Genomic DNA, 144179 nt, shown 5'->3' on the forward strand with positions numbered 1-144179 from the left:
AAGTGCTCATGTTGTTTTAAAATAAACTGTGATTATAATTCACTTTATTTATTTAGCAGAAAAAGTACAAGAGAAAAGCCCTTTCTGAAAGTGGTCTCAATTATGGCTTGAACTGTATAATGTAACCTACTGATACAGGACTATTTACAAATGTAAATGCCACTATTTATATGACTGAATATACAGTAACTATGAGTGGTAAGACTGCCAATGTGTGGATGTGGCAAGAAGCAGCAATGATACCAGGAAATTTTATGACTAACCCAGATAATGTCAAAGTGTAATATATTTATACTGGTCTGTCGAAAAGGCCAGTCTCCATCCTGTTTTTTTTTTTTTTTAGTAAAGTTGTGCGATCCTAGCTGTAGCAGAAAGGTGCATAGACTATGTGCATTTAACTTGTAACTGTGTTGCAGAACGATATAGGTGTAAAGTTGATAAATGGATAAATGGACCCCTTTATGGATCAGTTTCTGTAGCAGACAGTGCATCTCTCCGTGTGCTCATTTATAGGCAGGCCTTCATTCTCTTTAGGCTTGTCTTAGAGACTGTGCTTACCACACGTCTCTCCTGTTGAGCAGCAAAGAGTAGAAAAGGGCAAAGAGAAGACGGGAACATGCATTCATTAGACAGGAAATTATGTACTGCATCCAGTCACCATGTGATCTGTCTGTCCAACCGTGATCATGCGATCGTGACGTCAGTCTGAGCTGTTGATCCAAAATTGGCGCCAAGTGCTTTAACATTGCATTTGTTTGTTTGATCATATTTTTTTATTATATCTTTTTTTAATTAATCTAAAATCATTAGTGCTTCTCACACTGAATAATGAACCTGAAAATAGATAATTACATAACAGTAATGTGTGCCTATGGAGGTGCAGATTCTTTGTTTTTTTTTCTTTTGTCCTGAGTCGGCCATCCATACTCCCTTGCTAAAACTACATGCGTTGAACAAGACCCAGCCCTTTCAAAGTTGAGGGAGGCGTTGCATGCTCTTTGATGTCTAAAATCTCATATTATGGAATAAAAAATTTTGTGCCAGTCCATTTTTGTATTTTTAGTCAAGGGGCTTTTTTGGCCTTTTGTGTCTTAGTTTTATCTAATTAACTTTATATATATATATATATATATATATATATATATATATATATATATATATAAATTTGCAGCCATGTATTTACTTTCCTTTATGTTAAAACTGTTCTTTCTGTTTTCCTACTCTTGATTTCAGTCTTGTTACATCTCTGCTGAGACTACAGTAGATTTACATTTGGCCCCATAAATGAAAGCATTCCTGTGCCAGTTTCTGTTATTCTACTGTGGTTGTGGTACAAGCTGGAATTGACATTAAGTCAAATAAATTTTCAGCTGGTGGTCAGAAAGCATTCATAGAAGAAAGTAAAGTGTGTGGGGTAAATTTGACCATAGCTACCACAGCTGAAATTTTATTTAGAAGAAGGTATACTGCAGTTTCATTTACCTGGAAAAATGACCCTCTCAGTTGTCCTAAAATGTACAGTGCCAGTTCCTTTGTCTAATGGTAGGTTAGGTTGCAGGTTTCTTTCAAGATGAACTGCACGTAAACAAACAAAAGCCCCTTTTAGAATAGATTATGCTTTTTGTGATGATTGAACACCATGCATTCTTGTGGTTACCACCATGCACTATTAATTATGATGACTACTATTTTCACATTCATCTTCACATTGGATACCCTGGCATGACATTATATCACTAAAAGAAATTTATAAACTGCAAGGTCTCTTGACAATCCTTATTGGTGGTCTTAGAAACTGTTTGTCCCAAAATCATATATTCATTATAATTTTTAATAAACTGCATTTGAAGGCTTCCCCCCTCCATGACTGAATGCTGAATTTAATGGCCAATTTAACAAGGACTTTTGTTTGCCACTCTTTTGTTATACAGGCCTTCCTAATCCTGTAGCTGAGAGAGGGGTGTTGTTAATGGTCAGGAGTGGCAGTGAAGTCTATTGTGTGGGCATGACAGCGTGGTCCCGGGCCTGGCCCCCGAGCTGTCAGGTCCCGCTGTCTCAGCCCGGAGTGGGAAGGGCACAGCTGGCCAACGCACAGGCAGGGGGCCTAAAGCCACCATGCCACCACACCAGCCCCTGAATTCCAGGCCCTGTTGAGTAGCAACCAACATCACACGACCTTTCATTTACTCAAGTGCCACTCTTCACTGGAGAATGGCTGCAGTAGCTGTTAAACAAAAACAACACAAAACGTTCCAGGGTGAAATGAATCAGGCGAGGTTGTGAGGACTGATCATTTGCGTTGAGGGAAGCAGCCATTATTGTTCAGTTTTTTGCGCCATTTTGTCTTTTTGTCAGCCCCCTCTGTAGTCTTCAGTTGAAAAAGAGCCTCCAGTCAAAAACAGCAATAGTCTGGGTCCAACTAACATCTGCCCTTAACTTTGAATTGAGTAAATTCTAGTGTCCCTTTTTAATGAAAAAAAAGCACATTTGGTGAGTTACTCTTGGTGATTGCTGAACTTGCCAAGTTATGTTTGTAAAGAAATGAATTCGAATTTGAATTTAATCCTGAGTTAAAGTTAAGGTTAAACTTAAATACGGAGGGAATCCAGTACAAAATGTTTATTTTTATTTTTCATGCTTCAAATGATTAAAAAATCTTTTTATTAATGTGAGAGAGGACATTCAAAATCATATCATGCAGCAATCAAAGCCTCAGATCCCCTCCTACAGTTTGTTGCAACAGAGTTATAATCAGTTAGCAATATGTGCCTGTCTCTTTAGTTATTTTTTCCTTAAGGCCCACTGTTGAGAAACAGATTTTTTTAAACTTTTCATCTTGCATTTAATCCTTTGTTAGAGAAGCTCTTACCAATGTCATATTTGTACGCCTTTTTACATGATACTGTTTGCTTTGTGAAAAATGATTAAGGTCACACTCACTTTTTGTTTGTTCCCAATTGATGGCAAAGGAAGTGCTCTTGTAAAACAGTAAAGCCACAAAGTGCTCCCTCTTTTCAGCACTTGACTCAAGAGACTGAATGGACAAAGACTTGCTGAAAGTAAACCCAGGAAGAGCTGGTGGAGTTTACTTTGCATTAATTCCCAGGACAAAAGATCGCAATTGAAATGGCTATATTGCAAATAATAAAAATCTCTGATGTAGTTTAAATGTATGGATTAACTGCTCAAGTGGTTAAACCTGTGACAAACAGTGTGGATTCACAGTTGTTCTTGGCAAAGAAAAATTGAATATATTGGTATGGAAAGAACTGGCGAAGAAGAAATAAAAAGTGCATGCAAGTGTGTACGTGGATACCCAGACACACATTCACACACACACATATACACGCACAAATGCATACAGGCACACACAAACATGCATGCACACACACATACACACACACACTCCAAAATAATTAGAAAAAACTTCTAGGAGCACTAATGCAACCTGAACTTCACAAAAGGACAGCTTTCCCTTTGAAATGGACTCCTTCCCTTGAGTACTTCCCCTCCTTCAGATGAACTTTCTCACAGTGAATAGACATCAGAGAGCATAATGCAACTCCTCCCTCAACTTTGAAAAGGCTGGTCCTTGTTCAACTCATGTAGTTTTAGCAAGGGAGTATGGATGGCCGACTCAGGACAAAAGAAAAAACAAAGAATCTGCACCTCCATAGGCACACATTACTGTTATGTAATTATCTATTTTCAGGTTCATTATTCAGTGTGAGGAGCACTAATGATTCTTGATTTTTATTTTTTTTATTTTATAAAATTGAAAATATGATAAAACAATCACAAACTTTGTTTCATTTGTCTAGAAAATTAAAATAATTGTTTGATCAATATTGACATCAAATAAAATCAAAATATGTTATTGTGCAATGCACTCAACCAGAAAATGGACATTGATGAAGACAACATCTACAGATAAGGTTCTTAGTCTAAGACCTGGGCATGGAGAGATGATTATAAATCACTGTCTCAGCTGATTACTTAGCTGCATTCACAACTTTAACTATTAAATTACAAGCATTAGAGAACAATGATACGACCATTCTCTTATGACGTTTTTTCAGTGCCATGTTATTGGACCAAATAGAATGCATGAGTTAAGTGGAGAGAACAAAATACAGAGGTGTACAGCTGACATTTAGCATTTAATTTATGTATACCTTCCTTATTCTGCAGTGAAAGGATTCATTGTTTAGATAAATAATTGTGTAAATAAATTCAAATTGTGGTAAGCTATAGCAGCTAGGAACAAGAAGGGGTTTATATATGTATGGAATTTTGGCAAATATTTCAAACCACCTATGGCTAGTGAGAGCTAGCTATTGTTTGAGTAATTTGACCCAAACCACTCTCCACACATCTTGTGGGAAGGTCTCGCATGAACTGTGAGTCACCTCCCATCGATCTGTTGTTACTACCGTGAAATTTCTCTGCTGTGGAAAGAATGATATATAGATTGATGGTGACATGCTATAATGATAATCTTTAGTTATTTTATTTGTATAGCACCTGTCAAAACAAAGTAATAGTGCTTTACAAGACAAAATAAAAATAAGCTTCCTTTTTAACAAGCTGAGTCCATGTCACAGCTTTTTATTTACAGTAGATGTAAATAAATGTGTTGTTTTCCTTAGTTTAGTATTTTTGACTGACCTAAGGGAATGTGTTTTGTGCAGCTCTGGGGCAGGCTGAGGCCTGCTGTTGAAGCAGATTCCCAGGAAAATAAGGCCCCAATGCCTGACCTACCTCATAGGGAGTCAGCATTCCTCAGATTAGAGTCATTGGACATTTGCATCACAAACTCACTTCTCATAACTGAGAACAGTCCTGGCACCATTAATTGGCTGTGCCTCAGTCAGTAATGAGATGTGTTTGTTGGCCAAGGGCAAGTATTAGTACAGGGAACAGCTAAATCAGTGTAAGTACAGTGATATTTTCAAGTAATGCATAACAGAACCTGGCAAGCAAGCATATATACATGTCCTACCAGATGGTAAAAGCAAGATAACTGAAAGTCTTTTCAGTAAAAAGACCCTGTGATTTTTTCAGCAATGCATTGGCAGGTGTGAAATATCATACATTTGCAGTGTAAAAAATTGCTCTGAATATAATTTTAATCACAGATGGGATTTCCTTTTAAGCTCCATTATCTGAACCACTGTTCATGCCTCATATAGCAGATTAAACAAGTTTCAATCTACCATGAAAAGCAACAAAATTAAAGAAATTCATTTACAGGCATCTACAACATCCATGTAATAGCACAAGTGATATTCTGGGAAACCTTGTGTTACCTTCCACTGCTTATCTTTCACTTTAAAATAAACAATGATCAGGCCCATGGCAGGTTTAGTAGAGATACCAGAGAAATGAAGAAAATGTTACATTGGTACAGGCTTGCACTTGAGTCAATGAGTAAATATTATACAGAGGTGCTGATGTGTAGCACGATTGGGCTTGTCTGTTCTAAGAACCCCCCACCTTTAACCAATGCCCATTTTAAAGTGAGGGTGTGTAATTTTGAGTCGTTCATTATCTCTGTCGTTTGGTGTCAAAATCACCTGTAAGTGCTTTACAAAGACCTGTCAGAGTGTCCCTCCAAGCCACATCCTGATGAACGCTCCATTCTCCTGTGCAGTTATCCTCAGACAGGTCACACTCAGTCAGCTTGAATGAGTAGTTTGAGTCCCTCTGAATCTGTCTCAGTGACCCGCCCTGTGATCATTGAGGTTATGAGCTCACTTCTTACATTTGTCAACACGCATGAGAGCATTTGAAGCACGGGAACTCAACACACTGTGTGAATGTCCCCTAGCTGTTAGAACCAATCATGACAGCACACTGATTGACTGTGTGTGTGTGTGTGTGTGCGTGTGTGTGTAGGTGTGTGTGTGTGTGTGTGTGATGTGTGTGTAGGTGTGTGTGTGTATGTGTGCATGGGTGTTAAAATGTGTGTGCATGGCACATTTCTCCTATTTGAGTGACGATCAGGTTAAAATCAAGTCATTAACAATACAAGTCTGCACAGTTACTTTGTCAGCACATTGCACAGAATTAATCACTGTTAGAGCGTGCTGACAGACTGCATCTCTAAAGGCTTTTAAAAATATATATGATGTCATTTATAGGTCCTGGCAGTATAGACATTGGGAGAAAGTGAACCTGTATACCTTGATCTCTTTTACAGCCCCCAGCTATGAGAACTGAACCTCCCTACCCCGACTGACTGCAATGCATGTCATGCCATCTTCACAGCATTGTGCATGACTGCTGTCACTGATATTCAATAGAAAACAAATTAGTGCACTGAATTGTCAAAGTAGTCATAAACAAATTAATTAATTAATTAATTGTTGGGCCTTTACAACATGAAACAGGCCCAAATAAAGCTGTGAATATAAAAAGGTATTCCAAAAACATTGGTTTGAGATGTGTGGTGAACCCAGGACCTTCTTGCTGTGAGGTGACAGTGCTAGCATTTTCCTCTCCTGCTATATGTTGCCTGTTGAGCCTTCCATCGGGGGTGTAGGAAGCGGTGGGGACAGGGGGGGGCAGGGGAGACACCCCGCCCCCTCCCCCCCCCATATTAGAAACAGTTCAACTGAAATGTGTAGTAATGTTCACTGAAAATACTGGAGCCAGGTTAAAAATGGGTTGACCCAATGGCTGATTTGGCGGTCTTCATTTCATTCATTTCCAGCATTCCTTCCTCCAAAAATGCGGCAACACAAGCAGTTCAGAAACTGACTTACACACCAAGGGCTGTCCAGATACTTTTGGTCATATAGTGTATTTCAGTACTTTTGGTACTTAGGTACTACCTATTGAACAGGGAGCACATCTCCCAGACTAAAGAAATTTTTTGGTGTTAAGTAATTAGAAGTGTGTTAATCTGTAACAGAACTATAAAAATAAGCACACACCCAATGCAAGCGGGGAAGGGAACAGCCACATACTGAGCTTTGTGAGGTTTCTGTGTACCAGAGGTAGTCATGCACAGATGTTGTGCAGAGTGTTTAAGTGATATTTTCTTATGACACATTGCTGTAATAATTTCCCCGAACATAGAGAGCGCAAAAGGGAGGCTTCCTCCGTGGTGTAATGAAGCAGCAGGACTTCTCTTCTGTGTGTGCAATTTCAGTTTTGGAATGGAAAGCTGCAGCTGTGATTCACATATTGGCAATCCCACAAGAATGTTTCAGGAGAGATAACAAGATGTTCTTATGTTGTCAGTGTCTCTGGATTGTGTTCACTCTGCCAGATGGGGAGGGTGGGACCCTTGTGTCAGCTACATTGGCATGACGTAAAAATTAAACCATGCTACAGTTTGATTTCTGAACGTGGTTTTACCATACAACGGTGACCAAACTATATCAATAAGAAAGTTTTATTAATATAGTTTTTCCACTAAATTTAATTGATTTAGTTTTAACGTGTGCAAGCATATGTCCACTGCTTATATAAATACACAAGAATATATCTCATGTTAAATTAACCCTGTTACATTTATTACTGAGAACATGCTTTAAATTAGTAAAATTATTTTTTTCAATGTTTTGTCAAAAAGTGTACTTTGCTCACATAATTGAGATTTACATTACATTACATTACATTACAGGCACTTGACAGATGCTCTTATCCAGAGCGACGTACAACAAAGTGTATAACCATAACCAGGAACAAGTATGACGAAAACCCTACAGAGTAGTACCGGTCCAAGTGCAGGGAACAACCGCATAGATCATCTTGGACCCTGAAGGTTAAACTGTTTAACACTAACACAAATGAAAACAGCAACAACGCAGTCTATGCAAAAGTACAAGCAGTAGTTAAGACAGGTGCATTAACTAAGTCACCTACAAAACAGTTACCTAGTTACAACCCTAAGCTTACAGTCATTTACAGGGAGGTAGGGAGGGATGGGGAGAGGTGCAGCCTGAAGAGGTGAGTCTTCAGTGGTCGCTTGAAGTGGGTCAGTGTCTCAGCTGTTCTGACCTCCACGGGGAGGTCATTCCACCATCGTGGGGCCAGAACAGACAGGAGACATGTTCGGGAAGCGCAGGTGCGAAGAGGGGGAGGTGCCAGGCGTCCCGAGGTAGCATAACGGAGGGGTCTGGCTGGCATGTAGGGTTTGAATATACATACATACATACATTAACATAAACAAATCAATCTGTTTGTCTCAGAAAAGTGTAGCCTTTCCCAGATCCAAGATTTATGTTGAACAACTATAACCAGGAGCATACAACAGTATGGATTTAAGACCTGCATAATGTCAGTTTGAGAACATGTACCAGACCAGACAACACCCCTAGTCCATTAATTAATGTCTGCCTAAACTCTAATGAACTAAGGCTGCTGATATATCTCTCACAGTTGGATTGAACCCATTATAAATCCCAGAAGGTGCTTGTACTCATTGTTGTCCTCAGTCTGGAAATCCCATGAAAACACTGAATATATGTGGTCAAAGTGATGTCATGACCCTTTATAGATATGAAATATTTCCTTACAGAATGCTTGTAAAAATGACACAAAATAGCACTAGATTCAATTATCTGGGTTATAGTTAACATGCTTATAGGACATATGGACCTAATGTACATCAGGTGCTCAAGGATCAGTATGTCACAATATCTCAGAAGTGAGATAAAGCAGTTTCATCAGGCACTTATTGATGGGTTCATGGTTATTGCGCTTTCATAAGAGCACTCAACTAACATAAAGAAATTAGTTGAGTTAATGAATCAGAACTAACAAAGGTGACTGACATGTTGCATTAAAGGAATAGTTGCTATAGGAACCTTGGTGGAGTCATTGCTCTTCAAAGTTCATGAGTTCTCTCAATGCATTTTTCTTCTAGCTGCAAGGTTACCAACTATTTTGTGTCTGAGGTCTGAGAGGTCGATGGATACTTTTCGATGGGATTGCCTGGGGTAACTGTAAATCATAGTTCCTCTTGCAACAGTCAGTAGTTGAGATGGGAACAGTTTTGGAATCTTGCTGGGTTACTGCCAGGCTTGATTCGAGGACACCCTTGAGACTAGTACTGAGATAGATACAAACAAATGAAATTCCCACTGAGACAACCGATTGCCATGAGTGCCTTAGGTAGTACAAAGGACAAAAGGCATGCATAATTTGATTGTTATCTGGCCAATAAGCGTATGTATTACTGAAAAGCCAAGATCTGCAAAAAGGAGGAGGGCATGTCTGCCAATCACAGTCTGGCAATGGGGGAGGGGCAGCTCTAGGGCCCCACTTCTCTGTGTGAGATAAGTGTGTTTCCCAGACTTGTGAAACAGGAAGGAGAAAAGAAAATGTTTAGATTCACTTAGTGCTGCTTGGCCTTAAACAAACAAATTTAAGCATTAAACCATATAGCTCCTTATGATCATGTTAATGGGACACAGGGAAAATAAAAACTGTGTATCAAGTTGTAATTCAATGGGCTACTACAGGTCTTTTTTTGCACACTTGGTAGCATGTTGTTTAGCTTACTATTTATGGACATGCCAGCGTGACAAAAAATACATAAGATAACATTTTTTAATCATTTGACTGGGCCTATCCTAGTATAAAAATTCCCTGCCACACAAGCGCAAATTCTTTCATTTAAAATATACTGATAAATCATGAAGTGATTGTTCTTGCATCTTGAAACTTGTATTAATCATATTTCCTGTATGTAGTCACTGTACACGCAAATTTAAGTCACTGCTAAGTGTGTGGCACACCTCCACTGTAATTAAATCGTAAGATTATTTTATTCACTTTTTTTTATCTAAACAATGTCTAGGATGCTTGCCGTGCTTTATTTGCATAAATTACAGGTCTCATAACTGCAAGGTATGCATGTTACAGATCACTGAACCTAGAACTGCCAACTGTTTTACAGCAGCAGTATTTTTGTGTTTGTGCTCCAGTTCGAAGCCACGTTAGTAAATGTGGGAAAAAAGAACATTTTCAAGCGTTTGTGTTTACTTTGGTTTTCTGGCCATACGGTGCCAACAGCTAAATGCTCACTGGAACAGCTCCATCGTTACCTCTTCAGAACTGGTTCATCATTCAGTTCAGTAGCATATGCATTATTTGCTAAATAAAAAGCTTAGCAACATTACACTGTGTATAGGAAATTTCAACATGTTGGCATTTTTTATTTCTGCTAGTTAGGCTAGCTAAAAAGGCAGAAACAGAAAGAGAAACAGAGACAGAAAATGGTACACTTGGGACAGAATAATATACTAATGACATCATATTTTGCTTTGCAGAACATAATGAAAAACATATTTAATGGAACACGAGGCGGATAAACAAACTCTTGCTTTGGAGACACACAGAAATGGGCCCTGTCTGAAATTGTGCAGTTAAAAGGAGGGAGGAATATTCTTCACCTCTGGCTTGTCCTAAAAAAACAGCATAAGTAAGTGAAGATGGGGATGCTGGTACCCAGCATGCTGGAACCAGCTGGTCTTGCATGAACAAGTAGATCTACCAGCATAGACATCACATTCCCAGCTTGACCAGCATAAACCTGTACCAGCTTCAATCTTACGCTGGTCTATGCTGGTATTACAGCAGAGTGGTAAAAAGACACATGTAGATGAAGGCAGTTGATGCAACAAGTTTTGTTGATTTATTTATTAAAATATTGTATAGTACTACACTTTTTTTCAACATGTGCTTATAAATACAGTATTTAACAATGTTCAACAAGCACAACATTTTTAAAGTCTTTTGTATTCTTATTGCAGATATCAACAAAAATGCTGACCCCATCTAAGACTATGCTAAATGACTCAAACCACATGGTCTGCCTGGAGCCAGTAATTCTTGAGCCTGAGCCAAGACTATGTGAATAAGATCTTCCTTTGGAATCTATTAAGGAAATTGACGAGTTACACAAACTGGAGGGACAGAACATTAAAGTATTAAACTTTTTTTCATTCATATAAAAAATTAAAGATTTATCTTGCCGTACCACTGGTATTAACTATGACACTATGACTTCGTTTGTCTGAGGGTATAATTATCAAGTTTCCTCCTGTCTGGTCATTCCACTATTAAGAATATGCTATATTTTATACTATTCAATATGCTAGTATATATTTGTATCAGATAGACCTCAGATAGCACATAGGCATGTGATATAACTGATAAAAAAGGATTTTATATGTATTATATTATGCATTGGTATTTTAGTTGGAATTTGTATTCTGCATATCACTTTCTCTATACATAGAGATAGGCAGGCACATTGACACGTCTTAAAGTATTACCCTGACATTGCTAGGATGTAATTATTGTGAACATAATACGTTGTTCTTGTCAGGCACTTGATCATATTTCAAATGTTTTTTTTTTTTTTAAATATCTCTTTTTTTGAACGCAGGAATATGAACAATATGATACTACTTGTTCTTCCCTGAGTCTTGCATGCAGGTCACAACAGCTATTCCTTATCTGGTACCTAGTGCAGGCTTTATCTGATGGTCACACATAAGAATTAATTTTGCTTGTGTATATATATGTCACATAAGGACAATGGGGTGGGACTTTTTGGAAGTCAGTATTTCAAAAATGAGTATTGAAAGTCAGACTGAAGCATTTATACACAGATTTATATATAGATTACTATAGAAACGTGAGGAATTATTAAAACATTTGTGTGCATATATCAGTTCTTCTCTGGATTTGTGAGATCACTGCAGGCAAGAGTCCGTGGAGCTCTTCTCATGTCCTTCTTATAATAATTCTGAACCAGCACCTACAATGAATAGTCAAGAAAAGGTTATTTGTGCAAAGTAAGCTCACAGCTCTATGTTTCTGCCCACAGTTCATACAGCAAACAGGAACTTATAAAGATTTCATTCGGACTATTTGGCTTCCTGAAAGAATCTCTACAGGCCCTCAGTCCAGGCTTTGAAGATCATTGAAGAGCTGAAGTAAGGTCTGATAATATGAATGCAATGCAGATAAACAATGTAGTAAACCATGTTTTTAGTCTCTGTGTCATGCCATTATAATCTCCAAACCGTCCATGACTGTCAATCTATACATATAGTCTGTATATATATATATATATATATATAGGAACTGCCTTCAGTGTGAAAACCCAACAGAATGAAAATTATTCAATTGCATATGATTACTTATTAATCTTTATTGTCACAGCACATTTTCTATATAGTGAACACATTTTTGTCATATAAATACCAGTAACTTGCGGTTTGTAAAGCTCAAGATAGGACACAGTCCTAAAGAGAAAAGTTATTTGCCTTCCATTTGCTTTTTCCATGGGATTTTCTTTTCTCAATACACGTGTTAATGTTTCCACTGTACTGAAATGAGTGCAGTCAGGTGACACACTGACGACAGCAATTCCCTGTGGTTACCTTCCCTACTCAATCTCAGAACATAAAGCCATTGTAGTTATATTGTACCATAAAAATGTTCATGTTGTTAAAATCAAATATCTCCTATCTGTGAAGTAAGGAAAAAATAAGCAATCATTACTTCTCCCTTGTTTGTGATACGCTGAACTTACACTGAATGACAGAACCGGCTATTTTAAGTACATTATGGTTGCAAATGGATTCATTTCCTACAGAAAAGACAAAAGGTAAAAACATGCAATTATAATGTAAAACTCCTCAAATCTAAAATCACCCACGTTGAATCCAAACCCACAGCCGGAAAGATTGTGGTCTGGGAGGGAGAAAAACATCCACAAACTCAGTTACTGGTTTCTCTTGGCTGGAGTAGGATGGCGTCTGTGTTATGTGTGTGTTGGGATCTTTTCTGGGCTACATGCTGGGAACCACCACGAGATGCAGCACGTCTTTACACAAACATGCTATTCTCACCACTACCCTCCAGGCAAAGGGCTGGAACATTATATGATCCAAATTGTAGGCTGTTGGCTGGTCCAAATCCTAAGTCAATGAGGTTTTGTAGTTTTCAGTGTTACAACTGGACAGAGGCACTCCTATTTATTTATGAATCTGCATTGACTCACTCTATAGACATAGGATTCCTCTGAGGAGATCATCGTTGATAAGTTATTTGGTGTCACTCTCGATCTAAAAGAACCATATGCTTTGAGTTCTGTTTCAGTTCTGTTTCCTCTCTTTGCAGTCACCATCTCTTTGAAAAACATACTAAGAGTGACTGTAGTGACAGTTATGGAGGCGTGCCTCTTGATAGCATCTCAGACTGGTGGATGTGCTGATGTGAATACTTCAGGCATGCTCCTACAATCCACTGCACTTCAATCTCTCCATGTACTGCAAATGTGTTTGTTTGTTTGTCAGGGACAACCAGATGTTGTGCCCAATTTAACTACCAAGCTAATCCACGTGTATAGTCTAATGCATAGAGAAATACAGAGTGGGGTAACACACATAATATGTGAGTGAATAGAAATTTTTTGAAAAATGAAAGAAGCCACAGTGGCTCCAGCTTCAAAAAGAAAATTGCACCAGTTGTCATTTGGATCCTGCCAGCTATGTCATATATACCTATGCAATATATACGTATGCTAAAATAAAACATATACAATATATGAAAAATTCAATAAATGAAATACTGAATTCAACTCAGCTCAGAGCTAACCGTACCTAAACAATGCTATTTTTTTGTATTTGCATAATAAAGCAGACTTCATAATAAGTATGCAGTAAGGAAAGGAACATTTGTTTGCATGTCATTCAAAGCTGAGGACAAACAATTAAATCACTTAAGAAACTTGCTAAAACAATGTGGGCTGGCAACCAGAAAATACACTGAGCAATATGACTCAATACTTCCATAATTTATATTAAACCTATTTGTAGTTGCTAAATGCTTGCAGCAAATAGAAAATTTGGACAAAATGAGACAACAAGGCTGCTCTTGAACAAATGGCAACACTACAGAATAAAAAACACATGCTTCTCACCTCTAACCTTTGACCCATCAACCAATCAGTGCTATTTAGTTAAGTACACAAGACTTTTGAAGGGTCTGGAATGTCAAAAGGCCACTCAATCCCTTATGCATCAAGTGGCATATAGACATGAATTGCTGTGGTAATTGACAGTTCTTAGTATATACACATGATATATACAAATAATAGCTGTTTCTATATTTTTAAAAGTTCCACTCCTCTGCCCCCACCCAAAAAAGTGTTTGTATTTTAAAATATTAACAGTGAAGAGATTACATTACAAGCTAAAGCTCCTAATTTCCTTGACTCAAATAGTTTTCCCCAAATAAAATAGATTAAATATTAACATCTGTCAGACAAAAACCATTATAGGACAAATTATATTACAGGACTTTGTGGGAGTTTTCAGGCATACCATGCTGACACTGTATGTGCATCTACAAAGGCAGTCTGCAATTTCAGATTAGATAATATTCATCATTGCATGAACTTATGTCAAAAGTAACAGATGAAAACTCAATTTACTTGATGTGAGCAGCTCAAAATATCTAATTAAAGACTGTCCCTGGGTTTTACTTTTAAGTACGTCTTGACTTATTTCAGAAAAATATATAAATATATGTTATATGATCATTGTTGATCTGATTTTTGACTTGATTTGTTAGCCTACAGAGTCATTTAAGAAGGGTTCATCAGTTTGTACAGAATTTCCAACTCCCTCATCATGCATTTTGAAGGAAGCAAGTTGGAGCCAGAAAAATAGCTTTTAGTTTGTTGCCTGACCTTCGTCAAAGCCTGTAATGAAGAATGAGTGAGGCAGTTCATGATTCCGAGGCCAACTGGTTACAATCCGGCTGAGACTGAAAGCTAATACCAGTTCAGAGGGGTAGGGGGCTAGCGTGGGTGAGGGCTGTTGTCATGGCAACGGGTTCTTTTTAACCATGATACACGTTAAATAGTAGGGTTAAAAGCTCTGTGAATACAACAGCTGTTCTTTTCTCTCCCAGAAAAAAAACACAAATCAATTCACAATACTGATACCCTTTTCAAGACTGATCACGAAATCAAACTGAATACCTTCATAATAGACAGAAGAAAAAATAGAAATACTTCTTTAGGTAATTTCCAAAATGCTACATTTAAATTTTGGAATCTGCCAAACTTTTTAAAGGCACTAAAATATGAAAGTTATAAACATTTTTATAGTCCCTTATCCTTCAATGACAAAGAATGACTTCTGTAATTACATTTCTAAAACAGCAATGCATGTTTAAAAATTACCAGGGAGACAAGCCAATAAAGACAGACTATCTGCTGTGTGAGGTTAATTTCATGCAGCCATTTTCTTCCTCCATAAAATGTGATGAATGAAACAACAAACTGCACTGCAGTGCAGGGAAAATGTTTCTTGTGACACAATTGAATTAAAGCAAGCAAAGACATAACATTTTCCTTAACAAGATGGCCTGTTTATATATACTGAGAGGGCAGAGTAGGAGAGAAAATGCAACTTTATTTTGGTTTTCCAGAAGACAAGGAAGAGAAACAAAACTATGAAGCTTAGAGTAGGTTTTGGGGGAGGTAAAGGAGACATCTGACCCTGGCCTGGGCACTCAGAGGAATTGGGTTGATTTGCTACAGCTGCCTAGTGCACTATGCATTCCTCTGCAAACCTGTCTTGTGTTTCACATCCTGTGTGTGTAAGTCACTCTGCTTAAGATGGCTGCTAGTCCCAGACCTGCTATAAAGCCAGCCTCTCTGTGTCCTGTCCTGCCAATAGTGTTTCTCTGTGGATGGTCACAGTTCTTAGACAACCATACACCTTGTATGGTTTACTGGGTGGCTCGAATGCCTGCCAGTTCACTCTGAATATCACAACACTGTGATTGACCCTGTGTCACTGGTGAATGTTGGGCATCTCTTCCTCTCAGACCCATTTTATACACTTTCTCTTAAAATCTGACAGTTGGTGAGGAAAGAACATTTTATCTAACAACTAGACATAAAAACCACTCGTGAAGGTAGGATGGGACACGTTCATGCCAAATTTGGATCAATAAAGAGCAATGAGAAGTGCGGGTAGTTTTAGTTACATATTCATTTCTCTGTGTTACAGATCATTGGGTCAAGGATCAGAGGTGTATTAACCAATATAATATTTCCGAGAAGAGGAAAAAGAAGCCATCTTTCATTCACAAGCAATAGATTATATGCATGTTCATAGTAATAATAGAGATGTATCATAGATGTGCAAAACACACAAATACACATAATGAATAATGCATTTAACTCTATATTTAGTAAATGTGAAATACAGCAACTTGTGTAGGATCCAGATGTTTGGAAAGCGTAAAATGGGCCTTGTTCCCTGCCTCTTAATTCCATTTCCACCCCTAACCCCAATCACAGCCTGTAACCAGGCCTCCCTGCTTGATTTATGGCTGTCTTGGGAGGGGGTCAATAAGGCTTTTATGGTTTCCTTAACAAAAAATTAAAAAAAATTCCTGAATACCATTAACAATGTGGCCTCTGCCAAATTTTTGATGCAATATGTTTGAAAAATAAGAGACTTTTTGTTGCCTGTGTTTACAAGTGTAGTGTAGCAAGCTTTAGAATTAGGGTATTCTTCTGAATAGCAACTCTGTAGCAAGCTTTTTACTCCAATAGCCTGTTGAGACTACTTATTTGCACTGAATCTTAAACTAATACCACTACATTCAGCTTCACAATATGCTAAATATGCACTCTTTTATAACAGTGTGAACTGTCGTATTTGAGTAGCTGCTGTGCTTTGATTCATGTTTGCTTTTGGATTTAAACGGAGTCTTTTACTATCAGCACTGGAGGGTGTCCTGAAGAATTACAACCCTAAGCCACATTTGCTAAGTAAATACTGTGGGGAGACTGGGTTCTTGCTGCTGATAGCACAGCGAATGTTGGAAGTACATACGACTGAAAATGAAGTGATATTAGTTTTCATTGCTTGAGAGGCAATCTGTGTATAACGCATTCTAGATGAATGTCTGTTTAAAGTTCGTGTTTAATTTCATATTTAAAGTGAAAACCTATAAATGGCACGTTCATTGCACTGTAGGTAATGCTAAGCAATAAATGAAACACAATTAAGCAGTTAACAGTGATATCATTGTCAAGAAAATGAAACTACTCCTAATCCACACTGTTGCTAGCCTTCAATAACAAAAGCCTTAATATCAGATGAGTATATCTCCTGAAACCTTTTCCATGTTTTTGTTTACTGCAATCATTTAAGATAAAAAACAACTACTTCTTATAGTACTGCTGCTGCCACCACTGTTGATGATGAGGATAATATTATTATTATTATTATTGTTATTATTATTATTATTATTATTATTATTATTAATAATAAAATAACAATATAGCTGTACAAAATAAGTAATTGTACCTTACTGAACCTGTGTTCAGCAGTTGTCTACGATCATGAAAATGCACTTTTTGTACGTCGCTTTGGATAAAAGCATTAAATGAATGTAATGTAATGTTATTATTATTATTATTATTATTATTATTATTAATAATAATAATAATAATTATAATAATAATAATAATTTCTGAGAAATGTTCCCAACATTTGTTCCACACCTCTTTGCAATGTCTGTGTTACTCTGCTTCATATTCATTATTTACTCTGAAGGCTCATTTGTGCTTGGTTTACAAAGCCACTTAAACTCACGCACCACTTTAACATATTTATGACCTCAGCCCGCTTTCTCTTCCCAGACACTGTACAGAGATTGTTCTCTAGACCCGGGTATGCCAGCATGCCCTCTGCAATGAAAGGAGACAACATAAAGGAGGAAATGAATGTGCGAACGATGAATAACCTCAAGACAACGACTGTGTGCAATTTGGCCCATGGCCCTTGGGGTCAGGTTAATGGAGTGAAGCCCCAGCCCCTATTGAGTTCATGGGAGACTATTAACTCTAAACAACTGCCAAGCTTAGGTTCATTATTTTGGCTAAAGGTTTTGTTGGAGCTCTGTTTGCTCCAATTTATTGCCAACTCTTTTACTTTCAGATCGTCATACCACTTATTTCAAAAAGGACAGGAAAACAACAGAAAGTATGAAGAGAGCGGTTTAGTGTTTCCTTGGGAGAAAAAAAAAATCTGGGGGTAGTTCCATGAAGCAGTGGACGTCCTGACTTTTATTTGAAATGACATAAATTAATGGTTGGCCCACACTACAATAACACATTAAGATATCCAAGTCTGGATACAATGAGATTAGTGTTCTGATGATAAGCATGCACAAGCTAGAAAAGCCAGCCAGCATAAAAATATAGGGGAGGGGAGATGCATAAACAAGTAGAAAATGCTTTTATGTTGTTTTAAAATCAAAAGCAGATAATACTGACTCATATGAAACAAGACATAGTGGTTTTATGTGAACTGTAATATATTTTTATTTACCCAGTCTGACTCATATTGACTCATAGAGGTTTGAAAATTTGGAATGAAATCATTACATTCATATGCTTATACTGCATGAATTAACTCTATTTTAAATAATTAAAATACATGTTTTTATAGGAATAACATGCTTCAAATGGTATGAATCCCACCCCAAATCCCTCAATTTTATTCCCAAATACCCCAAAATAGTACCCTAACTTTGATACGATAAAATATGTGCAGCACTATAATGGCCATATAAGGAGAAGAAATGTTTTCTCACAGCAGTTCAGTGCCAACGAGATTTTGAATATTCTGATATCAAATGAGAAAGCTCCCAGTTGGGCACATCCAAGAGAGTGGTATAGAAAGTGGTACATATGTATGTATGAACAACATAGTACTTCAACAACTGTCAAAAAGAGGCAAGTGGCACATGTTTCCTTAATACAAACTCATAAATCGCAACAATCACCTCCTCCTTTGAAATGGCTCGGCGCAGTCTGAGTTTCCCTTCTGGGTCAGTGCAGGCATTGAAGTTTTAATGGCCTGCCACGGCAGATTACACCACACAGCTGTCCCGACACCGTGGAAATTAAGTTATGCCCCGTGTCAGCAAGTTTTGTGTTTTTCTCCCTCTCTCCCACTCCCCTCTTTCTTTCCTGCTCCCATTTTCTTTTGCAGCCATTGGAGGGGCTAGAGAGAGGTGCACATCCTAGGGAGGCCTAGGGATAGCCCAGCTCTAGTATTCACACTTGGTAAATAGAGCCCATGGCCAGTGGAAGTCCCAATAGAAGCTTTGTTTCCCATGACTGGGAGAGGTCCTTCCCCTCCTCCACACTTGCCCCCCTCCCCCCCACTTTCTCTCTGTCTCTCTCACTCTCACTATCATAGCCCCTTTCCATTGCAGTGTGTGACACCAGGCAACAATCAACCATCAGCTCCCACCCTCCACTTTACTTAACACCACTCACCACTATTAAAGTCAGTGCTGTGGCTTGTGGCAGTCTTATCCCTCCGCAGTCTCCAGTATCTACAAGCTTTGCATGTATGTGGGCAGGTTTGTGTATGCTGCGGTCAGTGGGTAAACATGAGCCCTGACCGAGAGTAATAAAGTGCAACATCCAACATGGGACATACACATGGAACCTGTGGTGTGGGTTGAAGGGGTAGGATTTGGTCAGGCACGGAGAGATAAAACAAGAACAGGTTAAAACCTAGTATATGGCTGGACCTAACACACGTTATCCGGCCGACTAATGGTGTAACTTCATAACTCGGCCGACCAATGGTGTAACTTCATCACTCAGTCAGTTAGTCAGTCAGTCATTCGTGTTTGTAGGGCTGGCCCCGCTGTTGCGGTCCAGCCAAAAATACTGAAAAAAGGAAAGTACATCATTGTATCTCAAACCTCTAAAAGACCATTGCTATCTAACTTATTTTGCCCTTAATATTATGTAGATATATACTTTGGTAAATAAATAAACAAATACACTCAAAAAACACCGGGCATTTTGCAATAAATTTTTGCTCCTGACTGAATTTTTATAAAAAGGCCATACACACAGTGAAAATGGTGATTTCAGTGACTACGTAAGAATTCTGCATTTCAGCTTTGTTCAGTTCATCAGCCAGTTCCACTGGCCCCACAGCCCATATATGCATTAGATTTTAAGTAATGTGATATAGAAACCTGATACAATAACAGTGTGAGACTTTGACTGCACGCTTGTTCCTAATGGAAGCCCCTGCCTTCCTCCCCCTCAGTTCAGGCAGTGTGCCTGCTCAGAGCCTTCTCCTGGCCACTGCTGCTCTGGGGCCGGTCAACTATTTTCCATTAGGGCTGCCACATGAATTATATGACTGAAATATTCATTATCCTGTTTTCTGCTACCATACTTCATTATTTGATCATTATTCACATCAATGCAATGGCAATTGTAAAAGCAAACTACCCTCCTCCTCCTCCTCCTCCCACTTTGGACCTAAAAATAAAATTATAATGATATGATTTTCATATCATGAAATGAACATGAAACAAAGAAAATTAAACTAAGTGGAGCTTGCCGTTTTGTGTAACCATTTATGCGGAATGTAAAGTGTTTGGCTCCGATTATCCAGCAATTGTCCAATTATTTAGAAATAGTGTATGTAGCTAAATTACCCATAGAATGGGTTATATATACTTAAATACTGTTCCAAGAGGCCTCTGCTCAGCATAAACTGCCCCCATCTCACATATAAAGCTTCCAAATAGCTGGAATAGTGGTGGAGGGTTTCTTCAGGGAACTATTTAATCCTGTAGTTTTCTCCTAAAGCCCAGAGTACCAGAACCCAGCTGGCATAACTGGATTAAGAATCACCTTCCCGTTTCAAAGGGTTGCCATTTCCACAAGAGCTTGACATGATGAAATCAAGGTGGCAGCTTGGATCAGAAAAAACTTAAGTCTTAAAGCCTTTACCCAAAGAAACAAAACAAATTAATAGTTTGATTATTTCCATTATTGTAAATTCAGTGAACACCACAGATCCAGTACATTGTGTGTGTGTGAGATATATCATGTACATATTTATAATCAGGATAATGCCATGTGGGTTATGCAGCACAAATATGAATCCCAGGTAATACTATTTTAAGAAGGACTCACAATCAACAATAGCAACTTTAATACTGGTGGACATAATACTAATGCATTTTTATTCAATTTTTACTATATTTTATAAGTTATTCATTTTGATAAAAATACAGCATGACAGCACACCCATAGGATCCTCCAAGCACAACATCCCATGTTACTCTCATACCCTATAAATTGAGCATATCTTTTAGTCTTCTAACACTATTGGGCCATTTCTTCCCTTATCACATAACTTAAATGGACCCTTTTAAAAATAATAGGGCCCAGGGATATCTATCCAAGATCATTACTGTCAACAAATCCATAAAACACACTTCAAACTCCTTATCAATGGAGGATCTTTTGGAGGAGGCATCAGTGAATTATCAAAGAATCAGTGAATTATGATGTGCTTGTTTTAATGACGTTCTCCTCCTGCTGAGACGTTGCCTACAGATTTTCCACATTTTAGCATGGGAAACCATTTAGAGCATGCACCTCAGTGCCAGGAGTTAATTGAAAACATTTCAGGAGAAAGTTTGGTAGGGGGGGTTGCTTCCATTCCTTCACTATCCCCAGCAATACTGAAGCAGCGCTACAATTATTAACAGGAAAATCTTTCTTAAAGTGGCATCAACTCATTTGAGCAGTACAGCAAAGCACCATAAACACATTAACTGCATTACATTGTCATGTATAGGAAATGTTTAGTTTATTGATAATAAAATAATAATATTATATATCAAAATAATAATAATAATAATATTACATATCATTATTATTATTATTACTATCCCTTCTTGCTATTATTGCCATAATATTGATAGTAATAGTTATGAGGTTCTTAGTAGAGGTAATTAAATTATTACATTTTAGCCTTGATTTGACACCAAACTGTATGTGTGTGTGTGTACGAAGTACTTGCCTATCAGATAGTTATAGACAGCAACTGTGTAGAAAGTAAAACGTTCAGATGTTCAATCCCCACCCCCCCCCCCACCCCTTTCCAAGCAACACTGCAGCAGACCACATACAATGTGTAGACTATGAACCAGCAGATCGTTCCCACATCCTTCCCCGCAGCTCCTCTCAGAAGAGGTGTCAGCGAGCCTGAAAGGATGAAGTGCCTCCACATTGTGTGGCTGAACTATTATGTGCTTAACATTTCCATGACAGAAGTGCCACTCGACTTCTCCCTGATTAATTCAGCTTGAGGGCCCTTGTCCATCCTCTAATAAAACATTGCTGCAATCATTGATTTTGAGTCCCCGATCACAAGAGCGGGAGAACATGCCCTATTTATGAGGGTATAGGGAAAGAAAAAAAATGCATGCAAGAAAATCCCCACTCTCACAAGATATTTGCTGCACAACAGTTATATTAAAACAAGATCCAAGTCATCTTTACATTATCTGGATTGTAAAATAGTCTCCAGCAAACTCAAAAACACCTTTTATGCTTCTTATCTTGCAGTGTAAGTAGTGGTTTCTTCAGGAGGCCCAATGCTTTACAGCTTGCTTCTATGGCCTAGCAGTTTGTATGAATACATTCTGTAATTATATAATAATAACAACAACTTTTTCTTTAGTGTGTGAGCAGCACTTTGAGGTCAATGTGAAGTTATTTGGTGCACGATACACAAAGGAAAACCTTTAGTCATTTAAGTCACAGAAGCATGAATCATATTCTACTCTGTTTACTGTAGTCAGTGTCAGTTCAATGAACTGTCTGACTGTTTAGCAGCTTTGTACCTCAACTGTTTTAACATAGCTTCCTAATGGTACTTCAGGGAAAAATAAACTGTGGTTGAAAATTGGAGGAAACTAACACAAATTGACAAAATAGCACACTAAGAATTAGTCTCTAACTGTACTTTAAGAATAATACTAGAAAATGTATATTTTTAGCTATTTCTTAGCAAAATATTTATACATGGAAACAATGCAATGATTTTGAACAGTTTAGTATGGGCCACAAGTTATTTCAGTCTACAGAAAAACTGATGACTGCAAACACATTACACCAAACTTTGCACATGAAGAGAGGAATATTAAAATCAAGAAAAATTGCCATAATTTACTCATAACTGTTTAGTATTCATTACATGTACATCAGTGCATTTACACACAACTCTTTTGCAGACAGCATGGTTCACATGTACATCACTGCAACAAGGCTTCTTTTGGGTGCCTTAATTACCTAGTTCATTTGACAGCAATTTTTGGCTTAATCATATTCATGATTTAAGTCTGAAATACTAAAGAGAATGATTGTTCCCCATTTTCATTTACACCCAAGGTTCATAAAGGTTTATTCGTTCAGCAAATATTGGTATGTAAACATGTCAAGTGCATTAGACGTCTCTAGTTTTTATGCATCCAGCAGGCCTTGTACAGTGGAGTTTGGCACAAAAACGTTTTTTTTTTTTTTTTTTGCAGTTGAATAGACAAAATATTTAAGCAATTTAATAAGAAACATTTATATTGAGAGATTATTGACATGGAATTAAACATAAAAATAAGTCAAGTATGCACTGCTAAAACTCTGTTTTATGCCTTCATTACACATACACCATGCAGTCATACAGTGGATTTAGACATTTCTAGACAGTGAATGTTCTCTTTTCTTTTTTTTTTTTCTTTTTTTTTAACTGCGCAATCACAAGCTTATCTCTGGAAGACTATTTTTAATATTCTGCAGTTCAATCGTTGACATTTATCGCAAAAAATAACTCCCTTTAAAATATGAATTTTTGCTTTTCATTCTGGAATGATCATCAATTATAATTACTAAGAAATAATTATAATTACTAAGATATGAACACAATATTTTCTTATGAAAAAAGATAGCATGTTGGATATGTACAACCCAACCATTATGCAAAAAATTCAAACCTAACATGGTCTTTATAAAAATGCAATGCTTATCTCAGAATTCCCTGAAGGCAAACTTTAAAAAGCAGTTTCAAACAATGATGTACTGGCATTATACAGCTTGCTTTTCCAACCTTGCATTGTTAGGTCACAAATAAAATAAACACGTATGCAGTTATTTCCCATCATATCCTATGTTTTTTTTTTTTCAGCTTTGAACCAAAGGTTAAGGCAATCATCATTTGAGGGCTTCTTAAAGCATGAGACAAATGCATGTACTTCCATGCAGCATCGTTCTTTTAAGGCCATAGTCACTTAATTAACTTCTTTGCATTTGGGTCTTGCGGGACATACTGATGACTAGACTTGAAATATTGCCCATAATTATCAACACAGCCATTATCATTACCGCAACGGGTATACAGCTGTATGGATGCATAGAAATGCAAACAGTCTACAACATATGCTAATCCATATAAAAAGTCATCTGGATCCCTGGGAAACTACAATAAAGGCGAGTTCATAGTCTTTGGAGTCAAAACACTGATCTGCTATTGCACAGCTGGATGACAGTTTACAAGAGTCAATAATATTCTTCTGGTCGATGATTAACCTCAATGATTACAGCTGGGAGACCAGAACCAAAATGGATGCCCCCATAGACAAAACATTAAGGGGTCTGCTAAAACTACCTGTGTTTTCCTCGTACGGGGGATATTCCGTAGGGTAATCATCTTCGTCATCTTGCTCCGAATCAGAAAATCCGCTGCCAACATATTTATCAGGTGAGTCAAAGCAAAGAGTTCTCATGCTTATTTTAACATACTCGCATATGGTCCTTTCTGTTCCATCACAGACGCAAGTATCCAAGAGTTCAGCTTTAGGTATGCTGCGCATGTTGTAAATGACATTGCGACATGCGTCCGTACACCTTACCCCACTGAAAAGTTTACCACAGTAAAATAAATAATCGCGCATAGCACCGCTACACTGCGAGTCTCTCTCGCACTGGCGCCGGGCTTCAGTGCAGCCCATATTGCTAGTCTTAGGCAAGCAAGGCTCGATTGCCCGTTTCGTGTTTCTGCAGATCGCATCCGAAGCGCAGTCACAGTCCTCCAGAGATGGCCCATTTTTAGTTTGATTGAGCTGAACAAGTGATGAAATACAGTGGCTGGGACACTTCCTTTTCTCTCCTATTATTACCGGTGCACATGCGTGCAAATACTGCTCGTATGCATAGTGGCATTCCGGCTCTCCTTGACACTTCATGATCGCCTGCCAACAAATCAATCGGCGACCATGTGATGGAGAGGCAACTGAGAAGTAGCCGAAAAGTACAAACAGACACCAAATTGGCCAAATCAATCTCCAATTGTACTGTGTAATGTTACCAAGTTTTGCCATCGTGATAGGAGAGAAGATAAGGCAAATGGTATTTTAGACTTCAACATAAGGCTGTCGCACTTCGCTTTAATCGCTACAAAAGTATCCAAGTCACAAATGTTGTAGAAGGATACATCTTCGGGAAATCCAGGGAATCCAATGGGTATTCTTTTTTCAAATCCGTTTGTTCTGCAGGCTACAAGTCGGCCAACAGAAAGTTTAAGTAGCTAGTTAGCTACAGCAGTTACAAAGTCGCGTATCAAACTCCCATCGATTGCTACTTTTAATTGTGCAATTTGATCTACTTTCATAATCACAGAAGCGCAAAATTTGGCCGTAGCCTAGTCCTTACATTGGTTCGCCATCTCAAGCTCTCTTTGCTCTGGTGCTCAAGAGCCACTGTTTCTTCTGCAGCTCTGTAGTGGTGTTTTCAAGGGATGCACAAATCCGACAGTCCAGACGTGTTCCTCAACTTTAAGCGAAGCACTCCAAACGCATCGGCCCAATTAACTCCTTACCGAGAGCATCTCATTCGCAACATCCCATATCTAACTTTTATCATTTGTATGTGGACAATAAACGTTTACGGAGTAAACGTATAAAGCAAAACACCGTGCTTCGCATTAAATGACTTGAGTACTATCTGGCGCATAGTTTTTTTCTTCACGGACTGAACCCCCAAAACGAAAGGTTAGCATACCCTCATTGGCTCAGCCAGTTGTTGTAAATTTCTACGTTGACTAAGGGCGGGTGTATGGAGGTGGAGCCAAACGTTGGAATTCGGTGAAAAGAGTACCAGCACACGAGGGACTGGAGGAAAGTGGACTAGACGGATATACAGTATGTCCGCATTGGTAAAATATATTTTCGTTTTGCGTTAATCATTATGAAATAATATTTCAATACGTTATGACCTGTGGAATTTATTCAGAGTTTTTTTTTTTTTTCTGGCTACTTTATCTTTGTCGGATTTTTTTTCCAAAGATGTCACAAGGCTGAAACTCTTTGGAGCACCCCAAGCCCTGGATGTTAGCCCAGAATACTGAAAGTGTGTGTGTGTGTGTGTGTGTGTGTGTGTCCCGGTGATAGTTTCGGCTTTGAACTCCTCCACATTAGATTAGAAATTAAGGAAAACTATAAGGGTGAAGTGCAGACTGGTAGCTGTAATATAATGGCATTTACATCCACACTGGATAATCCGTGTAGGAATTACAGCGTTGTTTATACATAAACACCCCCCACCACCACCTCCACCAGGTCTGTACTGCAGCCATCTTCAGTCACTGTTTGTTCCAGGGGCTGTTTGCTGTTGGTATTTTCTTCAGCAAGTGAAATGCATGTTCATGTTGGATTTAGGTCGTGTGATTTTCTTGGCCAGCCAAGAAAATTACACTTGCCGGTCCTGAAAAACTCCTTGATTGCTTTTGCAGTATGTTTGGGCTCATTGTCCTGCTCCACAGTAAAGTGCCATCCAATGAATTTTGAGACATTTAGTTGGATCTGAACAGATAGCATGTTTATGTATACTTTAGAATTAATTCTGCAACTGCCATGAGCAGTCCCATCACCAATATAGAGAACTGAGCTAGTTCCACTTGCAGCCATACATGCCCAAGGCATATCACTTCCTCCACCATGTTTCACGGATGAGGGAAGTGGTTTGGATCATAAGTAGTTCCTTTCTTTTGTTAACACTTTCCTCTTTTCATTATTTTGGTACAGGTTAATACTTTCCACTTCTGTCCGTAAGACTTTGTTCCAGGACTCTACGGATTTTAATGTACTTTTTAGCAAGCTCTAAACTCTCCATTCTATTCCTGAGGCTTACCAGTGATTTGCATCTCACAGTGAACCCTCTGAGATTATTCTGGTGTAGTCTTCTCTTTAGGGTAGTCTTTGACATGCCTACGCCTACATCCTGGAGATTGTTCTTGATCTGTTTGACAGTTGAAAATGTTTTTTCTTCACAATGTAAAGTATTCTTCTGTGGTATACCAGTTTGTTTGCCTTTGAGTGTGTTCTTGCTTCGTAACAATGTGTCAAGTAGTTAGTTAATAGTTTTAGATATGTCTCAGATTGATTTATTCAAATTTTTAGTCTCAAGGTGGCCTGCTTTTTAGACCAATAGCTATAGACTCATGCAAATGCCACACCTAGAATCAAGACCTCTAGACCTTATGTTAACTTTCTTGTGCATAAACTAATGATGCAACAACATACGGTTGGGTAAGAAACTGTCTAATTACATTTGGCCCCCTAAAATGGGGCACTATGTATAAAAAGGCCTGCAATTCCTACACAAATCACCCGATATGGACGTAAATCCCCTCAAATTATAGCTGACAGTCAGCAGTCTTTAACCTTGTCTTCATTGTTTCATTTCAAATTACAACACTTTTTATACATAGTCCCCCCATTTCAGGGCACCATAACATTTGGGTCAAATGGTTTCACAGGTGTTTCTGATTAGTCACATGTGTTAAATTCTAAGCTTTTTTGCCTTTGGAGTCTGCTATTGACATTTGTCAACATGAGGATCGGAGTTGTGCTAATGAAAATCAAGGAAGCCACTATGAGGCTGAGAATAAAATATTGTTAAATTATTTTCTCCTGTTTTATTACATAACCTTCAAAAAGCAGGGAGGATTGTGTAGCTTAGTCCTTAGGGCAGCTGTTTCTCAGCCCATACTGTATGTAAATCCCCCATGTGACTTTCTGTTCTGTGGTCCCATCTCTGTAACTGCCTCTGATTTTCCTCTGTGTATAAGGAGGGCAGACAGCCCACTCATCTTTATTAAAAAAGCATAACGCCCAAGCCAAGGCCTCCAAGGAAATGATAATGTTCTAACAATATTAGCATGAGTCATTACTTTTTTGATCTTTTAAAGAGGAAAAGTAAAAGATTTTAGGACACACTTATCTCCATCTCACTGACACACATACATTATCATTCAGTGGAGCATGCATGAGAAGTGAAATGGACATTCAAAATGTACCACTGTGGCACCACCGTCTTTGAACATCTGTTATTGATGTGACCATATTGTTTCTAATATTGAAATACTTCTCACTTTTTTTCATTATTAATAAAATAATAATAAATAACCACAGATAAACATAACAGCATTTCCGTTTTTTGAAAATGTATCCGATGCTTAGTGATGTCTGTTTCGATTACATGGAATAGACAATGTCTTTGTCAACACCGAAAGCACCCTTTAAAACTATGACAGATTTAGCTTCAGGGGTCTTGGTTCCCTTTGGTCATGCTTTTACTTTTGTGCTTTTGTGACTCTGGGCCTGCATGGGTGTAAAATGATCTTGTGCAAGTTCACACATGAATGCACTCCTCAGTTAAAAAAAAAAGTTGATACAGTGGCTAGAGGGGGAGAAGGGTACAAAGGGGCTTGTGTTCTAAGTACCATTCTCCTTTCTGGAATTTACCTTTAGGCCAGCCACTGAGACTGCTCAGACCACAATGCAGTCAATGTCAGTCATGGATGGGCAAAGCAGACATTATTGACAGTTTCCTGACATCACACATCTAAAATGATGGATGCCAGGAAACACTATCCTTCTGCAGGGAGTTTGGAGAACCTTTTCACACATTCCAGAACAAACAGATTTGACAATGGTCCTTATCTGTGTTTATGGTTAAAACGTTATTTTGATGCTAAGATACTGCACAGCACTTCTGTTTGAATCTATGTGATCACACATACATATACACACTACAAACACTGCCAAGCAAGCATACACAATACTCTGTGATGTGATGTAAGTAACAGAAAGTCAGGGAACAATTTTTAGAGAAATTTTCTAGAATTAAAAACTTTATGAGCAGGATAATATTAGTGTGTATCTTCATAGACATTACTTTGCTTTCATTTGACTGATGCTTGCATCCAGTGAGTTGTAACATTGATCCTGATTTAACAGAGATTTGAGATAACATTTAGTGTTTTGACAACAACATTGTTTAGGGTGACAAATGAACAAATTATATACAAATTGTAATATCAGTTTTATGCTCATTAAATACAGGTATAAACAGAATTTTGTGACTTTACCTACTGTCAAGAAAAACCTGATTACCTGGGGAAAACATTTGAAACAGTTCTATAAAACTGCCTGGCCAAAACAAAACGTTGCCGTTTGGAGTTTTTTGGACAGTGCCCACTGTACAGGCCTCTGGCAGTGTTATGATCTGGGGTTGCTTCAACTGGTCAGGTCTAGGCTCAGCACGTTATGCGGCAATAAAATGAAGTCAGCTGAGTACCTGAATGTACTGAATGACCGGGTTATCCAGCAATGGATTTTTTCTTCCCTGACGGCCTGTGCTGCAGAAGACTTTACGGAGCGGTTCGACTCTCCTGTCGTCAATACAAGATAATGCAATTCTGGACAAAAATAAATGTTGTGACGTTGCATAAGGTTGTCGAAACAATGCCACGACGAATGCGTGCCGTAATCAAAGCTAAAGGAGGTCTAACGAAATATTAGAGTGTGCAACTTTTTTTTTTCCAGGCAGTGTATAAGTCTATTACTTGTCTGCTCTTTGTTGAACACAGTCATGGTATCAGGCTTGTATTTGTGCACATTGAATCATTTATAAGAGTTGAAATGTAAGCTTGAATATCTTGAATCCTGACCTTTCAGCCATTTATTGTGGAAAACATGGATGAGAAAATAAAAGACTGCATTGTCTCAAAGGATCTTCATGATGACTAGGGACAGTGCGGGCGGTGCAAGAGGAAATATCCAACTACAGGAAATGAGCACAGAAAAAAAAAAATTATTTCCTCTCCTGGGCTTTTTGAAGAGTGATGGTGGAAAATGATAATGTATAACATCCCCCCCACCCCACCTCAGTCCTCCAGCCAGCCACTTGATTAAAAACATGATTATCCTTGATTAAATATCTCACATTTTTATGAGCACACAGAATTGAAAAACTTAGTTAAGCCTCATATTATGTTTATTTTTGGGATCAAGATATTTTGGTTTATTTTTAGACGTGATTTTTTTTAACAGGACGAGCTCCTGTTTGTCTTGATTATTATTTTATTTTTTTTAGGGGAAAGAAAAAAATAATTATGTGAAAATGTCTGTCAAAACAAAACTTCATGCACAATCATAACAGCTTGAGATATTTGTTGATATTTACTGTGTGCTCTCATTACCATTTTAAACATCTTTAATATTTGAAAACAGTTAAAATGACATATTTTTGCTGTAAGAGACCTCTGAAAACAGCGCCAGATACGTACGTAGTTCTCTACTACAGCTCCGGTGACATTTTCACCTCAGCATATGGCTGGGCCCAAGCTTGCAGCTCTGGCAGGGCTCCAGGACCCCAATCGCAATTAGGGAGATTAGGGCCAAAGAAAGCAAGCGCAAATAAAAGACCCTGACAAATCACCCTAAAATCATCCCAGCTCACATTCCAGAACCATGGGCATCTGTTGAAATGGGCTATAGAGGTATACAGAGAATGTGCGAAAGAATCTATGGGAAAGCTTAGTATGCCCCTTTGCAATCAGCACATACTATAAACGCTGTTACATCATCAGTACTCTTCATACAGTTCAAATTACTTTCTAAATGTTTTAGTGAATTAATATGAATAATTAATTTAATAATGTTGAAATGGGAGAGCTAGCTAGAATTACTGAATTAATTTGTTTTGGTGTATGCCAACAGAGCTTTTTCACCTTTGGTACAACCTTTAGCTAAAACTTTGCAAATTGTTTTTGATTGATAACTGATGATTTGCTAGTGATTTGCTAACTACTGACATGCCTGACTTTGCATTATTATAAAGGTCAGTCCTGTTTGCCTCATAATTTTCTAAAAATCTGTATTGTTTTGACTATGTATAGCTAATTTGAATCACATTTACATTTTTAAATTTCTGTCTGTTAGTAAAGTGTCCCCATCACTGCATTTTCATGCCCAGAAGGAGGGCCGAGGCTTGCCAACCCACCAGCAATACTGAAGCATGGTTTTGAAAGGATACTATCAAACTGGTAGTAAAGGGGCATCCCAGTCCTTGTTAACTTTTTACAAGAAAAGACAACAAGATACTGTGGCACTGATCAACTGAATGAACTGCCACTTCCTCAAATCGTCTAAAAAAACTAGAAATAAAAAATAGATTGGATGCCACTTTACTACCACAAGATTAATATCCAGAACATGTATTCTTTTTCTCAATATGTATTACCACTTCAAGAGGTCATTATCATTTCAAATGAGCTCCAACTGTTGTTAGACCATTCAGAATATTTTTGTTCCTCCCTTTGAAACAAGAGATGACAGGTATGTCCCCTAGTGACAGCTAAAGGTTTACATTCTCAGCCACTGGCATTTAGGGTTACCTTCTGTTATTGCCCTCTAGACATGCATATCCAGACATGTGTTATGGACCTGCACTGGGTTATTGGGGTTTTATAGCCCTCAGGTGGCTTCTGATTCACCATGCTGTCCAGAGGTAATGAAGCCGTCATCGCTGTACTATACATATCGAACATTACTGTGTGTGGTGACAGTTTTACTGATATTCACTGTTTTTTTCTCCCAGTACGGTGATCATGAGCATGGGATCATTACATTTTCTTCTTATTAAAACTATGGGATGACACCAATTTTAACATTCTAGATTTAATTAAAAGTCAAAATTTAAATGAAGTGCTTTTATATTACTTAATTAGGCAATGTTGATTGAGCTCTGATGAACTATACTGAAGCTTTTTGTGATCACCACTAATTGATACACAACGAAAGCAGGAAAGTTCTAATCATTTTCAGCTGTGCAATGTTCAGGACTTCCCCTCTGTAGCAGTGCTGGTTGCTGATGAACTGCTGGTGGGGTCAGGGGTGAGATTATCTTCTGTTGCTGCTGCACTGCTATTTAAAAAATGCATCAGTCAATGTGTCAAGAAATGTTTTATTTTAATTTATTTTTAGTGTGTGGAACAAAATATTGTTGTTTCCTTTTCTGCTTAATACTCTGTATCATTAGTCAACTTGAGGAAGAAATAATAGCTGGAAGCTATAAACTCAATGTGAAAAAAAATCCTGTTGTGCACCTAATACTGGATTTATTTCCCCCAACTTAGAAATTATTGAATAGGTCTACTTTTTGAGAATATCTGACTGTGTGACACCCCAGGTAAGCAAGAACTGCATCATGGTACTGCAGACTATTGAATTAGTGCTATATATGATTGCATGATTACATTTCAACTGACCTTTGTGTTAAAGCCATGTAAATAAAGTCCATTATAAATCATAAACTGTCAATTGCTTTGTAAATACAAATTAAGTGTTCCCGTCATATGGATAATGTGCACTTGATATTTAATTCTCAAAATGGGGAGCTTACCACACAGATTCAATGTTCACTAATGATTAGAGTAAGACCTTCTTCCTGTACAGTGCATGGCATTTTATAGTACTTTGTGTTCCACAGTAAAAGTGTCATTGAGAGGATGATTTACATATTGTAGTTGACAGTACCATTAATTTCTGTTAGGTGATGCTGCCGTCAGGATTTTTTAAAAATGTACTAGTGCTTTGCATTTCTCTCAATGCTGAAAATGGCAGTCGCATTTTGTTGGGACATTGTTAAGTAGTAACTTGAAGACCAGAATTGGCTCTCTGAACGTGGCACTGGCGCATGAAAATGGTAAATATCCGGAGCCCTTTGGGGGTTATTTGATTCGTTACAAAAATTCCCTGAGATCCGTACTGCAGGGAATTGAGCCCGTACTACAGCAAAAATGATATCCATAGTAAATGACAATTCCAGATTGCCAGGAAGATGTGAAATAGATAGCTTTTTCATGCACAGGATCTGAGTTTCAAAAGTTCAAAATACATAGCATGTCACTTAACAAACATGGCAATAGCAATGCTTTCCTATGGGTATTTGTTTTGTCTCTGTTCACTGTGCTGTGCTCTCTCCACTGATCTATCATTTTGCAGAGGGCATGACCATGTCTACCTGTGGAGCATTGCTTTGGAGACTATTTTCTCCAGCATATTAACTCCAGATGTTATGCTGATGGCTGTGGCAGAACCCCTGGGGTTTGAAAAAAGTAAGTGCTGTACGTTTTGGGAGATATAGACCTTTAGTGCCAGCAGTTGGAATTATGGGAAATATCTGCCTTTAGTGATACCCCAGGCATCTTTGATCTGTAGTCCTAATAATTTCTGGCGATGTTTAGTTGGCTGTTCTCCCTGCATGCACTGGGAGAAGCCTACCCTGTGGAAACAATTTGCTAATATAGACGTGTAATACTCTGATGCTGGCCTGATTTTTTGGTCGCTGAATGCTCATTTCTCCAGGGCATTATTCTAGAGCATAAACTACAGGTCTCTAAAAGCTCTTTCTTGAGACAAATGTGGATAAAGTGACTAAAATGGATTTCTTGTTTAGAATTCCTTTTGTAGCTGCATTCATTGCAGTTAGACAATTATGACAGTGTGACTACGGTACTGACTGTGTGGCAGCTATGACAGCTATGAAAACAGATGTCATGTGTCTCAGTGAAAGTCATTGTATTAAAGCTCAATGCCTTTCATCGCAGTATAATATTAAACTGAAAAGAAAATCTGGTTAAGCATTGAAAAAAAGGGTTATGATCTTCCAACATTTGAAAGGGTATATTTTTGGTTATGCAATAAAAGTAAGCCATTTAAGCTGGACTAATGTTTATAGACCTTCTCAGTCATGCAACCATTACTGTCACACAGCCTTATTACAAAGCCATTAAAATAAGGCTTTTTTAAAATTTATTTTTTAGGAGATACTTTAATAAGCCTGATAGGTTTGCTTTTGATAATGATTGAAAACATATTGTGCGTATATAAAAGTTTTTCTTTGCTCTGGTTCCATAACAAAATGTACAGGTCAGCAGGAATAAGGATTCAGTGTATGATCATGCAGTGTGTGCATGCTTGTTGGTTTGTTGGTATGCATATGTCATTCTATTTAGTGCAAGAGAAGGGTTCAATATGGGTTGTTTTCATATCCACAGGTATCAGTCACCTGACACTTGGAATCTAAAACCATTCTTGTTAAAAGTAACACTCTTTTTTTACATGTTTCAATGTTTCACATGTGTGCTTGCTTCTGAAATCCAAAGGGAAATTGTTATGGAAGTTAGTAGCTTTAATAGATTTTTGGACTTTATTATATTAATGTTATTAATCTAACTGACTAGCTAGCTAGATGATCTACTGGTGAGCCTAATATTAACTAAGCTGGTTACCAGGCAATAATATAGAGTTATATTCAGATAAGAGCATGTATTGCTTAGTTACTTAAATCAAGGCCAGTTCTAGTGGTTTTCTTTTCTACCCAATAGTTAATTGGTTTATGTAAAAGAAATTACAAGCATCTGATGTTCCAGGTGTAAATCGGCCCAATTAGAGGGGAAGAATGAAAACCAGAAAAAACAGAGCCAAATTGAAATATCCCTGGCATAGTTAACTCAGCTTTAGATTGGTCCACCGATCTCTTGGCTGAAAATTGTAACTTTGGCTTCATAATTCTTGCTCAATATTTCCATTGCCACTGCCTCACACAGGACCAATCAGAGTTTACAGTCCTGAGGTGGAGTCTGCTCTCAAGGTCCTTTATGGCATAATGGGTCATTTCTACGATGATTTATTTGTGTTATAACTCACAGACTGCAATATGCATATGCCGACTGTATCTGCAATGTGAAGTGCAGCTTTCAGTGCCCACTGGTATTGACTACAGGTGTCCCTCATTCACACACATCACTGGCTCCTGTTACTCCTTTGCCTCTCATGCCATGCTCCTGTCGTGTGACACTTTGGCAGCACCCCAGTTTCAGGGCCTTTCATTGTGCTACTGAGTTATAATTAGCTCACTGATGTACATCCAAGGTTTCCTGTCAAGTGGCAGTCCCTCTTGGGTTCTGTCATTCTCATTCTCCAAAGAACAGCCCCCTAGAGAGAGTTCCACTGCCAATTGGCACAAGGCGCACTGCTGGGATTCCTGTCCTAGAGCTGCTGTGAGTATTATACTGGACCCTGTTGACGGTGTCCCACACAACAGTTCCACAATGTGCTCTTAAGAATATATTTAGGAAAGAAAACACTTTTTCTCTATATGAATGGTGTCCTTTTGGAAAATATGTAGTGATTATATTACATATAGTCTGGAAATACAGGAAACAGTCTTCAGCTATCTGCATTTACCATCCCTGTAATTACAGCACAAGAACCACAGCACAGGCTTATGCGATTATTTGGCCTGATTGCAGAAATTATTCATTTATTTAAATTATAATAATCTTGTCATTCAGATATTTGTGACTGTCTGCAAATGCCATCTATAAAATGACAAATATTTACACAAAAGAAAAATATCCTTTATAATTCTTATTTTTATTGATATTTTTAGCAGAGCATATATTAACATATACTCAGTGACTAATGGGTTAAATAAAAGTTGGCAGTCAGCATGTCATACTATACCTCAGGAATAGAGGTGTGACTTTTTCAACCTGTAACCTCAACCTACCAGCAGCTGTTCACCCGTATTGTACCAATATTTCTGCCTTGTGCGTGCTTGTACAGCCTGCAGTCTCCATTCGTCTGAGATTGTACGAGACAGCCTCCTTAACTGTGACAGAGGGAGCACAGATCTTTATTTCAGACCCTGGGATCGACTGAGAATGGAGAGCCCTCAGATTTCAGAAATGTGAGATCAGCTTCAGCTGCCAATGATGGCTGTCCCACTCAGGAAATACCTGTCCAATAAAAAATGGAGAAAAACGTAAGCAGGCATTGTGTGCATTGTTCCCACAGAAAAGAGTATCAGGGTACTATGGAAACAGGAACACAGACTCATCTCAGACAAGGAGATGAGCCAAAAAGTGTAGGATAACAAAAGATTAAAGCTAAGACTTATGTAATAACAAGCAAAAAGGTTGGTTTTGAAGATAGTCATTGGAAAGACTCTTAACTATAGCTGTCTGCATGGCAAATCCCATGAAATCTGTAAGGTTACGCTACTCTTTTTTATTTGTGGATAAGGATTTCATTGCATTAATTCACTCCTTTATCACATTGTATGCAGGCTCTTTACTGGTGGTTTAAGATTGCACATGGTTTAAATAGGATTTTAAAGTTGGAAAAGGAGGGCAAGGTGTTGCAGTAACATTTCCTGTAATATTTAATACATTATGCACAAATATCATGTTTTGGTATGTGGATATGTCCTGTTTGGTTTTGACAACATAGAAACTACAAAGGTGTATGTTTACTTGTCTCAATTACCTATATTTTGGGTGTTTTGTAAAATCACTTGGATTATTAACTGTTTCATGTGTCTTTCAGTAAGATGAAAGGTAAATACATTTAAAATCAGACGCTGTAACACATTCTTTGTGGAATAATGATTGGACAGTCATCAACAGTACCATTATCACTGGTATAGTAGCTCCATAATGTTTGGGACAAAGAGATATTTGTTTCTTGATTTGGCTTGGTACGCCACAATTTTATATTTGTAATCAAACAATTCACTTATGGTTAAAGTGCACACTCTCAGCTTAGTTTCACCATGTAGAAGTTACAGCACTTTTGATACATCTGATACATTTTGAAAATTGCAAAGAGCTGCACTAAAATTGCAATGCACACAATCTAGACTGACACACTCCCAGCAACGACTCTACTCCCACTTTGGCGCATGGGGAGTCACAAAATTACCAAAAGTCTCAGGTGTGTCAATATCCATGATGAAAATACCACTTTGCCAGTGCGACATCTCACAAAACACCATGTGCTGGCTGGAAAATCGAGCCCCATGTTACCATATTTGACAGTAGCCTTTGTAATCACAGCTCCTTCATTTTGCATTTTTGGTCTTTTCAAGCTGTGACTTATGATTTACTCATGTTTTTCAAATTGAAGTAACAGCATCATGGAGATATTTTGGCCTTTTTGTAACAGTGATGCATTTTAGGAACTGGAAACCAAGCAAATACTACAGCTCTGCAAGAAATAACCATGATTACTGGTCAAATTATAAAATTAATTACGTTTATAAAAGGATACAGAAAAAAAAACCCTACTGTGCAATCACAACATAAAAGTGCAGTTGAAAGCCTCCCAGTGATGGACTCCCAGTCTTTGTGTCACAGGGTCTGATGAATGGAGGGTGTGAGTCTTAGAGGGCTGCATGTCCCTATCTGCATGACAAAACACCCTTGGATATGACGACCCATTCACACATACTTCTCCTGGGGCTAAGATGTGGTAGATTGCAGCTATAATTCCCCACTGTAATAATCTGGGATCACTGGACCGGAAGAATTAAACCTTTATAATTATCACTGGGTGTGCAGCAGTCAAGCGAGGGGAAAAGGCGTCTGTGAGAAATTCATTTTGTGGCTGATAAAGCCTCAATGATAATCCAGATTTTTTTTTCAAATAGGCAGAAAAAATTAGGCCTGCTCTCTTTGTTTCTGCTAATCAGTCGGGATGGGGAGTTCCCATGCAAGGCCTTGTACCTTCTCACCAATCAAAGCTAATGGGCTGGGCTGAATGGTCTATTGTCCCTGCAGGAGAGGAGGCAAGCCGCTTTTTGCATATTGGCCATGCATCCTGGCATCACAGACAGGAGTGATGGGAGATGGGAGTGATTGGGAGAACATGGTTTCCCAGGTCTCCCAGGTCTGTGCCAGGGTCAGGTTCCCACATCTTCCAGCTCAAACGTGAAAACAGCAGAGAAGCAAATGTTTGGAAAGTTACTGGGCTGAATTATGAAGCCTTTCATTTTTTTTGATTAGATGAGTGTGGTTTTTGATCTGCCTCACTTAATGAATGCTTCTTAGATTCTGACTCTTTTTCTACATTTTAGTAATGTAATAATTGGTGCTTGTCCATCTCTGTTTTCATAGAGCACTGTCACATATCAATAAATTATCCTCAGATGTGGAAAATAGTTTCAAGCTTTTGTAAGTAACAAAAAATGGTGTGTGTGCAGATCTGGACTGCTGTCACGGGGGGGGGGGGGGTACTTTTTATTCAAGGCACGGTGCCATACAGTTTACAGGCTTGTATTGCTAAGTGATTTATTAACACGAGATCATTGACTCGATTGCTTTCGTTAAATTTTATGCACATGCTCAATTATGTGCTTGTGGTCAAGAGGTTAATATCAGAGGCCGCGTTAATGCAGCATTCTGCGTTTATTTATACAGAGACGATTGTACATTGAGAAGTGTACATTTTTACATTGAGAAAAGTAAAACTTTCCATATACACAAATTGCCAGGAGTGTATTTGTATTCTTGCTCTTCCTTTTAATTAATATTGGATCAAAACTATTTTCCATATGTGAGACAAACGGAGGTGTGACTTTTCCCATAATAGCCAATAATAGCATAAAATGTGAAATAGCTCATTTATGAGGAAACGAAAATAAAATAAAAAGAAAATTGAGACTTGTAATAGCATGACATACTGTGACTCAGCCAGCTTGAGAAGGGCGGCTTTCTTAACGATTTGGAATATAAGACTAATGAAAGAACAATGGATGAAAGGAGTAGGGCCCGCCTGCTCACTCACCACTGGAGAGCATTCAAAGCCACAGAGCATAATTCAACGAAAGCTGGGGTTTCTGGTTTGGGGTCAGCCGAAGAGTCAAGCACCAGAATCCCTCATGGAGCCTTAAGAGGAAGTTATTGCACAGAGCATAATCAGCGAGTGAGGCTGAGTCACTGGTAAGAGGTGCCACCTCCTTCACTGATCAGAACAGAAAGGCTTCTAGGGAGGGAGCGCAAACTACTTAAGGGATATTAATTCTCAATGTGGAGGTCATTATTTGTGACATAATTTGGAAACTACAGAAATTACTCACAACTGTGGCTGACTAATCTACTCCATTTAGTTCCAGATGTTTATGGTATAATGAGAAACACTTCTTATCATTTCTTATCATTAAACAGTTTTATTTCTTACCATTGTATCCTGTTTTTTTCATGTATTTATGGACCAGAGTAATCCTTCTTTATCTAGATAGTAAATGACTAACATCAATCCATGGCAATTTGAATTAATCATATTGCTTTGGAATATATTTATAATGGATTAATTTTCAGTTATTTTCTAAAAGAAGCTAGAAATATAATGCAGGAAGCCCTATGTGCAGTGGAGACTCAATGGCCAGGCATTAAACTAAAATCCTAACAACAGGAACTAAGCGTGTAATCACTGTATAACCATTTACACTGGCAACCAACCAGTCTCACACATTAAAGGCTTTGTTTACTGGTTTTCACAGGGCCAGAAGTGTTCAAACAAATACATTAGAAACCCCCTAAATGAGCTGGGGTCTGAGTTTGTGTGTTTGTTTGTTTGTATGTGTGTGTGTGTGTGTGTGTTTCACAACCAAAAGTGCAACAAATTGACAGAGTGAGTTCAAAAGTATACGTCACATAAGCTATTGACTATTTATTTATTACACAAAAAATGTTATTTGGTTCCCTTTACCACCTACTGTATCTCTTCCATCTACTATAAATGCTGTATCACTGTGGGGGATACAGATAGGACAGAATAACTAGAGAGATTAAACTGCTTACTGCTGAAGCTGCTTAATCATATTAACTTTCAAATTATGTATGGTATAATTTAAAAACCTATGCAAACTGTTATATCACATATAAATGGAATTATTTTTTTGCCTTATTTTTTTCCTCGATACAGTATTATATGAATGTTTTTCATAAGAAAAAGAGGTATGGGTGTATATGTATATACATTAAATGAAACAGTTTTATATCTGAGTGAGATTTATTAGTGAATATTTATGTCTTGACAGCAAAAGATAGGGCCATGATCTGTTTCAGGCTGTTTCCAAATAAATAAAAGCTTAACCTTAAAATCTGTGGATTCTGTCTGCTTTTGCAGTCACAGTTATATACCTTTGTCTTTGTGTGCTTTGTGTGCAGACACATATTGCAAATTGCAACAACCATGCAATGGTTAAACCTTGACTTTGAACTATCAAGGAGTCTTCACACATGAACAAATTTATGTCATATTCCATGAAACCTTTTTTAATAGTTGAAAAAGAAACAACATAGAATGCAAGTTTCTATGCTACATTCATCTGGAAGCAAAAAGGTTTGTTTGCTTGATTTGACCACAAGCTGATACTCAAATATCATAAACATTTACCATTTAAATGTACCATATACTTAAATTATCACTAAAACGATACTCAGTAACCACTTAATTAGGTACACCTGCTCATTAAAACAAATTGCCTGCTTCTCCAAACAGTGAATCACGTGGCGGCAATTCAAACTATAAAACATGCATATATGGTAAAGAGGTATAATTGTTGTTCCTTGATAGTGGTATGATTGTTGGTGCCAGACGTGGTGGTTCCAGAATCTCCTGAAACAGCTGCCCACAAGGTCTTTCGTGCTCTACAGCCTCTAGAAATGGTGCAATAAACAAAAAACACCCAGTGAGTGGCAGTTCTGTGGGTGAAAACACCTTCTTAAGGAGAGAGATCAGAGGAGAATGGGCAGACTCATTCAACCTAACAGAAAGACTCCAAATAACAGCTGTTTACAACAGTGGTGTGCAGAAGGGTATCTCTGAATGCACAATGCATTGAAGCATGAAGTAAATGGGCTACAGCAGCAGAAGGCCATGCCGGGTTCCACTCCTGTCAGCTAGGAACAGGAAGATGAGGCTACAGTAGGCACTTGATCACCAAAACAGGAAAACTGAATATTAGAATATTGCCTGGTCTGAAAAATATAAATTTCTGTTGGGACATGCAGTTGGTAGGATCAAAATTTGGCAAAAACACCATGAATCCACAGACCCATCCTGCGTCAATGGTGCAAGCGGGTGGTGGTAGTGTAATAGTGTACAAAATGTTTTCCCGGCACGCATTAGGCCCCTTAACACCACCTGAGCATCATTTGAATGCCACAGCATACCTAAGCATTGTCGCTGACCATGTGCATCCCTTCATGGCCACAGTCTACCCTTTTCCAGTTAGATACTTTCAGCAGGATAATACACCATTTCACAAAGAACGCATCATCTCCAACAGGTTCAATGAACATGGCAATGATTTCAGTCCCCAGATCTCAATCCAATAAAGTATCTTTGGGCTGAGGTAGAACAGGAGGTATGCAGCATGAATGTGTAGCAAAAAAAGGAATGATTTCAGCACATTGGATTCCAATCCATGCCGTAAAGAATTAGGCTGTTCTGGAAGAAAAAGGGGGTCCTAGTTGGCACCAGCCAGATGTACCTAATATAGTGGCCACTCAGTGTGCATTTGGTGACAGAGGAAAGAGCAGTGTAGCACACCATAGCTGTATTTGATGAAAAGCAGGCTCAAAATCTCATTTGAAATGTAGTCTATACCCTCAAACCACTGCACTGCACTAAAGCTGAAATGCAGGTTCCTATTCAAAACAGCAACTCCTGTTTTAAAAGAGTTTAGTGGTCTAAGCCTAAGCTACTGCTAACATTACAGCAGTACTTCTTTCCCTGCATTAATTTTCCAGCAACAGTACTCTTTCTTTATTAAACTTAATGAACTACTCCGTGACCAAAAGAAAATGGTACCTAGAACAGGAGCCATTATTCCTGCCTGGCCCATCATGAACATGCATTTTCTATGGCCTGGAGAAATTGCAACATTATTTTCCAAACAAAACACTTTTGTCCTCCTTGCTATCTTACCATCTATGGTAATGTGTAGCAGGGGACTGAACTATGTCGGCAAGCTTTATTCATGCCTGGTTTTTGCAGGCAACGAATTCCAGATGTTCTCTGTCACAAGGAATTGAAATTCAGTTGGACTAGTGTGGATACACTAGCGGTGCACTGGTTCTTTTTCGATCACTGAAGAGGCAACACTGGTGAGATGGTACCTGGACCAGGCCAATACAGGCAGAACCTCAAATTTCAGAGGCTTGTGTGTTACATGAGAATGCAGCTCTCTGGAGATATCTTTTTCTAAAAAGACATCCTGTTTCCTTCTCAGAAAAACATTCTAATTATAAAAGCAGTGTTTATAAGGGCTGTGGACACAAGTAACCCTCCCCCCCCCCAAGACCCTGGGTTTCATAATTCTTTAAGGTCATCCAATACCATAGATCATAGTCTGCTAACATTCTCTGTTATGCTTACAAGCACAGTTTGTCTAATTATTATCTTAAATAAAAACAGGTGTCTAATACCCTACACATACAATTTAATTCTTTAATTTGCCACATAACACAACTTTAAAGAGTACGCCTTCAGCATAAGCCCAAACAACTTTCCAAAAGCTGAAATAACTTGAAAAGTATGTGTTTCTAAAATGGAGAAATACTGTGTGTGGTCTTCTTTTTAAACTGAAGTATTAAAGACAATAAAATAAAATAATAAAAAGTCACATGTACTAAAGCCTTTAAGAATGCTAAAAAAAGAAAATGTGCATGGAGAAGCAATCCATGAATTACTGAAAATAGCATTAACTGTCTTGGCAAAATGTCTCACCAGCCAGGGCCACAGGTGAAAGGAATGGCTCTGCAGAACTGAGCTGAAGTGTAGTAAGAGTAACAGTCTGTGTATCCCAGTCTCACCCAAGACAATCTTGGAAACCAGGACTTTCTACATTGCTTTGGCTCAGAAACAAAAATGGAAAACATTTCACACATCATCACACGCAAGGTTTCATGTTGACACATCTTGTTTATGTGCTTCTACATTAACTGGCTTTATTAGTGGTACTAAAATGGATAGATGTGTTTCGTCTTTTCCATCTCACCAAACAAAAGCCACCAACACAGTTGGCTGCAGTGTTGATGTTGTTATGGGCCCACAGTGGAGCACTTTTTGTGTGTGTGTGCGTGTGTAATGGATGGTAAATGGACTGCATTTATATAGCGCTTTTATCCAAAGCGCTTTACAATTGATGCCTCTCATTCACCAGAGCAGTTAGGGGTTAGGTGTCTTGCTCAGGGACACTTCAACACGCCCAGGGCGGGGTTCGAACCGGCAACCCTCCGACTGCCAGACAACCGCTCTTACCTCCTGAGCTATGTCGCCCCTATGTGTGCATGCGTATGTGTGTGTGAGGCTGATGAATTGAAAATTCAGTTTGAATAAATGAATCACACAGTTTTGCACATTTTTAAATCAATATTCCATTTAGTCATTCACACAATACAGTACTGTGAGCTGTTACAACTTATAGCATCTGTAATCAATTCAGATTCATTATTACTGACATGAGCAGGCCCCATAAGAAAAATATAAGTACTTTTATCAAAAGCCAAGAACGGAAATGAAATAAAAGATGTTGGCCAGACTTATATGCTCCAATACCAAGTCTCAGAACCTTAGCTAAAATGTAAAGTACTATAACAGCTATCTGTATGTGTGTTTGTGTGTGTGTGTGTTTGTGTGTGTAGGTGTGTGTGGGTGTGTGTCTGTGTCTGTGTGTTTGTGTGTGTGAAAGAGACAGAGACTTTGGTGGGAAGGGGATTGCTTCACAAAATTAATTTTATCCAATTATACTATCAAATCCGACATATTGAATATTTTGAGTGACTGCAGCACTTGAAGCAGTAACTGTCAGCCCTCCTTCCTTCATCGTTTCTCAGTAAAAAAAAAAGCTCTCTTTATGCAATTCTGTTGAGGGAAAAAATAAACAAACCTTTTCTCACCAAGAATTGCTTCTGTTTTAACTTTTCTGACCAGACACCACATTTGTGGTCCATTCTGGCCATCTCTGTAATTTCACAATCTGTTACATTCAATAGCAAATGCATATTATTTCAATAACAGCAGATCAAGCACTTTCATTTTCACTTAAGAGTCACTTACATTTTAAGAGGAGCTGACCGAAGAAGACTGAAGGCCAACTTCAAGGACAGAGATTAATCAGGAGCTCTGTGTTTTACAAAAATGAAGCTGGCTCTTTATAAAATTTCTTGAACCTGGCATAAATATTCACGTCACGAATGAATTATCAGCGTTAGGCAAAGCACACAAAAACATGCCTCTGTTTATGTATAGCAAGCCTCCTGTGAAATAATACACCTTATTAAGCTCATCATTGCCATGTGCACGGAGGATATCGTAGCTATGTTCCTTTTTATTGTTTTATTTGGTCAGTGTCAAAGGCACTAAAGACACTCTGAACTTGAATAATACAATTAATCCATTGGTGCAAGAGTTGTGAGGAATGAATATTGAGACACAGGGGCAAGGAGTTACTCCTTTTCATTTAGGGAGCAGCATTGGGCTTGGGGTCATATGTGGGTGTACATTTCCCTCAGCAGTCCTCTCGATCAGTACTGCAGTATAACAGGAGTGGGCAAAATCGCGCTGAGCTCAACTGAGCTCAATGAATTCAGCCTGCGATTTCTTTCAGGCCTGTGAAAATGTGTCAATATTACGTCCCCCCCAGTGCTAAAAAGGTTGTCAAAAATCAGGCTCGGCAGACTACTACTTTTCATCATTATGGCCTTGTATTATCACGTCTGTGAAGTTCACCAGGGGAAAAAGATCAAGATAAGAAATATTTATCACAGTCAGGTATTAATTACGGAAGTAAATATTTCTATCATTATGTTTAGTGAAGAACACTGCGCTTTGACTTTAGCATGCAGTATTAAAGATCTCCTTCCACAGGAAGTTCAGTTCGTTTGTGCTAAGTTATACAGTACGTCATTCCCCTGCATGGTTGTCCTGAGATTGTAACTGATAGAACCAGGACTTCTAAAAGCCCGCATGCCCTCACTCAGGAACGGGCGCCAGGAAGAAACACTCGGTTCATGAAATCTCTTGGCTGTAAGCTGCACATAAATGAGGGTAGGTATGCATGACATTTGTGTGTATGTGTGTGTGTGTGTGCGCATGTGTGTGTGTGTGTGTGTGTGTGTGTGTGTGTAAAAACAGGGACAAATCCAAGGATGAAGCTGGATTACGGCTCAGGTAGCTCATTCTCATTTTATCTTGCACCCCATACTGTACAAAATATTGAGAAGTCATATATTTACCGATGCTTTCAAGGGCAGAAGACATTAGCAGACTTTATAATAATTGACAGCTCCAGTCACGATTGGTTCAATGGACTGATGCCATTGCAGCACATTTTGTTTATTTTTCTTCATTCCTTCTCTGTGCAGTATATTACAAACCAAGGGACATCTACTTTGATTTTCACTAAAGAGTGTGAGAAACTTAGGTAAAGTATGACAATTTTGTGATTGTTCATAATCTTGAACAAATACACAAATGAATACCAACCTCCAGTATCATTGCATTTGTGTCTATTCCAACCAAGTCTTTGATCATGGTCTAATCTCCTTGAATTCTGCTAGAGGGATGAAAACTCTTCTGATATGCCACAACCTGCCTTTCAATCCACAAACTAGAAGGCCCATTTCAATTTTTAGGGCTCAGCAACTGTGTTGGATGTTCGGCTGCAAAATCAGTTTATTCGGTCTTCAATGTCCCAGCTAAAAGATGCTACGTTTCCTTAAACAGCAGGAAATGGTCACCGCAAACTGACAAATGTTAATCACATCCTTTATAATTAATTAATATATTCTGGTCAGACAGCCACAGAGGTATGGCCAGCCTGCGCAACAACACTATTTTAATTAGGACGTCCAAGATGTTACTTGCCCAGAAAAAGCAAAAAGGCAAAGAACAGATGTTCTTTGCATGCTGTGCTCTGGGGTCCAAGAAGTGCTTGATTATTTACACTGGAACTCCCACATGCTGGAGTCACATTTAACAGACTATTCTGGAGGCTTTACTATAACATCGTACTGTTATTAACTACGAACGGAGAAAGACCTGTGTAAACTTGTCAGATGGCTAGATCAGAAGCTGAGAGTAACAGAGTCCATCAAGAGTCCCTTAAACAGAACCAAAACTCAAGCCAGCATGCAGGGCTCAGTGGGAGGAACACTGAGATGTGTACACATCCACTGATGCAGGACTGAATGTTGTCTGTGTGTGGAATAGTCAGGGGATCACAGCACTCAAGCTGGGCTAACTCTGATGTCTGTGTTTGCACCAGGCCTGTCACTGTAGGCCTACCCACCCACCCCCTTCCCGGGAGTAGACCCTATAGAACACACTCCTACACCAATTTAGAGCACTGGGAGGCCTTTCATTGTGTCTTTCATCACAAATCTGGAAAACTCCAATTAAAAAATGCCTGGAGAATCATAGTGTTGTATTCTATGAATTTATTATTTACGCTATCCTTCCTTAATTCATTCAAACTGATAAGCACTGCACTTAAACCCATCCCACATTTCAACTTAGCTGTGTGTAAAGAATTTACACCCAAAATCCATTCCTTTGACAGCAGCTGCTGAATCCCAGTTCCATCACATCGGTCGGCTAGTTCCTGTGACCCAGCCCTTTTGGTTGGGCCCACCCAAATAAAACAGCTGCCTATCCGCAAACGGTGTCAATGAGCACAGCAAGATGGCATTATGATAGGGTTCTTTGAAGCGGTGTCAGTCAGACAGTAACAGGACACCTCCTGGTACTGTGAGAGATTTATGGCTCTAGCCAGTACGACAGCTCCCATAGCTGTGCCAATGTGCATATCCTGTGATTCAATAACAGTGTGAGCAATAAAAATCAATTAATAAATTAACTGGGGGGACTGGTGTATTGTAAATCTGAAGAATATTAGCAATCTCTAGTATTCTTAAGACATATTTAACTAAATATAATAAAAATTATATAATATGTTCATATTAAATGGACACACTATATAATAGAAGTATGCACTTGTACGATTGATAGTTATTTTCATGTTACCTTCTGACAACAAATGTCTTGACAAAATGCTTGCATGCTTCTGTTTCAGGGGTGATAAATTCCACCTGTTCTGAGCTGCTAAATGATGTTCAAAACTTAGAATGAGTGCCCTCTAGTGGATTTCCTACAGCTGTGTCCACTCCTCAAACAATCGACAACCCCCCTCAACATTTAACTGCTTACAATGCCTGCCAGAGATACAAAAAATAAAAAATTAAATTAAAAAGTACGCCTCATCATATTATTCCAGAACTTAGGTCGACTTAATTTCAAACTTAATTTCTCAGCAAATAAAGTTTTCCTCAAAACATACACAAGTTAGATGACTCGCCGCAAATGGTCTAATCTATGATGTCCTAGAGTGAGTCACTTCGCAACTGTGGCTATTAAAAAGAACAAAATTTATAGAAAACAAAATTTCAATTACTTTTGAGAAACTGACTCCAAGCCATGACATAGCATGTTTTCCTTAGCATAAGAGATTCCAAAATCAATATCAGTTCCTCCAATGTGTCATTCTGTTAACTAAAATCACTGCCAAAAGGCAGAATGAAGTTAATAAGAAATATGAGTTCTAACAGAGTGCTCAGTGAACTGTAGTATACTGGTCAAATACTTTCCTGAATGCTTCTCTCTGATCGTAGGTTCCTTCCCACTAGCCACATGACTTAATGGAGTTAACACACTACTTTTTTAACTTGATGCGAAGGCCTTTTTCTAGGTTAAGCTATGCTTTGGGATGATGGGGAGGGGGGTATATGGTTTTTAAGTGCCTCCATGCAGGACACCCCATTATCAGCACAGGGGCGATGATCTGATCTAATGTGAGCAGACATCCTGCAGGGTTAGAGGAGGTGCACGGAGTCTTGTGATGGAAAATGTGTGGGAGCGAGTGGGGGTTTTTCCTGTGACCCTTGATGAGCCTCATTACCGGGAGTTTGGTCTGATCCAGTCAGCTGTAAAATATCCAGGTATCCCCTTCAGAATTCCACAGCCAACTTTCCACCCTTCTGCTAACTGCCAAACCTTGTACACAACAGAAAAAGCATACTGGGTCATTATGCCCTCTTTGTCATCATCATTGTGTGTGTGTGTGTGTGTGTGTGTACGTGTGTGCTAAATGGTGTTTCTGTTGATTTTTCTTTCTTAGCCTGAAACAGCTGTGGGCTGAACCAAAGATATCATGTCTGAGTATCCTCCTGAAACTTGTAAATAAACTCTTAGAAGAGAGTGCACTTCATTAGTGTACACCCTTGTATGTCTAACATTGTCATAAAGCACATACTGTACTTCTGAAAAATCTCAATTTATCAAGGTATCTATTACCTGCTGGTGGAAGCATGTCCTGATTCCCCCTCCTTAAAAGGTTCAGAATTTTGTGGAGGGTGGAGTTTGTCGTCAGGGGCAGCTGTGTAAACACAAATGATTTATGGTTACACCTGTGGCCTGTTAATGAGAGGGTCACTACAGTGCAGGCACACCATTCTCCTAAACCAAAGAAAATAATCTTAGTTTAACACTGGGGCATAGTGGTAGGCCAGAGGTGGACTGTAGATTGTGTCACGTGCATCACATATCCTAGATTCCAGGTGCCACAGTTCCTATTTTTGACCGCCAGAGGCCGCCATGTCCCCAGCCAGAATGTGTCTTTTTCTTGTCTGTTTGGTCACTTCATTGTTACTATGTCAGTATTTAATCTTTTGGTTTATCATTGTTTGCACCTGAGTTTTATTCATTTATTCAGCACACCTGTCTTCTCCTGTGTATATATTGGTTCATGTCCAGCAGCATTCATTGATGAGCATCTGGGGAGTGCAAGTGAGCTCAAGCAGTTGTGAGTGCCACTAGCAAAATCAGAAAGCATGAGACATCATCGTATCAGTTGCAACACTTTTCCTTTTATTGGCATTAAACCTTACTTTTTCAAAAAGAGTTATCCCCCTGTATTTCCCCATTTTGGAAAAACATCCAACATTTATACATGATGCATTCTAGTTCATTTCAATGATTTTTTGGATTTCTCCATTCAAAAGCTTAATGTCGTGTAACCATTATCAGAATCAGGTTCAGTCAATTTACTATACATTAACAAAAAGACATGCATGATCGATAAATTATTCCCGTTCTCAAAAAATGTAGCGGTAAAGTACATGCTAAATTTAGGTTAAATGTCACATTAAAAATCTCTTCAGAAAGAGTAACAGACAGATTCCATATAATCACCTAAATACAGCATTAAAGATTATCTATAACATTTTACTCTATAGTTTTGAAGAATATGCTTAAATATTGAACAGGCTTTGCCTCAAAGTCACTTAAAATTGATCAATACAACTGGATGCGCTTAAAATTACCGTGAACCTTTATGTCTACTCTCTGCTGTTCCAAAGTCAAGCAAGAGATGGAGCTATTTCTCCAAACTACAATTCTAGGCCCCAAAAAGACCAATCGCAATGTAAAGGGTCCAGCATGGTAGATAAGGTATGTGCACAACAGTTCACTAAATACAGAATATAAAGAACTGATATGTACAAGAACCATGACCATTGGCAGATAGGGCAGATGTGTTGTCAGTTCCTCAGCCAAAGGGTAAATTCAATCAAAACTGCACATTTGGATTCAATGACAAAATCAAAAATGTATATTACTCACACAATATGTTTTAGGATTTTGAACAACCAAGGATGTATTTGCCCAATACAGGCAAGGCCAATTAATAATCTGAAATACTTTAACCCTTCAGACAGTCTGAGCAGATTCTTGAATATTTTTAAAGAAATGTTGTTTTCATCAATATTCAGAAAAAAAGAATCATTTTATATGAATTTTGGTTAGTCTGTTTGCCATGCTATGCCCTCAGCCTGCTTATTTCCAAGCACTCTTGTATGATTGGCTTAAACTCACAAAAAGAAAAGCCCAATTTTAACGCTGTGCCGTCACAAAGTCTAGCGAATAAAAAAATATTTCCAGTCTGACAGGTTGTGAAACCACTAAATGAACATTTCCTTCAACAGTTCTCTCAGGCCATGGAGGTATGCTAAGAGACAACAATGGTTTAATCAATGAACGTGTGACATCTCACTTCCCAGCTTCTTATCATGAGCAAGGTAAATGTGACTGTGTTTGGGGGCCGGACACAGAAAATGCATCCATTTGTTGTTCACAATAATAATCCATGCATCGATCCAACAGAGTCGCAGGCAGGCTGGAGCCTGTCTCAGCAGGCAAAAGGCAGGAATACACACTGGACAGGTTACCGATCCACTATGGTCCACACACCATACACTCACACACTCACATCCCAAGGACAAACACTCTCCAGTTTACCTAACGTACATGTCTTTAGATAATAATAATAATAATAATAATAATAATAATAATAATAATAATAATAATAATAATGTATATGTTATCAAAATGCGAGCCCAACAGGTACATATGCTAAATTACTGAGAGATTTACCGTACTAGCTGGTGTTCCAGCATCCGTTGGCATCTAGAGTGTGAACGTTAGCGCTAAACCTTGAGTGCCTATTACTGTTGAGCATTCTGAATTTCCTTCCGGCAAACCGTAAAATGCTGCCTCTCCAGGACTGAAATATCATTGCACTTAGTATAATATTATACACGGATTTATATGTACTCAAACACCCACACACATGCAGAGCGGAACATCGGCATTAAAGCGAGCATAGTTTGTAGCTTACGTTATTCATAATTGTCCTTTTAAATTAAATGTGATGACTTCTTGTACCCACTGGAAGCTGTGCAGATTTTTCCAAAGGTAAATTTTCTTTAATGTTGTGTTTATGCCCTGCTGTGTTTACCTTTACAAGTTCTTATGGAGAGAAAACGTAAAACTTTGCTAGTATTTGTAATCTACCGAGTTGGCTACCAGCGTTTTCACGAAGAAACATTCTTGGCTGTGTATGTTTGAGCCTAAGGCTTGAACAACAACCAATTTCCGATTTCCTTGAGGAAGCGTGAAACATTTGGCTAACTGGGGCTTACAGAACTTACCCACTTCCAAATCCTCCTCTGTTGACAAGGCAACAACAAGCATGCATGCACCTTGGAGTGAGAAGTCATTGTGTCATTGATTGAATGCTGCTGTCCGGAAAGTCGCTGTTTAAACTTGATTTCTGAAAAGGCGAACTTGCGAGGTTTGTAGTGTTTCCAAAACTCCGCTGTGTTATTGGTGTAAAGTCACGTCAGTGAAGCGCTCTAGGGGGTGAAGCTGATTTCTACCGAGTGGTGGTTGCTCGCGCTTACCTTTTAATGATGATGCACTAGCTGCAATTCTTACTTTACATAGCATGTGTTCAATTGTTCTGCTATCATTTATACATATGCGTATGGTTATAACATTATGCAATTTCCCCCTAATAGACTAAAATGAGGGACGATTCTCTACAAAAATGAAAGGTTAAGAGGTTGAAAGATAAACATTGGTGAAATCGACGGATGCTGATTCGGGAATCTCGTTTCATCATGACACCATTCAGCCAAGAGAATGTTGAGGAATACTATGAAATTGGAGAAGAGCTTGGAAGGTAGGTGACTGCATGAGGCACAATAGGTTGGTTGGTCATTTAACAAGTGATGTCGTATACAATTGCCCGGTAGCATTGCTACTTACACTGTTACAACGTGGTATGTAAGTTACAGAAAACCCCTTTATATATATATATGAGTGATGAGTAAATGTGTCATACCTCACATACTGTGTAGGGGGGGTTAGTGTGAAAAAAGATACAGTACCAAAATGGACATCAATCATGTGTTCATCTCAAGCCAACATGACCTCAAGATACTGTTTGTGAAATGCAAATGCATTTCCTGTTTTGCGAGTATTTGCAGTGAAGAGGGAAGAATCTATTGCTAGTCTTCTAATCTTCTATCTAATCTTTTGTGACTATGCAGCTCCTTGTGAAAATGCACTTCCATTGACACAGTTTGATAAATATTTCTCTCATTAATTTGAACATTTTCTCCATTATGACAAATGACAGAAAAAGGTTATTAAAGTAGCCTGAAACTATTATTGGCAAGACTGTTGCAGTGTACAGTGTTGCTGTAATGTAACAATATTTACGTGTTCTCTTGGGTATCTGCCAACTGAAATAATTCAAAGGGATCTTGAGTGTCTTATTTGAATAGCATGAAAAAAAGTAAGAATTGTGCTTCCCTTGAAAAGGGTATTTGGTTTCAGATGTGAAAGGCAATACGTATAAGACCAATGACTTGAGATGAATCCCTTCTGGATATTTCTGTAGGATATCATAATCAGATTGCCAGTGTTAGATCGATTATTCATTATTTGTACTGCCTTTTTATATGTCATACCTTTAATTAGATTTCTAATTCAATTGATTTGCATGCAGATTCTTAAAGAGTGGCATATGATCAAAAACTCCACTCATTTCATGTTTAGTTTTTATTAACACTGTATCATTTGAAGGAAGGATTAGAATGAACAGGCAATAGCAGGAACTCTTTTTTAACTTTCATCCTACCTATAACTCTGGAAAGGTTTTATTATTATTATTATTATTATTATTATTTATTTATTTTTTTTTTAAACTGTTGGCCTGTTGTAACTTAAATTGATGAAAGTGATAGCATGCAATAAAGCTTGTCCTGCAAATGCAGTCAAGTAGTATAGTGGGAAGATAATGGAGAAAAGCTAGAAAAGTCTATTTACCAGATTATGATACAAAGGAAGCAGGTGCTTGTGCAAGTTACTTCCTTGATTTGCTAAACATGTGGCATGTACCATTAATAGGAGACGAGATTGGTATTTTGCCTTAGCTCTGTTTCTTTGCCTCACTTTACACCTTATGATTCCATGATACAGTCTGTATTAATTTAGCAAGTAAAGAGGATAGTGATTTACTGTTAAATACATGTGGACATATCACACAGTGTGTATAATACAGAGAGCCTCAGTTTTTGTGTGGTTTCCCTTCAATCAGAAGCCTGTTTACTCCTTGGAAACAAGGCATGTGGACTCCTTGGACAATCAGTGGCTTAATTACTCAGCTGCTGCAACACAAACCAAAAACAATCACACACTGTGACCCTTCAGGACTGGAGACTGACAGCCCTGCTGTACATGATAAGTAGGGACTATAGAAACTTCCTGACCATGTAACTTGAGAGACATGTGATCGCTGTTTTAACTCTTACTCTCAAAGTGTCACTGTAGGCACTTTAACCTTTTACACTAAACAAGATACAGCACAGATACATTACAAGTTAGTATTGAATGGTTTAAAATCATGGCTAATCTGGCTGTTAGTAGCCAGTATTTAGCATTTTGTTCCCCACGTTCTTGTTTTATTTGGGTTTTCACTCACACAATAGCACCAAACACCCCTTTGATTTGATGTAATGGGCCTCACTTTTCAGTGATGAAATGTTAAGGGTTGTGAGGAGTGTGCCACCAGACTCTGGGTTAAACACATAGTCCCTCTCCATGGGGAGGCAGTGCTCTTCATTTAGAGACAGGCTGTTTCCTGGGTGGCCTTTATAATGGAGTTGGGCTCTTGAATGAGATGTGGAGAATTTACTCACTTGGCATTCATGGCAATGTGTAATGCACCCACAGCTCCATCTGCAAATGCGTACACGGCACAAAAGCAGCATAGTGGCACCTTCATTTGTCATGACCGACCATATGACTGTGTGATTATTGTTTGCAATAATTTATTGAATTTATTGATTTTATTTTTTGTCGACGCAGAATTTTAATATGCTAAGAATATGAATTTGATTTACCAGCTGTACTCAACAGGGTATATGGTTGAAGTATTCATTTTCCCTCAATGAAATGTCCTTTTTTCTGACCTTGAAAAACAATTTGCTTGCACTGTTGCCCCATGATCTCTAAATTTCCTTATTTTAATAGTTTCCTACAATTTTTATAACTGGACTTCCAGACAGAAAATATTATCAGTTACCAGTTAAGTATTAAAAGTTCATTTACCATAGCTAAATATAAAATGGTATGGGGTGTATAATTTTCTTATTTACTACTCAGTGGGTTTTGAATAGGTTAGTATACAGGTTTGAGTTGATATCACTAGCTAGTGGAGTGCATGTAGAAAAAAAATCATAAGTTTATGAACAGGAATGGACAGAACCACTGGCATTGCAGTTTTGGATAATTTGGAGGGTACAGTTATCTTTTCTGGTGGCAGTAAGTAGTAGTATTTGTGTGAATATGTGTTTGGTCAGTTTATGATAATACCCCTTTCCTGAATCTGTTTGAGAATAATATTTTACTCTAGAAGTTTATATCAAGAATATGTTCAGCAGAATTTACATTATTTTGAGACACACACTACACAGTGTTCAGCCATGGTACAACCTTTTTCTTTGAAGTGATTCTTTGATTTTTTAAAAATATATCTTTATGCACAGTTTGCTTCTTGCAACCTTAGGACCATGTGGAATATATGAAAACTGAATCAACTCTATTATTCACCTGTTACACTACATGGCCAGAAGTATGTGGACACCCGGCATCCAACATCTCATCCCAAATTATGGGGATTAATATAGAGTTGGTCCACCCTTACCTGCTATAACAACCTCCGCTCTTCTGGGAAGACTTTACACTAGATTTTGGATCATTGCTGCAGGGATTTTCTTCCATTCAGCCAGAATAGAATTAGCGAGGATGGGCAATAATTGGGGGACAAGGCCTGGCTTGCAGTTGGCTTTCCACTTGATCCCAACGGTGTTGGATGAGGTTTAGGTCAGGGCTCTGTACTGGCTAGTCAAGCTCTGTGCTGTAGTCAAGTTCTTCTACACCATTATTGACAAAAACATTTCAGTACGAACCTTGTTGTGTGGCCATGGGGTATTGTCATGCTGGAACAGGAAAGGGCCATAGCATTAATATTTTTCTTCACTGGAACCTAAGGGACCTAGCCCAAACCATGAAAAAAAGCCTCAGACCAAGGAGTGCCCAGATACTTTTGGTCAAATAGTGTATATCACTCTTCCCTGCCCTTAAATCTCTATGAAATGACACAAACTGGAGATAGTGGAACCTCAGAGATTCAAACCTCAGAGTAACTTGTCAAGTTACTCTTTTATTTATTTATCAGTGCAGTCTTTACATCTTTTTAACCCATGACTCCTGTCGGCTCTGCTCATTATGAATTACATTTCCATTAAAATTCAAGGTGTTTATCATACGATGGATTTGCTCTGTTAATGATCTCTGCTTGATCATGACTAATGAAGAAATCTCTACGATTGGGATCCTCTTGCTTTCATGCACTATGTCTTGTAATCAAGCCCAAATTCCAAGACTTTAATTAAATTCCCATTACATGCTGAGTACCTTTCCACGTGTTTATATCAAAATGGGAAAACAGGAAAGGTCTTTTTTATTTATGACATTAGTGTAATCATTTAACATGATAAGAACTTTTGTGCATTGTTCCTCTAAATAAAATAATTGAGAGACAGTTGAAACAGTGTCAGTTAAAGAATGACAGTAGAGTTAAACAAAGGAGTTTGAAGTGAATTAGTGTGCTGCAATGACAGTTTTGTTGCCTGTGGAAAAATAAGAAAATAATCATTTAATCTTAATTGGTGAACACTTGAACAGTGATTATTCTGAGATGAACGCTAGGGGACCACAGATGTGGATGCTTAGTTTCAATGCACGTGCAAACTGTATTAGTTTTTTCTCGGGGAGATGATATCAGCATTTTCTGTATAGGTTTTGCTTTGGAAACACTGCCGTATATATAGAGCTGCATGTGCTCCTATTGACGCAATGCTTTGTGCAACAGAATGGAAAGGTCAGGTGACTATAAGGGCCTCCTGCACTGTTCTATGTGAACCATCAGCTGACAGTGCACACTTTTTTTCTCTTTTCTGGGGGGGGGGGGTGGTGGCTTAAATTGGTAGTTTTAATTAGCTACCAATACCTTATACAGGTTTGCTTTTATATTGGTTGAGAACAGATCCTACTGAAAAAAAAGGTTATTTTTAGGGAAAGTAATGTCTAATTATTATAGTACAGACAATTATTTCACACCCAGAAAATGATCATAAAACATAGGCTTATAATGGTAATTATCAGGCTTAAAAAAGGGGACACTACGTAATGGGGTCTGTGGAAAACCGAAAGGATCATCCAAATAATAACTACATGTGTATTTCATGTGGAGTTTTTGATTTTTATTTATTTCATATTAAATATAATTTTGTGATAGCAATTTTGGATTTTATCAGCCTGGCTAATTTAAATGCATCAGTGGCTTGCATCAGGCTTGCTGAGCATAAAGAGACAGCTGGTGACAAGAAAAATGTGAGCCAAGTGTCAACAAGTCAAAGTTTGTCACACTACATGTGTCTGAAGGGAACACCATTTCTGATGCCTTCTAGCACATTATGCACAAAACTCTTGTGGCAATAAATACCAAAGACTGAGACATTGCTTTTCAGCACTTAGCAAGCACTCTTATTTAGAACAACATACACAGGTTACATTTTACTTACAAAAACTGGGAACATCTGGATGTTTTGCTAAAGCAATTCAAGTTAAGTACTCAAGGTTAAAGGGTGCAAGAGCAGTTCCTCAGCAGGGTATCAAACCCACAACATTTAAGTAATAAGCCCAGTTACTTAAGTTTAAGTTAAGATTGTTTCTTTCTAGGATAACTGATTTAGATACGTATTGCCGGTATATCATCTGATAACATCAAATTAAACTGAAGTCAGTTCTGAATTCAATTGTCTTTCCAGTAATTATTTTGTACATTAAATATGCTCAAGTTCAGGTAAAACAGCAACAGCGGACATATAATTTATCACACATGTAAACAATTAAACATGTAATTAAACATTTAATATTTACTGGCTAAACAGTGATTCAAGGAATCACAGTATAGCATTAAAGGAGTCATGCAAGGAATAGTACCAAAACACACCAGTTAAAATAAATATATGAATAAGTTCACTATGTAAAGTGAGACTATGTATTTAAAGGTTTGGTGCTCCTGGCCACATGTAGATTGAATGCTCTATTTGTTTTAACCCTTGGCGTCAGGTATCTATGCACAGATGGCAGTACAACATACACAGAGGCTGGAATATGAGTGAGGTCATCTGCAAATACTCATGCCAGGCTAAGAGAGCATCTCACATAGACAAGTGGTATTTGAGAATTGGGAGGCGCTGATCGACAAATCTGTTCAGTCTGCACTTTTTCTGAACCGAAAGTGTTCCCACCAGCTTTGTAATTAGTGTATACCACCACATATATACTTTTTATTTTTATTTGCTTTTAGTGGTAATGATTCCCTGAAAATCACTTTGGTCAACTAGTTTCAGGCATGCCATTAGGGAATAAAATAACACTCATTTCCAGGCGCAGTGTATGAGGATGGTGGTGGAGATGAATCTTTCTCAAAACTAATATTTAGCCATGGTCTTTCTAATTCTCAGAAAAGATGTACTGAAATATTAATACTTGTGTGAGAGAGATCTTCCAAATTTGAGAAAAGAGGGTGAATCCAGTTCCTTACAATGTTGGGATATATGTAATGGTCAGTATGGTCCTTTAAGATTTTTAGGTTTTTATTTGTGTATTGGTTAAAGGGTTTGGACTTTGCTTTGTGAAATGGGATGACATGAATAAGGTACCAATGCCATGTCAAAATAATTTTTAATGTTTTTATCTGAAATAGTTTGATTTAAGCGGTAAAAAAAGCTGTTCAGTATAATAATCATATTGCTTGAAACTGTTGTTGTGACTTGTATCACTTGCAGATTGCTCAGAATTCATTCTGAACTGGTCTGTACTTTCATATCAGTTTTTTGGCCTTTAAAATATGAACCAGTTTCATTTCTCCCTGGCTGAGGTTTCCTTTAGTTTTAATTTCTTAAGAATGAAAGAAATGTCAAAGCAGAGTCTCATTTCCTCACAATAGCAAGATGTCATCTGTAAAATCCACCATTTCCAGTTTCACATGGATCTGTGAGAAAATGTTAAATGATCAAATTGTTTTCTGCTTTTTTATTAACCTTTCTTGCTGTGGCTTGGTTGCTTATGGGTAGATTTTCCATTTAGATTCACAGTAATTTGCTCATTCCAAAAGTTTCAACTCATTGAGATGTGGGGGTCAACCCTTGGCTTCTCAGTGTCAAGGGAAGAAGTAATGCAAATGCTTAGTTTGTAAAGCAGGAAGCAGCCAGCAGATTATTAGAAAGTCTTTTGTATGCAGCACATGCCATGGTTGCGGCAGTGCCTTATCTGTTTCCACATAGATTCTGTTCAATGACAAAGAGAGAGAGATTGGTACAGAGAGCTCAATAAGCAGGTTGATTTGTCTACTGTCTCCAAAGTGAGACTGGGAAGGTCCTTCAGCAGTACAGTACAGATACAGCTGACTCACTGGTGGTGTTATAGCATTGGCCAGCCGTTCATCTGGACTCAAGTACCAGTTTGATTGTTTCCTGGAACATGCATCCTGGGTCTTACTTTCAATTTGTCTGACCCCCTGAAAATATAGAAACACATTGCCTCAGTGACTTCTGTGCAACCCTGTTGCTTGAATTTGAAGTTCTCATCTTATCTTTAAATTGAGACCATGCATATTATGTCAAAGCCGTGTGATCTCTGCTCCCGTAAACTAAAGAACTGCTAGTGTTAATGCTGTTATCATATTTTAGATCTGTGTGTTGTGTGCTATGGTATGTAGTGAAATGTCAACAACTCATGTCTGGAGTTCACTACCCAAAGCCCCCCCCCCCCCCCCCAGAGTTGTTTACAAAAGTAGCCAGTCTGAATATCATTCACTAGCTTAATTTATAACTGAGCTGTGTATTATTTCATATATTAGCTGTGACAAGCTTAGAATTGTCACAATGTCTTTCATAGGATTCATAGTTAATGGTACTGATCTGGGAGTAATCATCACACTCATTATACACAAATGCTTTAGGCCTCGTTGTTCTGGACTATGATCAGATACTTGTTTTTTTTCTTCAGAACATACTCTCTCTCTTATTCAGAGAGCCAGGCCTTAGGTGGTTAATGAATTAAACTCATTGTGATGGTCCATACTAAAGTATACTATCAGTGAAACTGTTCTTCTGCGTCTTACTTTCTGGCTTTAGGGGTGCTCTGAAACCCTTAGCAAACGACAGATACTCCTGGGGACCTGTAAGCAAATTCAGTTCAATTATCTTCTTTTCAGTCTCTCTTAGTATGCTGCCTGCTAGATTTAGGCTCAAGAGGAGCTGTAGCCATGGCAACACTCACAATTTGTCAGTATTATTGATGCACTGTCATGTCATTATTAATAGCAGGCAATGTTTGATACAGTCATTTGGATATAATGGCGCTGGGATGCCGCAGTGCCTTTTGCAGGAACTCCTTTGTATGATGCAGTGGGATCTTGTCATTGAGGAACCAATGTACTGTAATGCAGTTGTGTGCAGATTTTAACATTCCATAACTTTTTTTGGTAATGCCATTGGTTCACAGACTTACATGTAGAAATAAGAGAACTCTTTTATATATAAGTGTGGGAAGACATTTTATTATTTATAAACTGAGTTGAAGACGTCGACATTTACACCCAGTGGACCAGGAATTGTCATTCTCTGAGGAGATTACAAACTCCAGTGGTTACTTGATGCATTGCAGTTTAGTAAGCCTCTGGTGCCAAAAAGCAGATTTCCCCACTGAAGTCCATTCAAAACTACAAATTTACCCTGGCCAAATTAAATGACTTTGGACAACACATTTAAACTCTAAAATGTCTTCACACTGAAGTAATTACTCTCCAGATTTATTTAATTCAAAATTGGTCCACATGGTTTTATGTCACAGTGTGTGCACCTACTTACACAGTTACACCCGTGCATGAACGAATATGAGGCTGTGATAAAATCATCGATTGACTATGCTGAAAAAGCTCAAACTGGGAGAGTTGCCTGCACACTATACAGTCTATGCTTATAACCACCAGGCTTTTCAACCTTACCTGGGTGGAGTTTTTTTCCATTCACGAAGTGTGAACTGCTGCAGTTCAGTCTCTGTTGTATGTGTGGAGCTGACATTAATTTTATGGAGGTAGGAAGCTTCCTTGGGTAACAGTATCTGCTAAAGATAAATGTTGTGAAAAAGAATGTAATGTGTAGAGTGTAGACCTTTTTCCACAGCTAATTACTTAATGTCTGTTTGCAGACTGAGTGGAATAATAGCTTTGCCAGGATTAAAAACATGTTTTCTGTGTGGGAGGCTGCGTGCACCGGCACACTCCCTACACAAGTAACACTGTGGCGTAATTGAGTGCTTAACATCTCAATCATCACAGACTCTCACTTGAAGAAATTCCCTACAATTTGAAGGCAACATACATGTTTGACTATAATTCATGGGGCTTTGCTGACTGGTGGATTTCTGATCCGTTTGAGACATTTGACAATTTTGAACACAATGGAAAGCGATTTGCTGCTGCATTTCAAAGGGACTGACTGCATTGTGGCTTAAAACTGGCTCTCAGGGCATTTCCTAAGCGTTACACTAAAACAGGATCGTAGTAGAACAAGCATGTGTGATGACTCGCTTGCTTTTGCCCTGTTATTGGATTAATGGGCAAGGCGGAGTAGCAGCATTAATGACGTGGATCTAATGTGTGAAATTCTTACCCCTCATGTGTTCTCTATACTTTCAGATGCAAAAAGGAAAATATTTAACTGTGAGAAATTCAGATTTCTAAGCAAACGTCAATGTCCCCAGTCATGCTATAGGACACAAGGTCTGCATCGCTGAAAAGCTTCTGAGCAGGATATCAGAATTCAGTTTTTAAATGTTACTGGTTAATAACAGCCTTAAGTTTTTGTCAGAATCTCAGATGAGGCTTTGACGCAAATGTTCTTTTTTGTGTATTAGCTTAATGAAACTATTGTAGTGAGTGTAAGAGAAGCCAAACTCTGCCCAGAGATAAACAAAGATTGTCTTTAGGGACACTTGACACTGTTCACACTACCCAGACCAGTGCCCTACTGCAACAAGTTTTTTCCAAGCACAAAACCCACACGATGTCCTGTGCAAAGCTGTGATTTGGCAAGGATGTCATTTGCCAGTTACTACTGAAACACTCCAACACCATGGCATTTCCGATTTAGGAGCAAAAGGACAATCTGACATTTTGATACGCACATTTGTGTCAGTTTAAGATGCAAGCAGGCCCTGAGAGGACCTTTGTGTTTTTGTTTTTTTTTTACCCCCACTCAAACTGCCAAATTTACACAGCCACAGACTAGCTTCCTCTTTGTGGGCTGGTCTTTGGGCTGAATGTGATGTAATTTGCATTGCACCCTGGGATGTGGCTTTCTGGGACGATTTCAATAAGGAATAATGGCTAAGGCTGCCCTTAATACCGCCATGGAAACTGGCATAGCAGAGGAGCTGCTGATGTCTTATTTACGGTTGTTACTGACAAAGTGGTCTTCGTATTCCCTGAATGGAAAGGGCAGCCTTTCATATACAAGCCTGCTCATTTACAATTGATTAGTCAAACAATTCCCCCTCTAATAAATAAAATGTGTACCCTTCAAGTAAAAACAAAATATGATCACTTCATAATTTATAATGATGGTATTAAAGTAAATGACATTTAAATCCATTTTTCACAACTTGGAACAATATGTCTTATGTTAACATTAAAGCACGGAGAATTTTAAAACATGATCATACATCTTACATGGTAACATACAAAAGTTTGGTCCTGATTTATTTTTATATATTTCTCATTTTTAGTTATGGGTGTTGCTTCTAAAGGGGACATTTTGTCATTTTGTGTAATTTACTGTTTCCAGATCATGACATAGTTGTTTCCCACCCTGATTTCGTTTTCCAAACATAGTAAAGTGAGCATTGAGCCTTAAACTATAAAAAATTGGCCTGGGTGAAAATACAGTACGTGACTCCAGGAAAGGCAGCACCGTTCATCCGATTAGCATGACTAAACTGTCCCCAGTGCAGTCTTCTTTCCTTCCTGCCATTGTTTGAGAAATATCCAGCTGCTTGTTTGGCTACAGTCATATTACAGCTTTAGACATTCAAAAGGGCTCATTCCGTAAGTGGCACGGTCAGTATTGGTGCTTGCCACAGGTGGTCTTGTAGCCTGCACACCACAGGTTTGAACCTGGCCAATGCCATTAGTTAATAATTGGGAGTCCACAGTGACCATGCATTTGGCTGTGATTGTCATGAGGTTTGGTGGTTATATAAGTCATTAAGGGCTCCTTGGGTTATTTCTAGCTGTTATTCTGTGTGACCTATAGTGTGGGATGAGCGCATTGGAGGTGGTCCTGCATTCAGTATAGTGCTACCTGCACAGGTGAAGGTGGCAGTGTAATGACTTGAACAAAGTTAGCCTGACAATGACAAATTGCAGGGTAAAAAAATTGAATTATTATGATTCATTTGGTTCAAAATGTGGCATGATTTGTTTGCCTCACTGAACATTTAAGTATATCCTCATAAAAGATATGAACTTGGTTTCATAGCAAATTCAGACTGTATTCAGACCTGTTTTGTGTCCAGGTTACCGACATATCTTTTACCTGCCTTCAGTTTCACTCCAGCTCTTTGGAGTGAATTACATACGTGTCTTATACTGTATCCCATAGTCCTTTGAATCACAGTTAAGGCTCCATATGCTGCTCCATAAGGCTCCATATAGTGCTCATTACTGTTGATGGGCTGGCATAACGTGGGACCGGGTGGGATCTTCACCATAGTGACAGTACAGACTGCATGAGGAGCACTCAACACTAAATGCAGTGTTTGTTTACTCTTTCTAAAGTATTTCACAGTTGACTGCACACTGGGAGTGTGTGCTTGTGAGAGACTGTGGTTTCTGGTTTCACAATGTAGCCATACTGGTGAGTCATGTGGATTATAGCATTGCTTTGGTGGTGACAGCCAGGAATGTTGAAAGTTGTATTTTGAAAGAGTTTCTGTTGAAATGCTTCATTCGAATGGATATATTGATATGGAAATCTAGAGTCTGGGGTTGTGTTTGCCATTTTTGCTATGCATTGGGAACTGGAACCAGTGTTTTTTCATTTATGGTTTTATTTATTGTTTGTTATTAGAAGTGCCACACTCAGCAATACTGAATTGAAGAAATCAGTCATTTTGTTGTTTATGCTATTTTTTTTGTTTTCTGTAATTGATAGACTGTTTTGTTTTTCTATTTTTTTCATTGATTATTTTTTTTGAAATAGGAATAGACCGTATGTTTGTGTTTTCCTACAGTGGTCACTTTGCAGTGGTGAAAAAATGCAGAGAGAAAGGCTCAGGTGTGGAGTTTGCGGCCAAATTTATCAAGAAGCGGCGTGGCAAGTCGAGTCGGCGGGGCGTGGCCAGAGAGGACATTGAGCGAGAGGTCAGCATCCTCAAGGAGATTCAGCACCCCAACATCATCACATTGCATGATGTGTTCGAGAACAAGGCCGAGGTCATCCTAATTCTGGAACTGTGAGTACAGCTGTGTGTTGCCTTGTCTGACACCATGTGTCATCTTCCAGCCAACACTGCATAATGGCAGCCCCAGCTTTCCATATTGGTTCGTAGTTGGGCCTTGACGCTTGAGCATGGTACTTGAATGCTTTGGTAAATATCCAGCTGTAGATATGGAAAATGAAAGATATGAAAGTGTCGCCTTGGATAAACCAAAATAACAAATACAAAATAATAAAGTAAGTTTGACTTCATGCAAAGTACATTTCATTAATGCATAGATTAACTAACCATTATATTATTTCTGTCATGGGTCAGACAGAATATTGTGTTGCAGTGAAAGTTGCTGTCCTTTCACTTACTCATTGACTGCTCAAGTTACTCATTGACTGCTAAGGAATCTTTTCTCTTTGTATTCACCACTATTCTGCAGTTGTGTCCATTAGAAAGGACCAGGGTTAAAAGAGATATAATTAGTTGCTGGGGGTTTGCCTCAAATCAGTTATCTCACCAGCTTATAATGTGGTTGAACCAGCTGTGCTTGTTGTAAGGGATTCTGGCTTTTCCTAGCACCGCATGGAGGAACCTTTTGATCAGCTGTCTGTGTTAAATCCATGAATGAGCATGGGTGATGCAGTCAAGACATTTTCTCAGATAACTTCCTGTTGGAAACCCCAAAAATGGGCAGTGTTTGTATATTAAGCCTAAGTGGCTATATATAGTGGACGTAATAGTGGCAAACGTTACAGGGTTTGACTAAAACTCACAGTAGCCTGAGACAAACATCAATAGCCTTGCTGACAGCCATGTACAGCGTGTGACAGTCACTGAATATGTTGAAAGTATCCACTAAATTGAATGTCTGTATTGTGGTTGGGTGGGAAAGAAAACATTGTCCCTGCATGTTGTCTTTTGTCCGGATGACAGGTTGTTTGGAAAAGCCTTGGCTTAAATGGGCTTGTTATCACACGCCATTATCTTGTCACAGCTCCACAGCTGTTTTACAGCTTCTTAATCACAAGCCGCAAGTCCCAAGTACTTGTGAAAACTGTAATTGTTATTTTGTTCCTGATGCCATCAATAAATAAGTTTGTTTTGCTTTGCTAATGTATGGTTTTCTAAAAACTGCTCTGCTGGAGAAAACTGAAAGTACTATGACAGTTTTTAAAGGGGTAAGATCCCAGATCGTTGGCTCTAGTGCTGATAGCTGTCTGATATCTCTGCTCACATCTTCAAAAGAACAGGTAAGTTTGCTTTTGAAAATATGGCACATAGTGCATAGTAATGTTGTGCCATGAGTGCCATGAATTAGAGCCCACCCTGAAATCTCATCTTGAGCACTGTCCCTGGTTCTCTTCTCGCCGTAGTGTGGCCGGTGGAGAGCTCTTTGACTTTTTGGCAGAGAAGGAGTCTCTGACAGAGGAGCAGGCCACCAAATTCCTGAAGCAGATCCTGGACGGCATCCTCTATCTGCACTCTAAGCAGATTGCCCACTTTGACCTAAAGGTACAGGACAGCCCCCCATTCCCATGTCAAAGGTGTTTTGTATTTTGCCTTGACTATGACTTCAGCAGAAAATCTGTTACTTCACCATCCTTGCTTATCCCTGTCTTTAGCACTTGGTATTACATGGGACCACAGCACTAAGTACAAGCAAGTGTCATATCTTTTTCATCGTTGTCAGTGATTGAATTAGCCATATTAGACTGAATATGTGTTTACCAGTGTCCTCCCAAAGAATCTGCCATTGTCCTTTCAGTCTTGTATATATTTGCCTTTTACAAGGCAAAAGAGCTTTGTTGTTGACAAATAATGGTAGATAACACAGCAGGGAAGCCAACATGTGTGTAATCTCTCTCTCCCTCCCTCCCTCTGTTTCTCTCTCTCTCTCTCTCTCAGCCAGAAAACATTATGCTGCTGAACAGGACTGCCCTTCACCCACGCATAAAGCTCATTGACTTTGGATTGGCCCACAAGATTGATTTTAGCAATGATTTCAAAAACATTTTTGGGACTCCAGAATTTGTTGGTTAGCGTTTCTCATTACTTGTTTGTCCATTTTTATTTGTTCATTTCTTTAAAAATAAATCTGTCAGGGTGTGCCGCCCTGGTGTTTTCGCCAGCCCTGTTTCCCTGGCGCAGGTTGTAAATTTTGGTGTGGGGGGGAGGTGAGAGAGATTGGTCTTGGCAGCACACAGGTCTGCTTCACAGCGCCGAGTCACTTCCGCCTGATCTCCCCAGGGCAACCTTTATGTGCTGCTGCAGAGAGATGTTCCTGTTTAGTTTAGGAGAGCACTGTCCTGCCGGGCTGCCTAATCCATCCTCTTTTGAACAGCGGCCAACTGCACTACTGGGAATCACACAAGTGCGGTGTGACAAATAGACATCAGAGACACTGCCGTGGCCAGTGCCCAGCAAGTATGCTACTCTCTATTAGGGCCAGGAGTCGCAGAACTGATGCATCATACAGGATTACTTCATCAAAGTAATGCTATGATCTTGTAGATGACTTACTACCTTGCCAGTGCTGTGTTCCTCTGTGTCATTTTCATGATACATTCCATATACATTTCTTTGTATTGTGTTTGCAGCTCCAGAAGTGGTGAACTATGAGCCACTTGGCCTGGCAGCTGACATGTGGTGAGATATTCTGTCACTCCCTTGAACAACGATCAGATAATCAGCATTCTGCATTACTGTCATTTATTTTGTTTTTCATTGCAGGAGTGTTGGTGTGATCACCTATATTCTGTAAGTACAAACATAATGTTGTCATATTGAAGATTTATGTGAAAAATTTATTTGCAGAAGCTGTTAAAATGCATTAATTCTATGCAATTTCCTCTATGTCTAAAGTAGCACCAAATGTATTGTTAGAAATTTGAAAAGGCTGAACAGTATTCCCCAATAGTGTAATTAGGTTTCAGTGCATTTATGGTGACAATCTCTTCATTTTTCCATATTAAAAAATTGCATGTTTTATACCTTTTCCGGATAGTATTTCTGTAGCAATATCGATTCAGTGTGTTTGTGTTCTGTAATTGCTTCTCTATATGCTATTTTCCACTGGTGGTGATCCGTGCGACAAGTATTCAAATGTGATGGTGCACACACTGGAACATGCATGCCAAGTGCAAAAGAGCAAGCTTCTAAAATCCAAAAGTAGTCTTTAAAATTAGGTTTGTTGGTTGTCTTTTGGCAGTCTACTTTCTCCAAAATATGCTACTGCTTGATTATCTTTCAAGAAAAATAAGCACTCAATGTACAGTAATATCTTTGTTCCAAATGGAACTCTGGTATTCGAAATAAAAAACTTTTGTGACCACTAGTCACTGGAGATGCTGCCAAATTCATCAAAACTGAAAAAATGAATGATGGCCGCTTTCATATATGACCAGAAATGGAGTATTCACAAACTTTATGGAAATTTGTCATTTTAATATGATTAAATAGAATGTATGAATTGTAGAATTGTTACACTATATAGCATATAGAGATGTAGAACTTAAAGATGAATAACTTTACTAGCTGTAGGTTTATACAATGTATCTCATACATGAGATTGTCTCCCTTAAGTGACATCTTATGTACATTGTAAATTATTGTGTGTATTGATGTAGACCATAGGGTGCTCGCTTGCTTTTCCCAGCTGGGCATATGTGTAAACTTAAATGTTTATAGAACTTGTCATATTCCTGTCTCTGCACGAATTATGTGCTGTATGATGTAACAAGGGTGCTCGCTGCTTGTCCAGCTGCTATGTGTAAACTTAAATGTTTATAGAACTTGTCATATTCCTGTCTCTGCACGAAGTTACAGTGCTGAGAATAACAAATCCACCTCCTGAAATCCGCTCTATCCTCACCGGTATTCAGTTTGTTTTTTGAGTTATGAGACCCAGGGGTCATGTTTCACCGCTCTATCTATCTATCTATCTATCTATCTATCTATCTATCTATCTATCTGCCTGTCTGTCTACCTGTGTGTGAGTCATGCTGTCTTTCAGCGAGTAATAAAACATTTCACTTTCCCCTGCCCTTTGTGAAATCTTCCCACCCAGTCCACCTACTTCACAGTCACAACTGTAAAGGTAGAGCTAATCAGTTAGAGCAATCAGTTAGCATCACCCCATCTACCTTATTGCAGTCTAACAGTGTGAGTGAAGCCTTATCTCATTAGCAGCACTGGTTTTGATGGCTGACATGTTGCCCCTTTTCCACATTTGCAATTCTAATTCACCATGAGATATTTGAATCATTATGTTGTGGTTTGAGCAGTAATCTGTATTTGCTCCAGACTCCCAACTCTCCTTGTCTGGCACTTCTGCTTTTCTTGGCTGCCTGATTTCTTTTATGCTGAAATTACATTTGTATCATATGCTTGAGAGCAACGTGCATTTAATTGGATGACAGCAAGTGTGAAACTGCTTATCAGGGCATTTTTTTTGGACTACTTAGAAATTCCTGCATATGGTAAACACCAAACACAGTCGACAGGATTGTAGCTGGACCTGCTGAAATAATTAGCTGCCTTTGACCTATCATCTTCAATTTCCTCAATAATTGCAATGAACAGATTTCACTGTTTATCCATTAGCTTCCCTGTCACTCATGTCCCACATTGTTAATATTTGCAATTGCTTTACCACTGAAACAACAAACAATGTTTTGACATCATTGTCTTGTCTGTAAAGCTTTGCTCCCCCACCCCCCATTTGAAGTGTTCTGTCGTCTCCTTTGACAGCCTGAGTGGTGCTTCTCCATTCCTGGGTGATAGCAAACAGGAGACGCTGGCCAATGTCTCTGCCGTGAATTACGAGTTTGACGAGGAGTTCTTCAGGAACACCAGCAGCCTGGCCAAAGACTTCATCTCAAAGCTCCTCATCAAGGACCCAAAGTATGCTGCCCTTTGGTGATTGAGGAATTGAGTGCCAACTGTGTGGATTGTAATTAATAATAATAATAATAATCTGCCAAACCTTCTAACTTTATTTGTATAGATTAATAAATATATTTCATGTACGGGAACAATTTTATACGATTGCAGTTGCATGCTATTGTGGAACCAATTCCTACCTTCTCTTGATACACTGTTACTGTTATTATTCAGCTCATGTTAGTTTTGAGACCCCTTAAATGGATGAATTTAAATGTTACTGAGGAACATTTTCAAAAAGGATCCAAAGAATAAACAGAGAATGTGTGGTAAGCTCAGAACTGTGAAAGTGTTGTATAAATATTTCCATATTGCTGTTTCCTGTTTTTGGTTAGTCACAGGCCAGACATCATTGCTCCATAGGTTTGTTATTGGTTTGGAGGCACTCTCATTTCATCTTTATGTTGTGTGATATTGTGATACCATTGTTCGTTAAAAGTGAACTGAAAATGGAAACACAGATGTTATTGTCTTTGAGGTTATAAAGTACAATACCATGGTTACCCTCAATGACTGTGAATGGACAAGATATTTTTATGTAATAATATACTTTATCTTTTAAAAGTGCTCAAAGACGCTTTAAAACAAAATCAAATACAATACAAAATCTATCTGAAGTCAAGAGATCAGTACGCAATTCTCCTCTTAGAGTCCACATGGCTGACACATAAAAAGCTAAATAGCCATTAGTGTAAAGCACCTGCTAATTCATCCTGATTAGATCTAAGTGTGGCTGTGTTTTGTGTGTTCCACCAGGAAAAGGATGACCATCCAAGATAGTTTACAACATCCTTGGATCAAGGTTGACCCTGTTTTTAAATGAATATATCTTGAGCTTATATTCAGTTTTTTTTAAATAAATCACAATAAACAAATCATTGCTGTATCAAGAAAAAGAACATTTACAAAATAATAGCGTGAAAGTTTACTTTGCCCTCCTATTATAGCCAAAGGACACACAGCAGGAACTCAGCAGGAAGGAATCAGCTGTCAACATGGAGAAGTTCAAGAGGTTTGCTGCTCGCAGGAAATGGAAGGTGACTTGCCACTGTTTGCTCTTTGTATGTTTTGCACATTGGCTATGGATCATGAAAAGCTTTTCTGTTTTACATTTGTACATTTTAATAAACAAGCAAGATTTCAGTTTTTAAGTTCAGAGCTGTGTTTTCTGCCTGAAATGTGCAGTACTCCTACCAATTGCCTTGTTGGTGTTAGGCTAAACAGAACTGAGGTGTCATTACTGATCTTTCTACTGTAGAGACTGACTGACTATGAAATGTCATAAAAAGCCCCAAAATGTCCATCCTGTTGCTCAGTAAACACCCCCGAAACTCCTCCAGTTTTGCTTCAGCAAGGCGCACAAGTATTTGTGCCGACCTTGAGCATGATGTCATTTGTAGATCAGGAGTTTATCTTTTCAATGATGTCTGACAAGACAACAAACCAAAGGCTGCTAAAGCTTCTGGAGCATCACTGGCTGAATGCGTATTAATTTCCCTTTGAGTAGATTTTATTGTCAGAAAAATATGGTTCTAGGATTCATATCAAGCAGAATATTTTCCAGAGCAAATATTGGAACACTGGTTAGTGGAAAATTCTCACACTGTTATGGACTGCTGCCAGCGCTAGTGAAATTACTGCTGGTCCATTCTCCCCTCTCCTGCAGCAATCAGTGCGGCTCATCTCCTTATGTAATCGCCTGTCAAGATCCTTTCTGTCCAGGAGCAACATGAGCATCTCCCGCAGTGATGATACTTTGGTAAGTGAAGGTGAATCAGTTCTTAGCTATGTCGGACTGCATTTATGTATATAATGACATTTGTCCTTCCAAGGATCTCAAAGTGCTTTATTGTGAGAGGAGGATAGGAGCTTACCACCATCATCAAAATATTGCACCAACTTGAATAAAGCATGGCAGCCCCTTTTCACTATAAACCCACTTTCTAATATTTCAGCTATTAATTATCTGTTATTCCATCTATTATTAATCATTTTATGCTATCAATATATTCATTCAATATACTACAATATTTTTTTTCTTTTAAGATTAATACATTACCTAATAATTTTACTTTTAGTAACATTGCTATGTGATTGTTGGCAAATACAAAAATGATGTTGATGAAATAATCCAATTATTTTGTTTCCAAGTCAGTGATGTTAATAAAACTTGGCTGATACTTATGAATGCATTTGCTTAACACAGATTCATTACATTCATCATTACACCCATTTAAACACGCTTCACATCCAACAATATATTTTTGGTACGAATGAAAGCGTCTAGGACAGATGTTATTCTTACTAGTGGGTTGCACTGTACTACGTAATTAATTGCTTGTTAGTGTGTCTGGTGTATTTAGCAATCAACTAGCAACATTACTGTTTGTGTTGATAATTCCACTATGGCCCCTTTCACACAGGAGAAAAAAGATGGCATGAAGCCAGTTTTTATTATTATTTTTTTGGCGGGTTTGAGTTATGTGTGGAACGGTCAGACTGACATTTTTGAGACCACCAAAAAGCTGCCTTCCGACCTAGTCATAAATCCTGCTTGGAGACACTTTTTTATGCTGTGTGCAAGGTACCAAAATGTCATCTTCCTTGTCCATTAGGCCTACACGTCATAATCACATACTTCAATATTTTGTGGATTTAACCACTCCGAAACTGCCGGGAAGAAACTTTCACTAGATTGATTCTGTAGTGTATTTTTTTAACAAAAAGTGCTGAGGAGGTATTTGTAGAAAGCTACGCAAGATAATTGTAGAACTCAGAAGAAAAAGTTCACAGTAAACTGAAAAAAGCTGTAAAGTAGTAAGCTGTAAAGTAGCAGTAAAAGCTGTGTCTGATCGAAGTCGTTATTACTTCTCTGAGGAAAATTACATGCTGTGCAATGTAATTCCATGCCAAACTAGCTCTTACATAATGGTGCCATTGAAGCCCTCATTTTGCCTGCCACTTCTCCTGACCATGGCCAGCTTCGTCAGGAGGCTAGTGTGCTTTGCTAAAAACTGGCGATATAATCTCTATTGCATAAGGGTGATTTTTAAAAAATAAGAAAAGTAGCAACAAACAAAACTTCCCGTCCAGTTAGCCCCATTTTATACATCTTAAACAGCTGATTGTGTGTTCCTTGCATTGCTTAGCAACGAAAGCAGTATGTGGTTTGTGTGTCAAAGGGGGTATGCTGGCATACGGATGGCTTCTTAGGCAGTGTGAATGCTTTAGAAACCAGAAATACTGCATTTCCCATGCCACCTTTTTGCCTACTTTTCTCTGTGAAAGGGGTTTAAGGGTAGCAATAACACTTTTATATATAAGTGGTTGTGAATAAAAGATTAAAACAAATGATCTGTGACATCCCCATTAGAGCATAGCAGAGTAAGTATCTGAAGCTAATTTCAATAACCTGTATGAGGAGTTGCAGTTTCAATGTACAAAACCTCATCTATAAGTATATTCCTGCATCACATGCAGAACTTTACTATGAAATGAGATGCAATTAAAATGCCCTTTAATGTGTGAGTATCATATTTGCCTTCAAAACTAGTTAAAAAATAAAATGCATTCTTTGATTGGTCATCATAGGGGTGTAACCAGGTAATTTTGTGATGAAGCACAAGACAAGCTTTTTGTACTTCACAGAATTAGGGCAGACTTTTAAACTGCTAAATTTGCTCTTTGCCAAAGCAAGCCAATTTAAATAACCCTGGTCTCAATTCCACACCATTTTGAATGATATGCTCTTCTTTAAATGCTCAGTATTTCAAATATATGCATTTAAATGTGCATAAATATTTGCATGCTTGTATTTAATTGATAATATAGCATGCTTGCCTCTTTCAGGTATAGTGTATACCTCTGTGTAAGGTATTTTACATCTTGTAACAAGATACATTTAAGTGAATTTCAGCCCATCTCTGTCTGTAGAATCTGATTAAAATCCACCTCCCCGCTGACAATTGGTCAATAATTTTAGATGTGAAAAGCGTTGCTTAAATTATTCTGCTTCAATTTAAAATGATTACTTCCCTCCTTAACTCGGGTTGATTTATTTAAGGGTAGAGATTTGGATGTGGAAGGATAATATATGTACTGATGGACAGTGGAATTTTTTAAATAGACATAGGAAGATCCTGTGACTATTGACAGGATGAAAGATGTGAAAATGAATTAGAGTCTGCTCACAATGGGTACTGAGTTCATTACATAGTCATGAAAGTCATTTCCTTGATCAGTGTGTAAGGAAATAAACTTTTTTGTGCAGCTTTTGCCGTCTGTGGACTGTATATTTTAGCTGTACACTCAAGATTCTGTTGTCCACTTCTCAAATCTCGAATATTGCTCTGTGAAGGTTACAGGCTGAGCCACATATCAGACTTCACAGACTAAAAGAAACATTGCTGCTTCTGGGACAATAACATTATCTAATTAACATTCTGAGTATGTAAGAAACAGGAGGGCAACACATATTAAACCAGCATTAAAAATTACAGTGGTTGTATATTGTTTATTCGATGCAATGTTATGTTCTTTGCATTGTAGACCGACAAATGTTTTCATCTGTTCCAAGTTAAAAAATTGAAACACTTTTTTTCATCACAGGTTGAAATATTATAAAATACTATTCATTTCAGTTAGGCATTTAATATCCTGATCAAGAAGAAATGATGATTCACATTTGTATTGCAATACAATGCAATATTTACCTATTTTGATTGTCAGTGCAATGCTAACTAGTATAGAGAAGGATATTTCCCCTCGATCCAGCAACATTAACACAGAGGTCTACTAATCAGCAGCTTTATCTTGACAGATATTAAACTGTCCTGTTAACTGTTAACATATCCTGAATGAAATTCGGCCCTGTTGAAGAAGTGTTAGGAAACAGGGTTTTGAGTCTAGAAGCAGTCTGGAGTGATGTGATTTGAAACAGATTTGAGAATAATGCACCTTGTATGAACATGTGAAAAAGTTAAATAGACCTGTGCTGTGTGTTCAGGATGAGGAAGACTCCTTCGTCATGAAGGCAATCATTCATGCCATCAACGATGACAACATGCCAGGACTGCAGCACCTTCTAGGATCCCTGACAAGCTATGACGTAAACCAGCCGAACAAGGTCAGAGTTCACAAACAATCTGAGATTCTGCAAACACAGCAAGGAAAACAAATTGTCTGTTAATCTGATATAGACTCTGCGTCTGGAAGACTAGCCAGGATTTTGAAGACCATTCTCCTATTACCAATGTTTAGTTTATACTTATGACTTGAAACTTGTTATTACAGGCCCTTGTTCTTTCAATTTATAGTGATAATGTATCTGCCTATAATAAGGTAAACAGCACTATCTTGAGATAGGTTACTTGCCCACAGATAAAGATTAATCCAGGAGTACAGTGGTACCTTAACCTTTTCGTAATTATATTTTGCCTTAACATGCCTTAAAATGTCTATTGAATGTCCTGATTTGTTTTCTATGTCTGATGAATGTAGACTTCATTACCTGTTTACAGACAAAGTGTTTCACCTAGCTCAATTTGTGTTAGATGCTTACCAACAGCGTGCGAGGGCGCTTTATGTTTGATGTGTTTAAGGCACAGGCTGTGCCCCAGATATGCCTAAATTATGTATTATAGCTGTAAATGTCTAAGGAGCAGGATTGTGTTCATATTTGGGCTGACATTAATTGACATGAATGGAATTATATTACATTTGTTTTTTTCCGCTCTCATTATGCTATGTTATTGCTCTTGTTTGTTATTTTTGTAGTGTCTTGTAAGCCCATGTGGGCTGGGTACCTTTTGGTGCATGACACTTTGAAAAAATAAAAACCTAAAAAAAAACAAGAAAAAACAGACACACACTTACACACACAGAGCTATACTATTCTCTCTCTCTCTCTCTCTCTCTCTCTCTATATATATATATATATATATATATATATATATATAAATTAGCAAGCAAATAGCATTGTGCCATGTGAGAAATTAAAATGGTATTGATTTAACCATTGAAGTATATATGTATGGAATAGAGGCATTTCTATACTGTGGATGTGTCCAATGATGGAAAAGAGACTGTCTTTATTGCTTTAGGGCTACAGTAGTATGCTTGTTTCATGAAATGAGCTCTGAACTCATGCATTTATTCATATGAAGCCATTCCCCCTTGTGTAAATTATTTAAATTGTTGTCTGTTAGAGAAAACATTTTAACCTCTTCTGAAACTGGGAGAACCAGCATATGACATTTAAAAAGCAGAATATTGCTGAGAAAATTAAATGATTTTTCCAATGAATTGATTTTGATGGAGCTGATGTTTGATGTGGATTGCTTTTCTGAACATGGCTGCTTGAACTATAACAGGGAAAACAGAGAGACAGGCAGCATGTAGTGTTTGATAGTGTAATATTTTGTGTGTTCATCTTGCCTGTGTTTCAGCATGGTACACCTCCTCTGCTCGTCGCTGCCGGCTGTGGAAACATCCGGATCATAGATGTGCTCATGAGGAAAGGGGCAGAGATCCAGGCCCATGACAAGGTGCGCACTTTCTGAATGTGCACAGAACTGTTCTGTCATGTATTGCTGTGTTTTGTTTTGTTTTTTACCATTGATTGCAGGTGGTATGGTTTGTCTTGCACTGAGGTGCTCAACTAACCTTTGTCATCCTCTGCTCCATTTAGAGTATATTCTGCAGTTTCTTTGTAAAAATATATCATTGGTTAAAGCACAGGTAGAAATTAATACAAGACACTCATTACTGCGTTGCAACTGCAGAAGCCATTTGGTCAACAGAAAGTTAGCAATCATGCAATGGACTAATGGCTTGTTCTGTTTTGCAGTCAGGAGCAAATGCCATTTGCTACGCTGCAAGAAATGGCCATGTGGAAACCCTGAAATTCCTGCATGGAAAGAACTGCCCTCTGGATACCCAAGATAAGGTGACCTCGTCACCTGCATATAGTACACACATAATATGCAGTCACAACACACCACATCAGGGTTGCACCAGAGATGTCTCCACTTGCAATTTATTTGATTTATCCCTCTTCAATAGGCCCAGGCTAATGTTTTGTGTGATTGCACCCTTTATCGGGTTATTTGTGGTTACCATGGATACGAATCAGGCAGCAATGCGGCTCGGTGATGATTCTAAGCTTTGTGTGCCTTGCTCAATGTGTGAACCAAACCAGTGAACACCTCTCACAATTATAACACACTGCGGTACATTTCTCAAAATGTGTTTGCTGTCTATTGTCTACATTTGGGTCAAAGTGCGCAATTTAATGTTTAGTTTCGTGTGTAAGTTTGAAACTGTCCTCTGATTTCTTATGTTTCTTTGTTAGTATAGTAACGTATGGTTACAAGGAAGTAACACTCATTTTTTTTCTCCCAGTCTGGAGAGACTGCCCTGCACGTGGCAGCCAGGTATGGCAATGTGGATGTAGTCCAGTACCTCTGCAGTATTAATGCCAACCCAAACCTTCTAGACAGGGTATGTGCCTCCTTTGTGTCTAGAATCACATCAGTGCAAAGTGCTTCAACTGCACTTGTAATAAAGCTTTGCTAAAGCTAACCAGTAATCATATTGCAGATACTCCTATATGTTATTCAAACCCTTCAGTCTTATTCTTCACTATTATTCAAACTAGGTAGGAATATTATACACATCAATTTATATTTATTGCATTCAAATGAAGAGGTATCATTTATCGCTTGTGATTGCGCATAATGATGCTCTTGGTGGTACCGGTGTATAATTTTCTTAAGTGTGTGTGTGAGAGCCAGGGCTTACTCTCCTTTCAGGAACACGAGACGCCCCTGCATTGTGCGTCCTGGCACGGTTACGCCTCTGTGGCCAGGGCACTCTGTGAGGCAGGCTGCCATGTTGACGTGCAGAATCGGGAGGGGGAGAGCCCGCTCCTCACGGCCTCTGCCAGGGGCTTCCGGGATATCGTGGAGCGTCTGCTGGAGCACGGGGCTGATCTCAACTCAACAGACAAGGTAGGGCTCCTCTCTGTCTGCTGACTCCAGGAAACAGAACACCAGCAGCTGGAACGGGAGCACACCCGGACAGCCTGAGGTACACTCCTGATTGGATCCTTTTCATATCCCACACCACAGGTTTTGTATAGTTCACTCAATTGTGAATCACTTAGAGACAGAGTGAGATCACTATGTGAACCTTGCATAAAGACTAATTGCTCAAATGGCCTTATGGGACCAAAAGGCCATTGCGTGAAGGGCAGAAGGGCTTCTTGTTGATTCAGTGGTAGAGTGACCGAGCTGAGTGTAAGTAAGGGGCGGGTCTTCGTGTTTGTTTCAGGATGGTCATGTGGCCCTGCACCTGGCTGTGCGCAGATGTCAGACAGCTGTCGTCAAATGCTTGCTCAGTCACCGCTGCTGTGTGGATGTCCAGGATCACCATGGTAACACCCCACTGCACATTGCTTGCAAGGATGGCAACCTGCCCATTGTGTCATCCCTCTGCAGCAGCAGTGCTGCGCTGGACATCCCCAATAAGGTGGGTATATGTGGCCATCTTCAGTGTGTTGTAAATAGCTGAAATGATCAGTCATTTAACTGTTTTTCAACAGTGTAGTGCTGTTCTATCCCATCAAACCTCAGAAATAAAAATTTCATATGCTGATTTTTCTCTTTGTAACTTTCAGGTAAAATTATTTTGAAAACAGAATTGTTCTACCAGTAGTGATTTCAGAAGTGTAGACATGTTTTTGATTGCTGAATTTATCATCAAATTGCTGTTCAATACTCTGAGCCACCAAATTTACATCCATATTTTCCAGACACTTCTGTTATTCTACATCTATGCTTCCTTCTTCTACTTTGGCAATATGGGATGATGTTGTACCTTTTTTTTGTGAAGAAAATTGATAATTAAAATAATAATTTCTCCATGCACTCTTTATTGTGTAATTGTGTTGGAATTCTTTTACATTTTTTATAATTATTTTGCTTATATATATATTCTGATCATATGAGTCCTTTGTTTCCCCGTAGCATGGGAGAACACCTCTTCACCTGGCTGCAAACAATGGGTGCCTGGAGGTTGTACGATATCTTTGTGCTGCGGGTGCTAATACAGATGCCATAACCAGTGTAAGTACCGCGTGTATTGATAAATTCAGCCAGGCAGACCTCTGAATCGCAAAAATTGTTTTATTGAATGTCAGAACACAGGCATCCATCGTAAGACAGTTTGGCAAGAGCCCTACCTACACACAGAGAGTGCAGGAGGGCCTGAGGCCAATGACAAAGTCCCCAGGTCCTTTCCCTTAGATTATAACCAGTAACAGATACAGTAAACAGGTAACTGAGTGATCTGTTCTGCTTAATGGTTGCTGTCATTCACTCTAACACAGAAATCTCAGCTCATTCCCATACAGAAATTTCAGCACATTCTCTTACAGAGATGCCACCCCACTCTCACACATAGGTCTCAGCTATCACTTATAGAGATCTCAGCTCATTCTCCTACAGTTGAAGCCTGTTAATTAGAGCTGAGGGTGCTGTGTCACTGCAGAAGAAATTGGCACCACTCAAGCACCCACTGAAAGGAGAGCAGGTGAAGGTCCATGTGCTCTGCAGGTGAAGGTCCATGTGCTGCTTCTGTTGCAGCTTTCACTGCAACAGAAGCAAAAAATTACCAATTGGAAAGCAGTAGTGAAATTGCTTGTTGTTGTGACAAACAGATGTTTGATGAGTATATAAAATGAAAATAAAAATTGTATTTCTTGACTGTAATAAAGTCTTGACAGGACCAAGGTCAGCTGCTTTTAAATGTTGTAATAGTGTAAATGTCATAGCGTATATTTTACGTCTTCAATATTGTGGGTATATTGTTATTTTTAATGAATTTTATATACTCTTTAGAATTTCAGAGACCTCATGTATATACACACACATATATACATATATATATACAATGGCACAAAGTGCTTGAATGTAAAGAAATGGTCTGGAGTCTGGGTGGGTTAAAATGGCAATGATGCCATATTTTCAAGGCGATGATGTTTCTTATTGAAACATCCCCTATGGTGCCTCCCAACCGATGCTGACACAAACACCTTTAGAAATTAGCCCTGGATTTTTGCTACTATTGTCTCATTATTCTTAGGCAATAACACTGTTTGCCTGTTCTGAGCTACATTTTTTCATGATGTACCTTTTACCTAACCTCTTGAAACGTTTTAGAGTACGGAAAAATATGTTCAACGTTGCAATGCGGCTGATGCAGTAAGAGGTTGAAGGCTTTCTGAAGACAATGGGGAGGCAGAGCAGGAGTGGGAGAAGAGAGGGTGCATTTGGGAGAGAAAAGTGGACAGCTCATTCTGAACCCTGTCACTCGCACAGTCACACTTCAGCGCACAGGAACTGGCAGCTGAGCTTTTTGTTTTATAACAGTGATAGACAGAGGAGTAATTACGGTGTGGAGGGATGATTTCTGCTTCCTGTCTTGAACAATGTGTGTGTTGGGGAAATCATTCACTCAGTCAGTTTCAACAGAATGTTATGTATATTACCTTAATTAAAAAGGAAAAATAATTAATAAGGCAAATAATATTTTTATCAAATCATTGGTAAGTTTATTTATTTTGTGACTATATTTAACTGTGATTATTTAGCTGCTCAGATGTTACTTTGAAAGAGGGAGGCACTGCACTCCTGCTTTTTACACAACTCAGGAAACAAACCCACCATCTTCTAACTGTCTTACACTTTAGTTTGACATAGATCTCCCTCTTGCAAATAACTAAGCTCTATTGTTTTCAATTTTAGAGTTTGTTTGTGGATTTTACACTTTTATATCAATGTTGCATGGTTGATGCAGTGTTCATTCATCAGAAAATATAATAAAAGATCAAAACTTGACACTGATCTAGCCATATAATCATTGATCATGAATGTAGAACAATATCAGCTGGAGCAAACTTGTATGGTGAAGAGTTCTCTTTTTACTTTAGTTATAAAAGATGGACAAGTGAGCAGACGTGTCAAAAATACAACTTGTCCTACCAACCGGCTCAGCCATGTTAGAGGGTGTTTGTAAACTAGACCACCCAGAGGCTAATAAGGCAATAGACCTCAATATATCATTTTTGTATGAAGAGAAATGATGCATTGCAGATATGAAACTTTTTCCTTTGACCTCTATCCAGTAAACCAGAGAAATACTAAGTATGCCTCTTCATTCCCAAGAGACCTGGTGAATTTAACTGTGTCTTTAGCCTTCATGATGTTCGTTTCGGTTTACTGAGTACTAAGAAAAAGCTTAATATACAGAATGTCTGTATATATATATATATATATATATATATATATATATATATATGTGTGTGTGTGTGTGTGTGTGTGTATAATAACAATTATATATAATAATTATGTATTTCCTGATGCAGAGCAAGAGGCAGGCATGGAATGTGAATTTAGTTTACTCATATTTTATTCATATCTGTATTTGATTGTGCATATAGTGGAGTGCAAGTGTCTGCTGCAGTCTAAACATGAATGTGATATATCCAGCTGTCAGCTGTCAATTTTGTAATAGTGTAAAATTGAAGACACACAATGCAGTTTTGCACAGGAAGCTGTTTAACAAACATGTTTTGAGTATGGAGTACACACTCAAATGTTCATTTTTTCACCAGAGCTCTCTATTAAAGCTTTTCATCTGATCACAAATAACTTAGTTATTCAATGCCTAACAGACCATTACATTTTTGCAGGTGTGGCCTTTTTAAAGTATTGGTCACTGGTGGTCTCATTTACGCACTAATGAACTAGTAGTATAATTTTGATCTTAACTTTCGGAATTTGTGCGATCGGTTTTTAAAAAATGGTTGTTGATTGTATTTTCTGATATTTCAATAACAGTAAAATCATTTTAGTGACATTTCATTTTCGAAAAGGTTCTGGAGAAGATAAAGCATTGTGGTAATAACTATTGATTTCTACAGGGCCATAGGATAAGCCGAGTCTCGGTGCAGTTTCTTAATATCTTTTTTTCACACCGCTCAGGCTGTGCATTCAGACACCCATTGCGATTCTGTAAGCATAGTGGGGGAAGCAAACACCTCTATTCTCATGATCGAGATCACAGCGAAAGTGTGACTGTGCTGCGCCATCAACACCTGGGCTGCTGCTTACCAAAGAGCAAATTAGGAGACGGCGAGCAGAGGGTGTGAGTGCGGTGTCTGATGCCCCTCACCCGTCTGTCGACAGGAACGCAGTCACATGCCCGCTGCCCTGTCTTAATCACATGTCTCCTGCTGCTCTCGACAGGATGGGAGCTCTGCCGAAGACCTGGCCAGGATGGCGCAGCATGAACATGTCGCCGCCCTGCTGGCGAAGCTTAAAAAGGTAGATGAGACCACCGAGTTAGAAGAAGTCTGGTAACACTCATTTTTATTCATTAGTTTTGTCTTCATCCATATTTCCATACTTGATTGATATTTAATTACAATGCATATGACTATTCCTGATACACTATGTTGGAATAAACTGAGTGACAATTGAGTATATACCTTGTGAGACATAGGAATGCCTGTTTCTTATACCAATCATATGCAATAGCTCACTTGTTATGGAGGTGCCACAACACCAGAGATGTTGGGATATTCAAGTGATTTAGTGCCACTCACATATGCTGAAACATTTGTCCATATTATTGGAGGATGTGTTTAATTGTTTCATCTGATTGGTCCCCCAGGATACGCACAAAGCCAGCTTCGTCCAGCAGCTGCGGCCCACACAGTCCCCTCAGCCCCGGGTAAAGCTCAAGTTGTTTGGGCACTGTGGGTCAGGGAAGAGCACCTTACTGGAGTCCCTCAAGTGCGGACTTCTCCGGAGCTTCTTCAGGCGGAAGAAAACCCGAATATCTTCCAACAACCTCACCCGCTTCCCCCCATCACCCACATCCGCCACACCCACTGGTACAGCGCCGATTTCAACAAAGCTTCTCAGTCTCTTATTTATGTGTTACACTCTTTTGACTCATCTCTATGGTTTTGTGCATGTTAGCTTGCTAAATGGTCAGAACTGGAGAGCTTCTGATATGTGCTCTTTTGAAATCAAAATAAGTCTATTATTGAAAGAAAAGACATAAGATTCTCCTGGTTCTCAGTTGGCATAAGACAAAAGACAAAAAAAGTCTAATAGATATGTGAGAACAGCAGTGACAGCTGTCCTTGTTCCTGTTGTAAAATCTCCCTGGTCTCAGCCTCCCTGTTCACAGTGATAGATCTGTCTGCCACAGTTGGCTCCCCACATTCTCCTCACTCCCCAGACGGCCCAGTTTGCTCAAAATAAAAGCGTATCGTTTAAGGAACAGTGATAAATCAACGGCTGCTAGACATGTTCAATGCTGCATGACAAGCATAGACTTGCTCCTGGGGTATTCATTCACCCAGTTCATCTCCAGTCCAGGACAAATGGGCTTTTTACATGTTATTACATCCAATTCCACTTTTGAGTCATGACTTTTCATGGATGGAAATGTACTGTTTTTTCTTTACCGAAGTGGGTAACTGACATTTAAAAAATTTTGAAGGTTGCATTTTAAATTTTTGAGGTTAGACTGCCCCCCATTGGTTAAAACTGGAAGTACATTTTTAAGAGTGCATTAAAAAATCCAGATCATGAGAAATGTTCAATGGAACGTGCCATTACTTCATAGCAAAATGCAAAGTATTTAATTTCCTGATTTTGGGGAGAAAAGGACAGGATTGTAAAAATGAACTTCGGGTTTGTGTCTTCGAGCAGTATCCCTGAGCATTTCCAGTTTATACCCGGGGTGTGAGAACGTGAGCGTGCGCAGTCGCAGTATGATGTTCGAGCCCAGCCTCACAAAGGGTGTCCTGGAAGGCTGTTCCCCCACACATGGCTCCCTCTCCACCAGTGATGATCAGTCCACCAAGGCCATTGACATCCAAAATGCCAACATTAACGGTGAGTGGCTCATCTGGGTCGAGCAGAGCACACAGGAGTCACTGTAAGGCTATACAGGATACAGAGGTATAGGAAAGCATACACCAAAATTATCAATGCCAGTGAACCTCCTGATTCATTATGAAGAGGTACCCTAATATTCAATATTTTGTAATTGGATTTGTAAAAAAAAAACGTTTGTTACTACGGAAGAACATTTTGAATAGTTTGATATTTTGGTCACCTGTGTCACCCAGTATTAAATATTTCAAAAATAGACATTGTTTTTTTTTCTCTCTCTAAGCACTGTATGAATCTCCAGTTACTTCTATCTGGATAACAAGTCTGCAAAGAGCTCTGTGTCCACATTCAGGCGTGGAAATTAATGATACCAGGATCTGAATGCATATTAATGAGAAACAGTACAATGATTTTCCATAATCGTTTTTTAATTGACAAGCATTTGCATAGTGATTAGATGTCTAGAGCGCACTGGGTATTTGAATAAACCACAAATTATCACCACACACCATGTTATCATTCATCTACAGTTTGTTTCTTTCTTCCAAAGTGGAGGCCCTGCAGTTCTATGTGTAAAACCGTTGAGCACTCGTGATGATCTAAACGTTGTTGTCTTTGTCTATCAGGAGTGGGAGACTTCAGCGTGTGGGAGTTCTCTGGTAACCCAGTATACTACTGCTCCTATGATTACTTTGCTGCCAATGACATCACATCGGTGCACCTGGTACTCTTCAGCCTGGAGGAGCCTTACGAGACACAGCTCAGTCAGGTCACCTTCTGGCTTAACTTTCTCAAGTCCATCCACCTTCCGGAGGACGACATTGGTGCGTATCTGTGAATGCACATGGTTTCCATCTACCCAAATCACCTCTCTCCTCGTGCTAAGTATGATTTTCTGATTAGCTGTACTACTGCTGGTTATAGTTCCTTTACTGTGGACTTTTTGGCTGGACCGCAACAGCGGGGCCAGCCCTAAAAACGCGAATGTCTGCGACTGAGTTACTGAGTGAGTGATGAAGTTACACCATTGGTCGGCTGGAGAGGTCCAGCCATATACTAGGTTTTGACCTGGTCTTGTTTTTATATTTTCTGAATAGCACTGATAGACACATTGTTCGATCCCATGAACCTACTCAACAGAGCCATCTGTAATTAAGCCGTAGTTGCTTTAAATAATAATGGATGATCTATTAGTTATGCAGGTATAGGAGAGAGCAAATTCATACCACTGTGTGTGAATTCTGGCTGAAAATAGAGATTTAGAACACTTTGTTTTTTTTGTTTTTTTACATTTATTGTATTCAGTTTGTCTAGCTGTAGCCACGTCCAGACATTTTTCTTTAAGGGACAATCTGTTTTATTTTGACTGTGTCATGTTTTCTGTCAGCTAATGGTGTGCTGCTTTGTTACCAGCCTTTGGTGGAAGGGTAAAGAACGCTCTTCATGTTGTGCTGGTGGCCACACATGCAGACATTGTGAACGTGCCACGCCTCCATGGGGGGGAGTTTGGCTATGACAAGGAGGTGTCACTGTTGAAAGAAGTCAGAAGCAGGTGACTGATTATTACGCTGGAAGAAAATAATTTATTAACTGATATCCCAAACTTATGGATAATTCACAGTGTAACATGTATGGAATCATCACATTGAAGAAAATATTTAAATATAACCCAAGGTGATATGTTTAATTACACCACAGTATTAATTACAAGTCACCTGCGCTTACATGGTGAATTTATAAATAATATAGATGTCAAACTAAAGAGTTTCTCTGGGACTTATTTAAGTAGAATTATGGTTATGGTTTTTAAGTAATTGAAATTAATTTTATTTAATTTGCATAGCAATATGATGTATTTGCTTTTGAGTGTTAAATTTTGGTTGTTTTGATAATCTCCTGCTATGTATTTGCAGGTTTGGGAATGATTTTCAGATCTCTGAGAAGCTGTTCGTGATGGATGCTGGAGCGTCCGCCTCCAGGGAAATGAAACTGCTCAGAAATCACCTGCAAGAGCTGAGAAGCGCCATTATATCAGTTAGTCCTCAACATGTCGCTGATTGTGAAAGTGGATGTTCTGCTTGTAAGCGTTGCTGTTGCAGGGAACATGTTATGACATGTCCCACACAGACTCTGTGAATGTGGACCTGCTTGCTAACTGAGGGCTTATTGTCTATTTTCTGTAGCGGGTTAATGCTCCTTATCCCAGGATCCTTTTATATAATGTTTTTTTATATATGAAAATGTGCATATATGACGAAGGTATGTACAATAACACCACAGAAAGCCAATTCAAGGTGTCACCCTTTCACTAAAATCTTGCTCTGAAATACCAGATCCCTCCCCTGAGAACATAATTCTATCATTTCATAAAAGGTCTAGTATTCCAGTATTCATTCTTGTTTACATTAGTCATGAAAATGGCTTATTTGATCTAAATGCATAATATTTATCAATAATGTCTACAGCAGGGGTTCTTAACCCTGGTCTTGGAAGGCTGCTAATTTTTTTTTTGTTGCTGTTTCTCTCTACTTATTTGTTATATGTTATAGCAGTTTGTTACACAGTTGGCTCACCTCACCTGGCTTCTTGGGTCTGAATTAGTGACTTTAAAGTGAAAACCAAAATTAGTAAAAACCTACAGCCATCTGGGATCAGGGCTGAGAACCCCTGCTGTACAGGATGCTGGCAAAACGGCTATAACATGAGAATAGGGAGACCATTCCCCCTCATTGTACTCCAGTGAACAATAGGTTCAAGCTGGCTTTGTGCTAAAATCCCCTCTGTCCTCAGACGTGCCCACCCGTGACTCAGCTGTGTGAGAAGATTGCCTCGATCCTGCCCTCCTGGAGGAGGCTCAGGGGGTCCAACCAGCTGGTGTCCTGGCAGCAGTTTGTGCTGGATGTTCAGGAGCAGATTAACCCTTTGGTCAGCGATGATTCGCTGAGGGAGGTCGCCTTTCAGCTGCACAGCATGGGAGAGGTAACCAGTGCACATGTTGCCCTGACACACAGACCAAATACTTACCCTGACAGGCCTGACCTAATACAGTACACAAACAAGGGCGATAGCTTACTGTCCTGGTTTTACCACTAGAGGTCAGTGTTTACATATTGACCAAAAATGTCCTGCAGTTGGTGTGTGTATGTACTACTACTACTGCTATTTTATTAAAAAATTAATTCACTCATATTTGGTTTTATATTGTCACAGCAACAACAAAAGCAATAATAATAATAATCACCATTATTGTCATCATTCTGACAATAATGGCTTGTGTTCTCTTGGCTGTTATTTTCTTTAAAGAAATTAAAGAAAACTGAGTTGGAGAAACATCTTCTGTTTGTACAACACTATTATATTAGAGGACTCTTAAATTTAACAGCGTGGACATACAATCTTTTCTTCCCTGACAGTCTGGAGGATTTGTGTGTATGTGATTGAACTCTAAACCTCACTTCCCTTCTGTGGACATTGTAGCTACTTTATCTGCCAGTTGTTTCCCTAATGCAACAGAATTCAAAAGGCAAAGACAATTCAATGTTCCCTAGAGGCAAATTTGCGAACAGCGTGTGAACATGACCTCAGGGTACCTTAGGGTGTGACAAGTACCAGGAGACCTAGAAATAGTAACTTGTTTACAGCTGAGCTGTATATAAGGAATTACATTACATTTGCTTAGCAGATGGTCTTATCCAGAGTGACTTACAAATGTGGAGCACATCAGCGTTAATCTCAAGAATGCAAAGGCCCAACATCACCAAGAAGGCACAGAAGGCCTATTTATAATCAATAAGTTACTCAAACAAACCAATCCAATTAGTCCAGTAAAGAAAAGTGAATTCCATTGTACAGCTAACCTATTTTTAGAGCTATTACATTATTATCCTGAAGGAAATAATAAAAAAGAAGGAAGATAGCTAAAGATGGGCAGGGGAGGCATGGTGCAGACGTGTTGGAAGTGTTGAATCTCAAGTGTGCAGAAGGGTTTATGCTGTCCTGATTACAGTTGTAAGAATCCCCTCAGGAACACCAAACAGCAGAAGTATTAGAGTGGCAAAGGAATGTGTGTAGTCTTACCAAGTACTACTGGAACAGGATTCATAACAGTCTTACATAGAAGGAGACTGCAAATGATCCGCCAGTATTGTAGTTCTATACGGATCGCTGTCTATCTTGGTAGATGCAGACGTGCTTCTATTTGGTGAGGAAGGAATGGATTTTCCAGACGTTGTACATGAAGGATCTGCACAGCACTCTTTGCAGAAATATTATGTATATCTAAGATGCATTTCTGAGATGTATGTAGTGCCTTGCATATAAGGAATATGTAGATGGTCTAGTAAGCTGGGTTATGTCACCATCGGTCGGCAGCAGCCATACACCCAGCCTTGGTACATCAAACATCATGTGACCCAGACCATACATCATATGACCCTGACCATTAATCATGGGACCATGAATGTGTATCATGTGACCCTGACCACACATCATGTTACCCTTTCTCCCAATCAGATCAATATTGCGCAGAGTGAAACGGTGCAGGACATGGTGCTGCTGGACCCACGCTGGCTGTGCAGCGGCGCTCTTGCCAGGATCCTTTCCGTTGACACACCCAAGGCCATCCACCACTACAGGGGGCGTTTCCTCCTGGAGGAGGTGCAGGGCTTGGTGGCAGAGAGCGATGTGGACGAGCTGCTGCAGATCCTGGATGCCATGGACGTGTGTGCCCGAGACCTCAGCAGCCCCACCATGGTGGACATCCCCGCCCTGGTCCGGACCAACGGGCTGCGGCGCTCCTGGACGGAAGAGGAGGACGAGGAGGTACTGGTCTACGGCGGGGTGCGCGTGGTCCCTGCAGAGCACCTGACTCCCTTCCCCTGCGGCCTCTTCCACAAGTTGCAGGTCAACCTCTGCCGCTGGAGCCACCAGCAGAAGCCAGAGGACGGTGACATCCGGCTGTGGGCTAACGGAGCCAGAGTATTGCACGGGCGCGCCGAGGCAGTGGTGCTGCTGGTCAACCACGGGCAGGGCGTGGAGGTGCGGGTGAGAGGGCCCGACTCTGACAGGGCCGGCTGCTACACTCTGCTGGACCTGATCTGCGGCATCATTGATGGCCTGTTGGCCGCCACGCTCCCGGGCCTCCTGACCGTGAAGCATTACCTGAGCCCCCAGCAGCTGAGGGAGCACCACGAGCCCATGATGATCTACCAGCCGCGTGACTTCTTCAGGGCTCAGGAGCTGAGGGAACACTCGCTCACCAACACCATGGGCGGCTACAGGGAGAGCTTCAGCAGTGTGCTGAGTTTCGGCTACACCCAGGTCTACCAGCAGGCCAGCCTGGGAGCAGACATCCACGCATCCGACATCAGCCCCTTGGCCAGGAGGAAGCTCTGCCGGCTCCTGGACCCTCCAGACGCTATGGGCAAGGACTGGTGCCTGCTGGCCATGAACCTGGGCCTGACAGAGCTGGTGGCCAGGTTCAGCACCCCCAATATAAATGGACCCCCTGGGGAGGGTGGCTTCCTTCCGAGCCCCACGGCCTTACTGCTGAAGGAGTGGAGTGGGCGTGCCGACAGCACGGTGGGCATTCTCCTGTCCAAACTGCGTGAGCTGGGGCGCAGGGATGCAGCCGACTTCCTCTTAAAGTCATCACCCGTGTTCCGGGTAAACCTGGAGAGGGCGTCACAGGATACCGATGCTCCTACCTTCAATGGGGGGACCTCCCATAACTCCATCAGTTCTGTCATATCCAGGTGAAAGGGTACAGTTTAAACATGATGCACAATCTAACTAAAACTTCCCTTTTCTGTCCATCTCCCATGTTGCAAAAAAAACCATGTTTATTCACACTGCTACCATTCCTGTAATAAGCACAGGTTGTTCCTTCACCAGAAAAAACTGAAGAAAAATTCTGAAAAAAAAATTGTGAAAACTGATGACCAATAGTATTTTTCTGTTTGAGCGTTTGTATATTTAACATAATATCTTAGCATATGGCTGTATAAATAAACAAAATCTATGACATTGAAAATATGACTCCAAGAAAATATTAACAGCTGTAATAATGTATGCATGTGTGTGTGAGTGCACTTATGCTCAGTGTTACAATTTTTGTGTCTTCAATCCTCATCGTCTGTAATGGTCAAAAGGTGGGTGTCTGAGAAGTTAGTTTCCATGTACAGCACACCCCTTGGTCAGGAGCAGTTTAGCTCCCTCCCTTTGACCACATAAATCTGTGTAAGGGCTTAGATACTCTAGATAGCTCTACTTCACCAATAAAATACACCCTACCCTCTGGATCAAAGATAAAGCATGTCCCACTGGTGTTATTATGCAATATGCTTTTGTAAAAGACTGAGATAAGCTTTCAGGAGGAGTATTAATTCCCTTATAGTAGAGCCATGTTTTAAATTGCATAAGGAATTATAGCAAAGGTGCACAGTAAAGTTGAAAAGGCTGGTTAATTTTATATTGACACCCAGAACTTATCCAGTCAAGTTGGAACAGACCACATTGGTGATTCCTGTAAGAGGGTGGTCTCTTCTTCTGTGAAGCATGTAAAATGCACAAATTCCACGTCAATTAACCATTCAAAAGAACAAAACAAAATCCCTATATACTTTTAAAGATTTCCATTCTACGTGCTGGTGGTATAACTGACCAGCTAACACCATTTTTGATTGTTTTGTATTTTGCATAGTAGAAGTACAAATCAAAAACTTAAATAGTAAATGTGTGGACATTTTTTGGGGGGGTTGGGATGTTTTTTGGCATTTGATGCAATAAATGATGGTATGATACCATGCCTTAGATAAATACTCTATTCTGATTGGTTAACAAGCCTATTGGTTGTATTTTATTTGTGTATAAGCATGGTAATCCGGGTACTTTGCCTCATTACAGTTTTACATAACTTTCAGATTGTCCTCTTAGAAATCCTGAATTAAAAGGAAACATAATCATAGCAACATGTTATAATAGTTCATTCACAAAACCAATCTATTTATTACATTTTAAACATTCTCAGCCAACTAATGCTTGAATATTCACTTCTTTTTATGCTATATCATGTTTGGAAATATTATGGAATATTTTTTAAATTATTATTATTTTAATCCAAAGTGTACATCATGAAGTCATTTATAGTGTCTGTTTATAATGTATACTTATTAGTATCTTGTAAAAAAAAAAAAATAGGCTTAAACAGTTGTGCTACTATATTTCATTGGCAGCACTTTAGAATGTTCCGACCAAAAGCAAATGTTTTTTTTGTCAGTCAGGTTTTTCAGAAGTAAGAGGTATGGTCAAAATGGATAGGAGAAGCAGTAGATTGAGCACATTTGGAAATTTAAGTATATTCTTAAAACCCATTTGGAGTAAATCAAATCACAAGAAGAACATTGCTTTAAATGTTCCTTCTATTTTGGAAAGTTTGTGGCAGGATACTTTGGAGTCACGATAACTGAAAGCCAAATATCCAAAGTACCTGAAAACATTTTACTAGAAACAACCCCAATTTAGTAACACCCTCAAATTGATGTCACTTTCATTATAATCATTTCATATTACACATCCAGAATTCAACAACTCACTGTTATCACTAAAAATGTGTCATAATTAGAAAAGCAGCCCTTGATAAAATGTTTTACTCAAATAACAAAAAGTGCATTTCAGTAAGACCAAACAAAAGTGTTTGAAAGGGAAATCGGCTATAAATATTATGTAATTTAAACTATTTTCCCCTCAGTGGATTTACCAGTTACAGCAGCTTTTCAAATCCCTTGGCTTCAGGATTTTTTTCCAATTATGGAAGGCATCATCTTCAGGTTTGTTTTTGTTTTTTTTGTTCTGATATGGCAGTATTAACCAATCTAAGGAACAGGAAGCATTTTATTTAAGACGTGCATTTTTACACACAAGTCTTTGCACAAGACAATTGTTTTAAATATATAAAATATGTTATTTAAGCATGCAATGTAATTCCATGTCATTAATATTGGTTTAAATGTTAAAATATTGTACATTTTTATAATAAATTGTTTACCTGATTAGCTTGACTTTTTTGTTTTTTCTTTGAAGAGTTATAGAAATCATATCACAGACTGAGTAGTGTAATGTCAAATATAGCTAAAATAGCTACACATATTTCTAAAGGAATAGAATATAGTAAGTTCATGTAAGTTCATGGACGTAGTTCATGTCATTGACTTTCCTGTCAACATTATTAACAGATGCCTGAAAACATTGTTTAGAGAACTGTGACATGCCTTAACGTGTGTACAAAATGGGGAATGAAAAAAAAAACAAACAAGAACTGTGGGGAATGAGTATGCTTTCACCATATGGACAAAATGTTAAACTCCTTAACAGTATTATATGGAGGGTGATGTCAGAATAAAACAACTTGTGACATGACATGAGAGGGTGTTGTACGTTAGTCACCATTTCCCCCATCTGTCAGGTGTTCATGTCTCGCTGAAAATTATGCTCTTAGAAAAAATATAAAGCCTATATTTTTGCCATTTATGTTGGGGGTTTGCATGATTTATTATGGAATTCCAAACAATAATCAATAATCATCTTCATGTGGAGTAGGCCCCTATGTCAGGGTAGAATTGTAAATAGTTGAAGTCACATGGTGTAGTAATATTTAAATCATTATTAAGACACATTGGAAATGAAAATCATTAAATCTTTTGGAAATTTGGTCTAATGATTAGTTTTGAAGCAACTTACATGTTCACTGTCTGTGATGTCCTTCAGTAAACTATTGTAGAGGCAACGTGTACTGTTTGAGAAGGCTCTGCCACCAACCTTAATCTTTCCTTCCATACAAGTTAAATATACAAATGACTCTGGCGTTTTGCTATAGTTGGTGTCAAAAGATGGTTTGGTCCTACAACACCAATCAATTTTGAAAGCCATTTATGAAACAAAAGCATATAGTTACTGTAGGATGTTGCCGTCACGTGGAAAGCATGTATTTATATGGTGGAGAGAGATCACATGCAGGGATGAGTTTACATAGGGGCGGACCTTCATGCGACGAATGGTCACCTCACAGCCAATGAACAACACTTCTAGTGTACAGCGAGCTGTATAAGTTCAGAACCCCATCAAAACCTTATAATTTCTTCGGTCGAAGAAAACGTACGGTGGGTCGTGCTTTACATACAAACAATACATTGTAGGTATCACGTAGATATTTTTTTCGGTGTACAATTTTGTGCACTGCTGATCTACAGCTTTTGTGTGTGTGATTTAAAAAAAAATCATTTTGAAATCTATTCCTAAATAATTTTCTAATATTTAAGCAGCTATTTATTTAGTGTCATTACAGTTGTATGGACGCTATTAAAAGCTTTATTTTTATTTGTTTTTTTAAATTCGGTTATATTTTTTCCAAATGTATCAAATGGCTTCTGTTGGACTTGTAATGGTCCGCTCCAGATTTTCGGAATCTTAGACTGGGAGTGTCTTCATGAAGAAAGTGATTGCAGTGTTTACATCTTGTATCAAGCTTGTTGCACCATAGAGCAAACCTGCATAAACAATGCAATGGATTGTTTTTTTTTTTCTTCTTTTCTTTGCTTTACCTGGAGAAAGGGCAACTGTTTTTTCGCTAGCTTGCTAGCTGCCTAGCTGCAGCGCATCTTGTACAACAGCACATCTTGAATGTACATTAAAGAAATGGCTGAAGTGCATTCGTTCATATGTTAACTGTAAATATAATTCATATAAAACGGCGTTTGTTACGTGATGTATTTCGAAGGGAGAAGCATGTTTGGTGCGCGTATATTTTCCTGTGCCATTCTCCTGTATGATGTGTCCCTGCCCATACGAGCAGTTGTTTTGCAGCTAGGCCCTACCATTGCACTATTCATAGCACTGTAACATGGTTGATACATGAAACTCTCTCTCCCCAGTTGTGTGACCATGACGCTGTATTTGACGGTGTTTACACTGTACCTGAGTGCAGTGTTGGCTGCTCCTAATTTGGACCCTCTGCTGGACGAACATTGGGACTCATGGAAAAACTGGCACAGTAAAAACTACCATGAGGTATGGCTTTCTAAACAGTGTTGGATTGGATGGTTACTGCAGTTGTATTGTAATGCAACTGGTGTTCATTAAATGTAGTCACAGGAGGCTCCTTTTTAACCTGTGGTTTATGACGAGGTAATGGGAGCAATATTGTATTTTTGTGTCACACTTGTGGTGATTGTTTATCCCGTAGCTTCGCTCAAATTTGGATGTTAGCCAGTCTTCTACTGAGTGACCACATGAAATATGAATGTCTGTTCAAATGTTTTGTAGAAGGAAGAAGGCTGGAGGCGAATGATTTGGGAAAAGAACTTGAAAAAGATTGAATTGCACAACCTTGAACATTCCCTTGGCAAGCATTCGTTCCGTCTAGGAATGAACCATTTTGGTGACATGGTAGGTGGCATTTGTCATGGACAGAAAATCTCTGGACTACCAGCTATAGTACACATGGATAGTGTTGTGAAGAACTGCAGAAAGCAGCGACTTACGGTTATTGTTTCTACAGACGAATGAGGAGTTCAGGCAACTCATGAATGGCTACGAGCACAAGGCTGAAAGGAAGTACAAGGGGTCTTTGTTCCTTGAACCTAACTTTCTTGATGTTCCAAAATCAGTTGACTGGAGAGAGAAGGGTTACGTAACTCCTGTGAAGGATCAGGTAAGAACCTGGAACCTCCATAGACTGCGACCAGAAAAATTGCTTTAAAAGGCGCCTAACATTTACCCCAGCCCTTTCGGGTAGTGTATTACCTCACGTCTCTGTATGGTTCAGTGAAAATTACACAATAATACATACTACATTGTATTAGCCACTTATTATGATTTATGATGCCACTTGTTATGAAAGGCCATAAACTGTACCCTTTCTCCCCACACTGTTGCTCAGGGTCAGTGTGGTTCTTGCTGGGCCTTCAGTAGCACTGGGGCCATGGAGGGCCAGCAGTTCAGGAAGTCAGGCAAGCTGGTGTCCCTCAGTGAACAAAATCTTGTGGACTGCTCTCGACCTGAGGGGAACCAGGGCTGCAATGGTGGGCTTATGGACCAAGCCTTCCAGTACATTCAGGACAACAATGGCCTAGACTCTGAAGAATCCTACCCATACCTGGCAACTGTAAGTTTGTACTGCCATTAAAAGAACACCTATGTACCCATTTTTAAAGTGGAAAATGGAGGACGGGGGGTATGTTGTAATTGGCCGATGTATTATTATTGTCGTAATTTCCTAGGATGACCAGCCCTGCCACTATGACCCTCAGTACAACTCTGCCAATGACACTGGCTTTGTGGATATTCCCAGTGGGAAAGAACGTGCTCTCATGAAGGCTGTGGCTTCAGTTGGTCCTGTCTCTGTTGCCATCGATGCCAGTCACGAGTCCTTTCAGTTCTACCAATCTGGTGAGTATTGCAGCACTTTGTAGATTTTTCTTACTGAAATAATATTTTTTTATGAATCATAGCTGTAAGATGGCATGGTGCAGCAGTAATCCAAGGAACCCTGGCTAACCCTGTTTTGAAGGGAGGCCATTTGATTGCCACCATTTTTGACTTTCAGTCATAGTCTATTAATTATATGGCCCAGGCTTTAACTTGAAACTGCTGAATTCAGCCTGCATTCATGGTAAGCCAACTGAGGCATGAAGCTGTGCCAAATTGGTTGGCATGTCCAAAGTTGTGAGCAAATTTGGGGATTTCTCCACGTGCTAATACATCTAACACAACCACTTGTCTGCTATCCACCTTGTAGGAATCTACTATGACAAAGACTGCAGCAGTGAGGAGCTGGATCACGGTGTTCTTGTTGTAGGTTATGGCTTCCAAGGCCAGGATGTAGATGGCAAGAAGTACTGGATTGTCAAGAACAGGCAAGTCAAAGTAGCAGAAATGTATATTAAAATTGACTTGAAGGGAATTCATTCCAGACTTCATGTGAAAGTGTTGTGCTTGGTCTCACTGTTGTGCTTTGTCATAACCACCACAGTGCTATCTTTGTATCTACTGTGCATTCAATGGTTGTTTGTCCTTCCTTGTAGCTGGAGTGAGAAGTGGGGTGACAAAGGATACATCTACATGGCCAAAGACAGGAAGAATCACTGTGGAATTGCCACAGCAGCAAGTTACCCACTGGTGTAAATGCAAAGATGAATTCAGTTTTAGGATATCGGAGTGGTTTGACAGGGCCGTACCAACATCCTAGCCTTAAAGAGGCCTGGGTACAAATGTAACCATGTATGATTAATGTGGTTTAATGAAACACTGTAATAGGGAATGTACGAAATTCTGCTTTGTTTTTACTGATTTTTATTTCATCATTTTATTTTTGTAGTAATTGCTGCTACTACTACTGCTACTACTACTGTAAGTCTTTAAATGTGAATGGCCTTTTTAATTTTTATAAGTGCAATGTAAAAATGTTCATTTTTATATATGTGTACCAATGGAATCTTTTATAAATGGATTTGTTTTATTATGTTGCTGCACATTTAAAATGGCAGAGGTGGTCCTTTGGCATTCCATTTACGAATTGCAGTACATTTGGATGGTGTGGACATTTTATTTTCATAAGAATGTCCCTTTTGTTAATTTGCACAATTGTTTTCATTCAGTGTACTCTCAAGTCAAAAGGCCATTTCAAATATCAGGGATAATCTGATGCCCGTATGCCTAGTTTTCACTGTGAACTATAAATGACCTGCATGTGTTGAAGCCTGATCGTATAAGTTTACAGGAATTATCTGTGCGCTCATAAGTGTGATTTTTTTCTGGCCCCTTTAATGGAGACACATTATTGTGGGATATGACAATTATATTGCAAGTGAGCTGTGATGCAGTCCATTGGCATTACCTGTTTGAATGTAGTGACTCTCCGTTTCCAAGGAAATGTGAATAATACTAATAAAAACAAGATTCACAAATAAGTTCATTTGGCAGCAGTTTTTTTGTTCTTGTGTGTCCAGTATCCCCTTTTGTGTTTAGATGTATGTGGAGAAAATGTATTTCAGACATGAAATTATGATATGGGAAAAATGGTTTGCTTTATTCTTATTATACTTATTCAACTGGTGACCTACTGTACTGAATAGCAATGCCTGTATCTGTATGATTGGATGGTGGTGTCATTACATTGACTATTGATATTAATAGAGAAAACTCAATAGAGGTTTTTTATTTGACATTACCCTGGTGTGCAGATGAACATTAAGCTGCCCACATCCAGCCATGCTATTTAACCTTACTTTTTTTTTCTTTTGTTTTTTTCATAATGGTAAACAGATTAGAATGTACAACAAATGGAGTCCATTGCTATTTCTGCACTATTTGCACCCAAAGGAAAGTGCCTGTGGTAAAGATAAGGTGCTCTATGTTGACAAATTATTAACTGACAGCCAGCAGAGCTATAGAGCACGTGAAAGTCACAAATTCTATGAAGTCTTGTTAGAAGGTATGTTTTTATTATCGGTAAAGTAGGCTCCAGTTTTTTTTTTTTTTTTTTTTTTTTTTTTTAATAGGTGTAGTCACAACTGTTGTGAAACTGCAGGCTGTTGTGAGCTAGGAAGTTTTTTTTTTTATTTAAATTTTTATATGTAACTGAAAAGCAGTTCCTTGGACAACACTGGCTCCAGGTTATAGAATGCACGTGGTTCATTGACACACTGATACCAGGTTTGCAACACAAGCAAAATGGCGCAAGCACTCTCCGAGCCACCAATCTGCCTCTTACACTTGCCAGCTGCATGTATGTGTCTCCTCAGAATTCCCGGTCTCACTGCAGGTGAAACTGATAAAGGTTACTGCAGACTATCTACAGCTGCGGCTGCACGGCGACTTAACCACTCCCCCTGCTCTATGCCTGCAGCCAGCGCCATAACCACACCCCTCCTCCACAGTAATGGAGGCTAGTTCTGAAAGTCTGTATGGATAACGGTCACCAACGCATCTGCTGTACTGCCGATGTGTCTGTACAAGACAATACTTTCTCCTCTGATTTTATTGAACCTCGTTTTAAGATTTATAGGTCTTGGATCCTTTCTAAGACGCTGACATTTCCTTCACCTTAGCTGCATTTATTTATTTATTTATTTATTTATTTATTTATTTATTTATTTATTTGTTTGTTTGTTTGTTTGTTTGTCTGTTTGTTTGTTTGATTGTTTGCCATTGCTACTCCCATGTTCAAGTTGACTGAAAGGCATGACAGATCAGATCGAGGAGAGCATTCCAAAAACAGTTAGGTCTGGGGAGGGGGCTGTGCTCACACTGGGCCTTCTCCCTGTGCCAGCAGCTCTATGCTGACACAGCACCACATGTACACAATAACTAAAGGCCTGCTCAGCCAGACCTGCCACAGCCATGTCTTCAGATACAGCAAGAACTCTCTGTTCTACAAAACAATCACGCCACTCACTTGTGAATGTTGATTTCTCAAGTGTGGGTAAGCTGTTCTCATATTACAAACCAATAGGCTCATAGTGTGGGGGAAAATGTGCTTTTTGTGGTTTTCAGTTTGAAGTTGGTGTATTTGAAAATGAGGGCCCCATTATTTTTGTTCTTTTGTTTAAAATATAAATAAAAAAACTACAAACCTGAGAATAGTACTTTTTTCCATGTGCATTTCTGTGCTCAAAGAATCTCATGTCATGACCATTTTACTTTCTTTGATAAATTGTGATTAACATCAGCGTGTGTAATGTCTGCTCAAAGTTATTTGGCTTAGAATTAGTTAGTTCTCACAATGTTGTTTAATGCTTTTTAATCTTCATCTTGCACGATTTATATAGTATCCTGCAAAAATGATAAATTATGTGTATAGGTATGGTCTCTTTCTAATGTGTAGAGCAGCCCTGACTTAAAGTTCTTAAATTTTATTTTAGCTTTTATTACAACATAGTAGGTCCTCGTTATGCTTAATGTAATATGAATATGCAATAACTCGCCTGCTAATAAAGTTTTTTCAGGACAACCCTTTAACCTTTAGCACCTACAATACATATTGCTACATTTTATTTACAGCTAGTACCTTATAACCCTCTATTTTCAGAATTCAAAATCAGGGATCCAATACAATTTATAATATAAGCCACTGTTCCTAAATGATCCCACATTCTTGGCTGTAGCCAGTCTGCTCTAACAGTACTATTTGCATCAAACTGAAAAAAAAGCACTTCTTGGGTCCAGGAATGACAGCTGCTCATTGGTAAGGCAGGTAGGCAAACACTAAATAATAATCTTTTTTTTTTTAAAAGACCAATGCTGATCGACACCAGGACTTCATCATAGCTTCTTTGCTTATTACTTGTTAGCTTCAATTATAAAATTTTGTCTGTGAAATATCTGGTACTTAATTTGGGAAAAATCTAATTCCTAAATGATTCAAGCCTCACTTTTGCTTAATTAAATTAAACTTAAACTTGAATTAATTTAACTGTGACATATCTGATTCAGTCCAAAATATACTGTGTTTTCAGAAATGGGTTTTTTGGCAAATGAAAACAGCATCTCCACTTTAAAATGTGATAATTAAAATTATAGCTTAAAGATCTGTCCTTAGAATTGGATATGAAAGCAAATGTGTGCTGCTGTCATATGAATGCATGTTCAAATGAGCTCTTAACTAACAGTTAAGAGCCACAGTTTCATTTGGCTTCAAAATCAAATATTTGATTAACAGATTGATTAAATGAAACAGTGCTACAATTCATGAAGTGCAATGTGTAATTAAAAGAATTTGGCTGACATTAACTTATATAGTGTGTATCTGTATCATCAGACAGGCGGGACCTGAGTATGATGTCCTCACAAACCTGGTCGAAGTAACATGGTATTGCTGAGTAAAGTTATACTATGTGGAAAATTCTGCAACTGTGGCATAACCTACTCTACTGACCAATAATGAGTAACAAGGTTTGGAAACAGGACACTATAGACCACAGATGTCCACATGATCCAGAAATTTGGTACACATTGCAGTTTTCATCTATGTTTTGAAGAGCCACAACATGTGAAAAGAAAAATTGGGTTCACCTGAAACACGGAGGGAAAATTCTGCATTTACAAAACTGTTCACTCATTGAAAATGACAAACCCACATCTTTTCAGATTTTTCTTTGTTTTAGCAAGAACATTATTATTTTTCCTAACTATCCACCTGTTGTGCATGCTGATCAAAAACCTGAGAGCCCTATTTTGCTTGTGACCGAAAACCTAACCACAGAAAGTATGACTCACTAAATGTGTCTGAACAGGTTGCTAACATGGGGAACATGAGGTGATATTTGCTGAATGTATGCATTCTATGCTGGTACAGAGACATGAGTTTCTAGCTCAGCTTTTCCCATGCATTGCTTCCTCTGTAAGAAGCTAACTAAGCAAGCCCAGCAGCGTAGCTTTGGTGGTGTTGCCATCGGCGTGGGTCAGGTGATGCAATTGAAGAACAGTCATAAGCAGCGTCTATTCTCAAGTATCAGATTCTGAAATATGCCATGTGTTTGGTCATTCTGTAACACATCAAGCAAGTTCCAGTTTTGTCTGCTGATCAGCATGTTTCCTGTGGTTATGTTTTAATTTATTTAGTACATCCATCAATGGTGATTCTTTTTAAAATGAACAATTCATAAAAAAAGTTTAGTTGTTTTTGTGTTTGTACAAAGCCATAGTTTCGTATATTGTGCTGCATTTGAAACTACCTAGAATGTTCAGTTTCTTAAGTATGTTTAGACTGCATCCCTTCCCCTTGTCCCTGAGAAAATACATTCACACGCAGCAGGCAAATGAATAACATTCTGCCTGAGTGTTAAATGGATGATTTGTGTAGGGATGAATCAGATAAATCAAGTCAAATTTTCAGAAAAAAATTACTTTGTTAATTAGAGCAGCACTAATAATATAATAACGATAAGCATTTTACTACTGCAGTGACTGTCCAGACTACTCCACACCATGTAAACTCTGACCTGTTCTATGACGGAGCGTAGCACAGTGGGTAAGGAACTGGGCTTGTAACTGAAAGGTTGCAGGTTCGATTCCCGGGTAGGACACTGCCGTTGTACGCTTGAGCAAGGCACTTAACCGAAATTGCTTTAGTATATATCCAGCTGCATAAATGGATACACTGTAAAAAATGCTATGTAAAAGTTGTGTAAGTCGCTCTGGATAAGACCGTCTGCTAAATGCCTGTAATGTCAATTTATCATGTAGTTACCATTCTACACAATATAAACTCAGTGCAGGTTATATGTGTTATATGAATTACAATGTCATGTCTTTGTCCTTGTAATACTGAGTGTCTTACTACTGAAAATCTATGACTTCACACTATTATTTTTCCACATTAACTGTAGGATCCCCCATATTACCCTCGAGAGTAGAGACACCTGATGGTTATTATCAGAACAAACCATTTCCAGATTGAGAGTGAGATATCCAGTTTAGCAGCCAATTGACTCTCGTGTCACTTGCTGTAGCCCAAGCAGTGCTTGTGCTTCACCTAGTGGTGATAGATCATACATTACTTTCAAATAGCGCTATACACGTACTGTATCTGTTCTGTTTTCCCGGGGCTAAAGTAGGATATCCATCCGTATCAATTGTTTCTTTGGTTTTTTCTTTTCTTTTTTTTTCTGTACACAACCTGAGAAGTCTGCTACATTATGCTTGCCCTTAAAATGAGTGTTTGCAGTGTTTTGAATAATGCAGAACATAGGCTATAGATACTATTGTGAACCGTTTAAAAAAGTTAGGAGACACGTGCGTAGGTGAACATTAGTATGGGTGTAGGCTAATAACGAAATCAAAGATCTATATTTTGCATGGAAAATGAACACAATTAATAATGTACTTTGAAACAAAATTCATAAGCAATATGAAATCTCAATATGTTACATGCAATAACCACATGCCAATAAACAAATCTGCAATAAATTACGGAACGATGACGTTTGCATAAAAATCTGCACATAGTTACGTACGTTAGCAAAATTGACGAGCAAGTAATGTGCATTAGTTCATTCGGTTTTTTTATTGTCGGGCAATTCTTCATATAAACGTGGAATATTAAAGGCAGAAGTCCACACGCGCCGTAGAAATTGTTTTCCATGTTAAAATACAGCGGAACTGAGAAACAGACATTCATATGCTCAAACATAGGCTAGCCTACCGCTTAAAATCAACGCAGAATACGTAGTTACATTCGCTTACATTACGGCTCTGATTACGGCCAATACGCAATCATTACCACTGCTTTATACAACTGACTAACAAAATATACCCAACGCACTCATCGCTGATTTGCCAAGACACGACATGTGACGCTCGTTTGCCTTAGAAGTCGAATGCGTTGAGTTTAGGCATAAAAAAACGCCCAATCCTGTACGACAGTGTCGTAACCGCCGAAAACCTCCGACGTAAACGCCTCGTGAAAACCGTAGGTGAGAACGTGTGCATCCACCGATGACGAACAACACAGAACCTTTCTCAAATTAGCAATATGCTACAGTGTTTTAGACCAAGAACATGTCGTTAGAGCCTGATTTCTGGATTCTGTAGTAAAACCTTTTGTGGAAAATGGCGGCTTTTATCGTAAGTATGTGACTTGGTGCCTTAAGAACAGCATAGAGAGCTGTATAAAGTATTCGTTCTCCAATATTACCCGTGGACAAGCAAGGCCTCTTTGTTGTTACATTTAGCTTGGTGGCTACGATTCAAAGAGCAGTGGCATTAGAAGGAGGGTAAAATGTCTTGTTTAGGAACTTAGTATCTATGCATATCAACAGTAGTAAAATGCACCTATTATACTGCGCAATACATGCAGTTATAAACAAACTAGATCAGCAGACACTGTTGAAACTTAGACCCTTAATGGAGAGCGCAGTATTAGCCTTGCTACGTCAAAACAGTTCTAGTTGCAGGAGTAGGCTACTTGCAGATGCGTGTACTTGCCAGTAGGGGATAACGTTAGTTATGAATTTGCAGATTCCACAAGTTACTTGATTAAGTTTCTGGTGAGACTGTTTTGTACATTCTGATACAATTGCCCCCAAGTACGTTTTTGTTTGCATTGAAAGTACAATATTTCAGTGGAACGAGCCAAAATTTTAAAGGAAAAAAAAAGAATAGGTATTACACAAAACGAGGGTCCAGTTGCCCCGTGAAAACTGTTGCATTTAGACGTGTCAAATGTATTAATTTTCCCTTCAATATTACGGAAATGATTTAGCTAGTAGTTGGTGTGTCTTCATTTGATTGTCCTGTAGCTAAGCATTTTGTGTCATGTTAGCAAAGACATTTATTTAGAGTTTGTGGGTTTTTGGTTACTGCTGCTAGTCCTAATTTGTAGTCGGGGGCAGTGGTGTCCAGAGGCCTGCGTCTGGCAGTCTTCATTTTCTCCATACCAGTGCTTTTTTAAATAGACAGTATCTCATTAACTTACAGGTGTCTGTTTTCAATTGTATCCATATATTGTTAATAAATAACCTGGTACCTTCATTTGTATGAGTGAATAGAAGTAATTCACATAATTAATACTGAAGGCTGTCTGTCTTACGACTCTTTTCATTCTTTGCATACATAAAATCCAGTGATTTCCCCTTGGGTGCAGGATATGGAAATTCTAGGACAGATATTAATAACCAATTGTTTGGCCGATTTTCTTAGTGTTTTACATCGTAGCACAGATGAAAATGGCATCCGGAGTTTATTTAAGAAGCAGAAGAGCACAAACATCAATTTAGGAAAAATGTGACATTTTATTTCTATGATAGAATATTGAAATATAATTCCCTACACTGTCCTAAGTTATTTTCCCTTGAGGATTTACTGTATTCTAATGAATAAGAAAAAAAAAGAACATAATTTTTGTTGTCTGTTAACAGTGAACAAAATTGTGATGTTATGTGATGTAAAAAGGATTCCATCACTCTGCTGCTACAGGCTCATCCATCGGTGAGGATGAAAGGTACAGAGCACAACTACAACCCGGTCCTCTGCCAGGATGAGACGTGCTCGGCCAAGGCCAAAGAGAGCCACATGCACTGCCCGTTCTGCAGCATCACCGAGGCCTACCAGGACCCAGTCATCCTGCGGGCACACTACCGGGTCAAGCACGTGGACAAGGGCATCGATTTTGCTGGTGAGTTGCGCCTCTAACTGACCACAAACCAGCAACAGGGTTCTGTTTTTGGTGTAGGAGTAGGTAGTGGATTATTTTATTATTTAATTATGATAAACATGTTACTGAAGCCTATTCTTACATTCCAACATTAATTTTATCATAGATTTCTGAAATATAAGCACATGTTTTGGTCTAATATTTTCACGGTTGTCTCTTCCTTCCTCCTCAGGTTTGAAGGTACTGCGGTGCTGCAACCACTGCGAGATTGTAGGCACCATCAAAGGGGAGAAGAAATTCAAAGGAGCTCACTGGCACTGCTACCGCTGCCGAAACGGCTTCAATCGCCGCGACGAGGCCATCAAACACTACAAAACCCACTTTCGGAACCCACACACCACCTTCCAGATCCAGATCACCCAGGTTTGTTGCCAGGATTAACATTGGGGTGGGCTTCAATGTGTTTGACTTTCATTCCTCTTTAGCTGGTTATTTGCTCTCATGCAGAGTAATTCAGCATAAGTGACACTGGGCTTTGTTTTTAGCGTGTCCATTTAATCAGCTATTACTCTTTTAGATGTGCAAGAATAATAATAAAAATAAAAAAAAACATATCATAGTGGTACAGTAAACTAAATGCCACATGGACTGACCACCCATGCATTAATTGAGTAGATGGTCTTACAAATTGCAATTCACAAATGTGTGCACATGAAGAACTGCAAAAATATAGTGCAGAAATCATCTGCAACACAGCCAAAACAAAACATCACTGAATAAACTGATCTAACTACTGCTGTGCAAAAGTGTCATAATGAAGAGGACAAATTAAAAAGAGGCAATAGTGGAAATTCTGTAATGGCAAATAGAAAATGCTCCAGTGATCAAAGCTGAATGCAGGGGAGTTGCTTGAAAACGTGAGGGTTGTGTAATAATGATAAAATAATGTGACCGTTTCGCAATGCTGGGACATTTTGGAAAAACGTTACTTTGTATTTTGTATGTGTTAGCGAGGTTAACCTCATTGTACATTTGTTCTTAGGAGGTGAATAGCCGACAGTACTACGAGCAAAGCGCGGAGGCGCACCCAAAGGCCTACAGTGGTCTTGCCATCGGTGCCGGCTCAAATGGGGATTATAGCGCCATCGGGCCTGTGCTGACTCAGACCATCATCGCCACGTCAACAAGCACCGACACCCTCCTTACCGAGGGGCCCAAGGTACATTGCATCTCTGCTGAACCAAACGTGAGCCTTTTTTTTTTTTGTAACCGGGGGGGGGGGGGAAATGTTTTTTTATTCATAATCACCAGGGTTGGTATTTTGGTGCCTTTTTGAACATGCTGATTTCTGGGTTATTTGACTGAAGGACAGCAGTGTGAACAATGGGATTGCGGTGGGAGCTGAGGAGACAGTGGGGCTTTCCCAGCAGGCCACAGGCCAGCAGACGCTCGTCCTCATGGATCCTGATGGGGAGACTGGTAACCTGATATACGACACAGCGGCCGGTATTATTACAGAGCAGGTACTCTATTATGATTATGCCCTTTAAAAGAAATGTTAAAAATATACGGCACACATCCTTATTAAGTTATTCATTTGGTATTATTTCATTCATAACTATAATAGTTATTATAGTTTAATGACAATATAGTATTCTAATTTAGAGAATTGTTATTGCCCATAATAGGCAATCAGGTCTGGCCTGTGATGTATGCTGCAGGGTGGAGAAAGCCTGGACCAGAGCCTGCTGCTGGAGAAACAGCTGCTCGAGCTGCACCAGCAGAACCAGGTCCTCCGCACAGAGAAGGCCGCCATGGAGAAGAGGCTCCGGGCCGAGATCCAGCGCCTTAAAGACCATGTAGGCAGCTGGGTTTAAATGACTGGGGCCTGTTCATTTGAGTTGGGTATGGCCATTCATGTTTTCAGGTGTTCTTCATCAAGGGATACTGCTAGAAGTCTAGCCACCTTACCAAGTGGTTAGAAGTCAAACTCGTTACATACTATAAACAAAAAAAAAAAAGCTGCCTCAAATATGCAATAAGGAATGCAGGGGAAAAACTTAACTGCATAAATGATTACTAAGCTGCAGTTTTCCACACCCAAATCTAAAGGCTTATCATAATACGACAATTGGTACATGGCCAAAAGTTATTCCATCTCACCGTTACTCTTAACGTTGTGACGTTTTTTGGAGGAATATAGTCCATTGGTACAATGCATTACTTAAAAACCCTGTGACCAAGACCAACCAGTGACTGAAGCATCAGTATCTTGGACTGTCAATCAGAAGTGAACTTCAAGTGAATATTTATTGAACCGACACAGTCACACCTCTAACTTTGTTTTTAAAAGACTTGCTTCACATCAAAAGGAAATATTATCTAGTTTATAAATTTGGAAAAAGTAGTCATAATTATTTATCTAGTCTTAATGAACACTTAAGACTGAAAGAAAAAAAATTGATTGCACTGGGTCCTTAACCTCCCATCATTTTCAGTAATGTCGTGTATAATATTCCCATGTTTCCTCAGTAGTGGAATGAGTTTCCTAGTTTTCTGAATAAAAACAACTAATTGGCCTTTTTCTGCTAGTCCCATTATTCATTTTTGCTTGCATATGGGGAGAAAAATAAAACGGTGAGCTCCATTATGTTTGGGACAAAGACATATTTTTTTTCTTGATTTGGCTCTGTACGCCACAGTTTTCCATTTGTAACCAAACAATGTCATGTGGTTAAAGTGAAGAGCATGAAGGAATAGTTTCACAGTTAAAGTGCACATTCTCTGCTTTTATTTAAAGGTATTTTCATACACTTTAGTTTCAGCATTAGTAGAAATTACAGCACTTTTTATGCATAGTCCCCCCATTTCAGGGCCCCTTCACAGGTGTTTCTGATTAGTCAGATATGTTCAGTTGCTTCCTTGGTGCAGGTACAAGACAGCTTTCAGTATCTGGTCTGGATTCTTGGCTTTTGATTGTTTTTGGAGTCTGTTATTGGCAAATCATGGGGGAAAGCTACACATCTATATCCTCTTTTACTTGGCCTCTTGTTGCCTGTTTTTTCTTTTTTCTTTTTTTATTAAATACGTGAATGTGTGTGTTGGAAATTAAATGTCTCTCTGGTGCCCTCAGATGGCCAGTTTGGTGCAGGCCAACGTAAAGATGTTTGAAGAGCTGCAGTTGTACCGTACTTCAGAAAGCAGTGAACAGAAGATCAAAAAGCTTGTGAGTCTGTCCTTATGTGGTATGGGTAGATGTTTGTCCACTAAACTAGTGTCAACATAGTGAATTGTAGTCACATTAAATATGTTGTAGATGGCCGTAATTCTTTAGATAACCAACAAAATATGGCCATCATTCACTATCTCACTATATATGGTCTCATCAGCGGTGGTAGGGCAGAGTTTTTAAGTTGTAAAGTGGGCTTGTGCACTGTGCGCAGGTGGAAAGTCTGGAGGCCCAGCACCGCGAGCTGCTACAGACGCAGCTGGGCACCTTGAGGAAAGAGCTCCTGAATCGAGCCGGCACGCTTCCTGTCAATGGCCATGCCGAGGTTCTGCAGCTCAGCCTGCCCCCTGGTGGTGAGGAGGGGGAGGGCGCCATGAGCATCTCCTTCCTCAGCGAAGATCAGACCAGCGGGCCTGACAGCCAGCCTTCTGCCCTCACAGGACTGGAAATAGTTGAGGTGCAGCTTCAGCCCGACCAGGTGGACCCTGAGCCCAAAATAGAGAGCCCTGTCCCCGCCACAACTCCAGTCTACTCGGTGGAGGTGCTAGAGGGGGAACAGGACATGCTATTGGCCAAGAAACGCTCCCCTGAGGCAGAGCCACAGGAGGAGGAAAATACCAAACGACAGCGCACCACCTGAGATGGCAGAACCATAATACAGTCAGTCACATTCTCTCTGTCTGTCTCTCTTTCTTTCTTTGGCCTGTCTATCCAAGGCAATGCTGAAGAGATCTTGCTAGAACATTTCAGTTCTAGATCATGAGGATGGCAACAGAAGCAGAAATATGCTATGAAAATGGACCTGAACCACACTGAAGTATCCCATATATGACTGTTAAGCTACATGCTATTCCACTGTACTGCCATTTAGCAGGGCAATGCTAACTGGACCCATTTTATATGTGCTAATATGGATGGTTTCCACTGGGTGAACATTACCTGGACCAGAACCAAAACTATTTATGTTATTGTTTTTTTTTTCTTTCTTTTTAAAAAATTGATGCTGGCATTATGCAGACAGATTTTTAGTTATCCCTTTCACCTGAACCTTGAAGCAAAAACATGAAATCAACTCAGCCATGAAGAATTTTCCTTGATGTAGATCCATTGCAACAAAATTCATCCATTTGATAGCCATTGCAAATTATCATATGCATTTAATTTCTTTAAACCATAATTGCAAACTAAATATTCAGAATTTTAAAGCTACATTTTCAGTAAATTGTGTTAGCTATGTAACTTCCACTTGTAGTGCTATTTAGTACATGTAGGATTCAGCTCACATTTAACTGATGGCAGTGCTATATCATTAAACCAGACAAAGCTCCTAAGCACTGGAGATTTTATTTTTTAAACCTGCAGTTACGATTTCTTCAGATGTCATTCCAGACGTGCAGTTGTTGAACTGCAGTTTAAGGTTTGCGTTAAAGGAACAGAACTAACGAGAGTAAATGTCTGAATGAAGGAAAATGCATTTTCTCTGCAAATTGGATTGGAATACTACCAGTGTTTTCCACTGATTTGTGCTGCTTAATCTGTGATGAGGTATGCTGCTTTGCATTCAGCTAGAGTGGGTGAATACTGTAAAAGACCTCGAGTGAGTTATTTTTTTTTTCTGTTTTAATGAAGTGATCGAATGTTCTCAAAGCTAATCAAATACAGTTTTAATTTGGGAAAGTACACCATCGGTAGTATCCAGAGGACAAGATATACACGTTAATCTTTTAACAGACGCTTTTCGCCATAGCGCCCGAAGTGCATTTCGCATAGTGAACAAACACCGCTAGAAATAGGCCAAGTTACAATCGTATTGTGGCACAGTCAATGTGTAATGTGCATTCTTCAAGATTTGCAAGGTAAAAGGATAGAAGGGTACTAGTCAGGAATTTTACGTTCGATTTTTATTTTTAATAAAGATACAGTAAGTTGCAACTTCGCAGTTCGGAATACCTTGTGGACGCGCTTTTCCATTTTTGTATCTGAGAATTTTCGCTAATAGCTGCTATAGATGGCAAATGCCTTAACAACACATTAAAATGAAAATGCAAATTAAACGCTTTGAAATTATTCTGTGTCATGTTTAAAGGTGTTGTAAACCTCGAAAAGAGTTGAGAGGGTGGAAGTAATAATGTGCTTGTCTTCCACCGGGGTATAAAAAATAGAAAATAGATCGGTTTCCTACCGGCAGTATTTTCTAAGCACACCGTTCAGAAAGACCCGCCCACCCGCTTCATTCCTTGAAAGCTGCTATCATTAAGCTAGTCTTCTGAGCTCTCGTCACAACAATTTTTTTATATTTAATTGTAAAGTCTGTGAAGACGTTTGACGTGTTTTCCTAACTCAAATTTAGGTAGGTATCTAGATAGCTCATTACCTAACGAGTTATCTAGATGTTCTAGTGAAGAAAAAATGATGCTAACTGTCGCATGGCCAAATCCTAGCGGTACTCATCTAATGTTAGGCTAAGTTAGCTAGCTAGTCCGTGTTCTTTGCATTTGTAACGAAGTAACGGATGACTGTTTTGCTGTTAGCGAGTCTATTTTGTTTGCTGTGCAGTTACAGGTTAAGGTCTTGCACAGATGATAGTTTCAATATTGGCTAGCTGAACCCGTGACAGTCTGCATTTTCTCTGTACATGTAGCTAATTCGCTACGTTCACCAGGTAACGTTTGCGTTGAATTAACGTCGGTAGACTAGTGGCAGTAGTATAACATGATTTTTTTCTCACGGTTGTTTAAACAAACACCCGCAGCAAGGATTAGCTACGTTAGCTAAAGTAGACCATTGCAGTCATGTTGGGCTACGATACATTGATGGCTACGTCGGTAACTTGGCTAGTCACATCCTAATGGGGAAAATGTCCGTCTGTTCCAATTGCAATTCTGTAGTTAGAAACATGTTTGTTATTTGGTAAATAACGAAATAATGGTAAATAAAATTGGCGATGGAAAGAAAAATAATGTTCGCTTGCTATATCATTTTACCTACTTTAAAGTGCGTGGTTGAATTGTTGCCTAATTTTGGTCACGATGAGTAAAAGCCCATTTTCACTGACAGCACCATACCTATAACATTTTCTTTATTTTTAGCTTGTCGTCATTGGCCTTGTCTCCTCCCCTCGGATCTCCTCAGCCAGGTATGGCTCACCCCCAGCAGACCACAACACTGCCAACAGCCCCAGAATCCCCTGCTCTGGGTGTCACCATCAGCGGCAATGTTCAGAAATATGCCATGAAGAAGAAGAAGATCCTGAACACAGAGGAGAACGAGCTGTTCGAGCTGACGCAAGCTGCTGGGATTGCAGTGGACCAAGAGGTCTTCAAGTGAGTCAGGCCAGGCCAGCACATGCAGTCCAACCCACCATGGTCCTTCCATTTCAGTGTTACAACTTGCTTACCTTCACAGTTGCTGTAACCAAGAGCAAATTAGATAGTTATTGAATGTATGTTTCATTCTCCAGGATCATCGTGGATCTACTAAAAATGAATGTGGCCCCACTGGCCGTCTTCCAGACATTGAAAGCAATGTGTGCCGGGCAAAGGATTGCGGACACGTCAGCATCAGACGTCTCCACAGCGTCGCAAACGGTCACAGCCCCCACCGAGCCCAGAGGTCAGTCCCTGAAGCATGGGGGGGTGGGGCTTGAATAGATATGGAGGGAACGTCACAGTGTATATTGCAGACCAACACTCAAGACATTCATACAGTTGCATCCTGCATGTGTACTTAAACTGTCTAGGTTCCAGTGAAGCTCTGGCATAGAAGAGGTTTACTTCTTTGGGCAGTAGGCTTAATGGTGATATTGAGAGCCTGTTGCATGAGATTTGCATTTATTCTGCGAGTAGATCTCTCATATTGTAAGTTAATTGTGTATATTGCCTGGGCTGCGTACATTTACTCCTGCCAGACTTTGCATTATTAGTCTTTCAACAGAAATCTTTTCTCTTATTATTTGCCACTTCCATTTTGCAAACTCAAAAATATAGTTATCACTTTAGATGTCACTACTTGTAAAGATACTGACTTTAGTAAAATAGAGGAAACTTTGGTTAACCAAACATTTGTCTATGATCAAACTTTGGATTTTAATGAGAAGCTTTCTGTCTGAAATCCCCGATCGCCTGTACAGAGTCTTTCTGTTTATAGGAGCTTGCTTTGCTTGTGTCATAGTCCTTTGCTTAAGATCTACCGCTCCCGTGCAGCTTCCTCCTTTTACATCATCTATGTTGTCTGCCTCAGTAGTGTTGCTTATAAATGTACCTGATTGATTTCACGAGCAGGCGATTAAGAATCCCTATTCATTCCATTCCAGAATGCTTCTGCTAGCTAAACTTTGCCTCACTTAGCCAGAATGAAAAGCTCATTAGGCCTTTTTGCAGTAGTCCACATGGTCTTTGACATTACTTGTGCATGAAATTTGATAAAGCCAAAATGGAAGCGAGTGTCCTATAATTGGTATTCTAATGCCGAACACGCATTTCTTGTGTATTTCCTGACCGCGTATCACCGTCCGTGTGCGCTAATGTCTCTATTATTCTTCCTGTATGTGCACGTGTGTATCCTGGTCTCTGTGTTGTGTGTGTGTATGTGTGTTTCTTTTCCCTTTCCTGAAGTAGAGGACTCACTTGTGTCTGGCAAGAGCAGTAAAATCCCCGCACCTCTCCCCCAGCCCTCTGGCCTGCGGCCGGCGAGAGTAAACACAAAGATTGTGGTCTACAGCCCGGCCGACGCTTGCCCTCCTCTCTCTCAAGGTCCCCCTGGTTCCTTCCGCTTTACTTGCTGCCTGTTCTCTCCCTTCGCAGGTTGTGTTTGTTAGTTTATTTCCTGGGGTCACCTTTGTCTGCATCTCACCGGGCGCCAGGCACAGCCGCAGCCCCCAGCATGCTCAGCGCTGCTTTGTGCCGCTCGTTCTTTATTGGACATTTAAGGGAGACGGTTGACAACTTCTCTCGCGGAGACCTGGGGTAGATCTGGGTGTTCTTTTGATTTCAGATCATTGTGCGGATTGTAGTTATCACTGGTCTTTCACGTTCTGTATCATTTGCCGTGAACTTACTTGATTTCACATGATGTTTCAATTATTGAAATGGCTGGGTTAAGCCAGACCTTCATGATAGCTGTGTGGAATTCACCAGGTTAAAGTACAGTGAGTTAGTATGAATAGGTTTTCTCTTATTGTTAATGAAGGTTGACAGATTCACCTTGCTCAGTTGTTATTGTGCAAGTTAGTTATTCTGACACCTCACCCCATTCTCTATATCAGCCCGTCTAACATGCCATAAAGATACGCAGTATTGTACTAAACAATACCCTGAAACTCAGCTTCATTTTATGCCAAGCAAATGGTTCACCATTAAAGCGGCTGAAATTCTGATTTCTTCCAAAACTTTCACATCTTTGTGGGTGATGCCGAGCTGAGTTTCTCACAAAGCCCGTCATCACAACTGAAAGTTGTACATTAGGCTGTGTTACTTAAGTTATGGTAAGATGTAGTGTGTGACGGCCTGTGCATGTCAGCGATACAGTGCTAATCTCCTGCCATTTCCTTCTGAACTGTGCTTAGTAGCTTTGGCAAGATGGCAGTGCCGTGTCAACTGCCTCTGGCTGTGGCTAACCTGGCTGTGTATCCAGGCTCCGCGGTGACACTTTGTTCTGTGAAAGTGATACTCCTGCTTGCCTTTGATGTGCTGTGCGTGGGACGGGTCCACTCTTGCTCAGTCCAGACCAGACCCTGTCATTCAGTAATATGCCACATCTTAACATGTGGCATATTACTGAACTGTACTTAGCAATGTGTATAGTTTTGTGAAGTCACAGTCCATATCATGTACCAAAACAGTGTGAATGTATTGTATGCATGGTTTTATAGCATTTAGTCCATATTTGGGTTTTCTCATGCTTTTCACCAAAGTTTGCTAGTTAAGAAAGTGGCAGGTCTTTTCTAGTGGTCAAGTATTGGAGACTGGCAATGGTTCTTCTGTGTTCCAGCGATAGAAGGAGAACAGATTCTCGAAACCGCAGCTCATAGTAGGAAGGTCACCGCCTTCCCAGAGTCTGTGTTTGACTTCACCAGGTCATCACTGTTATCCAGCTCTCCTGTCATCAGTGTCTTTCACCTGTCTGCTGCTCGCTGCCACATTCTCATTCGCTGGCTCGCGTGAATGATCTTGTGTAAAAGCAAAGGCCTGAAGCATCAAAATGTATTGGGCACGTCTGGGTGTTTATGTAGAAATTAAAATCATTAACCACACGAATGTCCATGGCACTCATTAGGTGGCTTTTTGTCGGGTATTCTAGATTACGAAAGATGCTCCGGCCATTACTAGGTTTATGAGCGCTAAATTCAGCTGGGGCACAGTTTGCATCACACACATTTTTTTATATAAATTATAGGCGCCAGTTTTGCTCTTGCATAAATTAAACCCGCGGGATTGGCTGTTCGTGTAATGAGACAAAATATAAACCATTAAATAGGTTATATCTTGAACTATGAGACTTGGACCAAGTTTTTCAACAAGGAATTTTGTGACGATGGCCCTGACCTGCATTTTGGCCTGTAATGCATATGAAGGCCTCAGAAAATCATGGATATTTTTGCCAGAGCCGAGTTCACATTTATTGTGAATTAAAACTCCTTCTATGGAAATGTGTAGAATACTACTGCCGCTGTATTGCAGGAGTAACTCTTTCCCCAGTATTTTGCTGCTCTGGGCCTTGTTTTTTCCTCAGGCATGTGGCTTGTTGCTTCTGAAATTAGAATCTCTGCTATCGGTGTTTGTTGGCCCCAGTCTCTGAATCTCAGAGACCGTAAACCAGGACACGCGTGTGCTAGCGAGCTGAGTGTACACCTTGGTGTGCTTGCATTCTGGGGCGGGGCGGGACGTGCCTGGCTACGGAATAACGGCCGGGCTCTTTTCCCCAGTGCGCAGCAAAGTGGGGCAGGGCCACGTGGAGAAGGGGGGCCGGGACGGGTCCAGCCAGCGGGTGCCCCGCCAGCCCAGCGCCTCCCGCGGCCAGAAGAGCGGGAAGAGCTCAGGAAGCAGCAGCTCATCGTCACAGCTCACCTCCAGCTGAGGCCGCGCCCACAGCAGCGGCTAAACGCTAGAGATCGGGACACACTGGCACTAACCCAGAGGGACGTATCAGGACAGTTTGCATACGTAACCATGCTCTCTGCATTCTTCTAATCTTGTCTTTTTTTTAAAACTCTCTTTTTGTGGTTACTTGGCAATTGCCTCTGACCCTCCTATAAAAATGTGGAAATTGTAAAGCGGATTATATTATTTTTTATTTATTTGTTTCCAATAAATGTGTTTTTATGGTTATTTCAGGTTATGGAGCTGTGAATTTTGTGCCAGTGTTTCCCCCTTACAGTGTTTCCCCCAGACTGAAACTGAGATGACCATATAAAGAACCCAATAAGAAATGGGTGGGGTAATTGGGGCGGGGGTCGGGGGGGAGCTTTTGTGTTGACCTCGGGCCAAGGTAAGAAATTGTACCAGGGCCACTTTTAGCATGTGTGTTAAGAAACCAATATGAATGTGCGGGGACAGATACGACAGTCATGATTTAAAATGAAGAAACATCATTACATATTCCAACCATCCCACACATCAGTAGAACCCTTAATCGGTTCTTTTTATGGACTCTTGCGCTCTCTGACCAGGAGCAGCTAACCAGTGACATTTTGAATTCCCCAATATCTGGAAGAGCTGAAAAAAGACTGTTAGGTTGTCTGATACATGGCCTGAAAGGTGCACTTGTTCAGTAAGTTTGGCTTGCATAGACCTGAATAACCTTGCAGGAAGTTGTTTGCTGATAAAGTATGACGTCAGTGGCCTGAACATGGGAAAAGGCCATGCCAGGGCCAGTCTAAATGAGAAGTGGGAATCTCGCCTTCCTTAATGTGTAGTCAAGCTGTCACATAAAAGCATTCTGTCTTCTGATTTGCCTTTTAAATCTGTTGTCTGGGCAGCACATGTCGTCTTTAGCACAAAGTAAATCAAAATCCCATGAATCCACGGGTGAATTTTCCAGTTCCTTCCCCTCCCCCCTACTGTAGGTACCCCATTTTTTCTATTTCATTTGTCTTTGAAATGAAGACAGTGTTCATTTTCCTTTTTACCCAGGTACATTACATTTTCATGGGATGTTAGGTGAAGGTTTCCCCCCAGTCTTATTTTAATAAACATGGGCGGTCATGTTAAAAAAAGGTGAAAAGCTTCTCATGAGCAGAATTGCTTGCACCTGTTGACTGTCTCTCACTTAATTGGGAGGGTTAATAGGAGATGCTGCTGTAGGTTAGCTAAGTTCACACACTTTCAGGTCACGCTGCACAAAATTTCCAGTAAATGTTTTGAGATGCTGAAATAATTGTTTATAAGTGCTTCTCATTCTTTTGGCTAAGATCAAGCTTTGAAATGCCCTGTACCTGAAAGTCTTCTAAAATAAATCGCCTGATGCATTTCCCTTGTGATTGCGCTTTAAAAATCTTCCAAAACAAAATGTCTTTTCCTCTTTTTAATAAATTCAGTGTGTTCCGATCTCAACTTTTGCATACACCTTTATGCCACAGTAAGGGCAATCAAGCCACTCCCATGATAGAGCATTCCACGAGTATATGAAAGTCAAGCCACGAGAGTCAAGTCCGGCTCTGGCTGAATCGGCTGATGGCTCGGCTGAGTAGCGATGTTCACCTATCACAGTTCATTCACAAAACACCAGTCTATTTAAACAGCCTCCTCCTCCTCATTTGGCTGCTTCCTCCTTTATGCATGCTTGTTGCATTCTGCCAGTCTAAACCTGCTTCCTCCTTTATGCATGCTTGTTGCATGCTGCCATGTCTGAACCTTCCTCCTGGTGATGCTTGTGCATTCTGCCATACTGTCCTATGCATGCTGTGCATTCGCCAGTCTAAACCTGCTTCAACCCTTACTGCATGCTTGCTATCTGCCTCTAAACCTGTTCCTCCTTGTTGCATCTTGCTGGTGGTCCTGACTGTAATTCTTTATGTGTTGTATGCATCTAAACTTTCTCCATGCAGTGTGCATGCGCCAGTCTAAGACCGCATTCCCTTATGCATGCTTGCTGATGCTCAGTCCTGAGACCTGTTTCCTCTATGCAGCTCTCATGACTCCAGTCTAAACCTGTTCTCCTTTCGTGCTGCTTGCTGCATGCTGCCAGTCTAAACCTGCTTCCTCCTTTACAGTATGCATGCTTGTTGCATGCTGCCTGTCTTAACCTCCTCCTCGGTGGAGGTGTTCTGTCCATGCTTGCATGGATGGGCAGGAGGGCTTTCAGAACAGACCCATACCGCCAAACATTACTACTGCCTTTAAAGATTGTTAATTAAGATTCTAACTTTAACGACGGTGGTCCTGACTGAATAATATATTTAATTTTTATTATGCTCTTTATTTTACAGTGAGATGTGCTTTGCAGATGTGCCACATCCTACTGTTTAGTACAGTCCTGGCCCATGGTGTTTGCTTGAAATAAAATGTATTCCTTTGTGTTGCAATGACTGTCAAGCCCAAACAGCATCTCTGGTAGTTGTTGAGAATGTTGTGACTCTTGAAGAGTGTGAAAAGCAGAGCTGAGCATGCTTGTTTTCCCTGCTCATTTCATCAAAGACCCATAAGCCTTTGGCCAAGAACGCTGTTGGGAGAGTGATACCTTTCTGGCAAAGGGCCAGTTCTCTTTATTTTCTTTTCCATTTTCGCAGTCAAGGCAGTTCAGAGTCAACATTCAGTTGGAACCCTGAAGAAATGTTTTTTTTTTCTCTTTCCACGTCAATTCAGTGCACAGATCCGTTATAAGATAGAAGTTAAAGAACACAAGGTCTACATTTTGTGGATATTTTTTCCCCCCCTTTCATTGTGGTTGATGAATGAAATGTGTTTTTTTTTCAGTTATTCAGACTACATTAATCACTTGGTGCTGTGATATAACCTTGAGGTAGATTAAAGCTTGGAAAGGAAAGCTGTCTCTTGAATCCAACCTCGTGTTCTACATAGATATGTCAACAGAATCCTACGTGTGTCTGTGTGTAGAATCTGAATCTGGTAGAGAAGGCTCAGGGGAATGGTTGCATACTCATATCTGTATGGCCATTGACCTCTTGAGCTTCTAAAGCCTGAACACGGTTTCCTTACAAAAGGGCATATACACATTTTAAGTGTTGTATAATGTCTAGTGGCATAAAGACTAGGTTATCGTATAGTGATATTTTCAAATACCTCTGACTGTACAAAGTAACTCTTCCCCAGACACCCGTGTTTCTATCCCCCCACAGCATTCAGCTGTTTACCATATAGTGCCTGTACATAATGAGTGTAAACAAATAACTGAATATATGTAGGAACTAATGAACCAAAATGGCATCATTGTACGAGTATTCTTCTATGAGTTATATTGTTATAATTATTTTATTTCTCCTCCCCTTTTCCCCCCGTATTTGGAATGATTAGCTGTACCTCAACTGTTCCACTTCAGGATCATGGCGGATCTGTGATGCACTTGCTCTCAAGCCAAATACTGTTTTACACAACCGAATGGGAGAACTAGCTGTGATTGAAGGAAAGGTATATCTCACCAATGACAAATGAGGCCTGTGGGTGTCCTGTGTTATTGCTAATGCAGTAGTAACCCAAAGAACATTATAAAATGTAACCCCGCCCCTGTGACTTGTAAAAAAAAAAACCGCCATTGTAAATAAGAATTTGTTCTTAATGACTTGCCTGGTGAAATAAAGGTGAAATAAAAAACTGATTACTCAGTGAACGATGTAGGAGCCCAGTTAAGTAGAACCATATTTAGTTATGGAGGTGCCATGTAACTGCTGCACATACGGATAGCAAAATAAACAAAGGAAAGAAAAAAAATGATGTAGTCTTTTGATAGGGTGTCGGCTCGCGACAGGTGTCCAATAAAGCCTCTGTGCACTGTGGTATAATGTTCTGTGAGAGGAATATGGCAAAGTCAATACAGCAAAGTCAATTAATGCACATTTAGTTGATGGAAGGGGAAAATGCCTTCTTGGGAGTCGTTCCAGAATATCCCATACATGCTTGAATGGGCTCAGGTTTTGTTACTGGGAAGGCCATAACACATGGATGGCAAGAGTGCTTTAAAATGTTGTGAAGGGAATCACTCATTACCATTATGAAATCATTAAGGTGAACCATGCCTCACAGCATTACAGAACAACCAGAACCCCTCAATACTGGGCCACATGTCTTTTTTTTTCTTTTTTTTTTCTTTTGTTTACTATTTCATATTTCACTGAAGATGAGTCGTACACGGTTGGACAACCTTCAAAAATGAGAAATGCTGAACATTAGCTGACTATTAGATTAACTATTAGGGTAGATGAACTATCAAAAGTATATGTTTGTTAGCATATGCAGATTGTTTTTAATATGAAACCATTGTGTTTGAGCAGAACCAACTCATGGTGCTGGTAAGGAGGTCAGTAATCTAGTTGATAAAGTGTGTATGCTCGTGAGTTTGTGTGAGGAACCTTTTCTGAGAGGGAGAAAGAGAGGTGCAGATGAAGTGCCTCTGACTAGCCAAGCGCATTCAGAGGCAGGCTGGGGGTTTTATGCTGCGGTTTGTCATGTTTATGTGTGCCGGCCTTGCCCCTCTACGCTCTATTGATGGGCCTGATGGTGTAATTGATGGGGCTATATTGCTGTGGTATAGCAGGGTTAATGGGGCTTGACAACGCAAAAGGAGAGCATTGCATGATGGTGGAGGGGACTTAACCCCTTCCAGACATGCTGCTGGGTCTTGCTGCATAGAACCCTCTTCGTCCCCTGCACATGCACAGTGCGCTCCCCTACTTTCCTATAGGTCTAACAGACAGCACCCTCCTTTTATCTTGTGGACCTCTGCATTCCTGTGCTGGCTCGAGTTCACAGAATCTCAGTGCTTGCTTCACAAAGTCTACACTGAATTGTGTTGATGGTTATAATTTTAATACTGGGAGGACATTTCTCTGTTGCTCCCAGCTCCCATTGCTACTTTTACTCTTCCCACAAAGTAGAAGGGTTCTAAGTGTGTGTGTGTGTGTGTGTGTGCGTGTGTACGTGTACGTGTATGCATGTGTGTGTGCATTTAATTTTTTTTTAATTTTTTTTTGCCAGCAGGGGGCAGTATGGCTCTAAATTTTCAGGGAGGAGGTGGGGGTGGAGTGTCCGGTGGAGTACGAAATGGGAAAGCTGTATTTCAACAGTGCAGAGCCTGACTGCAATACCAAACTGATATTAGAATATTTTAGTCTTACAGTAAATATATTAATCGGAACAGAGCGTGTAAAGGTGAATGGAATGAGGGGATTTGTTTACTAAATGTGTTCATATATTACAGCCATGTTTTATTAACATAATGTTAAATGAAGCTTTGATTGGTTTTAACTCTGCTTTTAACTAAATGCAGAATTTACAATACTGTACATTTAAAAAATCTTACTAATGCAAGTTTTTTTTAATGTTTGGAAATAATTTTCCAGAACACAAACAACACTGCATCTGAACTTAGGCTAAATGTACTGGCCACATGGCAGCACAGTATACCCTATGGAAGCATACAATATATGCAATTTTACTTCAACCTATTTTGAATATCAAAAGAAATCTTACTCGATTGCTGACTTACTGTAAATGTATACTCAAAAATGCTACTTCTGCCAACTAAATTTTTGATCATTCATGATAATTTGTTGATAATTTCACATTTGGCAGCAATCACATAGAAAAATTGCTTGACCATTTTTGATGTGATCAAACCTGTCTTGCCAGTGCATATTTTCTTTCAGTCTTGAGTTTTGAGAATGTAGATCTGGGTATATCCAAAGCCTCAAAGTGGTTTTTGTTTTAGTACTCGTATTGATGAACAGACATATGAACTTGGTTACCTAAACATTTTATGTGGGTCCGTGTTATATAACTTGGTTACCTAAACATTTTATGTGGGTAATTGACAGAAAAGAGAGAGAGGGAGTGAGAGAGAATGTTTCTGTGTTGTGTGCATTTGTATATGGTCGAGGTTTTTGGTTTTTATGGTCATACATTTGTGTATGTGTGTGTGTCTTTGTGTGTGTACAGTTATAAATGTGTTCTTTTCTGACAATACCATTGAATTTTCAAAACCTTGTGACTAAATGGCTGAACAGACTCCATATATAGGGTGTTCTTCCTGGTTATGCTCTCACAGGTGCGTCCTTTTCCTGTGCCAAGTCTTTGTACTTCATTCAGTAGTAATCACTGTGTTATAATGCTTTTTACCTACAAATTAGGAACATGTAAGAAGAGCACTATATTCTTCATTGATCACTGGCAGTACCAACAGGCAAGCAACCCTGTCTTTACAGTGCCACATCTTTCAAAATTGTAAAATATATAGGATATAGCATATCACATGCATGGCCTTCTGTTGTATTTTGGCCTGATAATTGTGCCACTTATGTAAATAAGTGTTTGACTGGAACAAAAAGCCAGAAGCATTCAGGACCAGGATTGTCCACACTCATGCTACCTCATACCACTCCTGAATTACATGAGGTAAATAGGTGGTGCACCACTTAGCAAAGCCTTTGAAATCTAGGCTTTGCTGGGAAAAAAAAAAAAAAAAAAACACACACACAAAATTGCCATTCTTACAGTTTTAAATTTACTCCTGGGACAGGCTAAATGGCATGCTGTCTGAATGGACTGGATGATACTATAAACTGGTGATATTTGCAATGCAGTATCAGTTGCCATTCAGCTTTGAAAGATGTTTCTTTACTAGCATGCTCTGTAATGTGTGGAGGTTTAAATCTACCCATGATGCCAGTCCAGCACTGTGAGGGAAAAGTTATGTTTTCTTCATTTCTGCCCTCTGCCTCCAATAAAAGGCTTTGTCCCCAATGGACAGACTTCTCCGCTAAACTGGTGCCAGGGTGTCAATTGCTAGGCAAAAAGCAGATGTCTTTTCTTGAGTACATACCAGAGACAGGATGTCTCACAAGACCTATCCCGATGGCTCAGGGAGGTTTGTTACTTTATAAGCCAACATCACGGCTCCCTTTCCTTTTCTCTTTTTATAGGAGCGTGCTCTACAGTGTATTCACTTTTGCAGCTGGAGTCACCTAATCTATTGACTCATCAAGCCTCTCATTTGAGGATACTGCTATTCCACCTGGAGTCAGCGAACATCTGTTGACTACAGAACCATATTGCTCCGTAAGTATTTTAGGATAATTGAAAAATCTCTTATTTTTGTTTTGTTTATTTTCTCCTAGTATTTTCCCTTTGTCTCCAGCTCCATGGCCATTTTAATCTAGCTCTTTGGAGATTTGTATGGTCATTTAGAGTATCTCTGTCTCTCTCTCTCTCTCTCTCTCTCTCTCTCACCCTCCCTCCCCCTCTCCTTCCCTCCCCCTCTCCTTCCCACCCTCCCTCCAAAGGATGGTGCCTGAATGTGAACATATTTTCCTGCACATGCTCAGTAGCCTCCTTATCAGGATGCATTTGCTGATTGTCGGCCTGTCTCTCACTGTGAGTGACAGCTCCGGTGTTGCTTGTGAAATGGCTGATTTTGTCAGTGTTTGTCTGTGGGGCCTTATCTCCAGAACTTATATTAACTGCCTTGTCAGCTGGCAGAGCTAGTTCTCCCTTTTCCTCTCTTTTTCCATTCCACTCTCTTTGCCAATGCACCAATGTTTATTTAAAAACAGAGGAATTAGAGTCAGAGTCATCACCATTGGAAATAAGGCATCTGTTCATTTAAAAAAAACTGGTGCAACTACAATTAGCACACACAAAATGTGACAAAAATAAGGGTCAGTGATTTGGGTGGGGCAAGACTTAATGCTTACGCATTTTTTGGGACTTCCAGTGCATGACTGCAACAAATTAGAAGGACAGAACATAAATGGATATGAATGACCTGATGTGATTTATCAAGGCTGACTATAATTGCAGGAAAAAACAATAGTGTATTGTGATGCTGTGGATAGCTCAAGATGAGAGCTTTGCCATGACTACTGTAATTGCTGCTAGAATGAGAAGTCATCAGAATTAGAGTATACACTCTCGAAGGAAGAATGTACTTTCTACCTCGCAATGTCAGAATAAAACTGGCTAAATTCTGTGGGCTCACACAAAGTAATATTCAAGATATTTCATCCTGGAACTGCATACTAATCACACACTCGCTGTTCCAGTGTGCTGTCCCGTGTTTTGAATCAATACGCTAATGCTTGCCATATTAGTTGATGGTGTCACCACCTGCATATAAAGTTTTAAATAGTGCCAGCACCATTTATATGAATATACTGTGGATATGTTTGTCTTCATAATTAGCATTAGTACATGCCCTGTTAAATTCACACATTTGTGGCCAGATTTTAAACTCTTTACTGCTCTTGTTAATGTTCGTGTCTTGCTAATTTGTGACAGTATGAGTAAATTCTCCTTATAGTGCATTGTCAAACTAAAGCAGTTATTTAGAAAAACTAACACGACAGAAAATAATTTCAAAGAGTAAAGCATCTTCCCTCTTACTCACCTGCTTTGAAAATTGTCCTTGATTTCTTGCAGTATTAAATAATCAGCTGTCTCACTTCACCAATTCGCTGATTTTATCAATTGAACAGTTTTGGATTAAAATAGTTTAATTGATTTAACTGTGTACTGTTTATAAGTGAATACCATGGATGTTACATCATGGCTTGAGAATCCACTCATATAATTAAGTACAGTGACACTTTCAGTTCAAAATAACTTCAAAGCTTTAAATTCAACACCTTTGATGTCATTTTTTTTCTAAGATGTGAATTTTTAGCATCAATTATCCTCTCTTAAAATATACAGTCCTTCTGTAGAGCACACGGTTCATTCTTCACACCCTCCATCCTCTCTGTTTTCCTTTCCCACTTTGTCTTTTCTTCTATTTTGTCTCAACCCTTATACATTTCCCCTTGCGAGAGGACCTGTTCTTCTCTGCTGTTAGCCTGCTCCACAAATTTAGAACATTAGAATTGAACGGCAGAGCACAAAAGGCACACTGACTGAATAGGAAGTACACCTGTTTTAGTTGGCCTACTGAAGACCCTCATCATTCTATGTTTTTTATTTATTTATTATAAGTCACTATTATAAATATAGAAAATTGGAACATAGATATTTATTTTGATGAGTTCATTTTTGTTAATCGGCCTCTGTCATTTAAGACATTTAAATGATCATTGATCATCATAACATTGTTGTAACAATAGGTGTCGGTAATTTTGTTATAGAAAATTTAGGCTCAATACTTAGATTTAGAACACAATAGAAAAAAAAAATTTTCCAAGGAGGAAATTCTTTACTGTACCATCCCAGTGTTACTGATGGACATGGCACTTCAGATGCCAGACAGACAGAACCAAAACACACCGTGTGCACAGGCAACTTATGTGAGCTGTGAAGTCACAGCTGAGCTTGTCCCATGATGTTTGTGCCATGAACCATTTAAAATAAACGGTGTTTTTTATTTATTTATTTATTTTTTAAAGGTGGCTTACAGAAAGCTCATTATGATTTTCTGTTTAGAATAAAATTAATTATGTGACTGACAGGGCCGCAGTGACTGATGACACAAACAGTAATGTCGTATCTAATCAGGGACAGATAATGAAGTGGGAAGTGGGAGGTAAAAGGATTTCAAAGGTAGAAAAATTTTGATTCAAACAAATGAGCTTCCTGTTCAGTATCATTTAAAGATCTTACATGATCAATTTTAAACTACTCTGTTCAATTAACGCCATGGTTCATGTTGTAATTGGATGCACCGTGCTGTAAATTGTAACAGAATAGGAATAATTGGAAGGAATTAGGAGTTTTGTATGAATTGTCATGTTTGCTCAGGTCCCTGGAAACCCAAGGAAACCAACTAGAGAAGGAGGCAAGGACAAGAATTTGGTATCCAAGGTTCATGGAAAATATATGAAGATAAGGTTTATATAGTATACACAAAAAAATCCCGATTTTCATGAGAAGTGGCTAGTATGTGCAGCAGAGTTCATTTCTTCTTGTATGTATAGCTTTCAAATTCAAGCTGTGAAGAGGTTTAAGGACTGAATTTAAAAAGTAAATTCATGTTTTAAGTTCTGATAGTGACCAGGCAAATGCAGCATTGGATACAAGTTAAATTGCCATCTGTTTATTTATTTATTTATTTATTTATGTATTGAGAACAACTGAACAACATCTTGTTAAATATGCATGTTGGATCAAAACCAAATACACCTGGATTCATTTTTGTAAGTTTCTAAATTTACTTTTCAATTTTTTGTGGTGCTCAGCAAAACCAGTCTTCCTATTTGCATGGTAATACAATTCCAATCAACGTGTCAACCGGTTTTCATACATATCATAAACAATGACTTTGCAATGATCCATTGGAGTTCGAGTTAAGAAGTCAGGAGTTCTATCTTGTGAACGAGGGTAATACATATATCACGTGCTCTAATTGCCTGATTTATCATCCACAAATAATCATTTAAAAATATATATTTTTATGTGAACTATATTTCCATTACAAGTAATTATTTATCTTGTCACAAGATATTTGCCTTCGCTGGCCTCTATTTCACACAAGTAAAATCACAAGTAAAATCCATCCCTCACCAAATCGTAAGGCACATAACTGATAACTAAAAAGACAAATGGTTATTGAACTTTAGGAGGTAATAACAAGCAAATAAATTAAAAACTAAACAATACTTTCCAGATACCACCACTATTGGTTCGATATTCCAGAAGTTTGATGGCTTGAACTGTGGTAAACCTGCCTAGTAAAGATTGCAAGTGTGTCTTTCCCCCACACATAGTAAGGTCAGTGGTTTGGGAGGCATGGCAAAATAATTTTTCCGGGACATCTTAAAGACACAAATTCTCAAAAACTATGTCAGATGCGAACTTCATGCCAATAGTTCCTTGGAAGTGTTGCAAATAAGCCTCAATTAAGGGTAATCAACAAAAATAAGCATCTGGAGTTTACAAAACTTTTTGATTGGAATCCCTTTTTATTTTCAGATGAGACCAAAATTTCATTGAATCGTGGTTAAAGTATTTTCCACGTTTTTATTCATCTGTATCAAGAGTTTGAATCTGTTGCTGTATATTTGCATGTGCTAAATCCTGCCTAAACATGTTATGTCTTGAAGAAAAGAAACTAGCGTCTAGCTGAACGCTAGTGGAATTATAGCAGCAGTCTCAAAGCAGTGCTTCAAATGAAAATCTGATGTGTCTTTGATGTAAAAGAAGACAAATAAATTGTTGAATGGAGCAATGATAGTTTTTGTCCCCTTTTCTGAGGTACCAAATAGCAAAAACAAAAACCCAATATGCACTCAAATCTGAAGCACAAAAAACAAAAGGGACTGAACTGTATTGTGCACTGCATGTCTGCCCATGAAATTCTCTCCCCAAAGCATGGCAGACGGTGCCTTTATAAAGGACATAACAAAGGAAACTAGAAACACTTTGGTGGATTTCTAATCAAGAATTTATCCTTTGTCAAGTCCAACCCAAAGTCCTGTCGTCTTGGAAACAGTGCACAAGCTGTAGGGTTTATTGCAGGCTGTATTTAAATATAATAAAATTCATCTCCAAAAAAATAGTATTTTTATCAGGAGACTTTCAGGTGCACGATGGCCACATCACATTGTTGCTATCATTGCTGTTTATCTTATCTGTGGTTAGCTGTCTTGCATGGCTAGCACCAGCTTCCGCTCACTGATGGAAGTGTTCGCTTGGCACACAGTTGAAAAGTGGTAAAAAAAAAAAAAAACAACAAAGGGAGCAATCATTAAAGATAGTAATCATTGATTTCTGTCTGACTTGCAAGTAACATGCTAGCTAAATTAGATCATTGACAGCGTTCATTCAAAATCATTGACGATATAGCTTGCTAGCTAGCTGGCTTACATCATTAATAAAATTAGCCAAATAAGCTGTTACATTGTGAATGATCTAGAGTTGGCAAATTCTGCACACTAATGAACAAGCAAAGCTATGAGCCAATTTAGTATTTTAAATCTGCAACCTATTTATATCAATGAAATGATGGCACACACACACACACGTATACTGTATATATATATATATATATATATATATATATATATATATATATAAACGCACACACACGCTACATGGCCAAAAGTATGTGGACACGTGACATCCAACATCTCATCCAAAATTATGAAAATGAATATGGAGTTGGTCCACCCTTTGCTGTTAACAACCTCTACTCTTCTGGGAAGGCTTTATATTAGATGTTGTAGCATTGTTGCAGGGATTTCCTTCCATTCAGTCAGAAGAGCATTAGTGGGTTTCCAATTGATCCCAAAAGTGTTTGATGGGGTTGAGGTCAGGGCTCTGTGCAGGCCAGCCAGGTTCTTCCACACCTCGACAAAACCATTTCTACATGGACCTCACTGTGTGCTCAGGGGTATTATCATACTGAAACAGGAAAGGGCCTTCCCCAAAGTGTTGGCACAAAGTTGGAAGCACAGAATCGTCTAAAATGTTATTGCATTATGGTTTGCCTTCACTGGAACTAAGGGCCCAAGCCAAAACCATGAAAAACCACTCCAGACCAAGGGGTGTCCAGATACTCACTTACTTACCAAAATCAATTACTTGGAACAACAGTAAGAAGAAAGAGAGCATTGCTAAAATATCTGTTAGCAATTTTAAGTGGTTCGCGACCCGTCACACAATTAAAACATCACACACAGGGCTATATTTCCAGCTACCATTCACACGAGTAAGCTGTTTGCTGTAACCCGTTAGTGGAATAAATTTTTTGTTTTGTTTTGTACAGTTGTATATATCACTTAGTCGTGGTTAATGTTGCCATACTCGTTAGTAATTTCCTTAAGCTATTTGAGCACTTTCTTTAAACTTCTTGCTGGCTAATGGTAGCTTTCACCAGGTTGAAAAGCCACTAGGCTAGCTGTGACTTAACATTCGTAGCAGTGTTCACTTGCTGTTAGCAAAACAATTATATTGGTTGGAAAGCGGAATCGGAAATTGGTGGATCCAGTGTTGTTTGAGAGCGAAATGTGATCGTATAAAAATGTACAAGTATTAAACGTCAGTTTAAATCACAGACTGTGACAGGGACCGTTATATGAAACTGCCATTAATTTTTTCCATAGAGAATCTATGCTTTGATCTGGAAATCCACTGAAAACCTGGTGTTAGCTAAGGGGGAAAACAAGGGCATTTTGGCACAGGCTTTTATACGTTTTTTTTGTTTGTTTTTATTGTAATCATTTAAAAATGTTTTGCAGCTGTTTGTGAATGCAAAAAAAGTATTAGAACAACACATCAGCAAATAATTCACTGGTTTTAGTTTCCTGAACCTTTAACACCAATTTCTACATAAAAGTGCGGCCAGATTAGTAGTCAGCTACTTAATCAAAAGGCTAATGAATGGACATCTGTTTGTTTTAAAGTTATATTCATTTTAATTGGTGGTGTCATAGCAGTCTTATTGAAAAGGTTTAATTAATTTAATATGACAAAGTTTTGATTACTTTTTGGGCCATAATCATTTTTATGGGATGGATTTAGCTGATAATGCTTTAGTGAAGTGAAACCTATGTCTCTCCTCTCAAATCTATGGGACTGACCTCTCTCATATCTCAACTGTCATTATAGGATCACACTTCCCTTGTGTCCAAAGCAGTGGACCAATGCTTCCTTACTATCCTGGACTGCCCAGCTTGTCTCTGACACAGCAGGGTTCTGCACCCAATTTCACCTGTTACATGTGAATCACTGGTCTTACACCCTGTGTGCCATCATCTTCCCTGCTCTCTGTCCCCAGAGGTGTTGATTTCACCACCTTTATGGAAGGAGAGGGAGGTCAGAAAAGGTGCATGTGGCTGAAAGGCACTTGGGCGCCTTCCTCGGTCATGCTCCCGTTATGCCAAGTGATCGTTTCAGAGGGTTCCTTGCCATTTTCTTCTGCCTGACATTTGGAGGTGCCATGTCAATCAGTCATCACAGTACATGTCAAACCATAAGCCATCAGTTGCAGAAACAAGGTGAGAGAGTAGTTTGCCTTCATCAGGTGGAAGCAGCCGGACTCAGCTGAATGCATCTCTGGTATCGCAATCCATGTTTATCAGACTGGCTATGCCTCCGACACTCACAGGAAGTCCCATCTCCATTTGTTTCTTTTTTTTATCAACCCAGTTTACAGCCCTGACTGAAGCATACTGAGACAGGCTGGCTGAGAATATAAACATGGCTTTTTTCACTTTATTTATTCAGCGAGAGCTGTTCAGACTACAAGTGGCAGCTGTTTGTGAGTGCTGTGTTCACACCTCTGACATACCTCCACCCCCTCCTCATTAGCACGGTGTGCTGTCAGGTTAAATAAACAGGCAGCACTTTACAGGCTTAAATGTTGTTTCTTGGTATAAGGTGGCAAAGGACAAATAAGTCAAGGCAATAAATCCACTTGCATGGACAATATTAAATGTGAGCTCTAGGCTGCACCAGAGAAATAAAGGGGAGAGGGAGATGGAGAGAGTGAGTCAGGACACGGCTGTTATGAAAAGCAATGAACGCAGATGGTTAGCAGTGGCACTGAAAGTTGGTCCACAAGTTCCACAAGATGTTATTAAAATCAGCATTGAATTCAGACCCACAAAACAATTTGGGCTGCGTTATCTGTGTAATCATCTTCTAATTTTTCTGTCTATTGCTGAGTAACTAAGAAACCCACTAGACCCTGTGGCTCTCCAGTACAGGGGTTTAGGACCACTGGATTAACACATACAGTGCTTACACATGAGACTTGTAAATCTGCATGTAATTGACTCTGGCTATACACATATGTACACTAAATAAATAAATAAATAAATAAATACATAAATAAATACATAAATAAATGTTTGATGCAATGCACAAATTAAGGAGCATTTCCTATCATGTAACTGGAGCTCAGAATCCAAATGGGAAATAATCATTTCAATGGATATTTTCTTCACAATTTCCATCTGCATTTGAGTGTGGTATGACACTCACATATTTACCAGTACTGTTTAATTCTAGAGGCAAATGTGAACATACATTTGCGAAGATGTACGTGGCGCATCTGTTGAGTGATGACTGTGTGTCACTTGCTGTGGTGCTGCCAGGTCTTTGTGTGACCCAGGAGGGGTGCTGTGTCATCATTAGGGGTCTCTGAGCTGGAGGATCAGTCAGCAATCAATCCCCTCTGTACATGTTTGTTTAGAGAGATCTGTGTGGAGCTTGCTCCTCAATCAATCTGTCCCAATCTGTCCCTCTTCAGCATTTTACACATGGTGATCAATGATACTTCTCATTGGTTCTTACTAAGGTTGACAATATCTGACAGGACTGCCCCCACACATGTATGCACACACACATACACACACAGAAAGAGAGAGATATTAATGAAGACTGTACGTTTTGTTCCCGTTCTGAGATACTCTAGACCAAGCTAAACTGTAGAGCCTTTTTACACTGAGGATAAAGAAACTGGCAGGAAAACCTGTCATAGCAGTTTCAGATATTCATGTTGACAGGATTGCTATAGAATAATGAACCAACAATGATATACCTCTTTATGAGTAGTCACTCTCTCTGATTGGGGGTTTTTAACTTAGCCAATTTATACATAGCCCCCCCCTCCCCCCATTTTAGGGGCTCAAAAGTAATTGGACAAACTAACATAATCATAAATTGAATTGTCATTTTTAATATTTGGTTGCAAATTCTTTGCAGTCAATGACTGCCTGAAGTCTTGAACCCATAGACATCACCAGACGCTGGTGTTTCTTCCCTGGTGATGCTCTGCCAGGCATCTACTGCAGTCTTCAGTTCCTGCTCGTTCTTGGGGCGTTTTGCCTTCAGCAAGTGAAATGCATGCTCAGTTGGATTCAGGTCAGGTGATTGACTTGGCCATTGCAGAACATTCCACTTCTTTGCCTTAAAAAATTCTTGGGTTTCTTTCGCAGTATGCTTCGGGTCATTGTCCATCTGCACTGTGAAGCGCCGTCCAATGAGTTTTGAAGCATTTGGCTGAATCTGAGCAGATAATATAGTCCTATACACTTCAGAATTCATCCTGCTGCTTTTGTCAACAGTCACATCATCAATAAATACAAGGGAACCAGTTCCAGTTGCAGCCATACATGCCCACACATAACACTACCTCCACCATGCTTCACAGATGAGGTGGTATGCTTTGGATAATGAGCAGTTCCTTCCCTTATCCAGACTCTTCTCTTCCCATCATTCTGGTACAAGTTGACCTTTGTCTCAACTGTCCATAGGATGTTGTTCCAGAACCGTACAGGATTTTTTAGATGTTTTTTTGGCAAACTCTAATCTGGCCTTTCCATTTTTGAGGCTTAACAGCGGTTTACATCTTGTGGTAAACCCTCTGTATTTACTCTGGTGAAGTCTTCTCTTGATTGTTGACTTTGACACAGATACGCCTACCTCCTGGAGGGTGTTCTTGATCTGGCCAACTGTTGTGAAGGGGTTATTCTTCACCTGGGAAAGTATTCTTCTGTCATCCACCACAGTTGTTTTCTGTGGTCTTCCGGGCCTTTTGGTGTTCCTGAGCTCACCAGTGCGTTCTTTCTTTTTAAGAATGTACTAACTAGTTGATTTGGCCACACCTAATATTTTTGCTATCTGTCTGATGGGTTTTTTTTTCAGCCTAATGATGGCTTGCTTCACCGACAGTGACAGCTCTTTGGACTTGATATTGAGAGTTAACAGTAACAGATTCCAAATGCAAATGCCACACTTAAAATCAATTCTAGACCTTACTTGTAAATGAAATGATGAGGGAATAACACACACCTGGCCATGGAACAGCTGAGCAGCCAATTGTCCAATTACCTTTGGTCCCTTAAAAAGGGGGGGACCACATATAAAAAGTGCTGAAATTCCTACACCGTTCACCCAATTTGGATGTAAATATCTTCAAATTACAGCTGAAGGTCTGCACTTTGAGCTCATACAATACTCATTGTTTAATTTCAACATCAATATGCTGTGGTAGACAGCTAAAATAACAATAACTTTGTAACTTTGTCAATGTCCAAATATTTATGGACCTGACTGTGTGTGTATATAAATATATATATATATATATATATATATATATATATATATATATATATATATATACTGTAGTCAGGGGAACTGGTTTCTCTCTAGCTGCATTGAGTTCTTCCTGTAGTTGTGGTGAAATATCACAATGGTTTCTTTTGCTAGACACCACAAGGTATTTGTCTACTGCCTTCCTGGTCTTCTCCTGTAAACATTATTGCCCATCAGCTAGACCCTGTATGGAACACTGCACCTAAAAATTTTAAACTTCTTTGCAATTTCTCTCAGGCAATAACTTTTCAAATATTTTCACTTGGCCCTGCACATCTAAGCCTACTGCCTTCTTCTTTGCAATATTTCTTGTGCCTATTTGACACTAAATGATTGGACAGACTTCCAATAATTTTTAAAATTATAATTAAAGCCAAAGGAGACTATTTTGAGGAAAGTTTTGTCTAAGATTTGTCTAAACTCATCTTTTTGCGAAATTGGTAGAAATTGAAAAAAGTTTATAATTTGATATTCAATGCATGCACATATATTCATTGAATTCTTCTCAATTTAAGATCTTTTAAAAACCACAGGTGACCTCGCGGCAAAAAGGTCTTTGGTCCAAATCCCAGCCGGGGCCTTTCTGTGTGCAGTTGGCATGTTCTCCCCATGTCCCGTGGGGCTTTCCTCCAGGTACTCCAGTTTTCTCCCACAGTCCAAAGATATGCAGCTTAGGTTAATTGGAGAGTCTAAATTGGCCATAGGTATGAGTGTGTGAGTGTATGGTGTGTGTGTGCCCTGCGATGGACTGGCAAACTATCCAGGGTGTATTCCTGCCTCTCGCCCAATACACAGCACCTCCCATGATCCTGACCAAGAATAAGTGGATATAGATAATCATTGCTTATTTGTCACAATGTATGGTTTCAGATTTTTTGACAAACTATAATATTAGACAAAGGGAAAATAAGTAAACACTTTTTTTGTCAGTTCATTTATTTTATAAAATAAAGCTGTCAAACATCCATATCACCTATGTGAAAAAGTAATTGCCACCTTAGTTATTCAATCAACCAATTAGCAAAATTGAATTGATAATTACATTCAGCTGACTGAACACAGCCAGGCTTGATTGTAGCCAGCCTGGTTGATTCTACATCATATTGGTCATATTGAACCTTACCATCAGAATGAAGTAGTTGCCACACAGTTTCTACAAGCACACTATGTCATGATCAAAGGAAATTCCAGAAATAAACTTGAAATATATCAGTCTAAAAAGGGTTACAAAGCCATTTCTAAGGCTCTGGGACTGCACTGATCCACAGTGAGAGCTATTATATATTCAAATGGCGAACACTTGGAACAGTGGTGAATCTTTCCAGGAGCGGCTGTCCTGCCAAAATTTCTCCAAGGGTGCAGCGACAACTCATCCAGGAAGACACAAAACATCCCAGAAGAGCATCCAATGAACTGCCAACCTCTCTAGCCTAAGCCAAGGTCAGTGTTCATAACTCCGCAATAACAAAGAGATTGGGCAAAAATGGAATTCATGGGAGAGTAGCAATCCATGAATTCTGCTCTGTACCAGAAAATTCTTAAGGACAATGTCATTTGTCAGTGAGATGAAGCTGAAGCATAATTTGGTTATGCAGCAAGACAATTAATCTAAACACAAAAGCAAGACCACATTTGAATGGCTGAATAGAAATAATATGAAAGTTCTGGAGTGGCCTGTTAGCAATAGGTTTGGCTGAAGTAGCCAAACCCACTAATTAGACGGGTGTCCACATACTTTTGGCCATGTAATATATATATATATATATATACTGGGCACATTCATCCATCCATCCATCATCTATACCCTGAGCAGGGTTGCGGGGGGTGCTGAAGCCCATCCCAGCATGCACTGGGCGAGAGGCAGGAATACACCATGGACAGGCCACCAATCTATCGCAGGGCACTACTGGACACATAACTTTTCTAAATACATATACTGTGCATATAAAAGTTATTTCGCTTTTTTATTTGTTTTCACCTGTCTGCAGTATGCAATTGGCTGCTGTGTGCAGATGTGTTTTGGGTAGGGGGCGGGGTGAGACTTGATAGCTCATATTTTTCTTGTGAAATTATCAAATCATTAAATTTTTTTCTGCCAAGATACATGTAAAACTAACAAGCTTCACTGGTGATAAAATATTCCCAGAGAGGAACTGAATATTCCTCGAAATCAACTTACTGATTTATCTGTGATTATCAAGTGTTTTTTTTCTGATTTCCAGTGCTAATACAAGAGATTTGTACACTTACAGGACTGAAGATAATTGGACTAACCAGCCTGTGGTCATAATATATTGTAAACTGTAGAAGCAGTAGGAAATCGTAGAAACAGCAGAGAGAAAATGCATGAGTGTGTTGTGCTAGGTCAGGGATGTCAAACTCCAATCCTGGACAGCTGCAGGCTCTTCTGGTTTTTGATGTGTTTCAGCAATGGTGATCAATTGTCATAAAATGTCATTTATTGGCTGAAGAGTCCAACTAGCTGCTGACTGAAAGAAAACCAGAAATACCTGCAGATATTGTGGATCTCCAGGACAGGATTTGGACACCTCCATTCTAGGGCAATGTAAATCCATTCTGGTCCTTCCATCCATTGTATATGGGATTACAATTGACCCATTTAGGTGTGTGCATTGTAATTAATTCCAGACATGGTTTTTGGCCTTGAAACAATTGAAAACAGAATTTAAGGGCACATTGTTCTGAACAAGGCACAATTTGAATGGTGTTGATAACTTAAGGAACATGGCCGCAATTTTAAAAATTGCATACTTAGCATTGTAGCCCATTGTCCTTCTGAGAAAATACAGAAAAATCTTCTCATGAAACATGAATCTGATTAACATGCAATTTGGTAAATTAACACTTCATTCAACTGCTGAACTAAATTAAGAAGAAGTGTCTATGTTCAAAAATGGCAAAATGTCAATCATGTACAGTATATTTAGCTAAGCATTCACTGCTAAGCCGCAACACTGATTCTCGATACAATGAATTCCAGGCTTGGTCTTTGGTATTGAAGGCAAAACTTGAATGGTGTCAACAGCATAAACGACATGGCTGCCAGTAGGGCCGCCATTCATTGGTGTTCTGGGATGTTCAGGTTTATGGCTTGCTGGACATCAAAATATAAATCCATGAAAATGGATGGTGTAGTTAGGACACGGTTTACTTGCAACAAGTCAAATTTAATTGTGTTGATTGCTTGAAAAATATGACTGCTATAAAAAATGAATATTCAGCTTTTTCAAACATTTTTTACATAAGTCAGATCATATGACATTTGGAACATGAACTCTTTGTTCAACGAGCATGGACGTGGCTGATTGCACCATCATGTTGCAGTAGCTGCTTGGATTCTGGAATTGCTACTATTATTATTATTATTAGAGAAAAATGTATCTATCAACTTTCATCCAATCCCATGATGCTGGTATTTATTTGGCATTTAACATTTCACAATTGAATATCTCCTCAGACACGTGGTATATAACTCTATCTTTCACTTCCTTTCTCCCATCCACTCCTTCAAGGATCCAGACACTACAGTATTTTTCATGTCTGTTTCAGACTGTGGAGTGGAGAAATAGACAACCAGACGATACTGTGAAGCAGTCCCTCCAGTTTCTGTAATGTAGATATGCACTGATTACTGGGCTCATACCTTCAATAGATGAGGGCCTGTGATTAGAAACTATTTATTTGGCCAATTAATATGTTAACTATTGATCACCCCCAACTGGAGTGTGTCTCAAGGAATTCTTATTTGTACTTTTCCCAAACATGTCTGATTTCAGAGGCTCTGCAATGAGGAGCAAAGCGTCTGATGTCACAGACTCAAAGTAAAAGTTCATCACACTGTATCTCACTTCATAGGCCATTAATTAAGGTTAGTTTACAAACAAGGCAGAACAGTGGGGATTTAATTGTCTACCAATTACAAGGATTTTCAGGAGGTGTTCGCCATTTAATAATTTAAAAAAACACTTCAGATGTGTGCTTGTTTAGTTGTTAGGTACAAAAATATACTTTTGTATTGTTTATCTGTCAAATTAGAAGGATTGTATAGACATTCCTAAGTACTTTAAACTTGCTACCCTAAATAGATGATGCCAAAGGCCTTTTTTCCACATTCTAAATGAAGTTTTGTTCCAGAATTAGTTTCTGTTGGTATATTCCCTTGTGTTTTTGTTTGTCTGTGTTCAGCTTTCTGTGTCCACATCTTTCTGTATGGAAGTGTTTGCCTGTGTCTACTGTGGCTGCTTATGTGTCTTTACGGGTGTTCTCCACAGCCTCTTGAGGTCTAATTTTTATTTTTTTTCACACTGAGCCAAGATTGCCCCCACCCCCTGCTTTCTTCACCTCTACCAATTTAGAAAGTCTGAAAGAGGATTCCAGAAACATGTGCCAGGCAATTAAACCTGTAGAGTACGAAGGCAAGATCTGATTAGTGTGATTTGACTGCCTCCATCCTGCTGAATTACTGAAGTTGCACTTAATACACCTGCTCTGACATATGGAGGCATCTGTGTCGTCCACACTGCGCTTCATAATAAAAACAACCTGCACAGACGTCTTCAAACACACCCCTCCCCCCAATCAGCAGAGTGGTAAAGTGCACGCTGTATGTACTAGACCCATACACATACACTTTTTAAAAATAAAGTGAACGTTACGCTAAGTGGATGCTGCACTTGTCTGATCGCTTTTTCTGTTCTAGGGAAAGATGCAGTTTTTATGTATGTGGTTGTGTATTTATTTATAGGTAGGTGTGCGTGTGTGTGTGTGTGTGTGCGTTCTGTGTGCAGTGTTTTTCTGCTTTGTGTATAGCCTATACATCTCCAGAGAGAGAGAGAGAATGGGTGCATGTGTTATTTTCTTATGTTCATATGTATTGAGGAATAGATGTGAAACTCTGGCCCCATACCATGCCCCTGCCTGGTGGGCATAAAAGCCCCACAGCCAGCCTCTTCCTCACCCTGCGTGCTGTAATTGTCGCTGGCCGTGTAGAAGCACACTGTGTACCGTCTGGTCCCACAGAAGTATTAGCCCCCTGATGGAAAAACGGCATTGTGCTGTACACTGCCTTGGCTTCAACAAAACCCCAGCTGTGACAAGATGGTGGGACTTCCCCAATCCTTCTGCAGTTATCTGAACCTGCAACAGCCCTCAACCGAAAGACGATTGTAACATTGACCTCTCCAGACATCCACAAACAGTCCACACTTCCTGCTGGAACCACAAAATAACAGCTGGGGTCTTTGGTCTGGTATGGTTTATGTCAGTACTGACAGTTTTCAATGATTTTCCGTCTCCATTAAAATTAATATCAAAGCTTTATACACATTATATGGTTAAATGCATTGGGACATTTGTTTCAGATTGGTTGTTTTTCCTCTGCACTAATCAAATTAAATTTCAAATCAAACAATCACTATGAGACAAAATTCTCAATGTCATTTATTTCATGTGTTTCTTTAAACAGACATTGACTGATATTACAACAATGCCATTCAATTAGTTATGTCCCCCTATCTCAAGTCAGCATAAGTACTGGGACAAAGTGAAGTTTTGAGAAATTTATTGACTTGCAAGGTCAGTATTTCATTGCTTACCCCTTATATTTGATGACTGTCTGCAACTCATGGACAAGACTGGGTTCATGATGTGATCCTTTCAAATGCTCTGCCAAGCTTTAACTGCTGCTTCTTTCAGCCGTTGTGTGTTTGCTGGATTTTGGACTTCAGTTTCCTTTTGAGCAAATGAAAAGCATCTTCAGTGAAATTTCAATTTAGGAATCTACTGGGCCACACAAACACTTCTACCTTTTCTTCCTAATAAGCTCCTTGGTTAAGTTTTCTGTATGCTTTTGGGTCTTTGTTTTGCCGCACTATAAACGTCCATCCAATTACTTTGGTGGCTTCTTTCTGAATATTGGTGGACAATATGTTTCTGTACAATTAAGCTTTCATTCTGTTTCTGCCATCAGTGGTTACATCATCAATAAAGACCACTGAACCAGTTCCAAATGCAGCCATACAGGCCCAAACATCACACTACTTCCATCATGCTTGACAGATGAAGCAGTCTCTCTTTCTCTCTCTCTCGCCTCCATAATTTCCATCTCTCTGTCTTCTGCGCAATGTCCTGCAATACTTGTATGTATGGAGATTGTTAGTAATGACTGAAGCTGACCATTTAGTATTTTTTAAAGCTCCAGTAGTTAGTTTCTTCTTTAGGACATTCCATTCTGTTGCTTTGGAATGCACAAACAGTGTGCAATATCTGTAATTGATTTTTTTTCTTTTTCTTTAATCCTCACAATAAGCTTCTGTGGTTGTCAGACTCAGTTCTCTGGCCCTCATCTACGGTTTTTGTGTCTTGTTCTTTTAGATTACAAAGTAGACTCTATAAACATTTCCAAAGGATATCACCCATGCCCTCACACTCACAGCTTTCCATTTATGAATAATATGGTAAACCTATGAAATTTGGTACAGCTTATGGTCTTTTTTCCCAATACCCATGCTAACTTATAATTGTGGGCCTCATTGAATGCCATTGTAAATGTACATTTAGAAAAACACATAAAATAAATGCAGACATTGTGATTTTTGCCTCACAGTCATTGTTTAATTTGAAAATACAACCAACGTGACACAAGTGCTCCAATATATTTGCATTTAAGCAATAAGGCACGAGAGGCTGTGCTATATTGTGAATATAGTCACGGTAAAAGAATGATGGTAGGCACAGCACAAAGTGAAGTAATATCATTATGTTATGGCCAAATAAAAAAGACACCAAAGTGCAATACATGCGATCATATTGAAAATACAGTAACATTATTCCACCAAGTAATACAGTTCTATAACATTACTGAATGGTTGCCAAGCAACACAACATGGGGGAAATATTAACACAAGTTAGCTATTGCCTCGAACCATGCATTTCTGTGGGTCAGTGGTTAGAGTAGCTACCTAGCTAACTTTGCAAAGCAACATTAGATGTAGAACGAGGGGACATAAATGGAAATGAGCAAAAGGTAAATTCCTCACAGATATTAGGATGCATTTTTCAGTGTGTAGTCAATGTGTGGAATAGCCTGCCAGGTCATGTAGTAGAAGCAGGATACTATCTAGCCTGCAGGTCATTAGAGCACAAGGTACAATTTAGTTGAGAAAATGGCAAGCGTTGTTGGGCTGAATGTTCTCGTCATTATGCCATGCTATCTGTAGACTGCTTTCTACATAGTTTACATAAGCTTATTGGAAACATTTTAACATGAGTCCAATCAATCTCTGGACATGGAGCCTAAAATTATCGTTTGTGTGGCAATTGAAAGCACACAGAAGATAATATAATATCAAAGTGATTGTTAAGTGGCTGAAAATAGTTGAAATAACCATTCATTATTACAGAGGGATGTATCCACTAAACATCCACCAAATATGTATTCAAAGTGACGTCAATAACTATCATAACACATGTTTCAAATCAGGCATAAAATCCATATTGAAAAAAACCTCAGGATTGTAAGGACATGGTCGGCAGTGCCTCGGCATCCCTCCTCCCAAATGGCCCCACCCATAAAAACACACGTGGCCGAACAAACACACATGAGAGATATGCAAACGGTATCCCCAATGCTCAACAGCACCAAATGCAATGCCTAAAATTTACACAAAGATCTCACAATTCTGTGGCATTCCGGTTTTGCCTCAAACTATCGAAGGAGATATGCAATCAGACTAAAACATTTATTGGCCATTACATCAGGTCCTTCATAATGTCATGAAGGACCTGGACCCAACATCTCACAGCACAGTAATAAAGTCTATATGTTTGCATCAGTTCCACACATAGGAACTGATGAAAATGTATAGACTGATATAAGTCAATATTGTGATGATGCTTAATACATACCATAGTAACCCCATACAATATAGTCTGAAGCCATTCACAGTTTTACCTTTACAGTCATTTAACTAATGTACAGTCTAATTAAAGTCACTTTAGCTAATATTAGCTAAAATTCTTGCTTACTCATTTTAGCAAACTAACATAACTTCTCATGAAATTTTTAGTAGTAGTTACATTACACCCTCACATACCTGCTTAGACTCGACAAGCAGCCTACACCTTTCTTACTTGTCAATCACTCTACTATATATCATTAGAGACCAAACTGAATTATTACTTAAAAAACAATAGTATTTTAACTGATAGTCAGCATGGGTTTCGCAAGGGGAGGTCATGTCTAATGAACCTCTTAGACTTATTTAAAGAGGTTACATTTTTCTATGACCTGAATCAGGCCTAGAATCTGGCATAGTTTATTTTGATTTCCAAAAAGCTCTTGACAAAATGCCACATGAGGGGTTTATAATAAAATTGAAATCAATAGAAATCACATGAGTCAAATCAGACTGTGTGTGGAATTGGTTGCACAAAGTGTCATAGGAGATTGCAGCTGAGCATGTTCCTCCATTTTGCACTGGACTATGCTACAGAAAACAAATCAATAATAATAATAATAATAATGAGGAAAAAATTGACATAAACAAGACGTAGACAAAGCAACCACAGATGACAGACATGAACATGGGCTCAACAACCATGGGGAACAAACACATGGATAGACCTGACACAAACTCATTCACTTTTTCCACCATCTCCATCTTTCCCCCCTAATTTCTTCCTTCCTTCCTTTTTTTGGTCATAATAATAATAGTGTAGAAAAAAAAGTAGTCAGCTGTGATGATGATGCCATACATAATAAAAAAGTCAAAACAGCGAAATGAATATAAAAAATTGTTTGACTGTTACTAATACCAGACATAATAATGGAGACAGTTGAGAGAGAAATGAAGAAGAAAGACATGAAGAAGGCATATGTGGGAGAGAGGATGAGATATTTTTGTCATGTCTGTATGTGACATGGGATATGAAACATGTTTAAGTAGTATGCCGGAGGGATTTGGGATAGGTGTGAGTGGTGGAGTGTGAATGTGTGACTGTGTTTTTGTGTGAGAGTGTTTGTGTGTTTGTACAGGGGGTGTACCATGTGATTTGCAAGATATATATTATAGTGCTTGGAATTCAGGCATTTGAAGTTTTAAATTTAACCAGATGTTATCAAATTCAGTCATTTTGTTTTTAGAAGAAGGGGTAATTTATTTAATGGATTAATAGTTCATTAGAAGGTTTTTGCATTGTACACTATTTATGCTTTGGATTTCCTGTTTAGAAAGGTAGTTTTTTGGCAGTAGTGAGGCAATGTGAGGAAGTTTTACAATTAATTGTATTTTATATATTATTATAAAATGGGTAGTTGTGGTCCAGGATTCTCATTGGTCAATATAGTGTTCTAGTGATGCTATAAAACACAATATAGTAGCAGCTATGATGTGACACACCTGTTCACCTTACTGTGTATAATCAATAAAAATGTTTAGTCAACAAACGAAAATGCCAAGTTACTCATACATACAAAAATACATGGCCAAGTCACATTAAATATTTTAGGAAACATTGAGTAGCATTGCTTCAGAATTCAGCTTTTCTAATTTATGTGAGCTAAGATAACCAATATTGTTGGTTGTAACTTTGCCTCATTTGGATATTGATACTTTTAATGGCAGGCCTAAATTTTGCAAGTTTTAATTAATGACATAGACAGTGCTTTGTATGTGTGAACAACTTGACATTTTTGTATGTTTAAAATGTTATTTGTTAAGATATCATTTCTTTTTTTACTGTGTTTGTTAGGAGTAACTGATAATGCATATATACTTATGAACCATACAAAAATTAAATCTAGAGAGAGACTTGCATACACATACATACATGCATGCAAAACCACATACATTCTAGCTAAAAGAAACAAATAGGCATGGATTCAGTCATTTTTCCTTTACCATGAATTACAAATAAATTTAAGTTGTTTGTCATATTTTTAAATTGACTTTCTGTAAGTGTTTTTAATAGGGTATTGTATACATGATAGACCAACTAATTGTTTGTATATTAGTAGACAATCTATAGGTCTAGTTATCATTCATTTAGAAACACGGCGTATGCAAGGTAGCTGCAGTAGCCAAGTAGTTAATAAGAGAAACGCCGCAGCGGCCAATTTGGCTGTTGTCACTTTATGAAAATAAATAAACTTGCCATCATGAAACTCATATGGATACCCATCAGGACTTTTACAAAACATATGTATTGAACATTCTGATATAATATGAATTTCAATATTCCACAAGGGGCTAAAGTTCTAAACACTTACTTAAATGGCCATGAATGGTCAAATTGACCATAATTTATCTTACCTGTATGCTGGGTCATATCGATGCTGCATGTAATGTTGTTGCTGCAGCCCCACAGAATAAGCTGCTTGTTGGGCAAACCCTGCAATAGTAGTCTGAGGTTTTAGGGCCAACCTAGTAGTCATGTAGTTGTCAGGTAGAGTCATGAACAGGGTTGGGTAGCAAAACCAGGTAGCACTATGGCACCTGTTCCCATATGACCGGTACCAAATCGCAATGCAGATTTTGGTGCTTAATTTTGGTGCCATCTTCACTAACATCACACTTGCTCTGTCAACTTAGTCAGTGACAGCAGGTGCAGTTAGCAAGCTAACTAACGTTAAACTCAATCAAAATGTTTCCTTGTTATTTTAAAGAAGATAGAATACTAGTTCAGGTTTCAAAAGTATAATTTTAACATGTAAATCATCTAAATATAAACGATACCCATCCCTAGTCACGAAACGATATTATGTGGGGTTTGTGAGATGATAAAGAACGCATTATAGAATTTTCCACATCAACTATAAAGCTGCAAAAGCAATGGTTAAATTTTTTTGGCAATGATTAGTTAGTAAGCAAGCTAGCTTCCCCACAAAACAAAGATGGCAACTGCAAAGTACTGGCAGCGGTACTTCCGGCTTGGTAAGACGTTCCTACGAACACAATTGGCAGTGTTCTCGGGTGGGAAGCCGGTGAGGGTAGGAGTCCTGATCGTTGCATTAACGACTCCTACTGGTTGGTCAGGATGCCTGTTCAGCAGGGAGGGGATCTGGTGGAGCGTGTTACGCTCTCCTACTGAAACTCCTCGCTGTCAGGTGAAAAGAAGCGGCCGATGACTCCACAGGTATCAGAGGAGGCATGTGGTAGTCTACACCCTCCCCAGACCGACAGAGGATAGCGCATCGACCAGGACCGTGATACACCGGGAATTGGTATAATGACTAAATTGGGGAGATAATGGGAGAAAATGGCAAAAAAAAGAAAAAAAATGTGTTCTGTTGGCTGAAATAGCATCACGTGTGCACTTCCTTATATGTCCATTTTGCCTGCGTATCCGAATATCCTACAACTGACCATTAGCTAAAAATCCAGAAGTCCCACCCTCCCTCGTGACTGTTGCTATGTACAACAAAAGGAGTCAGCTGATAGCATCCAGTTGGCTTGAATTACCTCAAAAAATTATGCATGGTTTTTGGATTAGTGGTGGGCGGAACGATTCTTTTCACCGTATTGGTTCCTTCGAGTTGATACATGTAAATGTATCGAACCTTTCAAACCTCTCGAGTTTTGATACTTTGTCAGTTTCTCCGTGACACTCCGTTATAGTACATGCGCATTCGACAGCCAGTGCCACACGCCCCACCAAACTTCTCTTCAATGCATTACCATTCATCATGTATAAGTTTACATTAATAAAGATAAAATATTCATTTTAATACATTGTTTCTGCATCCTACTTGTATTTAGGTAGGCTATGTAAGCCCAATACGATGTTACAGAAATGTGACTTGACTACATCAATTTGTCGTTCTTCCTAGGCAAGTAGCAGACATCCTAGTTCGAGAGAACAGTTCATTCGATCTCGTTCAGTGAGTGCAGGCTGCCTGTCTCGAGTCAAGTCCGATTCAACTTGCTCATTCATTGACGTCTATGTTCAACACGTTCATTCGATCTGTCATTCATGTTGTCCATTGAGTCTATAGTTCAAGAAAACGGTTCAGTCGATCTCACTCATTCATTGGTTGTTCAGCTTGCTATGCTTTGAGCGCTGCACCTACCGTAGCAGGCAGCAGTTTTGAGTGGAAAAATACATGGAGAGTCCGATTCATGAGCACTCAAACGTTCGACAGGCTGACCCGGTACATACCGGACACTAAAAAGAGTCGTTCAAAAAGATTTTTTGTTCATTTTCGCCCATCACTATTTTGGATGTACAATCTTTGAAAGTTGGCTTGATACAATCGTAAATAATGTATAGACACGAAAACATCAAACTTTGGAAATACTGAAAAATGATTATCCACCTTTCGCTACCGAATAGTGGTTGGTATAACAATACTATGGCAAGGTTTAGAAAAAAAAAGTAGCAGCCCAAGAAGCGGTCGCTAATGTTAGCTATGCTTCTACAGCTACTTTGGTCTAACATTCACTACCTGTACGGCATTCATGTTACACTGTTTTGGGAAACTGAACCTACAAAGTCTAATTATATGCAGTACCTACCTATTCTGGCAACCCTATTTTCACTTACTTTCTCGTCTATCGTATCTTTTCTTTTCTCAGTGTATTATTTCTTATATTTTTTTACTAGGTTTTCCCTTCACAAGCATAACGACGCTGACAGGCTAATGTTAAGCACTTCACTGCATATCTCCTGTTTTGTTTTGTTAACTGCATTTGACATAATTTGATATTATTTAATCACTCAATAACCCATAGCTTACCTTTGAGCAAATGTGTGCCTGTCAATGGTATTGACATTTAGCTGAGAGTTTGATCCACAAAGTTTCATTCACAACAGACGATTTTCCAAGGTTGTCTTCATCTTGGGGAACTGAATAAAAATACAATTCAGGAGAAGTGGCGTTAGTTTGCTAAAGTGAGTAAGCAAGCATTTTAGCTAATGTTGGTAAATGTTAGTTAATATGACCTCTTCTGTCTATTTTAAATCTCCATACAAGAGATAACATTAGGCTCCATGTCCAGGGAGTGAGTGGACTCATGGTAAAATGTTTCCAATAAGCTTACATGAAGACGTCTAGAAACCAGTCCACACATCTAACATAGTTTTACATAGTTTTAAGTTAGCTAGATAGCTACTCTAATCACTGTCCTCTTAAATGCACAGCTGTAGGCAGTGAATGCTAGCTAACTTGTGTTAATATTTCCTCTGCATGGCTGTGTTGCTTGGCAACCATTCAGAAATGTTGTTATGAAACTATATTTCTTGGCAGAAGAATGTTATTGTATTTTTGATGTATAATTAATGATAGCATGTATTGGCAACACTGGTGTCTTTTTTATTTGCTATAATATTAATGATATTACCACCATTTTATAAAAGCAATAAGGCACAAGGGTGTGCTATATTTTAAATGTAGTCATGGCTAAATGGGTTGCAGGCTCTCTGCTTCGCATGATGCGTAACAATGCCCTTAAGCCATGACTATATTCACAATATAGCACAGCATATTGGGCCTAATGATGAATTGTATTATATTATATTAGACGGCCGCAGAACATTTTGTGGTTCTTTAAGGTGGAATTTGTTAAAGCTCTCTCACTGGAAACTGTGTGGTGAAGATGCAGCAAACAGCAGAGGAAGATGGTGAAATGTGTGTAGCCATGACCTTGGCGGTGCACATACACACACTCAAACACGCGCAAACACAATGGAACAGGCAAAGGGTTCGACGCGGGCAGCGCGGTCGGCGCAGCGAGCCGCTGTTAGTTCACCGTGTCGCTGAATGGGAGCGACGGCGGCCCATTGTTTGCTCCCTGGCTGCATCGGGAAGCGTCCGCTGCATGGACATGTGCCAGCAACGCGCTCCATTGTGCCTGCTGTGTTCCTCTCCTCTGTATGAATGGAATGTCAGTCAGTACAGCATGTCTTTCATCCCATGTCTCCTGACCTGTCTCATCTGCGCTCTCTCGTCTCGTGCCAGTGTGTGTGTGAGAGTGTGTGAAGCGCTGTTTATAGGGCTGCCACACAGCTTTTTATTTTCCTTTTATTTGTTTTGCTTGGATGCGGGAGACTGCAATGTGCAG

General features: G+C 39.1%; 4 protein-coding genes and 2 long non-coding RNA genes across 21 annotated transcripts in view; 4 read left to right on the forward strand and 2 right to left on the reverse strand.

The window, feature by feature from the left end:
- The window catches only part of LOC135239479 (uncharacterized), a 4046-nt gene extending 3243 nt beyond the window's left edge, over positions 1-803 (forward strand). Inside the window, exon 2 of the long non-coding RNA XR_010325380.1 lies at positions 1-803. This exon is cut by the window's left edge and continues 649 nt beyond it. This is a non-coding gene — a long non-coding RNA (uncharacterized LOC135239479).
- A 22139-nt stretch (positions 804-22942) lies between these two features.
- On the reverse strand, positions 22943-25958 carry LOC135239478 (growth arrest-specific protein 1-like). Its single transcript, XM_064308152.1, has 2 exons — positions 25604-25958; positions 22943-25447 (listed from the first exon to the last, which is right to left on the reverse strand). The coding sequence occupies exon 2, from the start codon at positions 25270-25272 to the stop codon at positions 24490-24492; it is 783 nt and encodes a 260-aa protein (XP_064164222.1). The 5' UTR covers positions 25273-25447; positions 25604-25958; the 3' UTR covers positions 22943-24489.
- A 14151-nt stretch (positions 25959-40109) lies between these two features.
- LOC135240120 (uncharacterized) lies at positions 40110-51443 on the reverse strand. The gene is made up of 4 exons (XR_010325598.1): positions 51138-51443; positions 48445-48526; positions 48050-48144; positions 40110-40745 (listed from the first exon to the last, which is right to left on the reverse strand). It is a non-coding gene; the product is annotated as an uncharacterized LOC135240120 (long non-coding RNA).
- Positions 50731-90584, forward strand: LOC135240118 (death-associated protein kinase 1-like). 3 transcript variants are annotated; one of them, XM_064309400.1, is made up of 26 exons: positions 50731-50901; positions 51507-51670; positions 63424-63645; positions 64995-65133; positions 65527-65656; positions 66219-66267; positions 66352-66378; positions 68371-68523; positions 69319-69364; positions 69510-69599; positions 70229-70321; positions 73568-73687; positions 75009-75107; positions 75410-75508; positions 75964-76062; positions 76374-76571; positions 76894-77091; positions 77589-77687; positions 80871-80948; positions 81298-81520; positions 82350-82535; positions 83162-83359; positions 83949-84087; positions 84449-84569; positions 85326-85514; positions 87048-90584. In XM_064309400.1, the coding sequence occupies exons 2-26, from the start codon at positions 51582-51584 to the stop codon at positions 88290-88292; spliced, it is 4329 nt and encodes a 1442-aa protein (XP_064165470.1). In that variant the 5' UTR covers positions 50731-50901; positions 51507-51581; the 3' UTR covers positions 88293-90584. The 3 variants fall into 3 exon arrangements, with proteins under 3 accessions (XP_064165470.1, XP_064165471.1, XP_064165472.1); XM_064309401.1 differs by lacking the exons at positions 50731-50901; positions 51507-51670; positions 63424-63645 and having other exon boundaries at positions 64998-65133; positions 65531-65656; XM_064309402.1 differs by lacking the exons at positions 50731-50901; positions 51507-51670; positions 63424-63645; positions 64995-65133 and adding an exon at positions 65963-66112 and having other exon boundaries at positions 65544-65656.
- A 954-nt stretch (positions 90585-91538) lies between these two features.
- On the forward strand, positions 91539-95497 carry LOC135240119 (procathepsin L-like). Its single transcript, XM_064309403.1, has 8 exons — positions 91539-91690; positions 92462-92597; positions 92853-92975; positions 93088-93240; positions 93469-93693; positions 93809-93977; positions 94327-94444; positions 94613-95497. The coding sequence occupies exons 2-8, from the start codon at positions 92472-92474 to the stop codon at positions 94710-94712; spliced, it is 1014 nt and encodes a 337-aa protein (XP_064165473.1). The 5' UTR covers positions 91539-91690; positions 92462-92471; the 3' UTR covers positions 94713-95497.
- Positions 95498-100945: 5448 nt separating this feature from the next.
- mzt2b (mitotic spindle organizing protein 2B) lies at positions 100946-113235 on the forward strand. 14 transcript variants are annotated; one of them, XR_010325273.1, is made up of 11 exons: positions 101009-101153; positions 102504-102702; positions 102914-103104; positions 103724-103927; positions 104049-104204; positions 104403-104540; positions 105815-105907; positions 109000-109233; positions 109371-109522; positions 110524-110661; positions 112833-112970. XR_010325273.1 is itself a non-coding variant. In XM_064307477.1 (10 exons), exons 2-10 carry the CDS (start codon positions 102522-102524, stop codon positions 113095-113097), a joined length of 1614 nt encoding a protein of 537 aa, XP_064163547.1. In that variant the 5' UTR covers positions 100946-101002; positions 102504-102521; the 3' UTR covers positions 113098-113235. The 14 variants fall into 14 exon arrangements, 12 of the variants coding, with proteins under 12 accessions (XP_064163547.1, XP_064163545.1, XP_064163546.1 ...); XR_010325274.1 differs by having other exon boundaries at positions 110527-110661; XM_064307477.1 differs by lacking the exons at positions 101009-101153; positions 110524-110661 and adding an exon at positions 100946-101002 and having other exon boundaries at positions 112833-113235.
- Positions 113236-144179: the final 30944 nt, after the last annotated feature.

The sequence above is a fragment of the Anguilla rostrata genome, chromosome 14 (assembly GCF_018555375.3).
Source record: "Anguilla rostrata isolate EN2019 chromosome 14, ASM1855537v3, whole genome shotgun sequence".
Lineage (NCBI taxonomy): Eukaryota > Metazoa > Chordata > Actinopteri > Anguilliformes > Anguillidae > Anguilla > Anguilla rostrata.

Bases quoted from the DNA above. Each gene is read 5' to 3' on its own strand.
- LOC135239478 (XM_064308152.1), bottom strand. From the start codon at position 25,272: ATGGCAAAACTTGGTAACATTACACAGTACAATTGGAGATTGATTTGG.
- mzt2b (XM_064307475.1), top strand. The intron at 104,541-105,814 runs GTAGGCAGCTGG...TGGTGCCCTCAG, and splicing joins TCCAGCGCCTTAAAGACCAT to ATGGCCAGTTTGGTGCAGGC. The intron at 105,908-108,999 runs GTGAGTCTGTCC...CTTTATTTTTAG, and splicing joins AACAGAAGATCAAAAAGCTT to CTTGTCGTCATTGGCCTTGT.
- LOC135240118 (XM_064309400.1), top strand. From the start codon at position 51,582: ATGCTGATTCGGGAATCTCGTTTCATCATGACACCATTCAGCCAAGAG. The intron at 75,108-75,409 runs GTGCGCACTTTC...TCTGTTTTGCAG, and splicing joins AGATCCAGGCCCATGACAAG to TCAGGAGCAAATGCCATTTG. The intron at 77,092-77,588 runs GTGGGTATATGT...GTTTCCCCGTAG, and splicing joins CGCTGGACATCCCCAATAAG to CATGGGAGAACACCTCTTCA.
- LOC135240119 (XM_064309403.1), top strand. From the start codon at position 92,472: ATGACGCTGTATTTGACGGTGTTTACACTGTACCTGAGTGCAGTGTTG. The intron at 92,598-92,852 runs GTATGGCTTTCT...AATGTTTTGTAG, and splicing joins ACAGTAAAAACTACCATGAG to AAGGAAGAAGGCTGGAGGCG. The intron at 94,445-94,612 runs GCAAGTCAAAGT...CCTTCCTTGTAG, and splicing joins TACTGGATTGTCAAGAACAG to CTGGAGTGAGAAGTGGGGTG.